At 35.1% G+C, this 144,179-nt stretch overlaps 1 protein-coding gene and 2 long non-coding RNA genes across 4 annotated transcripts; 2 read left to right on the top strand and 1 right to left on the bottom strand.

Annotated features, from left to right (window-relative positions):
• Window positions 1-53,960: 53,960 nt before the first annotated feature.
• Window positions 53,961-122,038, top strand: LOC145269362 (uncharacterized). Of its 2 annotated transcripts, XR_013865007.1 has the most exons (7): window positions 53,961-54,438; window positions 69,829-69,973; window positions 109,800-109,866; window positions 110,000-110,099; window positions 111,853-111,997; window positions 112,786-112,923; window positions 121,868-122,038. It is a non-coding gene; the product is annotated as an uncharacterized LOC145269362 (long non-coding RNA). The 2 variants fall into 2 exon arrangements; XR_013865008.1 differs by lacking the exon at window positions 109,800-109,866 and having other exon boundaries at window positions 53,966-54,438.
• On the top strand, window positions 70,418-74,603 carry LOC145269361 (uncharacterized). The gene has a single exon (XM_080125053.1). It carries the CDS (start codon window positions 70,808-70,810, stop codon window positions 72,263-72,265), a length of 1,458 nt encoding a protein of 485 aa, XP_079981179.1. The 5' UTR covers window positions 70,418-70,807; the 3' UTR covers window positions 72,266-74,603.
• On the bottom strand, window positions 120,070-120,698 carry LOC145269364 (uncharacterized). The gene is made up of 2 exons (XR_013865010.1): window positions 120,669-120,698; window positions 120,070-120,344 (listed from the first exon to the last, which is right to left on the bottom strand). It is a non-coding gene; the product is annotated as an uncharacterized LOC145269364 (long non-coding RNA).
• Window positions 122,039-144,179: the final 22,141 nt, after the last annotated feature.

The following is a 144,179-nucleotide window of genomic DNA, read 5'->3' as shown; positions in this document are numbered from 1 at the left end:
TTATTTTTTTACAAAAATATTAATGTTATTATTTTGCAATATATCAGATTTCATTGGAAAATGTCGCATATTTCAATATGATTTTTTCAGTTTTCTTTGCATATGATACAATTCAATTATAAAAAGAGTCAACAACTTCACAGCAATATACATTCAATTAACCTCACACAATAGGCCACACAACATTTGGATTATGAGTAAGACAGCAGAATAGTTTCAATCCAGCATGCATTTATGTTACAACGTATATGTTCGGCTTTGGTTCAACATAACTGTGTAATAGTTGAGCGATATATATTGTACAATATAATTATGTTCGCACTATATTTTGCATAAAAAATATTTTGTTTCTTCTATCGAAATGTTCATAAATTGAAAAGAATGCATTAGTACTTTTAAAAAAAATGTGATTATACATTCTAACTGAGACATCTTTTTAAGATTCTTACTTCTCAAGTGCATTTGTTTAAATCTCCTTTGCACTCTGTTCACCGGGAATATTTTTCAGGTAGTTTTTAAGATTCTTTTTTTCCAGTATGTTTTCGCAAATGATGTAACATATGCTCACGCCTTTTATAAGAAGAACCACATACTTCACAAGAATATGGTTTTTCTCCCGTATGTATTCGCATATGTCGAGACATACTTTGTTTCGTTGTAAAAGAAGATCTACATATTTCACAAGAATATGGTTTCTCTCTGGTATGTGTTCGCATATGGTCAAACGTATGTTGTTTCTGTGTAAAACAAGAGCCACATATTTCACAAGAATATGGTTTCTCTCCAGTATGCGTTCGCATATGTCGGGTAAGTTTACTTTTCTGTATAAAATAAGATCCACACACGCCACAAGAATATGGTCTCTCCCCAGTATGTATTCGCATATGAATAGTCAGATTTTGTTTTCTTGTAAAAATAGAACCACATACTTCACAAAAATAGGAATTTTCTCCGTTATCAGATTTATAACTCATTTTCAAGTAAATATATTTTTGATATTCATTGCAGTTTTATTCTTTTGTTTTTTGTAATATTTTTATGGTCATATGAATAGTCAGATTTTGTTTTCTTGTAAAAATAGAACCACATACTTCACAAAAATAGGAATTTTCTCCGTTATCAGATTTATAACTCATTTTCAAGTAAACATATTTTTGATATTCATTGCAGTTTTATTCTTTTGTTTTTTGTAATATTTTTTATGGGAAACACATTGACTTACAAATCAGTCACCTTTTCAATCTATATATCTATAAAAGTGAACGTGTCTGTCTGTCTGTGTACATTTCCCTACGCAATAACTCTGTCAATTTTTAGTCTATAGACTCGAAATTTGAAATACCGGGTACTGAGATTTGGGAAAATCGATGTGACGGGTGTCAGCCAGAAATTTGGCTGTTAATGGGTCAAATTTAAACGATTTGACCTTTAAGAACTCTACCAAACTCCTCCGACAATTTTGGGTCTAGACACTTGAAATTTTAGATATAGATTCCTTGAACATGGATCTAACTTAATAAAGTGATTTGAGCCCGAAACAGTAAATTTTAAGGGGTCATAATAGGGGTCAAAGTTTTAAAAAATTAACCATTTTTTTTTGTTTTTTTTTTGCTTTTTTTGCACAGCATACATCTCCAAACACCCGAGCAACGCCGGGCACCCCTGCTAGTTGTTTATAAATTAGATATTTAGTCATGAGTGAAAATCCCTATTGAATTTATCATTTTTCACAAGAATTCGAACTAAAAAAGACAAATAAGAAGTATATTTCATATCATCGTAAAATATCAACAGACGACGGGAATTCATATAGTTCACAATAGTATGTTTTTTCTTGTTTTATGTTCTTTCTTGTTTTACAGGAAAATATGTAGAAATTTAAAAAATATATTTTTGTAAGATGTTTCAATGTTTCCAATCATCCAGGAAATGTACCACTATCCCATTGTATGATGTTTTCCTCATCAATGATAGATTTCTGTAAAATTATAAAAAATTCCAAAGTCAATTTCAAGACAATATATTACTTTAATATATATTCTACAATATTAAAACAATAAAATATTTTTCAATTTTATTTTTATATTTTATAGGAAATGCATTTTTGCGGATAGTTGTTTAAAAACATCAGACAAAATGAAGATTTGTTATTCAATTATTCAATTTATATATTATAATCATTTTTTCTAATTAAATGTCCAGTAATTTTATGTGGCTTGAGACTCGTTTTACTTACAGCTACAAGAAGACTTACAAGCAATTATGGTTGATGGAAGACTTAAAATAATTACAGTTGAAGAAAGCAATATACTGATAAAAGTTGAGTGTTCCTTATGCATATTACAAAGCATATCAGTTGTATTGTTACAGATTTTACTTAAAACTGATACCAAAGATTAATAATAGAAAACCCACATGTTAGATGGATTAAGTAAACAGAGTTAGTCCTTGATAAAGGGATTTTAGTATTTGATACCCATGCATATAACATGTGGTGCATTTAAAGTCTGTCAACTAGCAAGTGATGAAAAAGGGGTGTTTTGCCTATATAAAAGAATATTTATTTACAACATATAATATAAAAGAATATTTATTTATAACATTTTCATGGATATTTCTCTAGAAATGATAGAGGAAGGTGTTGCAGACGAGTATCTCTGTTAAGTGAACGTGTCTAAGAAAAGCTGAAACACATTGATTCTAGGTGCTCCTGCATCAGACCGAGTAAGTGAATATGCTAGGCCTTGAAAAAACAAACTCAGGTCAGTACTCTTGATAGTGAAATGCATGTATAGTTGGGAAATGGAAGGCGCGGTTTTAATTCAAGTCCTGAAAATGGTATAAGATTCAATTGTTTTTCCTTAAAAATAGATTTTAAAAAATTCTGAGAGAGTATCTTCCTCTTAGGGAGATCCAATTGTAATTTTTCTGCATATGTGTCTCTGTGGACACTTGTCAAACAGTTTTATTTTCATGCTGTGGTTAGAAGCAAGAAAAGAACTGCCCATCAAAAAATGATCCCCACTCAAAATGGAAAAACCACAGCTGACGGCCCTTTTGACAAGTACTTCGACATGAAACTCCAAATAGCACAATTCCTGCTAGAATAATATTCATAACTTTGCCAGCTTCATTTTGATATAACACACGTATATGTGGTTAGAAGCAAGAAAGACAAGTCTTACCGTGGGTGCTCAGCGAGTGAGTTAAGGCGAAGAAAAGGAAGAACAAACATGGCGGCCAGAATTTTTATTTTGTCCGTTCTCGCGTAATCTTGTGTGTGCGTGAAGATGGAAACTATAAAACGATGTTCATTTCTCGGTGCTGGGCGATTGTTCCCGATCAGACAGGAGAGAAGGCAATGAAAGTAGAGACAGAGGACTGTAGCGATAATCTTTCTTGAACATTCCGTTTGTGTATTTGAGGTGAACCCCCCCATTAAACTTCAAGCTATTTCGGCGATGTCCAATGCAGGCTTAAGCAACATGATTAAGCCTTTTAATGGCGATGGTGATGTGGTGGCGTGGCTTAAAAAAGTGGACCTTGTAGCAAGGATTCAGAGGCTGGATGATGTGGCCGCAGTAATACCACTGTTTCTAGAAGGAGACACACTGGCCCTCTATTTGGAGCTCAGCGAGCGGGAACAGGGTGACGCGGACGCTATCAAGGGTCGACTGATTGAAGCTTTTGCAGAGGGGCCTTTCGAGGCCTTTAATAAGTTGAAAGAGAAGAGGTGGACTGGTGAATCTGTTGATGTCTATGTGAATGAGATAAGGAGATTGGTTGAGTTGTCGGGCATCAGGGGACACGCCACAAGTCACGTAGTCAAGATGACTTTCGTTACCATGTTCCTGGAAGAGATATCGAAAGGTTGCAGCAGGTCCTGAGAGTGAAAAATGGAATTGCAGTCAAGCACTCAAACTGTCATTAGAGTTTTTGAAGCTGATATTAAATGATGTTTTTGTTGTCAATCAAAATTATTGTGGGTGAGTTCCTCTCTATTATAGGCAGATCATAGATCGAGCGATACAATGTTTGATCCACATCGTCTCCTTTTTCTTTGTTTCTGACGCAAAAATCAGTGATAGAATTGTATGCATCCACATGTGACTCTAGTAGTTGATAATGCAGCACACTTTGGATTAGTTTCATCTGACAACTGCTATCCGTTTCAAGAGTGTGTTGTTTTGCATGTGAAGTATAATGGGGGGGGTTCACCTCAAATACACAAACGGAATGTTCAAGAAAGATTATCGCTACAGTCCTCTGTCTCTACTCTCGTTGCCTTCTCTCCTGCCTGATCGGGAACAATCGCCCAGCACCGAGAAATGAACATCGTTTTATAGTTTCCATCTTCACGCACACACGAGATTACGCGAGAACGGACAAAATAAAAATTCTGGCCGCCATGTTTGTTCTTCCTTTTCTTCGCCTGAACTCACTCACTGAGCACCCACGGTAAGACTTGTCTTTCTTGCTTCTAACCACATGCCTCCCTGATCTCAAGATCACATTTTGTAGTCTCTCATCTTCTGTGGCGGTCGCCTCTCTCTACTTGGCCTCTGAGATGTCTCAACCTCCTCCTGTGACTGCACACTCCCCTCCACTGCTTCGCCCTCCATTGGTCTGACGTTGAGAATGTGCCTCGGGACTCCTTCCACCACAATGTTGTTACTAGTGTTTCTCCCAGTCACGCGACCTCTACTCCATTGTGTGGTGCAGTGCGGCCCCAGTGGCTTCACCATACCTTGTCCCCGAGTTTAATTGTCCCTGTGGCCTCTATTTCTCGGCTTGCCGGCTCCACCCTGGGATGTCTCCAGGAATATGCAAACGTTGACAGTTGCGGGACTGTCTCTGGTACTTGTCCCAGTTTAGGCGACATGTTATGCCAGAAGACGGCTTGCTCAGGTGAAGTGCCTCCTCTTTCCGCAACTGCCTTTATGGTGCGGTGGTTTCTCTCCATGATCCCATTGCCACTGGGTCTGTAGGCAGCTCTGAAAAATTGTTGGATCTTCCATTTCTTCAATACTTCTGTCACTGCTACTGACTTGAATGCAGTCCCATTGTCGGTTAACAACTCTTCCATGGGGCCTCGCTCCAAAAACACCTCATCAAGGATTGCCGCTATTTCATTGCCTGTTCCTCCACGTAGCTTCTTCCATAGGGCAAATCGCCCGGGCCCACAGTCAATCATGGTCAGGTAAAGTCCACCCCTGTAATGGGTGACATCGCATGCCAGTCTCTCCCAGGTCCCACTCACCTCCAATTGGCCAGCTTCATGCGTGCTTGGAGCAGGATCAATCAACTGACATCTGTCGCATGTCCTCACCACTTGCCTCACTTGCTCCTTGGTGATCCCCGGGTCGACATTTTTCACTAAGTACCAAGTCCTCTCTACCCCCATATGGTGCAAATTGTGCAGTTATCGCACGCCAACATCATCTAGATCCGATGCAGCAACAACATCTTTCTTTGGCAACAGCCAACTCTTCTTCACTCTCGTGAGAGCATCTACTCGGTTATTTTCAGAATTTTCTAAGAATGAAGCTTTGTTCATGGAATTTACGTTTAGGTTTGGGCATGGATAAAGAGTGTGGGAAATTATTGATAGTGGTTTCAGATAGACAAGTGTTTTTTGTGAAAGTCAGGCCAGGGGGACCATAAATTGGAGCTCAGACGAGCACTTGCCATGAAAATAATGATAAAGCAGAGACAGGCTTGTGACATCTCTTCTGTGGGAAAGGTTCCAGAGAAGAGAAAAGGGCATCTCACACTAGGCTACAAAGTCTATTTTGAATTCTTTCAAGGCAGGATAAGCTGTTTCTAGAAGCTTGTGCCTAGATGTGGCAACAGTACTCTATCCTTGAACGCATTTGGCTCTTATAGAGAATCGCATCAGCACTGAGATATCTACTAGAATGGTAGAATGATCCCATCATTTTCCAAGTAATTTGGCAACGGATTTGATGTACATGTTCCATCTCAGATCAGGAGTAAAGGTCAAGCCCAGAAGTTTGTCAAAACTTGGAGCCTCCTCAAGATGAGAGCTATTTGTTTCAATTGATGCCAGATGGGGATCAGAGTGTTGATGATGGAAAGAAAGAAGTTTGGTCTTAGATGCATTAAAATCAACCAGCCAGCTCTTTCACTGTTTCACCACATGCTCAAGATCAGAGGAGAGAGAATCAGAAAGAACTTGGTCATTTATGGCCTTTGAAGTGTTGCCATAGATGGTAGTGTGGTCAGCATAAATGTCTACAAATGATCTTAGAATTTGATTTGCGAGGTCATTAATGTATATCAATACGAGAATTGGGCCAAGGATGGACCCCTGAGGGACGCCAGCATTAATACAAAGAGCTTCCAATTTCTGCACATAAACCACTACTCTTATGAACCTATCAGAGAGAAATGATTTAATGATTGAGAAAACATTTCCAGCTATACCATAGCTGGAAATGTTATGAAGTAAACCTTTATGCCATACCCTATCAAAGGCTTTTGATATGTCAAGAGCAATTACCCTAGAAAGGTTGCCTTTGTCGAGAGATTCGCTAATCCTATGAGATATAAGCATTAGCACATCTGCTGTAGATCTAGCAGAATGGAAACCATATTGCATGTCATTGAGAAGGTTATTTTTGCTGATTATTATACACAGATTCTAGTACCACTCATGATGCACAGGAGACTGATTGGTCTGTATTGAGAAGGAGATAAGCGATCACCGGAATTTTTAAGTATGGGGCATACTGATAAGGTTTTCCAGAGTGTTCGGAAGCCATTCTCCTTAAGACAATGCTTAAATAGCTTTGTAAGTAGGGAGCTAGTTCCTGAAGCTCTTTGAGAACTATAATAGGAATACCATCAGGGTCATTTGCTTTATTAGAATCAAGGTTATTAGCTTGGCAACGTCATGCACAGATATTTGTATGTAGCATAACATGTTTTACGACACAGAAGAAAATACAGGGGGTTGGCGGCCCTGATCACATTGGGTAGAATTAGCTGCAAAGTTTTTGGCACAGAGTTTGGCTTTGTTTGATTCTGACGAGATTACCTCAGGTCCATTGATGATGGTTGGGATAGAGGACACACGTTTATTCAGGACCCTGTTTGTTATTTGCCAAACTTGGTGGGAATCAAGCCACTGTTAAGCTACTTTTGACATGACAGACTGAGCATACAACTCCCTCGCGTTCTTTATTATGCTTTTACAGTGATTGCTGGTAGTTCTGAAAGCAGCTTCTGTCTCAGTACATCTATTACGTTGGAAAAAAATGATTTCTGTGTGCAGCAGCACATTCTGGAGAGAACCATGGCTGGCTGTTAGGTTTTGCTGGAATTTGAGGGAGGGGATATGAATCAGTTTATACCTATAAATTAACCATTCGATCAGGTCTGATACTATGGAGGATGCATTCTTTTTAAACATGTTCCAGCTGAATGCTCACACTCAAAGCAAAAGGTGTCCCAGCAAAATGTGCCTTGCCTCCCTTATCGGCATGCTGCCAAATTTCTTGATGATGTCCATCCCCAGAAGGAGGTAAAACCCCAATGGTTTGCTGTCCACTACCAGTACATCAGTCTTCAGCGTATTTCTGTTGGCTAATGTTAATGTTATGCTGCCAACACCATAGCTTAACAGGCATTTCCATCCTGCCATAAGAATTGCGGTATTCTTCCGTACTTTGGCTTGACATAACGACCAACTTACAACTGATGATGAGCAGCCAGAATACACTAACGCTATCTGATATTTACTTTTATTACAGGGGCACCTCCTCTAGTTTATGTGGGGAGAGAGTGACGGTGGCCTCCCACCCCTTGTCTTGTTTCCCCGGACACCTTGATGCCACATATCCTTGCTTCGAAAACAGTGTATCTCTGGAAGCATTCTGCCTGATTTGCCACTGAGCTGCCGGCAGTCTCTGACTAAGTGATTGGGACCTCCACACTTGCGGTACTGCACTGTAACTACATCCTGCTGGTCAGGAGTTGAAGGTTGGTCCACAGGTACATGAGAAAGAATTCTGCATCTTCTAATTGCTGCAGCAACAGATTCCTTCATTTCTGCCTCTTCCATCACAAGAGCCCAGGCATTCGCAAGAATTTGCTCCAGGGTCATCCATTCCATTCTGGAAGATCCCTGCAACTGTTGCTTAAAAAAACTGCAGAATCCTAACATGAAAGGCATTCATTGACAGTTTCCCCAGGAGCAAACAACAGGAGATAAACTTGTCATATGCCAAAAACGTGTCCGGTGTAAAAGCCACAATTTTACTTGCTTCAAATCCGCCCTTTGGTCACGCATTAATCTCCGCTATATGGACGGTGCGCCACCTGTTAGCCTTAGTGGTAAAACACGCTCAACATTGTCAACCCCACACATTTCACACACCAGTTCTACCTGTTCTAACCATTCAGACACTGTGTGATCAGGTGAGATGGCATGAAATTCAGGAATAAGACGGATATTAAATGCTTTGCCTGCCATTTATAAGCCAAAATATCATGAAAACTGCTTGGTCTTTCAGCCTCACTTTCTTTCCCACTTTGAGCCGGAACTTTCTTTAGGAAGGGACTTTCCTCTCCTCTCACCGTTTTCTCTGTTTGAGAAAAAACACAGTCGCCTATCTGTCCATGTTCGGTCTTTTATTCCTCTGAAATCTCGGGAAATCTCACGGTTAGTCTCGCCCTCTTTCCCATAAAACCAACCATGCCTATCGCTTCCTCTTCTTCTCCCCTCTCAGCCCGTGTATTGACAGCAAACAGAACAGACTTTCTGCCTTTTGGAGGTGAGTGCATTAGAAGAATTACTACTACAAAGATCAAGTGATATTTAACAAGTTTTGGAAATTTGTCACATGAAGGCTATTTTATGGAAATAATTTTGTACAATATTAATAAATGCATATTTATTGTATTCAGATCTTTCTTAGACAAAAAGTAATTAACGTTGTCTAAGCTGGCAATACAAAATATTACTTCAGGTGAGCCATAGCGACCATTGGCCATTTTATATTTCTGATTTTCATAAATGACCTCCATTGATGCAATTCTTTCTTAGATAAGAGTATTTGCTGATTACACTATGTTCTATTCTCGATAGGAAGGAAACATGGGTTTGTATTACTGTACACATAGATTCGAAAAAGTTGTCAAAAAACAAATATATAACAAATAAATGTTATCAAAGGCAAGGTAAGTTACTTTTCTACCAAACTGGATATATTTATGTTCTATTCTCGATAGGAAGGAAACATAGCCGAGACAATAATTAAATCCTTAGAAAATTACCGTCAATTTGCAATAGAATGCAACCACAATTAAATCGTACAATTTCTTGCTACTAAGACAAAACACCTTTACTTTAAGAGTTATGAGAATCCTTCTTAAGAAACAATTGCCATATCTAAAAAAAAGGTTCATAATTCTAACTTCTCAGATTAGCATTCACAGGTAACATTAATATATTATTTAATTGGAATTCATTATTGAGATGAGTATTATTTATTGATTTATTTATTGTGGACTATTATCCTCATCTTTCTTAGTTGTTTTTTCACGATGTTTCGGCCAACTATTCCTCTGGCCTTCATCAGGTGATAACCATGATGGGATAGGAACTCCGACTCTCCTAACTTAAGGGCCCCTTGGCACAGTGGATATAGACAGGGTGTCCCAGAAGTTGCGTACCATATACGTTTATATATATATGTTTTTGTTTCATATTTTATTGAATATGAGCCAGAAATAAATAATACAAGAGTTAAATTGGTCTTTATGTTTGAAGCGATGGGGCTACATACCACTCTGTTGAACCATACCACTGTCTGCCGTTTGATAAAACATTTCCAAGAAACTGGCTCAGTAGCTGACTGTGAGAGATGTGGTCGATGAAAGAATGCAACTGATGAAGAAATATCAAGTATTGTTTTGGCGAATGTTGCTAGAAGCCCCGGGAAATCAGTAAGGAAAATAAGCCAGGAGCTTACGATTAGCAAATCATCAGTACATCGTATTCTTAAGATACGTAAATTTCATCTGTAAAAAGTGTATCTAATTAAAGCTGTAAATGGCGATGACATTGATAGGCAATTAGAGTTCTGTGAATGGATATGTAATCATATGGATTCTTCAATATTATTTAGTGATGAAGTGATTTTTCATTTAAATGGGCAAGTAAACTGACACAATATGCATTAGTGGTGAGAAGTAAATCATAACTGGGAGGAGGAACATCATCAGGCCAACATTTAGTTCTGGGCTGGAATATTGGAGGAGGAAATCGTTGGCTCTTATTTTTTCAATACTAGTAATGTCACCAGAGAAACTTATTAAAAGTTTTTACAGACCTTGAAAATGTTCCTGTACTTAGATGACAAAACTTCTTTTTTTAGCTAGATGGAGCTCCACCACACTTTCCTATTTGTGTGCATTATTACCTGAATCAAACTTTTCCTGGAAGATGGATTGGGCAAAGAGGTCCCGTGGATTGACTAGCTCGATCACTAGATCTACCACCTCTGGACTATTTTCTTTGGGGTCATCTTCAATTTGTTGTTTATCAGGATTATCCAGGCACTCTTGATGATTTGAAAGATGCGATAATAACTGTATGTCAAAAGATCACCACTAAATCCCTCAGCAGAATAAAAGACAATTTTATAAGGAGAATTGATGCAGGTATTGAGCATCTTTATGATTATAATGAATAAAATTGATATTCATATGTATTTTTTTATAAAAATCTACATCATGTGTGACTTCTGGGACACCCTGTATGTTTAATTTCATACGAAATGCCAAATACATTCTTGAATTCAAAACTATCCTGCATTACTTCAATATGTCACTTACTTGGAGTCATTTTCTTATTGATGCAGCAAATAATTCTATCTGTTATATTTTGTTTTGTATTTTACTTTAAAGAGGAAAGTAAACATGTTTTTTAATGTTCAAGTGCAAAATAATTAAGATATTATTAGGGCTATTATTATTATTATCATTATTATTATTATTGTTATTATTATGATTATTATCATTATTATTATTATCAATTATCATTGTTATTATTATGATTATTATTATTATTATCATCATTATTATTATTGTTGTTATTATTGTTATTATTATTATTGTTATTATTATTATTATTGTTATTATTATTATTATTATTGTTATTATTATTATTGTTATTATTATTATTATTGTTATTATTATTATTATTATTTTTGTTATTATTATTATTGCCATTATTATTATTGTTGTTATTGTTATTATTATTATTATTATTATTATTATTATTATTATTATTCAACGATGTGAACATGGAGCAATTTTCTTAGTGATATATTAAATAATTCCATCTATAGCAGTTTACTTTTGTATTTTACTTTCAAGAGTAAAAATATGGGTTTTAAATGTTCAAGTAAAATATGGTTATTATTGTTATGAATTGTTTGAACTACTGTTCCCATTTTGAGTATTATTTGCACAAAGTTTTGGTCGATGTAACCTTCGACCTTCTTCCGGTGCATGTTGTTGAACTCAGAGTCTTTCTGTGAAGCTTAAATTTTTTTTTTATCGAACTCATTAATCTGCACAAAATCTAAAGCAGAATTTTAATTAAATTTAATAAAGTTAATTTTATCATATGTAGTACTGGATTATTTTGTTTATTAAATTGTTTCACGATTTCATTAAAAAATACCACAAACTGTATTGAGTAGCATATTCACATAATCTAAATATGTGGAATTCTCTTTATATTTTAATCAACTGATATTAAATTCAATAGAAAATATACTATGTTCACATATAAATAAACAAATACATTTTAATTTCATTTTAGTTTGTGATGTTCGAATGAACTGATCTTAGACACCTTCGAGTAAAAACATAAAATCAACTCATAAAATTACAATTAAAAAATGATAAACACGGAGAATTTCATAAATTAAGATAATTATCTGTTGTTCCAAACTTCTTTAACATTAAAGCTGTCTATTTTCTATAAAGGTTAGTGCCAAAATAGCTCCTAGGGTTACGATCAGGATTCGGTTCTGGGGTTCAGGAAGGAGTGAGTCACTCGCTCGACAACAGCATGTTTCTACCCTCTTCTTTTCCAATCGACCACACCTGGCCTTTCACCACCAATGTCACACCGCACAATCTGAACGTCAGCAACACAAAATACTTTTCAAGAGATTTTCATGACTCTTTTTTTATTTTGTGACTTCCAGGGAATTTTTCCCAGGTTTTATATCCTTCTATCAAAAAAAAGGAAGAGACAAGAAAAAAAATAGCTTCTCTCATCATGCCCCGCCTTCCCAAAATGCCCTTCGGATACATAAATGGGCTAGCCATCTATTCCTTCTTCTTTCCCAAAGAGTGATGCAGATACATCAGGTACATGGTATATTACTTACTTTTTTGTTTTATTTCTAACCATAACCTAGACTTAAACGGTACCTCCCCAACCTCTTTCGCATATACCCCACACGCCTCCCTGATCTTCGAGATCAATGACACTTCATAATCCTTCATCCAAGCAGGCCTCCTCCTCTCATGCTGAGGCCTCTGGAGGACAACTTCTTGGGGGTTGGCATTCTCAGATTCACTACAGACATTCCATGTAGAGCTAAGTTGAATTAGGGTGAATCATTAGCTTCTCGGTGGATCTCGAATTCCTTCTCTTCACAGCATACCGAGGAAACCTCCTTTCCCTCTTGCAGCCAGGCCTTCTTTACCCATGCCATCAAATCCGCCCTGTTCTTTTCCGATGGAACCAGCACTACAGATACCCTCAATTGGAATGTTGCTATCAAAGCTGTGAGTGTTCCGAACCTGCGCTTGATCAGCATTTCTGCAGCATCTCTGGTCCCAACTCTCTTATCACCAGTTACTGCCGACCTGATCCATGAAACTACTGTTGCCGAATCGGATTTGATTTCAATTGCTTCCAATCCCCACTTCAGGGCCAGATTGATTCCTTTCATAGCGGTCTCCAGTTTGGCTACATTGATATGGGAATAGTCGTTTTTCTTTCTTAGCCGCATCTTCCACAGTTACACCTCCCATCTCTAATATGACGCCTAATGCCAGACTGCTGGCATCGCACCAAATCACCCCTGCATCTCCGCCGCTGACATACCATTCCACCTTTACTGGGTCTTCTTTCGTCACTCTCGCAATGATTTCTTTTAGCATGTTCATGACCTCCTTCATCACACAGCCCTTTCAGCCATCAGTGCCAATTTGCTGTTTAATAAAGCTGCATGCTATCCTGAGCAAGCCGGCGATTGGATAGTGTCCCACCAGTCTCCCGCAGACTGAGAAGAGTTCTCATTTTGTCAGGTCAGTTCCGACTTCAGGTATCACATTCCCTTGTCTAAAGACAAGGCTTCCTTTGCCATCTCGGCATAGTTTCAACCCCAACGCCACTCCTCCATCCAGGGACTCTGCCGGTTTTGCAGTCAACCCATACCTCTCGACATGGCCTCTCACTTTCTCTGCTGTCACCTCTTCTTCCTCCATGAGAATGTCATCAATGTACAAACTAGTGGCCTTGTCCACTATACAGTCTTTACTCAGCACCGTCTTCAGCACGGCAGTCATAATTTTGGGGGCTGAGCTCAGTCTGAAGCCTAAACTCGTCAAGCAATACATCTTCCCTTCCCCCTGTACCGGACTAATTGATGTTGCCAGAGTCTTTCATCTACATGGATCTGGAGATAAGCCGACTTCAGGTTAATAATCTTAGTGGCCCGCTCCATCCTCCTCCATTTCCTCATAACCTCTTTGGATATGTCAATCCCCTTTCTTTGTTTTATTTTACTGTAGTCGAAGTTCTCAGAAATCAAGGGGCCCACAACCTGGAGCTAACACTTGAACTCTATATGAGATACATAAATATTCGAATGTTTCATTTAAGTTCTGTATTTCTCAAACACTGAGTTAGTAAAGAAATTGAGAACATAATCTTCCTCTCCCCAATTAACCATTTTCATACGTTGTAGTATATCTTTCATTTTGGTCTTTTGGTCTTACTGGATTCCAGAACAAGCATTTATCTAGTCTGGTGGAGTATCAGGCTTCGTGCTATTACTTGAGGTAACATCACTTGGAGAAGGTGCACCAATCCTCAGAAAAGCTAATGTGAGTTAGCCATAGTGAGGAGATTTTATTCGGGCAGCGAATACTATGTGATTTTGTATATTTGGTCAGGGTTTACTTCTATGGAAAAAGTATCCTCATGCCAGATTTTTCTGACAAACCCCTGTAGAGAGACCTTAGACACTCGAGGATAGTGTCTAATAGGCATTCAAGTTCTCTCTCATTTGTTTTATTTTACTTCAGTCGAAGTTCTCAGAAATCAAGGGGCCCACAACCTGGGGCTAACACTTGAACTCTATATGAAATACATAGATATTCGAATGTTCCATTTAAGTTCATTATCTCTCAAACACTAAGTAAAGAAATTGAGAACATAATTTTCCTCTCCCCAATTAACCATTTTTATACGTTGTAGTATATCTTTCATGTTGGTCTCATAGTCTTACTGAATTCCAGGACAAGAATTTATCTAGTCTGGTGGAGTATACAGTTTTGTGCCATTACTTGAGGTGACATCACTTGGAGAAGGTGCACCATTCCTCGGGGTGGGGTAGCCGTAGTGAGGAGATCTTATTTGGGCAGCGAATACTATGTGATTTTGAATATTTGGTCAGGGTTTACTTCTATGGAAAAAGTATCCTCATGCCAGATTGTTCTGACAAACCCCTGTACAGAGAGACCTTAGACACTCGAAGATAGTGTCTAGTAGGCATTCAAGTTCTCTCCGCCAGTGTGTCTGTTTAATTCTCTGAAATCCAGTACCGGTCTAAATTTGTTCTTGGTGGGTTGAACAACCACCAGTAATGGTAGCACTCCTTTTTTCCCCCTGTCCACGGTTTCAGTATTCCCTCTTCTATCCACCTCTCCACTTCTTCCTTGAATCCTTTTCTTATTTCTCCTCACAGTGTTTTCTTGTATCAGCTTTGTTTCGTAGTTCCGGAGGCCTGAAGATCCATTTCCATTCCACCGTCCACCTCTCACCATTGAACCTTGCCAGGAAATCCTCGTCCTCGATGAAGCAAGCCTCCGGTTTTTGCATTCTGATGTTTCTATTACCTTCCACTCCTGCCATCCCTGCTGCGCCGAGGCATCTGAAAGTTACTTGGCCCCCTCTCAACGTAGTGCCCCCTCAGTTGGTTGATCGCACTTACACCTAAAACCACATCAACATCACCGACCAAACGATCCAACACTAGGGCTCGCAGTCCAATGGGCAAACCTTGCACCAATACTTCCGCTGTTGTCTCTCCTAGGCATTTCACCTCCCTGCCATCCACAGTCTTAATACTCCTGGCTCTGCTCCATGATTTAGTGACATTCTTCGTTACCAATGCCGTGGTGCAGCCTGAGTCAACAAGGGCCATGGCTCTCTTCCCATTGACTACTACCGGTAACTGAGGCAATGTTTCATTGTGCACCATTTCCACATAAAAGGGGGAACCACTAACACAATGGCTCCCCTTCACTCATTTCCCTGGACCTGCGAAGCGATGCAATAGCAACTAATGTGCCCTACTCGTCAACATGGGTAGCAGGTGACCCCCGGTCTTGGCTCTTTACAGTCCTTGAGCAGGTGAGGACCCTGGCACCGGAAGCACTTGATGGCACGTCTCCCCTCCTGTTGCCTCACCACCTGTCTTTCGTCATTCAAGTGGGGCCTTGTGCACGTATTTCCACTCACAGCTGCAGCCACGATTGGGCCCTTGACATTCTTGACTAGGACTCTGGCATGGACCCAGAGATCGTCCACTTCCATAGTATTGATTTTGGTGATTCTCTGCATGTTCACAGAGATTTCTTCTGGGAAGCCGTTCACTAGGTATAGCTTTACTGTCATCTCCAGGCTCCTCCCCATGTAACCAGCCAATCCTGCCAGTCTCCTGATCTCCGCAGCAAAAACGCAACAGACTCGCCAGTCGACCGCAAGCTTGCAAAGTTCTTCAAATGGACTCTCAGCAAAAGCCAATTTCAGTCTTTGCTCCACTGACACAAGGTCTCCCTTATCTTCATCGTGCATCTGCTGGTAAATAGTGAGGAATTCCCCCTCTAAGTATAGTGGCAGCAAGGTGACCACATCTTCGATTTTTTGTAACCTTGTCACCATCTTTAATTTTTTCAGCCATTTAATTAGGTCACCCTCCCCAGTGAAGGGTCTCAACATCTGAGTGTTCAGTCTCCAGTCAGCCATGTTAATCTGCTTGATAGGCCGAAATAGCTTTTAAGGTTACAATAAGGATTTGGTTCTGGGGTTCAGGAAGGAGTGAGTCACTCGCTCGACAACAGCACGTTTCTGCCCTCTTCTCTTCCAATCGATCACACCTGGCCTCTCGCCACCAATGACACTGCCCAATCTGAACGTCAGCAACACAAAATACTTTTCAAGAGAAGATGTTTACGACTCTTTTCTTTTTGTGACTTCCAGGGAATTTTTTCCAGCTTTTATATCCTTCTATCAAAAAAAAAAAAGAAGAGACAAGAAAAAAAAATAGCTTCTCCCATCATGCCCTGCCTTCCCAAGATGCCCTTCGTGTATATAAATGAGCTAGCCACCCTTTCCTTCTTCTTTCCCAAAGAGCGATGCAGATACGTGCAGTATATCGTATATTATTTTTTTGTTTTTGTTTCTAAACATAACCTAGCCTTAAACGGTACCTCCCCCTTTCGCATATACCCCACAGTTAGAAAGCTAATGTAACGTTTTAGAATATAGGTGTATACAATTCCTATTTTGCGAAATAAGTCTGTAAAATAATAAATCAATTATTTTTGATTTTAGATAATAAGTAATGAAGACTTGATTTTTCATTAATAAAATAATTTTTATGAAAGTATAATTTTTTTAATATATTTTTAACATTAAAAACTCAAATTTCACGTGTTTTACTTTAATATAAATAAAAAATGAATGCTAAAATATAAAAAAAATGAATTCTAAACTATAAATAAAAAAATGAATGATAAAATATAAATAAAAAAATGAATTCTAAAATTTAAATAAAAAATGAATGCTAAAATATAAATAAAAAACGACTGCTAAAATATAAATTAAAAAATGAATGCTAAAATATAAATAAAAAATGAATGATAAAATATAAATAAAAACGAATGCTAAAATATAAATAAAAAATGAATGATAAAATATAAATAAAAAATGAATGCTAAAATATAAATAAAAAAATGAATGCTAAAATATAAATAAAAATGAATGCTAAAATATAAATAAAAAACGAATGCTAAAATATAAATAAAAAACGAATGCTAAAATATAAATAAAAAACGAATGCTAAAATATAAATAAAAACGAATGCTAAAATATAAATAAAAAAAGAATGCTAAAATATAAATAAAAATGAATGCTAAAATATAAATAAAAACGAATGCTAACATATGAATAAAAAACGAATCCTAAAATATAAATTAAAAAATGAATGCTAAAATATAAATTAAAATGAATGCTAAAATATAAATAAAAATGAATGCTAAAATATAAATAAAAAATGAATGATAAAATATAAATAAAAAAATGAATGCTAAAATTTAAATAAAAAATGAATGCTAAAATATAAATAAAAAACGACTGCTAAAATATAAATTAAAAAATGAATGCTAAAATATAAATAAAAAATGAATGATAAAATATAAATAAAAACGAATGCTAAAATATAAATAAAAAATGAATGATAAAATATAAATAACAAAATGAATGCTAAAATATAACTAAAAACGAATGCTAAAATATAAATAAAAAACGAATGCTAAAATATAAATAAAAAATGAATGCTAAAATATAAATAAAAATGAATGCTAAAATATAAATAAAAATGAATGCTAAAATATAAATAAAAAATGAATTCTAAACTATATAATATATAATATAAATATAAATAAAAACGAATGCTAAAATATAAATAAAAAATGAATGATAAAATATAAATAACAAAATGAATGCTAAAATATAACTAAAAACGAATGCTAAAATATAAATAAAAAACGAATGCTAAAATATAAATAAAAAATGAATGCTAAAATATAAATAAAAATGAATGCTAAAATATAAATAAAAATGAATGCTAAACTATAAATAAAAAATGAATGCTAAAATATAAATAAAAACGAATGCTAAAATATAAATAAAAAATGAATTCTAAACTATATAATATATAATATAAATATAAATAAAAATGAATGCTAAAATATAAATAAAAATGAATGCTAAAATATAAATAAAAATGAATGCTAAACTATAAATAAAAAATGAATGCTAAAATATAAATAAAAACGAATGCTAAAATATAAATAAAAAATGAATTCTAAACTATATAATATATAATATAAATATAAATAAAAATGAATGCTAAAATATAAATAAAAAATGAATTCTAAACTATAAATAAAAAATGAATGCTAAAATATAAATAAAAATGAATGCTAAAATATAAATGAAAAAATGAATGCTAAAATATAAATAAAAAATGAATGCTAAAATATATACAAAAATGAATGCTAAAATATAAAAAAAATGAATGCTAAAATATAAATAAAAAAATGAATGCTAAAATATAAATAAAAATGAATGTTAAAATATAAATAAAAATGAATGCTAAAATATAAATAAAAATGAATGTTAAAATATAAATAAAAATGAATGCTAAAATATAAATAAAAAAATGAATGCTAAAATATAAATAAAAAATGAATGCTAAAATATAAATAAAAATGAATGCTAAAATATAAATAAAAATGAAATAATCTAAATCATGATTACATTATTCTGCATTTAAGTGAAAACAAAAAATGATTTTCAAATATTTGAAAGTATTATACTTACATTTTTTATATATTCTTGCGATAAATCTGAAAAGAAAAGGAAACCAAGTTGATATTTAATAAAGAAAAAAAATTACAAAACACTTTTTACAGCATAAAACCTTGTACTTTGCAATTAAAAATTAGAGTCCACAAGAATAACCAATCAATATATAATGGAATCTTGTTAATGAAGTTTTTAGTCAAGCCTTTCTTTTTCTTTATATTTTAATCAACTGATATTAAATATAAATAGAAAATATAATACTACGTTTACATCTCAATAAACAAATACATTTGAATAAATGCTATTATTAAAATTTAAAGGATCGTTTGGATATTAGATATCAGATCCAAAATTATCCAATGTTGCAAAAGCTTTGACTTCTTTAATTTTGTTTCCACAACAAATAGTAAAATTCTATTTAATGTCATTTAATAATATAATTACAAACACATCATAAACCATAAAAATCATGTCAATACTAAATCCAGCGTTGATCATCAAAATAAGTCATCAAGCAACTGGTAAGTACAAGAAACTTTTCGTCCAAAGAACAAATTAAATAAAAGGTTGATTTAAAATTGATTTAACCTAAGAATTGGTTTTATAAATAATAACATTATCTCAATACTGATAATAATGTTATTATTTCAATACTGATAATAATGTTATTATTTCAATACTGATAATAATGTTATCATTTCAATACTGATAATAATGTTATTATTTCAATACTGATAATAACGTTATTATTTCAACACTGATAATAATGTTATTATTTCAACACTGATAATAACGTTATTATCTCAATACTGATAATAATGTTATTATCTCAATACTGATAATAATGTTATTATTTCAATACTGATAATAATGTTATTATTTCAATACTGCTAATAATGTTATTATTTCAATACTGATAATAATGTTATTATTTCAATACTGATAATAACGTTATTATTTCAATACTGATAATAATGTTATTATTTCAATACTGATAATAACGTTATTATTTCAACACTGATAATAATGTTATTATTTCAACACTGATAATAACGTTATTATCTCAATACTGATAATAATGTTATTATCTCAATACTGATAATAATGTTATTATTTCAATACTGATAATAATGTTATTATTTCAATACTGCTAATAATGTTATTATTTCAATACTGATAATAATCTTATTATTTCAATACTGATAATAACGTTATTATTTCAATACTGATAATAATGTTATTATTTCAATACTGATAATAACGTTATTATTTCAACACTGATAATAATGTTATTATTTCAACACTGATAATAACGTTATTATTTCAATACTGATAATAACGTTATTATTTCAATACTGATAATAACGTTATTATTTCAATACTGATAATAACGTTATTATTTCAACACTGATAATAACGTTATTATTTCAATACTGATAATAATGTTATTATTTCAATACTGATAATAATGTTATTTATTTCAATACTGATAATAATGTTATTTTCTCAATACTGATAATAATGTTATTATTTCAATACTGATAATAATGTTATTATTTCAATACTGATAATAATGTTATTATTTCAATACTGATAATAACGTTATTATTTCAATACTGATAATAACGTTATTATTTCAATACTGATAATAATGTTATTATTTCAACACTGATAATAACGTTATTATTTCAATACTGATAATAACGTTATTATTTCAATACTGATAATAACGTTATTATTTCAATACTGATAATAACGTTATTATTTCAATACTGATAATAACGTTATTATTTCAATACTGATAATAACGTAATTATTTCAATACTGATAATAACGTTATTTATTTCAATACTGATAATAATGTTATTTTCTCAATACTGATAATAATGTTATTATTTCAATACTGATAATAATGTTATTATTTCAATACTGATAATAACGTTATTATTTCAATACTGATAATAACGTTATTATTTCAATACTGATAAGAACGTTATTATTTCAATACTGATAAGAACGTTATTATTTAAACACTGATAATAACGTTATTATTTCAATACTGATAATAACGTTATTATTTCAATACTGATAATAATGTTATTATTTCAACACTTATAATAACGTTATTATTTCAATACTGATAATAGTGTTATTATTTCAATACTGATAATAATGTTACAATTTCAATACTGATAAGAACGTTATTATTTCAATACTGATAATAATATTATTATTTCAATACTGATAATAACATTATTATTTCAACACTGATAATAACGTTATTATTTCAATACTGATAATAACGTTATTATTTCAATACTGATAATAACGTTATTATTTCAACACTGATAATAACGTTATTATTTCAATACTGATAATAATGTTATAATTTCAATACTGATAATAACGTTATTATTTCAATACTGATAATAATGTTATTATTTCAATACTGATAATAACATTATTATTTCAACACTGATAATAACGTTATTATTTCAATACTGATAATAACGTTATTATTTCAACACTTATAATAACGTTATTATTTCAATACTGATAATAACGTTATTATTTCAATACTGATAATAACGTTATTATTTAAACACTGATAATAACGTTATTATTTCAATACTGATAATAACGTTATTATTTCAATACTGATAATAACGTTATTATTTTAACACTGATAAGAACGTTATTATTTCAATACTGATAATAATGTTATTATTTCAATACTGATAGTAACGTTATTATTTCAACACTTATAATAACGTTATTATTTCAATACTGATAATAATGTTATAATTTCAATACTGATAATAACGTTATTATTTCAATACTGATAATAACATTATTATTTCAATACTGATAAGAACGTTATTATTTCAATACTGATGAGAACGTTATTATTTCAATACTGATAATAACGTTATTATTTCAATACTGATAATAACATTATTATTTCAATACTGATAATAACGTTATAATTTCAATACTGATAATAACGTTATTATTTCAACACTGATAAGAACGTTATTATTTCAATACTGATAATAACGTTATTATTTCAATACTGATAGTAACGTTATTATTTCAACACTTATAATAACATTATTATTTCAATACTGATAATAACGTTATTATTTCAATACTGATAATAATGTTATAATTTCAATACTGATAATAACGTTATTATTTCAATACTGATAATAACATTATTATTTCAATACTGATAAGAACGTTATTATTTCAATACTGATAATAACATTATTATTTCAATACTGATAATAACGTTATTATTTCAACACTGATAATAACGTTATTATTTCAATACTTATAATAACGTTATTATTTCAATACTGATAATAACGTTATTATTTCAACAATGATCTGAAATAGAACACGTACATCAAATTTGCTGCTAAGGTCGCTGGAAAAATAGTGGAATCTTTCTATCGATCCAGTAGATATCTCACTGCTGATGCAATTCTATCTCTTTAAGAGCTAGGTACGTCCAAGGATGGAGTACTGTTGCCACACCTGGCCAGGAGCTGCTAGAAAAACCTTATCCGACTTGACAGAGTTCAAAATAGACTTTGTAGCCGAGTCGAGGATGCCCTTCCTTGCAACGTCTTTCTCATAGAGGAGACGTTATGAGCCTGTCTCTGTTTTATCATTATTTTCATGGCAAGTGCTCATCTGAGTTCTAATCTATGGTCTCTCCTCACCAAACTTTCTCGAGAAACACTCGTCTAGCTGAAACCAATATCAATGATTTCCCTCACTCTTTATCTGTGCCTACACCTAAACGTACATTCCATGAACAAAGCTTCTTTCTTAGAACTGTAAACCTGTGAAACTCTCTTCCGTTTGCCTGCTTTCCGGCTGACTATAATATGGTCATCTTCAAGTCCAAAATAAACAAGTTCTTGGTGAACTGTTCCCCTTAACTAATCCAATTTACAAAATTTCCACTACTAACGATTACTACGATATTGTCTCTAACCTTTATCCTCGATGACCTCTGGGCCTTGATAAGTGGTGACTCGTTTGCAAAAAACAAAACAATACGTATTCTGAATAAGTGCCAAAATATAAATTAATTGTAGGTTAAAAGGCAACATGTTATTACTAAAAACTACAAAAAATAAATAATATTAATATGTTTTCATTGCCCTTTTTTTACTAAATTTAAAGAAAAGAAATTGTGTGACAAAAAATACTTTGTTATTTATGGAGAAGCCCATGATGTTTTCAGGGTGTCACCAAAATGGAACGGAAATTGCAATTTCATTTTGGTGCCGTTAGTTTTTGTGTCACGCATGCGTGAAAGAAATCAATAATAATCGAAGTTAAACAAGCAAAAAAATTTAATGAATGAAAATGGCTTTTTTCCTGTTCAATTAAAAACAAATAAATGTGACGTTTTTGCCGTGTAATATATATATATATATATATATATATATATATATATATATATATATATATATATATTCAGAAAGTGTGAGAGAATATATATAATTATTTTCCACAGTCGAACCAACGGCGCAGTCCACAAGAGCCAAGAAAGCCAACAAACCATGACTCGAGTTTCGCCCTTATTTCGGCTCATCAGTTAGACACATCCGCGCTCAAGATTTGAAACCCGAACCTCTTGCATGCTAGGCGAGCACTCTACAACTTGAGCAAACACGCCACACACAAGAATGTCTATTAAGTTACACAGATCAAGCAACCCGCTGCGGCGCTGCACAGATCCAACCTCATATCGAACAAAGGACATATATATATATATATATATATATATATATATATATATATATATATATATGTGTGTGTGTGTGTGTGTGTGTGTGTGATTCGTTGTTTAAAATTTCCCCCATTAATTTTTTTGCGTTTTCGACAAATAAAAAAAAAATTTAATTTTTCCCATTAAATTAAAAACAAATGAATGTGACTTTTTCCGTTAAAAATAATATATATATATATATATATATATATATATATATATATATATATATATATATATGTATGTATGTATGTATATATATGTATATATATATTCGTTGTTTAAAATTTCCTTTTCGTTTCATTCTATTAAAAAGCAAAACTGATTACATTTAATTTTTCCCGTTAAATTGAAAGATAATGAATTTGATTTTTGTCGGTTTTAAATATAAAAAAAAATCAGTTTTCTGTCGTCGTTTTATATTTCCTTTTGTGTAAAAAAGCACAACTTTTGTTTTGATTTAAAACCCTTTTTTGTGAATAAATTAAAATATTGTCATTCGTTTTTTCATTTACGTTCGATTTCTTTGTCGTGAGAAACGTGTATTATTGCACTGGAACGAAATTACAATTTCCGTTCCATTTTAGTGACACCCGCAAAACATCACGGGTTTCTCCAAAAAATACCAATAATTTACTTATGGACCCTTATAAACATTACTTAAAATTGCGTGTTTATTTTGGTGTGATGTTTCAAGTAATGGCGAGGTATGAGGTTATCTGAATCATTCACACCTTGAAACAGATTTGTATATATTTTGTGTCATTAGATTCAAATTTAAGCAACGTAATAACCAAACTACGTAGTTGGCATTGTTTCCCATGTCAATCATACAAAATCATTTACATGGAAACTGAATTTTGACTCATTTCTCATTTCTGTGTCAAAAACAAATGGTTCGGACATGACTTTCTGTAAAAAAAAAAAAAGTATCCATAAAACAATTAAATTCAACTAATACTTGCCTGTTATTTGCCAAATTGCTTTCAAGAAAGAAAAAAAATTATTAGGTCTGTTAATAAAAACAATACAAGTTTGACGTTGAAATCTAAATTTAAGATGGCGGCCGGAAAAGCAAGCTCGCAGAAAATTAAATCCCAGCTAATTTTAATACACCATTGTGAAACAATTGATCTTTCCAATGAATATTGTACATAAACAATTATTTAGTAATTATTTAATTTCTTGCAATTTATTTGTTAAACAACGTCGTTAATTTTAATTAAATTTTAATCACAGGATTACATTTTCAAAAATCACGTAAATATAAACAAACTTTTGTTTACGATATATATACACCCAACACCCACCGAATTACAATGTTACTTCATTCTTAAAAAATTATTTGTGATCGCGCATATTTACTAAAGTCATTGCCATGTCATAGAAAATAGACGATTATAGTCAAATACATATTATTTAAATGTTTATTTACAGACACATTTTAACATCAAAAATGAATACTAAATGTAAAACAATTGAATGTGTTTCTCTTATATAATGACATTTTAAAATAAATATGTTTATTTATTGAAATTTTCACACATATATCTTTTTTGTTCAAATACATTAGAAATATTTTTAAAAAGTACGTAAAACAGGCAGTTTTGCACTTCCGCCCGCTTGTCTTCGACCATGACCACCGTGATATAGGAGGCCTGGTAACTGTAAAATGCCTTCAGGAAATGTGGTTAGATTTGTCAAACTGTCACTGTCGATACCAGAGGAGGGCATTTTTACAAAGATTTAAAACATGTTAAAAAAAGAAAATAAAAAGAACCTAATCGATTAATAATAAAACTGAACTTTATTAAATATAAAATATAAATATAATCTATGTAAAATTACGTAATTTTAAAGCAATATATAATCTAATAATGATAAAACTGAATTATGAATTTAGGGAAAAAACAATTCAAGAAATATATTAAATACAACATTTCTTGGCCTTCGGAACAAGATCACAATGTAGTATCTGTTTTGATACTACACTTCACCTTCTCTGTCCTCGGTCGGCGAAGGAGAAATCTTTGATGACTGAGATTATTTTTGTTCCAATCCAGAGTGCCCCTTATTGGGAAGCTGGATTTTCCTCACAAGATTATATGTTGAAATATTAAAATAACTATTACTTTAAATACAGAAATTATATTTAAAGTTTTAGTTTTCTGTCCTTGATGTCCATTTTTCCCCCATATTTTTCATCAAAATGTGTAGCATATTTTCATCAGATACTTGGTAAGGAATCCTAATACTCCGCTATAGTCTTCATCTTTATATCAGTGCAGAATACATGAATATGGAAATGAAGTTCACATAACTACAAAAAGACAATCATACCACAATGTGAACATTGGTTAAAAACTAAGAAAATATAATAAACATCTACGATATTAGATCAGGGAGTGGGGAATTTGTGAAGGGACATTATTATTATTATTATTATTATTATTATTATTATTATTATTATTATTATTATTATTATTATTATTTCACTCATTAGGATTTGTCTCACAGGCTATCATCAATAATCGCTCACTAGCAGTAATCTCTGGTGTTCTCTGGAGACCGAGTGACAACAAGTCTCCCCAAATTTCCAGTGTTCTCCACCTCTTGACCACTTGTGCAAATGATTGCATGTTATTGCAACAGCCATTGTCATTGATTTCTGGTTGGCATCGGCCATTGGTGTTTCCTGGGGGTTGGGTGACAAAATGCCTCCCCAAGGTACTAGATTTTAACTGCACACTTTCAGTAGAGATTTGGTTAATACTCTCCCACTTCGGGCTTTCCTCCTCCCTGACCCTTCACAACTAGTTTATGTGGCGCCAGTCGATGTCATCTACACCATTTTTATTATTATTATTATTATTATTATTATTATTATTATTATTATCATTATCATTATTATTATTATTATTATTATTATCATCATCATCATTATCATTATCATTATCATTATTATTATTATTATTATTATTGTAATAATTTCAAAAGATCCTATTTGTTTTATTTTGTAGTATGTTCCAATTTTGGATCCACAAAGAATACAATTAAAATTAAAGTTTAAGAATAATTAAATGAATAAAATAATGCATTTGTGTAAGGCCCCGTAAATTTGTGGTCGCGTAAATGTTGGTTAAGGTTAAGTTAATTATCGGCCGCCATTTTTGCAGTTTTTTTTTCTTCTTCTTTATTCTCAGATACACACGTGCGTTTCAAGGTAGCGGAAGAACTTTTAAAACAGCCACAACAGAGCAGAATGCCGCGGTAATTCCTCAGGTCATTACTTGAATAGATCCATCTTAAACAATTCACCTGTGTTTTCTCCAATTCTTGCTACCAAACGCATAAATATAACATTATTATGATGATAATAATAAGGGTTCTTGTGCAGTGTACACACGTGTATTTTAAATAGTATTTCCAAGTTAAATTAAATTTTGGGTTTGTATTACTGTACACATAGATTCGAAAAAGTTGTCAAAAAACAAATATATAACCAATAAATGTTATCAAAGGCTAGATAAGTTACTTTTCTACCTAATTGGATATGTTTTTAGTGTTTTTATTTAATGTAACATGCTTATTATTTCGTATAGTTTTTAGAATCTGTGTATATAAAAAAAAAAAGATACCATAAAAATTTCAAGGTTTGGATCACAAAATAATATTAGAAACACACTCAATATATATCAGCCTATATCACGGTAACATAAATTGAGTGAGCTTCTAACAGTATTTTGTATAGTTTTTTTGTTTGAACTTATTTTCCCAAATTTAATGTATTCAACAGCGAGTGCGCTGCCATTTGTCTTTTTCAAATATATCTATAAACACTATGATTTTTTAACCGAATAAACATTTTATCTTGCTTTTGATAACATTTATTTGTTATATATTTGTTTTTTGATAATTTTTTTTAAACATATGTGTATAGTAAAACAACCACCCCTTTTGTTTTCATTAAATTGTTAGGTGAAAGTGCAGAATAGTCAGACCCCCCCCCGCGTTAAAAATAGCTTTTTAAATAATATTTCAGCACGGTGCAAATAACATCTATTTATAAGATAAAACAAGAAAATATTTATTTTTATTTAATGTACTCTTTTCTCTCCTAGAACCACTTTTTTGAACAATCGTGTTCCTAATGTCTGCTCTTGTGCTGCACAAACAAAAGCTTCAGTACTCTTAGCCAGATACCCAGCTCTAAGCCATTGCCATGATGTTTCAACAGCCACTTCTGCTATATCCTTGAAGAACCTTCCATGCATTTTCTTCCTAGCCAGTTCCTCTGCCCTTTCTCTATCCATACGTTTCACATAATCAGCCTTGGTCTCACATACATCCACTTCATTGGCCACAGCCTTAAGCATCCACTCCCCACTTCTAACCACATGCTCCTTCAACGACATCTCCTCGGTTCTAACACAATCTTTTACACTTTTCAATCCTCTCCCACCATCTTTCCTCTTTTGATACAGCCTTGCTACGCTACTTCGAATGTGAAATATACCAAACATTGCTAAAACTTTTCTTGTTTTGATATCCATGGCATGCAAATCCTTGTCAGACCATTCTAAAATTCCCGCACACTGTATTTCAAAACACTGATTGTCCATGCATTCACTGCTTTCATTAGATTTCCTCTATACAGTTTCGACTTTGCAATTAGTTTCACTCTTCTAAGATACTCCTTCCTGACTTTTTCCTTCATTTCTCTGTTCATTATGCCTACACCCTCCAGCACTCCCAAATACTTATATCCTGTGTCTTCTATTTCTTTCATGATTTCTCCATTTGGCAGCACTATTCAATTCGAATGAACCTCTACTCCTCTTTTCATCACCAGAACCGCACATTTACTAATCCTAAACTCCATCCCAATGTCTTCTGAGTATGTCCCCACAAGTTTTACCAGTCTCTCCATTCCCTTTTCATTTCTACCGAGTATTTTCAAATCATCCATAAACAGATCCAAAGTCATACCCCAGTTTTTCTCTTTTCAAGAGAATGCTCAGTGGCATCAATATTATGACAAAAAGAAGTGGCGATAACGAATCTCCTTGAAATATCCCACGTTTAATGCCAACCTGCCCCATCTCCTCTCTGTTTGCTGTCAGCACCGTTTTCCATTGAGCCATACTTGTCTCCAAAAGCCCTACCACATTCTCAGCAACCTTCATCATCAATAGTATTTCACGTATCCATGAATAAATAATAATAATAATAATAATAATAATAATAATAATAATAATAATAATGAATCTGCTTATGCATTTTTGAACCGCGCTATTTTTTTATATAGTAAAACCCAAGTTTTCTTTAATCTTTTTATTAAATGGTTGGAAAAACACACCTCCTCGTGTTAAGATTGGATTTCTAAATAATGACGTTATTTAATACAATGCAGTTTTTAAATTAATGGGTGACGATATCCACTTTTGGAGTTATCGAACAGAACTTGCTGTAAGCAAAAAACTGCAAATAAACATACTTTAAAGAAAAAAGTTCACGAATACTCATTTTTAATGTATTCATGATTTTTATTTTCATATAATTGTATTAATTTCACCTAATTACGTTTCACAATTTCTTGTTTGTTTCATTTAATTGTGTACAATTTTGAATTAAAAAATATTGCATTAAATGCAATAATTTTTTAAAGTTGCATGTAATTAAATAATAATAATAATAATAAAATTTAGAAAAAAAAAATTTAAAAACAGAAAGGTATTTGTAGAGAAGCCCGTGTGTTGGAATTTTTTTATACCATTAATTGTGCATCCCCTTGTATACATTTATTATATTTTTATTCTGGTTCTTATATTTGATTTTCTGTATTTCATATCTTTTATTGAACTTAGTTTTGTATATTTTGGGTTCGTAAAAAACTCCTTTTAATTGAATAAAAGGACAGTGCTAGCTCCCGGATGATGACGTCACTAGTCCCAGTGCAACAATCGGGCTCTTTGGATTCCAGCTAGGAGATTGGGCGTGAATTCATTGCCCAGCACAGATGTGGAATTTCCCGAACCTTTCCTTCAAAGAAGTATAACGCGGCAAAGAATACCTTGTCACGACGAGGCGATCTTCTGAAAACTATATTTACGTGGCTACAGTTTGCACATATTTTGAAGGAGGGTAATTTTAAAAGACATTAAATTGAGAAAAAAAGCACATGTGCTGTCTGCCATCAATTTTTTGAGTACGTTCCTTAAAATTTATTGTGTTTGAGTTATTATTAGGAAGAACTCCCATTCGAATTTTTAATATTGCATTCGTCTGTTGATGTGCCATCTTCAATATAAGAACCAGCACTTTTTTGTATTAAATTTTGTTACTTTAGCGTTCTTTGTTTTTGTATTTATTGAAAAATTTGCAACTTTATTGGAAATAAAATCTCTTCTTCGTTTTAAAACAAGACACTTCTTTACCTACCCCCTCCTTTTTATTTCATCCTTTTATTTTTTTTCTGCGGGCTAGTAGTTTTCTGTCGAATTTATCTGAAAGAGGATAAATTTCCGACACGTGATATTTTGGAGGTGTTACCAAGACCAAATAAAAAAAACAGGTTTAATAGCAAATTATGCAATATTTGTTTTTTTTTTAATCGGTTTTCTTTTAAAAAGATTTGAAGAAAATCAAAGGAATTTTACTTACTTTGGTTAAAAAAAATCGATATAAATTCGAAAAAATCACTTACCTATAAAAATACTATTGAATGTTTAGTTCCATTCTTCCCTGTTCAGAATTTATCCATATTAATATTTTAGATTACATTCATTTTTTAAATAAAAGAATTTTTTAAACGACTGTTGGAAAAAAAGCGCCATGACGCAACGATTTTTACATTTTTAGCGAAAAAACGGAAGTCGCCGTTTGTCATTGTTAACTTACGGATGGACAGAAGGCAGTAAAAACCACACGTTCGCGTTAGTCATCTCTAGCCTTTTGCCAGAAGAAATATGTGTTTCCATAGGTTAAAAATAGTCAAATTTAACTTATACGATTTTGCCTTAAAAAAACAAAACAATTGCTGAATTTTTTTTTCTTTTCTCAAAGAAATACATAAATTTTTGATTTATTATATTTTCATTCTTTTTTGTCAAGTGAAAAAATTTTTTAAACATCTAAAAAAACAAAAAACATTGAATGAAATAGAAAAAATTGTCGTCATCATCCATTACTTACTGGACAATATAAGCAGAACATAGGCTTCCAATTAAAAAAATCAACGTGGTTTAAAAAAAAAAAGGTTTTACACTTTGGACTTTACAGGTAAATTTGCAAAAAAACACTTCTTTTTTGTTGTTATAAATTTGAATATTTTATTTATTGATCTTTTATCTACAATTTGTGATATATAAAACTTTGGTACATAAATTAATTATTTAAATTTAAATAGACATTTCAAAATGGGCGGGGGGAGAATTAAAAAAAACGTTTGTCTAAGATATTATATTCGGTTTATTGGAAAGAGAAAAAATTTCACATTGACCCTGAAAATATCGTAAAAATTGAACCAATAGAAAAAGTTTGATAGAATTTTAAAGTTTAAAAATTGAAAAATATTTAACTCGTAAAATTCAATTGATTTCATTACGTAAAAAACTGCTACCTGAACACATGCAACCACTTTTTAAACACTGTTTTTTTTAAATAAAAAATAATATTTCTATTATTTTTTAAACAACTTTAATAGTTTATTTTGGAAGTATATTCCATAAAAATATAAACAACCCACTTTAAAACGAAAAAATACGATTTTTAAATATTTTATTCGCAGTTTTGTGTTAAGGGTGTCAAAAATTCCCCCAAAATTCTGATACACCTAGTAAAATACTGATAAGACCCTTCTAGAGTTGACGAACTTACTTCTGACTTTGTCGGGCGTAAGTGCAAGAGTAAGACTGTCGAAAATACATCTTTTCTGGTAATAATAAAAATAAAGTTTGTTTCATTTTGTTTTCGACTTTGATGGGCGTACTGCCAAGCAATGTTATTTCTTATGTTATTGCTGGCGGCCATCTTGGTTCATTATTATTATTATTATTATTATTATTATTATTATTGGTCTGCCACTCATTGTAAACAAATATCGTACGCCAATCAGTCAATTTTGTGAATCTATAGCAAAACAAAAACGAAGTACATTTCTTTAAGTGTGATAATTCTCTTTAACAACAATGGCTTGTCAGATACCATTCCCTTCTATGGATTGGCAGAATACCAACTTACCAAAAGATTTTGACAGATTCATTCGACAAGTTATGTTGTATTTAAACGGACCTCTCAAGGACTTAAGTGCGGGGGGTGAAAGTGAATTATCTGTTGCTGTGGTTGAGGATTGAAGGCCAAGATTGGAGTGACACATTTGAAATATAGACAAGTGAAGCACGAAATGTAGAAATCCACATCAAGAAATTTCGCGCACACAGAACTGAGATCAAATTTTCGTGTTTAAAGATATCAGCTCCTACAGTACAGACAACAACCTGGTGAACCAGCCCACGCATTTTTGAAGAGTAAATAATGAAATCGTGTGAGTACTGTCCTCCCGTCGAGAAAACCCTTTTGGTCGACTCTTTCATTTTTGGACTGAACAGTAAGTCCACACAAAATTTCTTATTCCAGGAAGGAAATAACCTCAACATCGCAGAAACACGTTGCAGAAACAGAAGAGACAACAGTGAAGCAGTTGTAGGCAATAAAAAACACACATATTGCACCACAAATTCCCGGGGAAAAAATCACAAGATGGCCATGTTATAAGGGCTGGGAAAAAGCATTATAACAACTGTTACTTTTGTGGAAAAGGCCATTATAGAGGTGAATGCCAGAGGGCAGGGCATTTTGCAGCTGCTTGCCATACCAGAGACAGAAAAGACTCCACTTGTAAACAAGATAGGCAAACAATATCAACAAAATACTAGAAATAGGAATGCCCACAATATAACAATGCACAGCAATGAGGAATACGACGACTCAGCAACAGAAGCATACTTCGATACCATTCCAGGACTCAGAATAGCAAAACCCGACTCCCCAGCAGACGCTAGAGAGGCACGTGCAGAATTGAGAGGAGGAAACAAAAGATCACAAAAAATAAATTTAAAAAAAAACGCGAAAGTGAACACAGGTGTTATGAGCAACTTCATCGGAATGTTTCAAACAACTCAAGCATGTACACCTTTGATACACTCCCATCCGACTATTCGCCTTTGGTGGCGTTCTAATCGACCAAATGAGTGTATGTCACCTAGGAATCAGATATGACGAAAATTTACAAGTGCCAACTTCCACATGGTAAAGGGTGATGAACCCACACTACTTGGCGTCCAGACCTCTAGGAAACTGGGCCTAGTGACCCTTACTTTTACAATAGGGGCCAATATGCCAGAGCAAAAAAAAAAAACATGCTAGTTCAACTGCAGCAATGCAATCAAAACCAGAAGGAGACATAAAAGAAAGAGAGCGCATACTCAGGGAATTTGCTGATGTGTTCAAAGGCATTGGATCCTACCAGGGGAGTAGAGCACTAGGATTGACGTCAGTACCTCCAGAAATCCACCCACTCATCGAGTAGCCTTAAAAGAGAAATTCAAAGCAGAAGCCCAGGCTATAATAACCTCTGTAACAAAACCGACATCCTGGGTCAACTCTTTTTTGTGTCATAAAAGCCAATCGGTCCGTCAAACTATGCCTGGAACCTAAGGATTTAAACAAGGCGGTGCTGTGGCCACACTTTGCTACACCAACATTTGAGGAAATCATTTCCAGACTTCATGGAGCAAAATGATTCTCAATAGTCGATGTGAAATCTGACTACTGGAACATAAAACTGGATTTAAAAAAATCAAGAAAAAAACCACATTCATTACCCCTGAAGGACGCTATATGTTTAAGCACTTCCCAATGTGGGTCAAGAGTGCACAAGATGAATTTCAGCGAGTTCTGTATGACACATTTGGAGACATCTAGAATGTCCTCTCACTATCAGATGACACTATTATTGTTGAATTTGCGGAGACTGGCATTCTAGAAAGAGCTCGGTCTAAGAACTGCAAGTTCAACCCAGAAAAATTAGTGGTCCGCACACAAGAAATGTTTTTTCATCATGTCATATCAAGGGATGGAGTGAAACCAGACGCAAAGAAAATAGAGGCGATCATTCAGATGAAACCACCAAAAAGACAAAAAAACAAAAAACAACTAGCAAGCATTCTTGCCCTAGCAAATTACTTAAACAAATTTTTGCACTAACTAGCAATTCTAAGCAAACTGCTCCGAGACCTTCTGTTGACAAAAATGCAGTCCATTGGGATAGAACATGAACAGATGGCATTTAAGAGTGGAAAAGAGGAAATAGAATGGTCACCTATCAACCATTCCAAGCATCCATCCACCAGTTCTATCGATGCCTGCCAAACCGTAGATCAAACAGGGCGAGAAAAACTATATGGAGACTCGACCTGTGTGTGACATAGAACAAATGAACAATCACCCTTCTTCCCTGCAAACCGCTTCCAGCCCATTACAGCCCAATGTACTTCTCCTTTAATAGAGAAGGGGGTGTTGTAGTATAAGTATTAACAGCCCCACCCAGTCCTCCTCCCACTCCTCTCTCATACCCCTTCCTCTGGTTTCGCGCTCACTGTCGAGTAGTTCCGGTTTTGTAGGCTGAGTAAATAAAACGTGTTCCATCACTCTCCTCGCCTCCGCACGTATTAATATCACAGCAATCTCATCATTAAATATTAATTAATTATTATTTTCTTGGAAAAAGATTTCTGTCTCAACAGAAAAATATTCAACAAAATGTTTAACCGGAAAATTATTTTACCGAAAACTATTTATTAATATTAAACTTTAAAAAGGAAGATATTAGAATAAAAAAAAAAAAAAACTATTTTATTTACACTCAATCAGATGTGGCTTATGCACTAATAAAAATGTAATTGCCATTTTGTTGCACTTTTTAAGATTTTAAATATTTATAAATTTCCTCATCATAAAAAACGATTATTATATTGATTATAATTGTTTGACAGAAGAAATAAAATAAATTGCATATTGAAATGATATTTTTCTGTTGAGACAGAAATCTTTTTCCAACTTGTCAAAATTACATTTATCAGCAATATTAACAACAACAAAAATAATAAAATTATACTTATTAATTATACTTATTAATTAATAAAACATGCTAAAAATCACATAAAAAGTATCACATAATGAAATATTTACAAAAGAAATTATAAATTCATAACAGTGCCATCGTTCACCTGCAGAGATGCAGTTACGCCCCAATACCACGCTGAAGTCATGGTTGACTTTTAAAGAAAGAAAGCCACCATAAATATTTTTGCTATTTACGTTGAATATATGGCCTGGTTTTTGTCAATTATTCGTTTCTTTTACATTTTTTCAAAGAAATGCCAATATTGTTGGACACTGTAAACATAATACCGAGTTATGTACCCTTGACCAGAGCTCTCCAGGAAGGAGAGAGAAAAAGGACTGTCATGGTGGACCCAATAAAGGAACGTCGCTTATCGAGATTAACTACCGTGTCTTGTTGTCTTTCCCTTATGAGTGAGGCCCTCTTCCCTCGTAACTATACATGGTGTCAGGAGTCGAATAAAAACAAAAAATAACAAAAATATAGTCGAATAAAAACAAAAAAATAACAAAACAAAGAAAAATGCAATGACCCATCCTAAATAAGAAACATGAAAATACGTACGAACGACTGTTAGATTCACGTAGGCACCGCCAAAAATGGCCGCAAAATCAAGTTGTTGTTGTTTTTTAAAACGAAATTACATTAATTAAAATCCATTATTTCTGAGTAACTTTTTTTTTCCAGAAAGATAAAACCCTGAATTTTATCATATAGAAAACAGAATAATGTAAAACTTTTTCTACTATTTTTAATTCAATTTTAAATGTTAAATTTTCCCAAAAAGTTAACAATTGACATTTTTTGTCTTGCGCAAAAAAACGTAAATATTAAAAAAAAAGGGTTTTTGAAATAATTAATTTATTTATTTATTGTCTAACTAAGATTTAGGATGATTTTCTAAGAGAATATGCAAAAATATTATTGCGTTTGATAAGAAGCAAACTATGGAAGACCAAACAGGCCAAAAAAAAATTATTTTCAGTGACGAAAATTTCAATGTATTATTAAGCTGAGGCTGGCCAGTACCAGATGGGTGACCATTTGTATGAGTTTGGTTTTTAATGTGTATGTGTGTGGGGGCCAGGCCCCTCAAAATGGGGGGGGGGGGCAAATTAAAGCAGAATAAAAAAAAATTATTTCAGCGCGTTTGGTCCACCGTAGTCGAAAGGCGGCAAACGTTTTCAAACGGGATCGAAAAAAATGATGCTATTTTTAACACAAAGGGCACACCCACAATATTTATCGAATTTTTTTTTGGTATCGATTCTTCAAAGCATGCCCTGTTTAATAATGGTCATGCATTATTCGGCTCGCTAAAAAGAAAATTGTTAATTTATTTATCAAAGATTTTAAAATGGCTTTTTTCGTATAAATATTAAAAAAAAATTTTTTTTTGTTTTGCTTAACTTAAATTAATTATTTTACTTAACATATTCACCGAATTTCACACTTCAAAACTCAAAAGCGGGATAATTAAACACAATCGAAGTTCTGATATTCAGACGTCAAAATAAGGTATGCAAACAAGTTTTTTTTTTTTAATCTATAATTCTGTCCCTTACCACAACACAATATGTTTTGTTCAGTTTCAGATGATTATTTTAAGCATATTTGTTCCCACTTCAAAACAAGGAGATGGGGTTGTAAGCAATATATATATATATATATATATATATATATATATATATATATATATATAAATATCGTTTATGAAAAATAAGTACACTGTTATACAGTTCATTCTTCTCTTAATAATCGCTGAAAATTTCGTATTAATCGGATAATTACCTGATTTTTGGTAGATTTTAAAAAGACGGTCCGTCAAAAAGTACTGACCTGCCCCCCCCCCCCAGTTTTGGCGGTGCCCGGTGCCGTGCCTAGATTCACGGGTTAGTATCAGAGTGAGGACGACACAGAAGTTAAAATATAATAGCAGCTTTATTGAGCGGCCATGTTACAAGACATATTCGTCCTCCTTTTTTAGGAGAGTTCTATAGAAAGGGGAGAGGGCAAGTGAGGGCTGTGGTGGGGGTTTAGCTATACGCAACAAAGGACGCACCCTTATCACGTGGTAAACTTTATTCGTTTCTTTGTTTGTTTTTTAATATCCACTTATTTAATATCCAGTCACTATACATATTCTATACACTTTGGTACTCAAACACAAAAATGTCTAACCCAAACGAAGCTTCATCAAAACACACAGAAATCGACCCAATTTCTTTCATGCTACAAATCCAACAACTATAGCTTGCTATGCAAGAACAGATGACGAACCTTATGGCACGCCTTCTGCTCGCCGAGCAACACGCCCCCACCCCATCGTCACGCCATTCACGGGTGAAACCGGAGCGACCAGTGATAGAACCTGACTCGTCAGACAACAAATGGGTCATTTTTAAGGATGCATGGCTTCGTTATAAAGAGATCACACAACATACCGACCCCACAGAAATCTGAAATGAGCTCCATTTTTCAATATTACCATCACATTAAATACAAAGGCCCACCAACACCTCGGACGATTAAGACATACAAATATGAAACACCAACCCGTCCAATTACCCTCTTTGGCAAACATGGGAGCTCAGACAAGTACAGCTGGTGTGGACTTATTAAACAATCTTGGGTGTACTTCTGAGCATCTGCTGCACACTAGGCACCGGTTACGTGCTGTTAATGATGACAACATCCCCATCATGGGGGCCTTAATTGCCACGATGTCACTTGGTAAGGCAGCATGTTCGGAGGGGACACCAGTAAAGGACCTGTATATATTACAAACGGCCCTAAAAAACTAAAAATTATCAACAACGACTTTCCAGCACAACTTAGTAGTCTGGTAGCCACAACGAAGATGGACTCCAAACCAACTGACCAAATGTTAGCCCCTTGCAGATGCCCATACAGATCACAATGCCCACCACTACCAGACAAGCTGCCATTTCCTGCCACACCTGAATATCGAGGAGAGATAGAAAGCTGGATCAAATGCCACTTTGCCAGCAGTGCATTTAATACATGTACGCACTAGAAATTGCAGACCATGACCGGAGAACCGCTTACTATCACATTCCTCATCAACCATCAACCTAAGGCTGTTCACAAACCAATCCCTGTTCTTCACCACTGGAAAGAGGCTGTCAAATCCCAGCTTGATGCAGATGTAGCACTGAACATCATCGAACCAGTGCCAGCAGGGACACCAACGACATGGTGTTCGAGAATGATCACAGTGCCCAAAAAAGACGGCAGCCCACGTAAAACAGTCGATCTCCAAAATTTAAATGCAGCGACAAGATGAAAAACACACCACGCACCCTCTCCATTTAATCTTGTCAACACGATACTCCCAGGAAAAAAAAAACTATGCTAGATGCTTGGAACGGATATCACAGTGTTCCTCTGGCTGTGAAAGCATGGGATGCCACCACTTTCATAACAGATACAGATATTTGCGATCCCCTAAGGTTTCCAAACATCCAATGATGGTTACACAAAGAGATTCGACACCATTACAGAAGGTTTCCCTCGTGTGGCTCGCTGTGTGGCCACCAGGGGGTCAAGAGTATGAGAAGCAATGCCAGACAACGTTTTTTTGCCCTGGTATGGGAGCACAATTTCAGGAAAAGCGCAATCAGTGCAAGCACTGTAACGAAATTGCCCCATCAAACCATAAAAAATTTGGAAGAGAGCCTGTCCATCCAGACTTCCCTTTCCAGTAGAACGTAACAGATTTTCAACATGGCTGGACGTAAATATATGATATAAGCTGACAGATATTCAGGTTGGACAGCGGTATCTTCAATGCAACAAGACGCCAGGATCTCTACAGTATGCAACATCTTACGCAGGTATTTCGGGAATTATGGTGTGCCGGAGGAAATTGCTTGTGATGGTGGACCTCCATATAACTCTGATGAGTGGACAAAACAATGACAGAGCGAGGCAGCTGTCAAGCACATGAAGAGGATATTAACTACAAATATTAGCCCCAATGGTTCACTGGACACGGACGAAGTGGCAAAAGCACTGCTACTCCATGACAACATACCACCACCTGACATAGGTACGTCACCATCAGAACTTCTATTCGTTTGCCCCCTGAATGACCACTTACCAAACGTCACAAAATTTTGCCATGAATGGTTGGAACTCGCCGACATGCGCAAGAGGGTCATTAACCGGCGGTTCCTCAACAACACAAAACACACTGAAAACAGGCAACAACTCAACCCACTAAGAATCGGGGAACATGTATCAATTCAAAACCAACATGGACATAAACCCTTGCGCTGAGACAGCACTAGCACAATTATTGAAACTCTCCCACACAGACAATACCGCATATTAGTTGATGGCAGCAGGAGAACCACACCCCGAAACCGCCATTACCTTCGCAAAATAAGCACAGATAGCCGCAACCTGGCTTATGATGACACCCCACAATACCAAACCCATTACACCCAGACAGCCAACAACGCCCTCAAATACAAATAACATCAACCCCATCTTCCACACCAGGTACTCAAATAAAGAACGAACCCCTGAAAATGACAGAACAAAAGATCTGAATCTAGGTCTAGACCTATCCGTAACAGACGATTGCCGTCTAGATTAAAGGATTTTCAGCTTGGATAAAAAAATAAATAATAAAGAAATAAATAATAAAGAAATATAAAAAAAATAACAAGTAAGCATAATACCGAGTTATGTACCCTTGAGCCGAGCTCTCCAGGAACGAGAGAGAAAAAGACTGTCATGGCGGACCCAATAAAGGGACACACGTCGCTTATCAAGATTAACTACCATGTCTTGTTGTCTTTCCCTTATGAGTGAGGCCTTTCCCTCTTAACTATACAAGAGTAATAATGGAATGAAAATTGACATTATGTGAAATATTAGTGTTACTGACAATATTTCATTTGTCATTATCATTCCTAACAACAATGCAAGTATAATGCCTAAAATCGACTTGAAACAAAGTGTGCATAATAGCTGTTTTTATATTGAAATTCGTGCCAAAAATATTTTTTTTATCAATATTCATAATTTTTTAATTAATTTGCCGAGGAGTGTAATTTTTTCAAATAAAAATCTACTTATTTAAACACAAAAATATTTCATTTCAGTAGGAAAAGTACTAGTCACTTTATCAAAGTGCTCAGTATTTTGTTGATATTCATTACAATGTTTGAACACTGAAGATTAGTTTGGAGCAAACTTTTAAATAAATTGCTAGCGACCATGAAATAGCATTTCTTAGTGGAATTTTATCAATCAGTTTGGAATCCACAGCCAGCTTTAAAGGTGCAATTGCATTCTCTATATTGTAGTATTTGGCAGTGTTTTTGCATATTTTAATACATTTCAGTGTTTTACTTTCTTCAACATTAAATAATTGTTCTGCACTATCAGGGCAATTGTTTACCAAACATTACCAAAATGCAATGACATCTTCTTGTTGGCAACTATTAAAAACACTTTTAGGTCAGCAACACTATAAGTGCCAGAGACAAGCAATGTTTTTAATTGCGGAATTTGCAAATCAATGTTTGGAGTGTTTTTAATGATGTTAGCCAACAAAGGAAGGTGGTAAATTGTTTAACCAATGCTGTTAAAAAAACAAGCATTTCTTTCATTGGTCAGTTTCAAATCCAAAATATTTTGAAAATTTGTCAATTTTTTGGCGATTTTCAACTTGAACTTTATTTTCTTGCCTCAAATCATGATCTGTAATGAGTTTTTTCGTTTATGTCTGTTTATAAAATGACAAACTGGGAGCCTTGACAGAGCAAGGAGGAAGTGGTGGAAAATCAACCTTGTCTTCTTTGGCCCTCAGTCTATTATATTCAATCCATATATTTTTTGTCCTACATGGTCAATTTTTGAGGGCCAAAGTCAATCAAATAGACGTATACACAATAGAATGCACAGCTAAACGTTAGTGAATAAAGGCTAATTGCAAGTGGCTAACCATAGTTATTTCATCAATAATCTTACATATCCAAGCATGGTTCTCAAATCTTTTATTTTGTCCTTTGACAATGGTTTGTATTTAGGTGTAGAACCATGCTGCACATTTAGTTGGAAGACTCTATGGTATGTAGATCCTTTCAAAATGGATGCAGTAGGAACACAAAATGACTACAATGTGAAAAAAATGGATTTCTTTGTTTATATTCTACACTTAAATCCTTCAGTGAATCATTATTAATGAAACCAATGAATGTTTATTATATAAGCATGCATGAAATTAGAAAACTTTAATGTTTAATGCATTTATTTATTTATGACTCAGTATTTAGCAAGGCTAAATGCTGCTTAAGATAAAGTTTAGTAAAATGAATAGATTCTCAGTTGAAAGATACTGCGTGTGGATTGAAAATGATAAATACATTTATTAAAATTTGGTTATTTATGACAATGTGTCTGTTGCCATTGATCTTGTTGACGACTAAGTTGTAACCCAAAGGGAAGCATTTCTGTGGTAACACGTTTTTACATTTGTGTTATCACTTTTACAATTACTTTAGTTTTAACATTTCTTGTGTTATTACGAAATAAAAAAGAAGACACGTCTTGTATTATCAAATATTAAAATATTATATAAAATAATTTATTAAGCTATTATGTTAGTGTTAAAACTAAATAATTATCTTGAATAAAATATTTGTTTTATTATAGGAAATAATTTATTAAGTTATTATCTTAGTATTAAAAGTAAATTAATTATTTTGAATAAAATATGTGTTTTATTATATAAAATAATTTATTAAGTTATTACGTTAGTGTTAAAAGTAAATTAATTATTTTGAATAAAATATTTGTCTTATTATTTGCTGAAACAAGAATTTCTTTTGGTTTAAACTCATTATTGGGGACACTTCTGCAGTATGCGGACAACAGCCATTGTTAGGAGGCAATAATTCCAATTTCTCCTTGGTCAAATTACATGACAAATAAGTAATAAACAAAAAAATTTTCCGAACAGAAAAATATTTGAAAACCAAAACATTTATTGCATAAAAATGTATCAAAATATAATTTTAAAGACATTTATTTAAAAGTCTGTGTAAGAAAATATAATTTTAATAAAACAATTTTGTAATGAAAGCAACATTGGATTTTTAGTAAGTAATTTTTTTTTTAACAAATAAATAATTTAAATGAAAGACATTTATGAATTGAAGCAACTTTTAAGGGTTAATAAAAAAATTAATCATTTAAATATTCTATGACTGAGAAGCGTCGCCTGGAGACCATTTAGTGAAATGCACCAAAAAAAAAAGATGGCTCCTGTCCACAAACTGCAGAAGTGTCTTTTTTGTTTGTTTGTTTCATGAACACAATAAGTGTTTAAACTTAATTAATTTTTCTAAATAAAATATTTGTTTTATTATTTAATAATACAAGAAGTTTTTTTTCTTTTTTTGTTTTGTTTTTTGTTTCGTAATAATAAAAACTAAAGTAATTTTTAAAAATAAATGTATGGTTCCGTTTTTCGGGTCTGGACTGTCATGCTGTGTTGTTCAATTGGGCATGGATGTGCAAGAATAAGATTGGAACACGTGTGTTTGGTTGGTAAGAAGGGAACTGGATAATAGCGCCCCGCTCCGCTTTATTGATTAATTGCTATGCGCATGCGAGTGAATACAAAAGTTAGATCATGAAACCGGAACGAAAGAGTCTATATAAAAGTTACTGAAACGAAAGAGCAGCACTATCATTACATCTCCCTTTCTCTGAAAACAAAGATGACTTAGGTATGTAAAACAAAACAAAGAAAATGGAAAAGCTGGTTCAGGGTAGACTGCCTGAACAGCTACAGCGAAGCAGGGGATTATTCTGCCCCATGAGATGTTTGCTGGGAGGTTATGCGTGTTTGCTCATCATAAGTTCATTTTTTATGGTGGTCGTGACGTACCACCCTACCACTACGGGTACGTTTTTGAGTGTCATTTGGTATGTTTGGGGATGCACACACAAGTGGATCCACAGACGTCGCACATTTTTGTGGAGTTGTGTTGGGGAGGTCTTGCGACATTTGTGGGGTAGGCGTCAATGGAATACTTCTTATGTGTTGTCGGTTTCTTCGCAGCACATGCCCATTGACATTCTCCAGGAGATAGGAGCGGTGACCATCTACCTGGGATACTACAGTCGCTGGGTCCCAGCTTCCAGACACAGGATTCTGTACCCTTACCCGTTGACCATGGTATAGGGGTGGTAGATCCTCCTTAAGTGCATGTCGGTCAAAATACCTCTTTTGGTTCTGCTGGCGTTGTTGGAATGCATTGTATATCTGATCCTGATCATGGTTGTCGTTTCTGATTTTGGTGATCAGTGGAGATTGGATTCGTCTACCCATGAGTAGTTGTGCAGGGCTTGGTATGACACTTGAAATTGGGGTGCAGCGCCAGTGCAGCAGTGCAATCTCAGGAGTTGTTCCCGACTGCTTGGCTTTCTTGAGAATATTCTTGATAGTCCTTATTTGACGTTCTCTTGTGATCTCCGAAGTGACGTGGTCTCATAATGGAAGCCCCATTCTTTGGCGAATTCACGGTAGAGACAACTTGAAAAGGGTGGTCCGTTATCGCTGACTATCTTGGATGGTATGCCAAACTCTGAGAAGATTTGGCATGTGGTGTTCACTATGACACTGCTTGATGAATGATCAGGTAGGCGTTTGACTATAGGATACTTTGAATAATAGTCAGCTATGATCAACCATTGACTTCCGTGGAGATCAAACAAGTCTGTGCCAACTACGTCCCATGGCTTTGTTGGGATGTCATGTTGCATTAGCGGCTCTTGCATTTGGGAGGGCTGATGCTGTTGACAGATACTGCATGACTTTGTCAACTGTTCAATGCCTTTGTTTATGTTTACCCAATGAACAGTGTCCTTAGCAAGGAGTTTTGTTTTCTCTTGTCCTAAATGAGCAGCATGTAGTTGTTCTAATATGTCTTTGTTAAGTGTCTGGTGGATGACGATTTGTTGTCGTTGGAGGATAAGACCATCATCAATTGAGAGCTGATCTCTTAGGCCCCAGAACCCTCTAATGTCAGTGGGCAGCTGCTTGATTGTCTCTGGCCATCCCGGGATGATGGTCTCTTTCAGCTGGTTAAGCAGAGGATCCGCTGTTGTACACTGTCTTAGCTGTTCGATGTAATTAGTGGATAAACGAACTGTATCAACTCGGACATCAAGTTCGATAGGGTCCGCATTACAAGGTGGTGGTAGGCGCGATAATCCATCAGCCAAATCCCTTGTTATATGTGAGCCTGAAGTTGTATCCTTGGAGTTTTATTAGCATTTTTTGCAGACATGCCGGGGCTGAGGTGAGTGGTTTGTTGATGATCATAGTGAGGGGTTTGTGGTCAGTGACGACTTGAAAATGGTGGCCATAGAGGTATGTGTGGAACCTCTGTGTGCCAAATACGATGGCCAGTAGCTCACGTTCAATACATGCGTATCTCTGTTCTGTCTGTGTGAGGCGCTTGCTAGCATATGTGAGAGCCGATAGATTGTCCTCCTCATCTGGTTGTAGCAGGGCTGCATCGATTCCATGTAAACTCGCATAACAGTGCATGTATATCTTTTTTAGGGTCAAAATATTGAAGCAGGGATGTTTCAGATACTTCACTTTTTATCTTTTTGAAAGCTTCCTGATGGTGTGGTTCCACTGGAAAGCAGAGTCCTTGCGTAATAGGTCACGCAATACTGCTGTCTTGGAAGTGAAATCCTTGACAAAACGAGACAGGTATGTCATCATACCCAAAAGTTGTTGTAGTTCCATCTTGTTATATAGTTCAGGCATTTTCTGTAGGTCACGTACCTTCGCCGGGTCTGGTTTTAGTCTGGTGTGTGTGTACAGGTTTCCAAAAAAGGATATTTCACGGCATTTGTTCTTGCACTTCTCCGAGTTCAAGGTAAGGCCTTCTTCGGTAGCAACGTCCATGAAACGTCTTAGGTTTTCGTCATGTTCCTGCTCTGTCGACCCATATATGGTGATATCGTCAGCTATACCACAGCACCAGTGCATTTCTCGAGTATTCTGTCCATCTCGAGTTGGTAAATGTCCTGACTGACACACAAACCGAATGGCAGTCGTTCAAAACAATACCTACCAAATGGTGTTTGGAAAGTTGTTAGTGGCTGACTTTCAGGGTCGAGCTTTATAGACCAGTACTCAGACTTAGCGTTCAACTTTGAGAAGAATGTTGCTCCTGCAAATCGGTGGTTGAGCTCTTCGACTGTTGGAATTTGGTGATATGGGCGTATGAGAGCTTTGTTTAGCGCTCGTGGGTCTAAGCTAACCCTAATTGTGCTGTCACATTTGGTGACATAAATGAGTGAGCTTACCCAGTTTGTGGGTTCGTTGATGCGGCTAATGACTCTTTGCGATTCCATCTTGTTGAGTTCCGATCTGATTTTTCCGCGCATGGCTATAGGTGTCCTTCTCGGTGGGTTTATGTGGCATGGTACATTAGGGTTGACAACAAACTTGTGAGTGTTCCGAAATTCACCAATACGGTCAAATCTCTCAGGGTATAGATGCATTAGGTCAGCTACACTATTGATGGGTTGGTGCTGGGCTGAGATGACACAGTTCATTGTCACTAAGAGCCACTGATGTTGGCATACCCAATATGGCTGCTCCTGGTACATCAACCACATAGAATTGGGTATCCAGCTATGGGGAGTTTTTATACTTGCACCTAAAAGTTGTGGTGCCATAACAGTTTGTCCTGGTATTGTTGTAGGCTGTTAACAGACACTGTGTTGAAGTGAGTGATCCGGGCATTGGGTTTCCAGCTTCGTCTATACTGCTAGGGTACATGTTGCGGAATGTGTGGATAGTGTTGCGGACCAGGATATAAAATACCCTAACTCGCTACAAGAAAAAATAATGAAACGAATTGAATGAATAAAATACAGAACTCAAATGCTGGAATAAAATACACATATCGTTTATTTTCTGTTGAGAAATGATGATCTTCATGTACACGTGTTCATTCAGCTGTTGACGACTACGCGCGTGGAAGGAATAGAGAAATGCGAAGTGGCAAGCCGGCTGTAGAAAGAAAGGGTTAAACTCAGTTGAAAGTCGCGCACATGTCTGTGTCGATGGGCTAAAGCGAAGGGGAGATAGAGAGAGTAAGTCAATCCAGTTCAAGGAAAGTGTGCTTGCGCTTGCCCCACATTACAGTAGCAGGGAAAGTGACGTTAGAACATGCGGTCAGTTCGTCGACTAAGCAGGTCGAACGCTGGTCCAGACGCAAAAAGGGGAAGTTGTCAGGTTTTGTTGACTTTTATACTGGGGTCAGTGTTCTGACTGCTAATGTCTGGCTTTCACTTTAAAGGAAATGACGTTTCGCATGTGTGTGTACTTGTGTGCGTATATGTGTGTACGTTAGCGTGCGTGTGTGTGTGTGTGTGTGTGCGTGTGTGAATGTGCGTGTATATGAGGCTGTGTATATGCGAGCGTGTGTGTATATGTGTGGGAAAAGATGTTCGAACAATAGGCAATGTATTTGCTTGTGCCCTGTATCTACTTTCAGGTTGAAGGTATGAGTGCCTGGGTGGTCCTTCATCTTGATGCTTAGATCAACAAATGCCTCATTTCGAGGATCTTTCATGTTTGTTGACTTTCCGCTGTTAGTTGTGATGGAGCTAAAGGTGAGGTTCTCCATTGCTGTGCCTATGTCAGTCATGGCTTGGTCATCGTGTTAGGCGACACTGTTTATTTTCTTGCCAAATTCCCATTGTTGGTTATGACTGTTATGCCAGGTCCTTCCTTGTTGTCTCTTGGTTTTGTGCTTCCCTGAGATGCAAACTGTAGCCCAATGACCTGTTTTGCCACATGTGTGCATATATAATTTTTGGCAGGACAGTGTTCTTTGCCAAAACGGTGACTGCGTCCACAATTTTTGCAGGTTTGTCCGCGTTTTCAGTCAATCCCTTGCAACTGGTGTGTACCACGGCTTATTGCAGCTATCTGTGGTGATTCCTGTAACTGGTGGAGCTGGTTGACATAAACTGCTGAAGCCTCGTGTGAACAGGCTAATCTAACAGCTTCCTCGATTCTGTTACCCTTCGGTTTGTTTAACGCTTCCTTTTGCAGTTCGGGTATTGGTGTGCTGGCAATTAGTAACTCGACGAGGCGTTCGGTTAATTCGTCGGCACTGAAATCACACTTCTTTGCCAACAGTCAACATCTGTTGATAAAGATGTCTGTTGTTTCATTTGGTTTCTGCTAGTATTCTCCGAGTTCCAGTTTACAAACGCGGTGATTTGTTGCCAGTTCTAGCTGCTCCAAAAATGCAGCAAATATTATTTGTGGATCCTTGCGATCATCATCTGACATCGACCAACTATTATACCGGCGAAAAAATTCGTTCAGCGTGCGAGAGATTAAAAAAATCGTTTTTTTTTTTTTTACTCGCTGTTTTACGTTTTTTTTTTTAATTGTCTGTGACATTATAAGATTGTGTGTTGTATGATAATACCGCTTGCCACTATGTCATGCTGTGTTGTGCATGGATGTGTAAGAAAAAGATTGGAACATGTGTGTTTGGTTGGTAAGAAGGGAACTGAATAATGGCGCCCCGCTTTATTGATTAATTGTTATGCGCATGCGTGGGTGCATACAAAAGTTAGATCACGAAACAGGAACGAAAGAGTCTATATAAAAGTTACTGAAACGAAAGAACAGTGCTATCATTACAATTTTTCCAAATTACGTTCTACAATTTCTTGTTTGTTTCATTTAATTACGTAAATTTTTATATAAAAATATTACCTATAAATTATTAAACTCATGAATATTCGTGATTTTTTTTATAAATACATGTTTATATACGTACTGTTTTCAAATATTTTCTTTTTTAATATACATATAATGTAAGAAATTTCCTCCCTGCAGATAGCAAATGAAATTCCACAAATAAAGCCATACCTTTAAAACTCAAATTTTATTCACAATGTATCAGAAATGAAAGATCTTTGGTTCACGGTAAGTCCTTTGCAAAAACAGCGGCTGAATTTGCTGTCCATACGCAATGGAGCCTTTAGTTATAATTCCTCTGTGGGAATGTTAGTTCGGGTTTCCTTTAAAAAGATCCATGTTGGATCATAGATAACATGTTGTGAAGGTAGGCACCCAATACGGGCATATTTGGGACCTCGTGGTCTCTGGAAGAAATAGGAACAAATTGCTGTAATCAAATATATCATGCCGAACACTGTAGAATATCCTCATTGCGTAAAATAAGTTCAGCAATTACGTTGTCTCTGTATTTAGAGAAATGTCCTTCGTCCACCCACTGCATGATGGTGTCCATGAAGGTAAAATCCTGGCGCTCTATAACAGAGCTCTGCTGTTGTGAGTCCGCACTTTCCCGTGTTCATTTACAGACTGAAAAAATAACGCACATGTAATACAAATTGGCGCCAAGTCAAAATATGGCGCATTCTAAATCAAACCAATCACAGACCGGCTAGCAAAGCATGTAGGCAGCCTAAAACAATATGGCATTGCACATGGAAATTTCTCACAATAAATAAACATGTATTTGAACAAAAAAGATACGAGAAAAATACATTAAAGTAAATAAGCCTGTTTATTTGAAAATGCCATTCTTTCTGGGGAAAACATTGAATATATTGGTTAAATTTACATTCTGCATCCCTGTGTTTACAAAGCCATTTGGCGGAAGTCACGTCAGACAAATATTTAGCTACGGATGACCAAAACTGTACAGAATGTACCTTTTTATGCAAATATAGAAGTTTTATTCAAATAGTCTTTATTTGAACTTTTATAAGAAAATTATAAATTTTATAATTTGACGGAATTTGGGGTTCGTCACCAAAATCCGTTTTTCATAAAATGAAAGGGGGGAGGGAGCATATAAAGCAAATTTCTCGGAAATGGGGGACTAATGGAAATGAGCAAAAGAAATACAGACCCGAATGTGTTTAAAATTATCCAAGTTTATTAAAATAAATATGTAATGTAAAGCTTAATGGAGCGGGAAAATCACAACTTATTTGCTGACGTCACGCAGACAAATTGAAATAGCGGGATAATTTAAAAGCTCCTACGTGGTTGGAAACATATCAGACTTGGAGAGGTTAAAAGCACAATTCAGAAAATTTAGAAAAATGTTTTATGTATCTCGTAAATACATAAGACTTTGAAAACATAAATGCAAAGTGTAGAGGCTTAAAGGCAAAGTATAGAGGTTTAAAAGAAAATGTCTTATGCTGTTTGTAAACGCATAAGACATGGAAATATAAAGGCAAAATTACGGAATTTTGGGTTCGTCACCAAAATCCGTTTTTCATGGTATCAAAAATGAAAGAAAAAAGGGGGGGGGAGCATATAAAGCAAATTTGATGGAAATGGGGATCTAATGGAAATGAGCAAAGGAAATACAGACTCGAATGTGTTTAAAATGATCCAAGTTTATTAAAACAAAAAGTTATCAATTGCCTTTATTTCCCAAGGCTGGGGTTAAAAAAAACAAACTTAAGAAACATTTAAAAATACATAAAAAAAATAAAACAAAAAAGACGACAATTGTTATTGTAAGAAAGGCTGAAAGAAAACATAAAAAACGGAAAACAGTCCTTCTAAAAAGAAAATGTTCAGTCTTTCCATAATTTTTTTTTTCTTTTCCGAAAGGAATCACAAACAAAAAGTTTCTTTGACCTTAAATGGGAGAACGAATTAAAATAATTTTCCTTTGTGACGTCTCAGGTACCTTTTTATTCAAAAGGGAGAAACAGAAGACCATAAAGCCGCTTTGGTTGAATAATCTTTCAAGTTCCTAGAACAAAGAGGATATTTTCTTTCTAGGGCCGATATTCTGCTCGTCTCGTCGGCGAAATTAATTTTTGTTCTTTACAGAAAAGTATTCCTCAACACACGGCGGTTTCCTTTGTTAATCCTTTGAGAATAATAATTTACCAGTTGTAAGACCTTGTTGTCTTTTAATGACTGTGAATAAAATAACGTTAACAGTTTAGTACTTCCCAGGGAGGAGAGAAAAAAACTGTAAGAATTTAACGTCAAAATCCTTTTTTGACAGAGCCGAAAGTTAGCCTCCTTTTTCTTAGCCGGCTAGGTTCGAACTGATGAAAACGGGCAAAAAGCCCTTTCCTCCTCCTCCTTCCAGAGGGTAGGAGTGTAACCGACTGCTAGAATGATGATGATGATGATGACGATGATGACGATGACGATGACGATGACGATGATGATGATGATGATGATGATGATGATGATGATGATGATGATGATGATGATGATGGAGGAGGAAGTGACCTGCAAAGGCCGGTCACGGAGTGCGTTCCTTTCCCCAAATGCTGAGATGTTTGATGTGTGTAAATAAAAAAATAAATAAAAATTATTTCTTTATTAAAAATTTTAACAAATTAGATGTTGATGAACTTTTTAAAAAAAGTATTTATGAACAGTTCTTTGTTTGTATTAAAAATCTGATTTTATTTGACTATTGGAAGAAAAAACTAGTTCATAAATATTTTTAAACAAAATATCTTTCTGATTTTATTTGACTATTGGAAGAAAAAACTAGTTCATAAATATTTTTAAACAAAATATCTTTCTGATTTTATTTGACTATTGGAAGAAAAAACATGTTCATAAATATTTTTAAACAAAATATCTTTCTGATTTTATTTGACTATTGAAAGAAAAAACTAGTTCATAAATATTTTTAAACAAAATATCTTTCTGATTTTATTTGACTATTGGAAGAAAAAACATGTTCATAAATATTTTTTAACAAAATATCTTTCTGATTTTATTTGATTATTGGAAGAAAAAACTAGTTCATAAATATTTTTAAACAAAATATCTTTCTGATTTTATTTGACTATTGGAAGAAAAAACTAATTCATAAATATTTTTAAACAAAATATCTTTCTGATTTTATTTGACTATTGGAAGAAAACACATGTTCATAAATATTTTTAAACAAAATATCTTTCTGATTTTATTTGACTATTGGAAGAAAAAACATGTTCATAAATATTTTTTAACAAAATATCTTTCTGATTTTATTTGACTATTGGAAGAAAAAACATGTTCATAAATATTTTTTAACAAAATATCTTTCTGATTTTATTTGACTATTGGAAGAAAAAACATGTTCATAAATATTTTTTAACAAAATATCTTTCTGATTTTATTTGACTATTGGAAGAAAAAACATGTTCATAAATATTTTTAAACAAAATATCTTTCTGATTTTATTTGACTATTGGAAGAAAAAACTAGTTCATAAATATTTTTAAACAAAATATCTTTCTGATTTTATTTGACTATTGGAAGAAAAAACTAGTTCATAAATATTTTTTAACAAAATATCTTTCTGATTTTATTTGACTATTGGAAGAAAAAACTAGTTCATAAATATTTTTTAACAAAATATCTTTCTGATTTTATTTGACTATTGGAAGAAAAAACATGTTCATAAATATTTTTAAACAAAATATCTTTCTGATTTTATTTGACTATTGGAAGAAAAAACTAGTTCATAAATATTTTTTAACAAAATATCTTTCTGATTTTATTTGACTATTGGAAGAAAAAACTAGTTCATAAATATTTTTAAACAAAATATCTTTCTGATTTTATTTGACTATTGGAAGAAAAAACTAGTTCATAAATATTTTTTAACAAAATATCTTTCTGATTTTATTTGACTATTGGAAGAAAAAACTAGTTCATAAATATTTTTAAACAAAATATCTTTCTGATTTTATTTGACTATTGGAAGAAAAAACTAGTTCATAAATATTTTTAAACAAAATATCTTTCTGATTTTATTTGACTATTGGAAGAAAAAACTAGTTCATAAATATTTTTAAACAAAATATCTTTCTGATTTTATTTGACTATTGGAAGAAAAAACTAGTTCATAAATATTTTTTAACAAAATATCTTTCTGATTTTATTTGACTATTGGAAGAAAAAACATGTTCATAAATATTTTTAAACAAAATATCTTTCTGATTTTATTTGACTATTGGAAGAAAAAACATGTTCATAAATATTTTTTAACAAAATATCTTTCTGATTTTATTTGACTATTGGAAGAAAAAACATGTTCATAAATATTTTTTAACAAAATATCTTTCTGATTTTATTTGACTATTGGAAGAAAAAACATGTTCATAAATATTTTTAAACAAAATATCTTTCTGATTTTATTTGACTATTGGAAGAAAAAACTAGTTCATAAATATTTTTAAACAAAATATCTTTCTGATTTTATTTGACTATTGGAAGAAAAAACATGTTCATAAATATTTTTAAACAAAATATCTTTCTGATTTTATTTGACTATTGGAAGAAAAAACATGTTCATAAATATTTTTAAACAAAATATCTTTCTGATTTTATTTGACTATTGGAAGAAAAAACTAGTTCATAAATATTTTTAAACAAAATATCTTTCTGATTTTATTTGACTATTGGAAGAAAAAACTAGTTCATAAATATTTTTAAACAAAATATCTTTAAAAAATAAGGAGATTTTGTTTAAAAATATTTATGAACTAGTTTTTTCTTCCAATAGTCAAATAAAATCAGAAAGATATTTTGTTTAAAAATATTTATGAACTAGTTTTTTCTTCCAATAGTCAAATAAAATCAGATTTTTTATAATCATCTGCCAGAATTCCTCTACCGACATTTACCATAAATTTATATATATATATATATATATATATATATAAATATATATATATATATATATATATATATATTTGTGTTCAGAAAAAAAAACTTGCTTATTACTTGTTTGTCGTGCTATTTGACCAAGAAGAAATTGGATTCTTTTTATTATCAGTATTATTCCGTTACTTATTTCATTTTCAGCGAATTTTATTCAAATAGAAGAATTACCAATTTTATTTTAGTAAGAAAGATAAAAAAAAAAACATTTTAGTAAGAAAAATAACGAAATAGTAATTCGTTCTTACTAAAATAATAACAGGGGAAAAATATTTTTTTCTGGTAATGATAACAATAAAGTTGTTTCATTTTGTTTTCGCGTGTCCGATTCGATTTTTAAGTTTGATGGACATGGACGATTTTTTTAGCGGTGATTTGGTAGGTGTGTCAGAAACTCCGTGAAAAATATTGAATAATTCGACCCCTATCTTTCCAAGCTTATAACTACTCGAAAAATGTAATTCAAGCCCTAATTTTTTTCAATTAAAGGAGCAAGGACCAAGGACCAAGGTTTCATTTAAAAAAACAAAACAAAAAAAAACGTGATTAAAAAAAAGCTTTGAAACTTCGGACTTTACAGATCAATTTCTAAAAACTATTCTTTTTTTGTTGTTGTTTTAAATTTGAATATATTATTTATTGATCTTTTATCTTCAATTTGTGATATATAAAACTTTGGTGAGTAAATTAATTATTTACTTTTTAATAGACATGAATTTAAAATAAAATGTTTGTCTTAAATATTATATTCGGTTTATTGGAAAGAGCATAAAATTTTACATTGAGCCTGAAAATATCGTAAAAATAGAATTGATAGAAAGATTTTGATAGATTTTTAAAATTGAAAAATATTGAGTTCGTAAAATTCATTACTGTTTAAAAAAAAATATTTCTATTACTTTTAAAACAACTTTAATAGTTTATTTTGGAAGTATAATCCATAAAGAAAATAAACAACCCACCTTTAAAGGAGAAAAAACGATTTTTTTTTAAATATTTTATTCGCAGTTTCGTGTTAGGGGTGTCAAAAATTCCTACAAAAATTCTGATACACCCAGTGATTTGGCCAGTGTATTCCAATATCGATGTTTACCTAACGTTTGTTATAAATGTTGTATTTTTATACGTTATTATTTATACAAATTACCAATAGCCGATCTTTGGAAAACAGTTCATAAATATATATTTCATAAAAGTTCTATTTTTGTTTGATAAAAAAAAAAAAAATTGGGGGGAAAAATTTTTTATAAATATATATTTTTAAAAAAACAGTCCATAATATATTTTTATTATTAAAAAAAAGAAAAACAATAAAAAAAACAGTATATGAATTAAAAAAAAAACATGGGGATGCGGAAGGTGAATTTAACCAATATATTTTACATTTAATATCCATTAGTTCTCTAAAAACATTCAATATATCTTACATTTAATAATCATTTCTGTGAAAATGTGTCTGCAAAAAAACATTTAAATAATATGTAATTCACTATCCTTGTCTATTTCCTATGACGTGGCAATAGCCCGAGTAAGCATGATCGGTAATAATTTTTAACAAGGCAACAAAATTTTCCAAAAATTAAAATCACCAAAAAAATTTAAAAAAATAAAAAAAAATGAAAAAAAGAAAAAAATTAATTTTCTGCGAACTTGCTTTTCCGGCCGCCATCTTAAACTTCCACCCGTCAAACTCGTCTCGTTTAAATTAACTCATCTTATAATCGTTTCTTTGTTAAAAACAGATTGCCAAACAAAATGTAAGTATTTATTAATTTCATTGATTTTTAAGCTCTTTTGGTTCATTATGGTTCCCTTTGTTTTAATAGAAAAATGAGTCAACATTCCATGATTGCATATAAACGAAAAATGGTAATATAGAAATCACTCTAATCAGGTTTTGGGTTTGTATTACTGTACACATAGATTCGAAAAAGTTGTCAAAAAACAAATATAGAACAAATAAATGTTATCAAAGGCAAGATAAGTTACTTTTCTACCTAACTGGATATATTTTTTGTGTTTTTATTCAGTGTAACATGTTTATTCAGCTCGAAAAACATGCAGTGTTTACCGATGTATTGGAAAATTCAAAATGGCAGCCGACTCTCTCTCGGAGAGGGTACGTTTGGGAAAAGGTATTATAAATAATAAACTAGACAAAATACTGTTAGAAATTCGCTCAATATATATTACCGTGACATAAGTTGACATATATTCGGTTGTTTTCTAACAGTATTTTGTCTAGTTTATTATTTATAATACCTTTTCCCAAACGTACCCTCTCCGAGAGAGAGTCGGCTGCCATTTTGAATTTTCCAATACATCGGTAAACACTGCATGTTTTTCGAGCTGAATAAACATGTTACACTGAATAAAGACACAAAAAATATATCCAGTTAGGTAGAAAAGTAACTTATCTTGCCTTTGATAACATTTATTTGTTCTATATTTGTTTTTTGACAACTTTTTCGAATCTATGTGTACAGTAATACAAACCCCAGGTTTTTATTGTTTAGTTTTGTTTTAAAACTTGCTTTTTTTTTTTTTCGAGTGCCTTAAAAATTATTTTTATATTGAAAACGTAGCAATTACTTAGCATATTAGGTACTCTAATATAATCTCTAATGGCCCAAAGCACATGAATGATAAAAGAAAACTGTTTTCGGGGTGATTCAAAACAAACTCATTAAACACCGCTGCTAAAAACATAACAAAAAGTTATTTAACATGTTCCTATTTACAATGCCTCCCCACAGGACAGAGTTAGACACCAGGGTCGTTTTTTAATGTGGAGAAAAGGAACAAAAATAAAAATTGTCTCAGTCGTGAAGGACCTCTCCTCCACTGACAGAGAACAAGAAACTGAAGTGTAGATCTGAACAACAGATACTACACTTTAATCTTGACCCGAAGGCCAAGAGTTTTAATTTCAATGTTTATAGGAAATATTTATTTTTTGAATGGAAATTTGGTACTCATGCAGAGAGTGATCCGTTGGTGTATCAGAATTCTTTGGAAATTTTTGACACCCCTAACACGTAACTGCGAATAAAACACAAAATAACTCGTAATTTCTCTTATAAAAGTGGGTTGTTTATTTTCTTATGGAATATACTTCTAAAATAAAACTATTAAAGTTGTTTAAAAGTAATAGAAATATTATTTTTATTTAAAAAAAAACAATGTTTACAAAGTGCCCGCATGCCTTAATGCAGCCATTTTTTTTGTACGTAATGAAATCAATTGAATTTTAGGAGTTAAATATTTTTAAATTTTTAAACTTTAAAAATCTATCAAAATTTTTTCTATTATTCTATTTTTACGATATTTTCAGGGTCAATGTGAAATTTTATGCTCTTTCCAATAAACCAAATATAATATTTTAGACAAACGTTTTTTTTTTAATTCGCCCCCCCCCATTTTGAAATGTCTATTCAAATTTTAATAATTAATTTATGTGCCAATATCACAAATTGAAGATAAAAGATGATTAAATAATATATTCAAATTTAAAACAAAAAAAGAATAGTTTTTTTAGAAATTTAGCTCTAAAGTCCAAAGTTTAAAACATTGATTTTTTTTTTAATGAAACCTTATAATCTTGTTATATTGCACAGAAACTTTCGTTTTATTACGAAAATTATTTCTATTTCATTCAATGTTTTTTTCGTTTTTTTTTTAGATATTAAAAAAAAATCACTCCATAAAGTGAAAATAAAATATATGAAATCGAAAACTCGTGTATTTCTATTTGAGAAAAAAAAATCATGAACTGTTTTTTTTTTTTAAGCGAAAAATTATAAGTAAAATGTGACTAGTTGGCAGGTATGGAGGCACAAATTTCTTCACATGCAAGGCTAGACGGCTAACGTGGACGTGTGGTTTTTACTTCCTTCTCTCTTCCCGTAGTTCAAAACAATAAAAAAAAAACAACTACTTCTGGTTTTCAATAAAAACATAAAATGCTATCGTCATAGTGGGTTTTTCAAATAGGTGTTTAAAAAATTCTTTTATTCAAAAAATAAATGGAATATAAAATATAAATATGGATTAATTCTTAACAATGAAGAATGGAACTACACATTGATTAGTAATTTTTATAGGTAAGTGATTTTTTTAAATTTATATCGATTTTTTATAATCGACATTTCGTTTATTTTCTTCAAATGTCTTTTTAAAGAAAACCGATTTAAAAAAAAAACAAATATTGCATAATTTGCTATTAAACCTGTTATGTTTTTAAAATTTGGTCTTTGCTCTTTAATTGAAAAAAAATTAGGGTTTGAATTACATTTTTCAAGTAGTTATAAACTTGGAAAGAGAGGAGGTTTAATTATTCAACATTTTTTCATGCATTCGTAACATTGGTTTCTGACACACCTAGTGATTCGTGCTGAAATAATAACACTATTTAAAAAGCCATTCTTAACATGGGGAGGGTGGTGTTTTGTACCTAATCTGTACAATTCTTACAATTGAATAAAAACATATAATAAAACTTTAATTAAATGTGGAAATACGATTTTAAAAATCGCGCGGATCACTCTCTGCATTAGCACCGAAAACTTGGTGGAAAAAGGTGGGGGATAATACTGATAATGACGAGAAAAAAATCAACAGGAAGTGTCGAATAAATAAGTCCCAGGCGCATGCATGGGTGATTAACTTTTTAGAAAGTCTATGGAGCGAGCAACACCTCAGAAAGAATGCCATTGTTACCATGTTCCTTTTATTGTTAACTTATTCTCCTGCAAAAATCATGACTGTTGGTACGGGCAAAATGAAAGGCTGACCTCCAAAGTATAAGTTAAAAACTCACAAAAAATCAGGAACCCAACAAATTTTGGTAAAATTTTACTTTAAGGTCCGTCTAACATTCGTATAGAAAAACTATTTTTTTTAGATTTCAGTGTGCTTTAAAAGAATATGGTAACCGTTTCCGGCACAAATTTACCATTTGCATGGTAATAACCCTTGAACTCTGAGACTATTTTCCATTTCACAGCCTAGCCTTACAAAAATGGCCACCCATAATAACATATAGAATTACATGGCTTAATATTTGGGAAACTACTTGTTTTTCGTCTAATTTAAAATTTTCGCTAATACTACACTGTGATAAGGCAGTTTGGTACACGAGTGCACATTTAACAGCTTTTGTTTATGCTCACGCATAGCGTAAGTGAAGGCTAGGCTGAAAAATAGAAAATAGTCCAAGAGTTCTGGGGTTGATATAGTATTACAAGCATATGCTGTATTTTCATGCACATCAGCAATATTACATACCTAATGTGCTTTAACAAGTCATATCTATTGTATTTGTCAATTTTTAAAAAAATTACATTGATGAAAAGAGAATAGAACTAGCATTCCAATGATTCTTTTAGGCCTTCAATATTTTTATGCTCAATGTTAAAAATGAAAAAAAAATGGTAAAAAATGACGACAGCAAAAAAGGGAAACTATTTTTTCAATGTTTACATTTCATATGGTACGTTTGGCTACATATGCGCAGGGTCAAATTTGATTGGATATGGCTGAAATTTTACAGGCTATATAAGCACAGAAGTCCATCTCTACTGGACTTTGATTTTTACTTTTAGAACCACAGGAAGCAAAGTTACAACTGAGCAAAGTTGACGAAGAAAATTTCAAAATTAATAAGATAAATCGGTATATATCATCCATTTTCATAAAGATAATACTTTCAGAATTATTTTCATGTATAATATGTAAATATTTGATAATTATTAATTGTGCCGAAATTTCTTTAAAATGTTATCTTTTATAAAAATTCAAATTTGCTTAAAGGGAAATTGCTCACTATGCGCTAACCATCGCTGTTAGCGTATTATCGAGTTTGTATTCTCTTCAATATAGAAAACTGTTTTTTCTTCTTTCAAAACGAAAGCAGAAACAAGTTTCATGCTTTATTCTGAGTCAATTTAAAAGAATTTTTATCAAGTTTTTCAAATTTGATTTCCAAACCATACTGTTTTGTTGTTTAGTACACATGTACTAAAAGCGTTAAAAAACAACAAAATGTACTAAGTACATGCTTTAATTTTTAGTGATAAAAACAAAAAAAACAAAAAAAAAAACAAATATATAGCAAATAAAAGGTACTTTTGCACTTATGCTACTATGCTGAATTATAATGTTATTATGTAGAAACCAATTCTTAACATGGGGAAGGAAGGGTGTTTTGTTAACTATTTTGTACTTTCACTTAAAAATTAAATAAAATATAGTGAAACTTGAATTTATTTTTAACTCATAAAACATTTTTTCGAATCTGTAAAAGAAACACGTTTTATTTTTAGCTGGAGATATTTAAATAATAATAATAATAATTAGGCGGTTTAATACAGAATTTCATTGTGATATATTTTGTAAATTTTTACCTCGTTTCTACCTTAACATAGTTCTTTAAAATGACTCTTATGGTTTTCGGGTATGCTGAAAACGATTATTGCATTTAAATTTTCCGCAAATAAGTAGCTTTCCAGATATTAAGTAATATCATTTCTTATGTTATTACTGGTCATCTTGGTACATGTGTTTGTGCATAATTTCTTTACTATCTTTAGGTTACTTTCTTTAGGGTTACGTTTGCACACTTGCGTGTACCAAGATAGCAACCAACAATAACATAAGAAATGACATTGCTTAATATCCGGAAAACTACTTATATGCAGAAAATTTAAATGCTATATTCGTTTTCAGCATACCCTAAAACCTATGAAAGTAATCATCTTAAATATTTAGGTGGAAACAAGGTAAAAAAACTACCGTTTTATTTCTTTGTTTACATAATTGAATGTTCAGTAAAACAACAGAATAGAAATGATAAAAATTACCATCAACTGGTGAATAGTTGTTGCTTATCAGGATTCCTGGTATCCTGGTATTTTGAAAACTACATCAAGAACTCGTGTAGAGTACGATTTATTGTTGCATCTCAGAAACTAGGGGTATATTTTGGACCAGATCGAGAGGATTTAGAAAATTAAAAATTGGACTTGTCCCAAAATGCATAAGTTCTGGTCGACTACGGGAATTTCTATCTTTTACAAAAATCCAAAATATATATGAAAAAATTTTCTTTGATTTATTTTGGAGATTAATTCATATCTACTCAATTTTTTTTTCTGTGAGGGAGTATTAAATACCGGCCATGAATGCTCTTTAGGCATTCAATGGCTACAGCCCAGACTAAGCTCTCCTTTGGTGAGGAGGCAGGAAAATACCTATTCTCAATAAAGCTATATTTAAATACCACTATAATACTTAGTTTTTGTTCATAAATAGACACCTACTGTATGATACCATGCACCAGTTTAAAAAAAATTGAAATTTGTACATCTTAATTTATAACTCATGGCTTATGGTAAAGAGATACATCAAATTTGATTGCATAGTCAGAAAGAGCACACAATTTATAATAAGAGTTCGAAGTTTCATGAGAATAGCTTGAAAAATAAATAAATGGTGGCAAAATTACTGAATTTCTTGAAATATTGAGGTCCATAATTTAGCCCACTTTTTCTAAAGAAAAATGTCCACAAAAAGCCTAAATTTTGGCACTTAAAATTCTCATAACTTTTGAACTACTGATGGTATTTGCATAATTCAAACGGTTTTAAGATTCTTTTCATAGCTCTTTTCATGCAAGTTGATAAAATAACAATTATCTTAAAAGAAAAAACGCAACTTGTAATGCTAGTATTTACCATGCAAAAGAAATCAAACAAAAATTTTTTAATCCAATAAACACACAAAAAAATGCCCCTTCTCGCAGATGGCCAGAAAGTGGGTGCTCATTTTAAGTTAAATTTACATGGAAAAGTGATCACCCACTTTTCGGGAAAGTAATTTCTACATATGAAAATATTTTTTTGCGGCGGAAACGGTTTTCAGATTCGTTTTTAGCAAACCAAAATCTACAAAAAACAATATTTTGTTCTATACAAACGTGGGCCTTAAAGTAAAATAAAATAAAAATCACGGCTGTCCGTCCCCAATGATTATTTGTAGGTATTTGCAATATAAAGTATAAAAATAACTTAAAATTAAGTATTAAAACACATTAATTTATTTTAGTCTTTGATGAAAATAAAGCATCATAGATGTTAGCAATGAATTTACTTTGTAAATATTTCTCATATATTTTACAAAAGACATTAAAGTTCTATAAATATTGAAACCGTTCTTCATTGCTAAGATCCACTTAAAACACAAATAGCTTCTGCCATTTTTTCTTTCATAACAGAAGATTTCTTAGCCTTTGGGTCAAGATCAAAGTGTAATATCTGTTTTTCAGATGCTACACTTCAAGTTCTTGTTCTCTGTCAGTGGAGGAGAAAACTGTCATTTTTATTTTTTGTTCCTTTCTCTACTTAAAAGAAAAGGACCCTAGTGTCTTACTCTGTCCCGTAGGGAGGCATTGTAAATAGCTACTCACTAGAACTTCCTATACAATTGACAGATAACTTGTAGATACTATTCTAACATATTAGTTGATAACTTTTATCTTTACATCCCCACCACGTGGCCACAGAATGAATTATGGTCATTTTTGTGTGCACCAGAGAACTTGTGTGTATCATCCCATGTTGCTTTTTACTATTTCTGTGCTATCATCAATTTCCATTTCTTCTTCATCAGGTTCGTTGGTCAACCTGACAGATACATACTGTTTACATTTAAATGTATATATGTTGCTTAAAAAAACAACAACAATGACAAACACAAAGTTTTTCTCAATTATATTTAATCAGTTCTTAGCATTTTCACATTTTGGATCGCTGATTAAATGCAAATGTTTTGCTTGAAAAAACAACAGCAAATTGCATAAAGGTCTACTACACAAGATCTTAAGCTATGGTATAGCTGGAAATCTCTTCCCAATTATGAAATCATTTGTCGCTGACATATAAGAAAAGTGATTGATGGGCAGAAATAAGAAGCTCACAGTGTTAATGCTGGAGTCCCTCAGTGTTCTACCCCAGGCCCAACTCTCTTCTTTTTTCTTTGACAAACTTCTGGGCCTGACCTTTATTCCAGATCTGAAATGGAACGTATATCAAATCCATTGCCGATGTCATGTGAAAAATAACGGGATCATTCTACCACTTCTGTAGATATCTCATTGACGATGCAATTCTCTATAAGTTTTTTCTTTTAACTCACGTTCACCCCTATGGAGGCATATCGCCACTTGGACCTAAGGTGCTACTATCTGGGACCATGTCTACAAAAGGACAAGAATTTGGTTTATGCTACATTTAAATTTCTGCATATCAGTACAACCAGGGAAGCAGGTGGCAGGAAGGGAATTCCAAAATCTAGCTATTTGAGGGAAGAAATAGAAAATATAGAATAGAAAGCTTTTTGGCATCTAAGGACCTCAACAGTAAAGGGATAAGATCTTATTGCTAAGCGGGTTTGTCGGGATATGTACATCGAGGGAATGCAGCAAGTCCATCAGAACACATTCGATTAAAACATTTGTAACACAAGTACAGAGATGCAATATTGCAGTGATTGAACAGGGGCTGGAGCTGAGTTGATAAAGTGGGACCGATTAAATTGACAATTCTTTTGGTACCCTATCGAAGAAAGAGAGACTAATAGTAGATGCACCAGCCAGGATGTAGCAACAATACTCCATTCATGGATGAATGGTGGCCTTGTAGATGTATAGGACACTCTCAGGTGTGAGTAGTCTTCTAGCGAGATAGAGGGAACCCACCTTCTTTGCAGTAGCCTTTGCAATGTCTTCTATCTTTTTGTTCTAGTTCATATTTCCTGTAAATGTTAGGCCGAGGAGTTTGACGTTAGAATTCTCAGATAGGGTGTTACTTGTTATGGATATAGGCAGTTGAAGAGGTGTCTTGTAATTGTTAAAGGAGAGAAGCTTACGTTTACTAGCATTAAATGTTATCCATTTTCAACTCAATTCCACTATAGTCTCGAGGCCATTTTCTAACGATTTTGCCATTGTCTTAGATGTATGTACATCCATTTTTCCCTCAAGCGTATTATAGAGCCTCGTATCATCAGCAAATATATCCATCTTGGACACAGTATTATCAAGGAGTTTATGAATATCAGGAGTAATAATGGTCTAAGGATCGACCCCTGAGGCATGCCCGCATTAATGTTTTGTTGCTTGGATGTACATCCATCATTGACAACTATACTCTAAGAATGATCAAATTATATTTAGTATATATCCAGTTATACCATACAATTTAATTTATATATATATATATATATATATATATATATATATATATATATATATATTTATAAATATATATATATATATATATATATATATATATTTATAAATATATATATATATATATTTATATATATATATTTATAGATAGATATATATTTATACATATATATATATTTATAAATATATATATATATTTATAAATATATATATATATATATATATTTATAGATATATATATATTTATAGATATATATATATTTATAAATATATATATATATATATATTTATAGATATATATATATTTATACATATATAGATATATATATTTATAAATATATATATATATATTTATAAATATATATATATATTTATAAATATATATATATATATATATATATTTATAAATATATATATATATTTATAAATATATATATATATATATATATATATATATTTATAAATATATATATATATATATATATATATATATATTTATAAATATATATATATATTTATAAATATATATATATATATATATATATATTTATATATATATATTTATATATATATATTTATAAATATATATATATATATATATGATAAATATATATATATATGATATATATATATATGGTATATATATATGATATATATATATATGGTATATATATATGATAAATATATATATATGATATATATATATATGATATATATATATGATATATATATATGATAAATATATATATATGATATATATATATGATAAATATAAATATATGATAAATATATATATATGATATATATATATATGATAAATATATATATATGATAAATATATATATATGATATATATATATGATAAATATATATATATGATAAATATATATATATGATAAATATATATATATGACAAATATATATATATATGATAAATATATATATATGATATATATATATGATAAATATATATATATGATATATATATATGATAAATATATATATATGATAAATATATATATATGATAAATATATATATATGATAAATATATATATATGACAAATATATATATATATGATAAATATATATATATGATAAATATATATATATGATAAATATATATATAATAAATATATATATAATAAATATATATATATAAGAAATATATATATAAGAAATATATATATACTAAATATATATATGATAAATATATATATAATAAAAATATATATAAAATAAATATATATATATAATATATATATATATAATAAATATATATATATAATATATATATATATAATAAATAGATATATATAATAAATATGTATATATATAATAAATATGTATATATATAATAAATATATATATAATAAATATATATATAATAAATATGTATATATATAATAAATATGTATATATATAATAAATATATATATATATAATAAATATATATATATATAATAAATATATATATATATAATGAATATATATATAATAAATATATATAATAAATATATATAATAAATATATATATAATAAATATATATATATAAAATATATATAATAAATATGTATATACAATAAATATATATAATAAATATATATATAATAAATATATATATATAATAAATATATATATATATATAATAAATATATATATAATAAATATGTATATACAATAAATATATATAATAAATATATATATAATAAATATATATATATAATAAATATATATATATATAATAAATATATATATAATAAATATATATATATATAATAAATATATATATATAATAAATATATATATATAATTTATATACATAATAAATGTATATATAGAATAAATGTATATATATATAATAAATATATATAATAAATATATATATATAATAAATATATATATATATATAAATATATATATAATAAATATATATATATAATAAATATATATATATAATAAATATATATATATAATATACATATATATAATACATATATATATATATATATTTATAAATATATATATAATAAATATATATATATATAATAAATATATATATTTATAAATATATATATAATAAATATATATATATTTATAAATATATATATATAATAAATATATATATATATAATAAATATATATATAACAAATATATATATATAACAAATATATATATATAATAAATATATATATAATACATATATATATAATAAACATATATATGATAAATATATATATATAATACATATATATATATAATAAATATATATATACATATAATAAATATATATATATATTTATGAATATATATATATAATAAATATATATATATTTATATATATATATGTAATAAATATATATATAATAAATATATATAATATATATATATATAATAAATATATATATATGTAATAAATATATATATAATAAATATATGTAATATATATATAATAAAAGTATATATATGTAATAAATATATATAATAAATATATAATATATATATAATAAATAAATATATATATATAATAAATATATACAATATATATATATAATAAATATATATATATGTAATAAATATATATAATATATATATATAAGAAATATATATATATGTAATAAATATATATATATAACATAAATATATATATATGTAATAAATATATATATATAATAAATATATATAATATATATAAAATAAATATATATATATATATGTAATAAATATATATATATATGTAATAAATATATATATATATAATAAATATATATAATATATATAAAATAAATATATATATATATATGTAATAAATATATATATATATGTAATAAATATATATATATAATAAATATATATAATATATATAAAATAAATATATATATATATATGTAATAAATATATATATATGTAATAAATATAAATATATAATAAATACATAATATATATATAATAAATATACATAGGAAATATATATATATGTAATAAATATATATATATGTAATAAATATATATATGTAATAAATATATATATGTAATAAATATATGTATGAAATATATATATATAATAAAAATATATATAATACATATATATAATAAATATATATGTATAATAAATAAATATATAATAAATATATATAATAATATATATATAATAAATATATATATAATAAATATATATATATAATAAATATATATATAATAAATATATATATAATAAATATATATATAATAAATATAGATATATAATAAATAAATATATAAAATAAATATATATATATAATAAATAAATATATATAATAAATAAATATATATAATAAATAAATATATATAATAAATATATATATATAATAAATATATATATATAATAAATATATATAATAAATATATATATAATATATATATATTATAAATATATATATAATAAATATATATATAATATATATATATAATATATATATATAATAAATATATATATAATAAATATATATAATAAATATATATAATAAATATATATATAATTAATATATATAATAAATATATATATGATAAATATATATATATAATACATATATATATATATAATACATATATATATAGTAAATATATATATAATACATATATATATATATAATAAATATATATATATAATAAATATATATATATTATATATATATAATAAATATATATCTATATAATAAATATAATAAATATATATCTATATAATATATATAATAAATATATATCTATATAATATATATAATAAATATATATCTATATAATATATATAATAAATATATATCTATATAATATATATATAATAAATATATATCTATATAATATATATATAATAAATATATATCTATATAATAAATATATATATAAAACATATATATATAAAAAATATATATATAATAAATAAATATGTATAATAAATAAATATATATATATAATAAATATAAGTATATAGTAAATATATATAATAAATAAATATATATAATAAATAAATATATATATAATAAATAAATATGTATATAATAAATATATAATAAATATATATATAATAAATAAATATGTATATAATAAATATATAATAAATATATATATAATAAATAAATATGTATATAATAAATATATAATAAATATATATATAATAAATAAATATGTATATAATAAATATATAATAAATATATATATAATAAATAAATATGTATATAATAAATATATAATAAATATATATATAATAAATAAATATATATATATATAATATATATAATAAATATATATATATAATATATATATAATATATATTTATAATAAATATATATATAATAAATAAATAGATATAATAAATATATATATAGTAAATATATATATAATAAATATATATAATAAATATATAATAAATATATATAATGTAAATATATATATAATAAATATATAATTAATAAATATATATATATAATAAATATATATATATAATAAATAAATATATATAATATATATAATAAATATATATAATAAATAAATATATATGATATATATAATAAATATATATAATAAATAAATATATACATATATAATATATAATAAATATATATATAATGAATATATATATATATATATAATATATAAATATATATAATAAATATATAATAAATATATATATATATAATAAATATATATATATATATAATAAATATATAAATATATATAATAAATATATAAATATATATAATAAATATATATATATAATAAATATATATATAATAAATATATATAATATATATATATATAATAAATATATATATATATTTAATGTATATATAATTTTTATATAATGAATAAATATATATATATATATATATATATAATAAATATATATATATAATGAATAAATATATATATAATATATAATAAATATATATAATAAATATATATATATATATATTTATTATATATATATATAATAAATATATATATATATATAATATATAATAAATATATATAATAAATATATATATATATATTTATAGTATATATATATATAATATATATATATATATAATATATAATAAATATATATATATAATATATATATAATAAATAAATATATATATATATATTGAGAGTTTTGAACGAAAATACACATTCCTTCTGGGAATGTTTTGGACGTCCTTTTTAAAAATTAACTAAAATCTAATCTCAAAACATTGAAGCAGGTGATTTAAAGCGTAACAAGTGTTCATAAATATTGTTTTCATGTGACAATGTTGAAGACATATTACGATATAGCTTTCTTTATTTATCTCAATAAAAGCTATACCCATAATATTCCTCATAATTTGTAGAATCAGGTTCACAGCGAATCCCATCCCAAATAAGTAATACTTATTGTCATGCTAAACTATGATATGATAGGTCTAAATTTATCTTTTCCACGCTCTTTGAATTAGGCAGAGCAAATATCTAGGATCACAATATTTGATCAATATCGACTGCTTTTTATCATATTTTTTGGCACAACGTAAGGATTTGTGATCACAGCCATCAGTCATAGTTCAGAGCTTAGTTTATAGTAAAAAGTCATCCAACAATAATGCTTTGTGCCTGGGTCCTTAAACTGTTTATTCACTAGAATGGATTTCCCCGTACTTAGAGGTAGAGAATCTGATTTTTTTCATCAAGGGATCCAAGCTAAGCAGGCCTTACACAATAATCAGTTTATAGATTATAACCTTAGTTTCACTTACCAACTCTATATGTCTGCATTGCAATGCCAAGTGTAATCATCTGAACAGTTTGCTTTAGCAAGTCAAACATATTCTCTTGCATAGGAAAACTAAGAATAACGATAGTGCTCTTGCAAGTTCTACTTCACCAAGAATAGTCATCTAATCAGTTGATTTTTGTTTAAAGATAAAACTCCATTATTTCACACTTTACTACTTGCAGACAAGGAACATGTATGGAGAGCAAACCGTCACTTTTGTTCATCAAGTATAACTAACACACATGCCTATATCCATTCAATAATGGATTGATATTTGTCCACATTATTGTAAAAGTTTTAAATTACAATTGTTTTTATAGACACAAAGCATCCTATATTTATTACAGATACCATAGTCATTATACATGACAAAAACAACCCCAAGGTTTTGTCTCTTACAATTGGTTGCAGTAAGCACTGTATAAAGTTGCAGCATTAAAGTTCTACATTCATAAATAAAAAACAACTCACCAGTATTGCAAATGAATTATTTTCAATGGCTGTTACATGAAAACTTATTTTCATAAAAAAATCAATTGTTTAAACTAAAGTAATATAAAATATTAAATGATAATCTATTTGTATATGTGCATAAATAAAACTAATTTTAATAAAGTAATCAAGTCATAAAAATACAAATAATATAAAATGTTTTTTTGGTGGTGGTTTCTTTCAATCCTGAGAGACAAGATATCTACGGTAAGGGTATCTGTGGATGAAATATTTTGTGGGATTATTAAATTTTGAACCTTTCATCACTTATTTTGAATATGGATAATCTATTAAATAAATGTGATATATCTTCTTATTCAGTACAGTTTATGCATATAAAATAAATATATAAAATATTGTAAATTAAAAACAAATAAATTGTTACATTTTGAAAGTTGCAAATGAAGCTTTTGTGGATATTTGGTTTAATATCTATGGAAAGAATTGATTTTTTGCCTGAATAAGCATTGCTACTGATTATATTTTTATTTCAATCAAAAATCAATTTGGAGACTTCTTAAACTATAACTAATTCATCCATTTAAAAAGTAACCGGTGTATACACATGAATATCTTAGTATTTTACAAAGAACATGTATGATATTATTTTGTGAAATTTGTCTTTATTTCTTTTTACAGAATATCCAGCAATCTATGCAATGCAATTTGCACGAAATTTAAAAGCCAGAAAACAAGAGAAATAATATCCTTCTGCACTATATGAATTTTTCTTTTATAAAATAGAATTTGATGAAGATATATGGAAAAAAATCCTGACAACTAAGTATGTATTTCTTCTATTCTTAAGCTTAGTAAATATGGTACTATTAAAAATAATTTTATGTGCATCTGACTTATGAACTCATTTAATAAATACAGTGAATAGTAGTTTTATAAATGCAGTGAACAGTAGAATATTAAAAAGAAACTTATATGAGACTTAAAGAATAAGCTGTAAAAATGGTTGTTTTTCCTAAAACGAGCAATTAATATACAGAGAAACATCAAAATTATTGAAAAGAAACATACTGCTAAAAGAGCATGTTATATGAGACCCTCTATATGGGCTGCAAAATTGTCGTTTTGTATAAAAATCAATTATAATATACATAAAACTATATGAAACAAATTTTATTTTATCTTTGCGTTATTGTTGCAAGGTGTAAATATCTCATACGATGGATAAATGAACCCTGATTCACCATTTATTGCCTGTTTTGATGTAAGGTTCATACATCTAATCATCTGTGCACATAATTTATTTATATATATTAGTAATAAAATTATAAACAGATAATGTATATTTTCAATTACATATGAAAAAATATTAATTTAAAACCCAGAAAATTACACAACTCGTACTCATTGAATATTCTAAAATTGACGAAAAAGCAAAATATAAAATAATTTAACTTAAAAATCGTAATATTTAAACTTTAAAAGTGAACACTAAATCAGATACTAGAGATACTAAGTGTTACTCTTGTGAAGTATGTTGCTCCTCTTTTACAAGTAAACAATATTTGGCTATTCATATGCAAACACATACCAGGGATAAACCATATTCTTGTGAACTTTGTGGCTCCTCTTTTACACATAAAGATATTTGAGCATTCATATGCAAACACATACTGGAGAGAAACCTGCTTCTTGTAAAGTACTTGGCTCTTCTTTTACAAGAAAACAGAACTTAGTTATTCATATGCGATCACATACTAAGGGAAAACAATTTCCTTGTGTAGTTTGTGACTCTTCTTTTACACAAAGAAAAACTATGTTGCAACATTTGCGAACACATACTGAAGAGAAACCATATTCTTGTGAAGTATGTGGTTCCTCGTTTTCAAGTAAACAATATTTGGCCATTCATGTGCGAACACATACTGGAGAGAAACCATATTCTTGTGAAGTATGTGGATCTTCTTTTAATAGAAAATATAATTTAACCATTCATATGCGTACACATACAGGAGAGAAACCATATCCTTGTGAAATATGTGGCTCTTCTTTTACACAGAGAACAAGTATGTTGCAACATATGCGAACACATACTGGAGAGAAACCATATTCTTGCAAAGTATGTAGCTCCCATTTTACACAGAAAAAAAGTATGTTGCAACATATGCGAGCACATACTGGAGAGAAACCATATTCTTGTGAAGTATGTGGCTCCTCTTTTTCAAGTAAAAAAGTTTTAGCCCTTCATATGCGAACACATACTGGAGAGAAACCATATTCTTGTGAAGTATGTGGCTCATCTTTTACACAGAGAACAAATATGTTGAAACATATGCGAACACATACTGGAGAGAAACCATATTCTTGTGAAGTATGCGGTTCCTCTTTTTCAAGTAAACCCTATTTGTGCATCCATATGCGAACACATACTGGAGAGAAACCATATTCTTGTGAAGTATGTGGATCTTTTTTTACAAAGAAACGGGACTTGGTCATTCATATGCAAAAACATAATGGAGAGAAACCATATTCTTGTGAAGTGTGTGGATCTTCTTTCAATAGAAAATATGATTTGACAATTCATATGCGAACACATACAGGAGAGAAACCATATTCTTGTGAAGTATGTGGCTCTTCTTTTACACAGAGAGCAAGTATGCTGCAACATATGCGAACACATACTGGAGAGAAACCATATTCTTGTGAAGTATGTGGCTCCTCTTTTTCAAGTAAACAATATTTGGCCATTCATATGCGAACACATACTGGAGAGAAGCCATATTCTTGTGAAGTATGTGGATCTTCTTTTACAAAGAAACAGGACTTAATAATTCATATGCGAAAACATACTGGAGAGAAACCATATTCTTGTGAAGTATGTGGATCTTCTTCCTATAGAAAATATGATCTGACCATTCATATGCGAACACATACAGGAGAGAAACCATATTCTTGTGAAGTTTGTGGCTCTTCTTTTACAATGAGAACAAGTATGTTGCAACATATGCGAACACATACTGGAGAGAAACCATATTCTTGTGAAGTATGTGGCTGTTCTTTTACACAAAAAATAAATATGTTGCGACATTTGCAGACACATACTGGAGTGAAGCAATAGACTTGTGAAGTATTTCGCTTTTCTTTTACATATAAACATTCTATGTTGCAACATATGCGAACACCCGGTGAACCAAGTACAAGTGAAACACAAACGATTGCACTGAAGGGGACGGCTAGAATCCTGAAAAGATCTCTTGGTTGGACTCACTAAAATAGGGGTAAATGTCAGACATCTGGTTGGATGTCCCATCCCCTAGAAGAAAAATTTTAAGAAAAATGAAAAAACAAAAAGGGAAAAAGAGAAACCATATTCTTGTGAAGTATGCAGCTCTTCTTTTACACGGAAACAAAATATGTTGAAACATGCGAACACATACAGGAAAGCATACCTTGAAAAGGGACAAGCAGGAGGCAGTAGGAAGTGCTTAGGTACCAAGGAGCAATTGCTGATTAACAGGACCATTCTTGAAAACTGTAGGAAGAGGCAGAGGAAACTAAGCATGGCTTGGATCCATTATCAGAAGGCATTTGATAGTATACCATAGAAATAATTACTGTAATGACTTGATTCATATAGAATTCATCCAATAAAGAAACGTAGCTATGCATATGAAGATATAATGAACAACAACAAAATTAAGCCACACATACGTTTAATTAACAAGTCCAGACATAAAATCTATTTTCAAGAAGATAGTCTATCTCCCTTACTATATTACTTGACAAAAGATTCAGTAAGTAAATTACTTAGTAAAAGTACCAACAACGTGAGCCAGAGCTGCAAACAAGAACCATATAAACAAGTCAATGCTCTCTGTGTATGCCAATTCAGATGCCAAATTAAGTAGGCTATTACAAATTGTGATACTTTCTCTAAAGATACTGGCATGAAATTTGGTCTGGATAAATGGGCCAAGTTTTCCATTAGAACTGGCAAGAAGATCCACATAGAAAACACAGCTTGATGAGGATACCAAGATCAGAGGCCTTGAAGAGCAGGAAAAATACAAATATCTTGGCATAGTGAAAACGATGCAATTCAGCATGACAATGAGAGAAAAATAGGCAAAGAATATGTACACCATATCACGAAAATTTGCAAAACAACTGAGAAAAAAAACCAAAGTGATTTCTATTAACCAACTAGCTATGCAAGTGGTGATGTATAGCTTTGGCATTTTTGACTGACCACAGAGAGACATTAACAGGCAGTAAAACAAGAAAACTTAATATTAAGGAAGAATAGGCCAACGAATAGCAACAATGTATATCCTGGATGAACTATCACACGTAGATTGGCTTGAAAAAGGATTTCTTCACTATGATCAGGAGAGAATGATAATGGCTGCTTAAGATCAAGGCTTGATGACCAATGCTTTCAAAAAGATAAGTCGATAACAACAAGTTCAGGTTCTGCGACACAGAAGAAGAGTGTGTGAGCCACCTGACATCCAGTTGTAAAGTTCTATTGGGGGATGGCTATTGCACAATGCGACACAATGGAGTGTGTAAATATCTTCACTGGAAAACCTGTAAAAACTTTAATATCCAATGTAGTAGCAAATCTTTGGAACATGTTTACCAGAAAGAACAGTTGTAAATATGTCATGCACCATCCACTATGACTACGAAATTCTTACAGCTACATACCTAAAAAACGGGGCTATTAATCCTGACATAGTTATATAGGACAAGAGGGAGAAAGTGGTTACCCTAGTTGAAGTAAGCATCCCGAATGATGCTGGCCTTAACAGAGCAGATAGGGAGAAAATAACAAAATACCAAGGATTATGTACGACATGAAAAGAAACTGGAATCTTCAGAAAGTATCAATCATCATAAGAACAACTGAGCTAATGAAAAAGAATGTCAAAAATCATCTGGCGAATATACCCGGAGAACTAAGTGAAAAAGAAATACAAACAATTGCACTGAAACGAACAATTAGAATCTTAAAATGATCCTTCTGTTGGAGTAACTAAACTAATTGAAGAATATTTGGCATCCGATAGTGTTGCAATATATTCAAACTCTAATATGGTATGATCCTGCACAGTCGGGAGATTCTATTTATAAATGATACTGCTACAAACTGACGAATCAAATTAATTCACGTTCTGCTACCAACCAATCAAAAACCAGAATTATTCCATAAACAATAAACCTTTTCTGTAGCAACTGCGCACATGTTTCCTTCATGTCAACACAGGAAGAATCTTTTGTTCTGTCTACTGAGAACCACGAGAATGGGATGCACCCAAATACCAAAAAAGTGGAGGAAATAAAATCGCTCCCTCGCCCAACCAATAATTGGGCTAGATTGCGAAAAGTACTGGAAATCGTTATCTATATGGCACCATTCATTCTGAACCTTTCAGACCTCACAGCAAACCTTAGGGATCTCTTAAAAAAGATACTGACTACCAATGAAGTAATAGCCACTAGAGGTCGCTGCAACAAATAAAGGACTTAATATGCAAGGAGATGCTACTTCGATATTATGACCTTTTCAAAAAGTCCATCATACAAGTTAATGCATCATCTAGAGGATTGGAAGCAGTACTGATACAAGAAGGCAAGCCCATGGCTTTTGTGTCAAACTGTGTGGCTGTGAACCTTTTCAAACTTATATTTACGACTCTTCATTTGAAGTTGAGAGTGATCACAAACCGTTGAGAATGATTTGCCTCAAAACCCTTACAGCAGGGCCTCCTCGACTTCAACAGATGCTTTGGAGGCTCAAACAATATGACCAGACAATGAAATGCTACTGGCTGATGGGCTATCCAGGCTACCTAACAAAAGGAATAAGGAAGTCATTAAGGTCGACTTTGTGCAATGATGATTCATTACTGTGTAAGTTAAAGATGTATTCTTAATGGTTGGCCGGAGTCTCGCAGAAAATTACTTCAACATACTGGTCCTATCAAGATGAACTCTATTTTGAGAATGGCATATTACTCAAAGGTGTCAGAATTCTGATCCCTAAATGTAGCAACCAGTGACAAGTGCTGAGCAAGGAGTCCCAAAAAGGCTTGTTAGTTATAATGGCTCACATTTTAGCTCCCAGCATTTCAAAGAATTTGCTAAAGCATGGGATTTTGAGCATATCACCTCTTCTCCCAGATAACCATAATTGAACGGCATGACAAAACGCTGTGTCAGCAAAGCAGCCATGAAGAAGCCATATTGAGCAATATATTGAAAACGGCCATGAAGTAAGCCATATTAAACATGAGACTACTTTGTCTCCGACCATTTTATCCCATCCCTGGGAGAATTACCTTTTAGTCACAAATTAGTCAGTAATCGTCTGACAAAGTGTGTGAACCGAAATGTCTATAAGGGCGCAATCCAGAGTCGTCTATTACAGAGACAGTTGTTACAAAAGAGACAGCATGAAAAACATTCTAAGGACCTGCCTTATCTTGGCACAGGACAAGGAGCGCTGATACAAAACCAATACATGAGTAGCTGGACTTCAACTGTCAGGAGACAAGCCTGTGCTGAACCGCATTCCTACATTGTCAGGACACCATCAGGACAGATTCTTTGCAGAAACCGCAGACATCTCAAGAAAGTTGTTCACATCTCTAGTACGACACATCATTTATACATAAGCATCATACTCAGCTTACATCATCCGATATTTCAGACATACCTCTGAGAGAAACTCTCAATACGCACACAAGAATTTGCACCCCATCTGCAGAAAAAGACAGTCCTGCACATATATCATAGCCCAGTACTAATAAACTATCTGAAACAATCACAAGATCAGGTCGTGTTGTAAACCCCCCCTCAAAATACGATTTGCAGAAGAGGTTCATATCTGGAATCTCTTCCAACAAACCCTGCTTGATCAAATATTTCCTTTATGAAAGGGAGATGTCAACATACGGATTATCTCATCTTGTTTTTTATTGTAAAATGTACGACTTATTCCCCTTGGCACATAATAAAAAAAATGGTTTCTCATGCCCTAAAGCCATCTCATTGTTATCTCTTATGTATATGTTTACTTAGTCGTCCTAACAAATACAATGGAATAGTACAACAAGTACTACTCCCACCCCTGCTCAATGGTCAAATCTTTTACGTTGGAACGAGGTGAGGTTAACAAATGAGATTAGCCAACATTTTTAGGAGAAACATATGAGAAACGAAAATTCATGATATTTTACTTTCTCATTTTCATTTCATTTTTATTTTTTTTAGAAATATCTTAATTCCTAAACATTACAAACTTTTAGTTTTGTACTCAAATAATACGTTGTTATATTTCCGTTAAAGTAAAAGTTTCTCTGACACGTGATTTTGCACACGTTCCTTTTCCTTTTTAAAAGGGCTGAGTTTTTTTCTTCTTCAACATTTCATTACTAACAGTTCATGCATTTACTGCTGTTACCTGCTATTTGCTCTTACGTTTACTATTTGCTCTTATGTTTATTATTGGCTGTGCAATTAGTTCGGTAAATCTAGTAAAGAGGTTTTGCTCTGTCTTTTGTTCTATGATAAAACACCACAATTTACCAAATTAATTTTTTATTTTCCTCTTGGAGAAGATAATTCACCTGGATAAATTTAAGGTTTCCTCGGTAGACCCTCAGGCCAGCAAGCTTTGGAAATTATGGTTCTGCAACTTTAATTACTACTTATCAACTATTGCTTCGTTAAACCCTGATAAGCTAGAAGTTCTCTATTTAAGCATCGGTCCCTCTGTTGCTGACGTTATCAAAGGTTGCTCTGGTTTTGAACATGCCGTGGAATTATTGAAAGGCGTTTACAAGTCTCCAAGCGTTATTCACGCTAGACATCTGCTTTCCACGCGTTTGCAACAAAAAAGCGAGTCTGTCGACCAATACCTTCAGGCCTTGAATCCACTTGCCGCTGACTGTTGTTTTAAAGACGTAACGGCCATGATTTATAGGGATGAATCTGTCCGTGATGCATTCATTTGTGGTCTCCGGTCCTAATTGATACGTGCTAGGCTCCTTGAAACAGACACTCTAACTCTCACAGAAGCTACTCAATGTGCTAGGGCTTTAGAACAAACTCAATTTCGTGCAGAATCGTATGCCTCCCAGATTGGAGCAGTTGCTGTTTCTTCTACTATGGGAACTAAAAATGTGCTGACCGATTCTGCCGAGGAGGCCACTTGTATTTCTAAAAATTCTGTTCCAACTGATTATCGAATGTACAGTTCTCTGTTGCCCTTCCTGTTCGTGGCAAGTGCAATAAGGTCGAAGCTGTGGTTAACTCGGGCATTTTTCTAAAGTTTTCCGTTCTACTCTAATGACACATTCACATTCTTCTGCACAAAAAGTGGTGATAGTTGCCCTCCTATCACCGAAACTGTGGAGTTAAAAGGAAAAAGGTTAACTGGCCTTAGACACCGGAAGTTCTGATAATTTCATCAGTGCCCGCATTGTCCAAACAATGACACTCCCCACTTTAAAACGGAACTCCGTAATTTCTATGGCATCATCCACCGTTTCCCTTAAACTATCTGAATATTGCACGAATAACATTTTCTTCAATGGTTGTGAATATAAAGGGATTGACCTTACTGTGCTTCCTGACTCCTGTATGGACATTATACTCGGGTGCCTTTTTTGAAACAACACCAGGGTGTTACTATTTCTTTTGGTGGATCTCAGGATACCTTAAAAATCTGCGCGCTAACCAAGGTCAGTTGTGCCCCTGTAAAATTGTTCCGAAACCTGACCCCTGATTGCAGACCCATTGCTACAAAATCCCGAAACTACTGTGTGGAGGATGCTAGATTTATTGAAACGGAAATACTTCAACTGCTTAAGGATGATGTCATTGAAACGAGCTATTCACTGTGGCATGCTCAAATTGTCTTAACTTCATCACCTAATAGAAAGAAACGACTGGTGGTTGATTTTTCCAAAACTATTAACCGTTTCACCCTACTTGACGCATACCTTTTGCCTCAGATTGAGGATCTCGTAAACCAAATTGCCCAGTATCATATTTTTAGTACGATTGATTTGTCTAAGGTTTACTACCAAATTGAAATTTGTTCCGAAGATTGGCCCTACACGGCTTTTCAAGCTGGAAATCGTTTGTATTAATTCAAACCCCTGGGTGTCACTAATGGTGTTTCTGCCTTTCAACGATTTATAAATTCCTTTATTTCTGAAAATAAGTTATTCAGAACTTTTTCTTACATTGATGATATTACCATTTGCGGTAAAACTCAAGAGGAGCATGACGCTAACTTGGAATGTTTCTTAAAGTCTGCCTCAATATACAACCTCGAATTAAACCAAGTAAAGTCAAAGTTTTCGCTTCGCTCTATCAATTTGCTTAGATAGCAAATCCGTGACGGAACTATCCAACCTGACCCTGAGCGTTTGAAACCCCTTTTGCAAATGCCTCCTCCTTCGGATTCAAATTCGTTAAAAAGGTGCCTTGGTATGTTTTCTTCCTAGGCGAAATGGATACCTAAGTATTCACACAAAATTTGTCCCCTGTTGAAAATAAACAATTTGCCATGCCGCCTATAATTGTGAATTTTTCCGAGAAACTTAAAAAAGACGTCCCCGAATCATCTGTAAAGGTTATCGATGACAAACTACCAATTACTATCGAAACTGAGTCCCCAGAAAAGGTTATCAGAGGCATCCTCTTACAGGCTGATAGGCCTGTAGCATTCTTTTCCTGCTCACTAAAGCCATCGGAAATACAACTACACACAGTTGAAAAAGAGGCTTACGCGATAGTTAAACATGTCCGAAAATGGAGGGACCTCCTTGCTGGGAAGCACTTCACTATCGTAACAGACCAGCAAGCCGTATCTTTTATGTATAAGCCAGCTAACAAAAGAAAAATTAAAAATGATAAAATCATTTGGTGGAAAATGGAACTTCTCCCGTTCTCATACGATATAAAACACCATCCCGGAAGTGAAAACATTGTTGCTGATGCTTTATCGAGAGTGTGCGGTGCCGCTGCTTCCTCCTTGGAGGAGCTAAGGATCATACACAGTTCATTAATACACCCTGGTGTACAGCGTTTTTGGCACTTTATACAATTACAAAATATGCCATACTCAATTGATGAAGTTCAGCGCGTGACATCCGAGTGTACAACGTGCGCAAAAATAAAGCCTCAGTTCTTCAGCCCTACTAATAATACACTGATGCGCGCTACTGCTCCCTTTCGGCGCCTCTCCATAGACTTCAGGGGGCCTGTGCAGGCGTCTTTGAAAGGATGTCGTTACCTATTTACTATCGTGGATGAGTATAGTTGATTTCCCTTTGCGTTCCCTTGCCGTGATTGTTCTTCGCAGACCAAAATCAAGTGCCTGATGAATATTTTTCTATTTTTGGACTCCCCGCTTTCATCCATTCTGATAGAGGAACATCATTCGTGTCGGAGGAGTTCAGAAATTTCCTGACGCGACTTGGGCTTGGGTGCAGTAACACTACTGCATACAACCCAAGAGGAAACAGTCAGTACGAGCACTATAACGGCGTTATTTGGCACTCAATATTATTGGCCCTGGAATCTAAACAGTTACCCCTTAGTGCTTGGCAGGACGTTCTGCCTGATGTTTTAAATTCTATTCACTTCTTACTATGCAACTCTTCACGAATGATTGTTCAAATTGAAAGGCGCTCTTCTACCAGTACTGCCTTACCTGTTTGGCTCTGCAAACCTGGGGAGGTACTATTGAAACGGTTTGGCAACAGGAGCAAGTACGACCCAATCGTCGAGGTAGTGGAACTCCTCTAGGCCAACCCTATGTATGTGGAAATACGGCATAATGATGGCCTGAAGCATTCAGTGGTGCTAACACATTTGGCTCGTTTTCCTCGCTCTGATGGACCTCAGGTTCCTGCTGAGAATACTCGACCCGACCTTGCAAATGCAGACCCGGCCTATTTGATTGAAACAAGTCTAGTTGACAATACACCTAATGCAGAAAATATAGAGAATTCACAGAGACCTGCCAGTCCTTCAAATATTGAACTGCTTCCACGCCAGTCTAGCCGAATCCATAAACCAGTCCAGCAACTGGACTTATAAATAAAACACATCGCCACTTTCAAAGATAACTCTGTACTTTGAAAAAACAAATCTACACCTCTCAATCTCTCTTACTAATGGAGTGGAGATTGTTATATTTCCGTTAAAGTAAAAGTTTCTATGGCATATGATTTTGCACACGTTCCTTTTTAAAAGGGCTGGGGTTTTTTCTTCTTCAACATTTCGTTACTAACAGTTCTTGCGTTTACTGCTGCTACCTGCTCTTTACTATTTGCTCTTACGTTTATTATTGGCTGTGAAATTAGTTTGGTAAAGCCTAGTAAAGAGGTTTTCCTCTGTCTTCCATTCTATGATAAAACACCACATACGTGTTGACTGTGTAATGTTGTAAGTAAAGGCTTTATTGAACAAAATTCACAGCTACTAAAGCAAGAGAGAAAGAACTCAGTCTTTTAAAGAAAATGGAACACATGCAAAATCATGTGGCAAGAAACTGAATTTGCATATCTATAGTTTGTTTTAAATAGTAAGAACAAAATAATTAAAAAGATATAACAATCTCCCCCACTTGTAAAAGAGATTGTAAATAGTTTTTTGTTTTATAAATCAAGTTGCTGGGCTGGTCTGCGAATTCTGTTAGATCAGTGTGGAGGTAGTTCACTATTCGAAGGACCAGTATTATTGTCAAATTGATTTTCTTTATTAGGTGTAGTACTAACAGCACTTGTTTCAGTCACTTGGATCAGGTCTGCATTTAAAATATTGGGTTGAATACTTTTAGCAGGATATAATTCAATAACTTGAGTGCTATTTCACCCGCCCATCACACCGATAATTTCCTGAGTAAGGTCGACACTGTTGTCCAAACTTCCAACTTCCAAACTTCTCTCAACTCCCAACGAACTTCTGCTAATTCAACTTATTCTTCGAAATCCCACTTCAAAATGAACTTCACTCTAAAAAATCAACCCTCTTTTATCTCCAAACAGGAGCATCTCATTTGCATATCGGGTGGTCACATTGCAGGCATATAAAGAGATAAGACAGCCATTTTTGTTTCTTTCTTCTTCATTCATTTCATTCTACGACCGACCCATTGAATTATGCACACATGCTAGTTAGGTAAGTCACACGTTTCCCTACACTCCCCCCTGATCTCATGATCACATACAGGGCAGGGGGGGCAGTCGTCTTTGTCCGGTACTTCTTCGAAGAATCGGGGGAAGCACTTCCTCATTACCACTGTTATTGCCACCAGTCTGTTCCATTATCCCCTCTCGTGGTTCTCTATGTGGTGTTTCACAATCAGGGCAAGGAGGCAGTATCCGTCTTTGTCAGGTATGCCTTCGAAGAATCGGAGGCATCATTGCCTCGGTTCCATCTTCCTCAGTATGTTCCATCATCCCCTCTCGTGGTGCTGTAGGTGGTGTTTCACAATCACGGCGGGTGGGCAGTATTCGTCTTTCTCGAGTATTTCGATGAGGAACTGGTGGTATTACTTCCTCATGTCCATCGTTCTCCTCACTAATGCCACCAGTTTGTTCCATCATTCCCTCATCTGGTTCTGCAGGTAGTGTTTCTACGCTTACCTGTAGGGACAGTAGGCGATCAGGATCATCCCGGAACTGTATGTGAGCTTCCTCATCGTCCTCAGAATCAGAAGAGGTATAACAGGGGTGGATATCTTTTACATGACGTGGTACACCATCAATCAACATGGTCTGAGGACTTATGATTTTATCTATTTTTCCTCTGCAAAATTTTACAGTGCACCCAGCATTTTAGGGTTTTTCCCAAACACGGTCTACCACTTGATATGGTGTATTGACAACGCTAACCACTGATGGTGTGACATCAATTCCTTTTATACGCTGTTCATAGTAGTAAATCCATTAGCTGGTGCATCGTCCTTTGGTGTCACATTATACCAGTACACAGCTTCTGGAATAGAACGCTGTGTCCTGGCCACAATTCTTTTAATAGTGCGGTGACACCGCTCCACTATACCATTACCTTTGAGAAAATATGCACATCGGTAACGCATTCTAATCCCCCATTCCTGCGTGAATTTCTGAAATTCTTGACATTGAAACGTAGTGGCATTATCAGTCAGAATTTCAAGCGGGGCACCACGTTCAAAAAAGACAGTTCTCAACTGTCGTATAATGATAGATGCATCCTGTCGTGTCAACAGGTGCCATATCGTGAAACCCGTTGGGCCACAATCTGTCATGGTCAAAAAATGCTTGCCCTCATAATGCGTTACATCCATTCCTACTCGATACCAGTTGTCCTCCACCGCAAGCTTCCCTTTTTGCCATTGGGATGATGCCGGATCAATACGCTGACACTCTTCACACAAGCGTATAGCTGCCTTGATTGATGCTCTTGTAGTTGAAGGACACAGTCTTCGGACAAAATATGTTGTCCTCCGAATTCCATGATGTCCACTCTGCTGATGTACTGTACGGATCTGGTCAGGTGTTAATTGATCTGTTACGTTCGTGCATGTCTGTTGTGGAGGATAAGATCCCTGCCTCATTACGTCAATCCACCTCTTTGGTACTCTAGTCAAGCTATCAGCCAAATTCTGCATCGACGAAACTAAGGTAATATCCACCTGTAAGCTGTATTCGTCAACTAGACGCTTTATTATTGCCAGTCTCCTTCGTACTAACATCTCACTTGCAGCTCTTGTCTTAACTCGAGCCTTTCCAGTCAAGGTGTCGGTAAACCAGTGGTAAACACACAATGAGTCAGTGTGGGGATGCACAACCTTAGCCTGCCATTGCAATGCAAGATTAAGCCCTTTTAACGTGGCATCAAGTTCTGCCAAATTTATATGCTGGCCATCATTTTTCGGACGAAGCCAGCACGCATCTTCCACAACAGCACCCAATTGTTCCAACACGACAACTGTAGCTAGTGAACTTGCGTCAACCTATGCATTCAGTTCGTTTCCAGATACTTGCCACTCACCCTGGGCAGGGCCGTTTCTATATACTCTGGACAACATTTCAGCCATCATTTACTGGAGAGAATCATCATCCACCATGTCGTCCCATCCTTTGATTACTGCAGTTATTCGTCTTTTTAACATTCCTGTTGCCGATTGGGGCCATCCACAGACAGGTAGATGTCCTACTAATTTACTGCAAATAGAAAACACAATGCGTCTTGTCAATACACTGGGTAACTCTGGAATTGCGCTCCCTCGCTTCCATCACAAAGTATTGCCCTTCTCATAGACCTCTACGCCTAACACGGGCACCCCATTCTTTGGGCACTTAGGGTCTTTGCTTATTAACCCAAACGATTCCAGTTTTGCTCGAACCACATCTGCAGACATTATATCCTCATTAACGTAGATGTTGTCAATGTAAGCTGAAGCAGCTTTTGCTGTGGTCTCATCCTGCATCAAAACAGTTTTAATAATAATTGTCATTATTAAGGGTGCTACGTTTAGGCCAAAACCTAAACGTGTCAAACAATATCGTTTTAATTTGATTATCACTGTCTGAAATGGCCATAATGACTCATGGACACGTATCTGCAGGTAGGCTCTCTTCAAATTCAGCAGTGCTATATTACTCCCTTTCTGACGCCACTCTCTTAGTTTAGCAGCGCACACATCTGCGTTTCCAGTGAAAGCATTAACATATTGATTCAATTCTCGGTAATCCATTATGGGCCGAATTTTGTTTTTAGTAGGTTGTTCAACAGCCATGAGCGGAATTAATCCTTTGGGTGGTCCCAAACGTTCCTGTGGGTATGGTATTAACCATCCATTATAAATCTACATCTGAAGTTCTTCTTCATATGCGGCCCTATTCTTTGTGGAAACTGCATACTCTGGAATGGTGTTGCACAGCCGATCTGGTGGCTGGCTCATAGTCCATTTCCACTTTGCAGTCCATGCCTTGTTGTTGTCGTCAAACATAGCACAGAAGTCCTTTTCTTCAATAGACATAGCTGCACAGACTTCTTTCCCTTCTCCAAGCATTAAACCTCCAGTCGCTATGATTATGACGCCCCCTAGTGCTTGTATTGCATCAATTCCAATCAACATGTCATAGCCAAGGGGTTTTTCTTGTATCACCAGAATATCAATTTTGGCTGTGTCACCCTTCTCAGTACAGATTGTGACTGTCCCTTCACTACAACATGCTCAGGATAAACCATTGATCGTCATAATACCGACTGGTTGCTCCCGCCACATCTGACAGTAATGTGCACTAACTATAGACCCCGTGTCTATGAGTGCTGAACCCTGCACATCGTCAATTTTAACGCCAATGACCGGTAATCCTGTGTTTATAGGTTGGCAAGGGACGAAGGTGGCGATAATACCTTGCCCCCAACGTCATTTCCCGAACAGTTACTAGATATGTACCCATACTTATTGCAGCGATAGCATTGTACTGTTCTCTGTGCTCGTGGATATACACACCTCCTATCACTCCGGCACTCCTTAGCAAAATGATTTGCCTTCCCACATTTATAGAACACTGGGCCTACATGCTTATTACTACCTGGGAGAGAATCTACATTGCTTCCATGCGGTTCGACTGTTGCATGTTGAATACTAGTTGCTGCTGCAATTGGCTCCTGTTCCTTACAGATGTTTCGAGCTCGGGCTAATAACTCGTCTGTTGTCAGGTCATCAATTCGTTTGCTGACCTCTTCAGGTAAGCCTACTAAAAAGGCACATCTTAATATCTTATCGTTGACCCCACCAAATGGTACCGACAACTTTCGTAGGTCGGCTAGGTACATGTCAACCGTTTCCTTGAGGTGAAGTCGCCGGCTCGTGAACTGTTGCCATGCAACAAACGGATCTGTACCAAATGCTGTATACAGGCTGTGTTCGATTGTATCCCAGTCTGGTTCATCCCCGAGTTGCTGGTAGACTGCATAGGCCCCTCTGGTTAACCTCAGAGGAATGACTGTGGCTGGTTCTTTAATTCTGCTCAGTGTACAGATCTTCTCAGCATTTTCCACCCATTCGACGATAGACGGTCCAGTGGTAGGTCCATCAAACTCGGGTATCAGGCGAAAGTCGAATCTGTCCATTTTCTGCCTTTCGAGTCACCATACACCGAGAGCCGAAATAGCTTTTAATACAATAACTTGAGTGTTATTTCTTCCGCCCGTCACACCGATAAGTTCCTGAGTAAGGTCGACACTGTTGTCCAAACTTCCAACTTCCAAACTTCTCTCAACTTCAAACGAACTTCTGCTAATTCAACTTATTTCTTCGAAATCCAACTTCAAAATGTACCTTGCTCTAAAAAATCAACCCTCTTTTATCTCCAACCACAAGCATTTCATTTGCATATCGGGTGGTCACATAGGCATATAAAGAGATACGGCAGCTATTTTTGTTTCTTCTTCATTCATTTAATTCCATGACCGACCTATTGAATTATGCACACATGCTAGTTAGGTAAGGCATGTGTTTCCCTACACAGGATTTTGAGGTCTATCAGAGCATGGAAAGCGAGCTAGATGCCTCAGCGCTATTGAATCTTCCCAGCCATCATTATGTTGTATTCTTGCATGTGTAGGGTTAGCTTCGAGGAGTTCCACTACTTCGACAATCAGTTCATATTTGCTCCTGTTATCAAACTGTTTTACACAGAGCCAAACAGGTAAAGCAGTACCAGTAGAAGAGCGCCATTCAAAGTTGAACATGCGTTCGTGATGAATTGCATTTGTAGTAGTTCACAGCAGGGAGCGAATAGCATTTAAAACATCCTGTAGAACATCCTGCCAAGTGCTAAGGGGTAATCATCTAGATTCCAGAGCTAATAACAAAACATTCCAAATAATGCCGTTGTAGCGCTCGCATTGAATGTTGCCTCTTGAGTTGTATGCAGTAGTGTTGCTGGATCCAATTTCAAGTCGCGTCCAAAATTTTGTGAATTCTTCCAACATAAACAAAGTTCCTTGATCGGAATGGATAAATAAGGGGAGTCCAAATATGGAGAAAATAGAGAGTCCAAATATGGACAATATAGTTGTCGGGTACTTGATTGCAGTTTGTTAAGAACAATCGTGACAAGCGAAAGCAAAATGAAATCGACTGTATTCATCGACGACAGTAAATATATCCCGTCAAAGATACCGAGACAGGTCTTTTGTAGTCTATGGAGAGGCGCTGAAAGGGAGCAGTGGAACGGATCAGTGTATTATTAGTAAAATCGAAGAATTGAGGTTTTATTTTGGCACAAGTCGTACATTCAGATGTCACACGCCGGAATTCATCAATTGAATATGGCATGTTTCGTGATCTTACAAAATGCCAAAAGTGCTGTACTCCAGGATGTATTAATGAATTGTGTAGTAACTTTAGTTCCTCCAAGGAAGAAGCAGCAGCACCACACACTCTCGATAATGCATCAACAACAATGTTTTCACTTCCAGGACGGTGTTTTATGTCGTATGACAATGGGAGAAATTCCATTTTCCACCGTATAAGTTTATCGTTTTTAATTTTTCCTTGGTTAGCAGGGTTAAACATAAAAGATACGGCTTGCTGGTCTGTTACAATAGTAAAGTGCTTCCCAGCAAGGAGATCCCTTCATTTTCGGACGCACTTGACTATGGCATAAGCCTTTTTCTCGACTATGTGAAGTCGTATTTCAGATGGGTTTAGCGATCGAGAAAAGAATGCTACAGGCGTCTCAGCCTGTAAGAGAGTGCCTCCGATAGCCTTTTCTGGGGTATCGGTTTCAATAGTAAATGGTAATTCATCATCAATAGCTTTTACAGACGATTTGGCAACGTCTTTCTTTAGTTTTTCAAAGGAATTCATAACTATAGGAGGCATGGGAATTTTTTTATTTTCGATCAGTGGTATCCATTTCATGTAGTATGAAAACATACCAAGACACCTATTCAACGAATCTGAATTGGAAGGAGGAGGCATTCGTAAAAGAGGTTTCAAATGCTCATGATCTAGTTGCATAGTCCTGTTACAAATTTGGTACCCAAGCAAATTGATGGAATGAAGTAAAAACTTTGATTTTTCTCGGTTTATTTCGAGGTTATATGTCGAAGCAGCCTTTAAAAAACACTCCAAATTAACATCATGTTCCTCCTGAGTTTTACCGCAAATAGTAATATCATCTATATATGAAAAAGTCCCAGATAATTTATTCTCAGAAATGAAAGAATTCATAAACCGTTGAAAAGCAGAAACCCCATTAGTGACACCCATGGTATTCGTTTGAATTGGTACAAACGATTTCCAGCTTGAAAGACCATGTAAGGCCAATCTTCGGAACAAATTTCTATCTATTGGATAAGTCAATTGTACTAAATATACGATATTGGGCTATTTGGTTCACGAGATCCTCAATCCGAGGCAAAGAGTATGCATCAAGTAAGGTTAAACGGTAAATAGTTTGGGAGAAATCAACTACTAATCGTTTCTTTTTATTAGGCGATGAAGTCACAACAATCTGAGCACGCCATGGTGAATAACGTATGATTCAGCACAAAAGTGAGCTTATTCTAAAGCCGGAGCACATTGAATAGCCTCTTTGCGAGTTAGCATATCAGTTTTAAGTAATCTTGCACGTATTACTGAGGACTGGAGACCATGTATAAAGGCATCACGGGCAGATTCATCCCTGTCGGTAGTAGCAGTAACATCTTTAAAGTAACAGTTAGCGGCAAGTCGATTCAAGACCTGAAGATATTGGTCGACGGATTCGTTTTCTTGTTGTAGATGCGTGAAAAGCAGATGGCTAGCATGAATAACGCTTGGAGACTTGTCGTAAACACCTTTCAGTAATTTGACAGCGTAGTCAAATTCTGAGCAACCCTTGATAACGTCAGCAGCAGTGGGACCGATGTTTAAACAAAGAACTTCAAGCTTATGAAGGTTTAATGAAGCAATAATTGATAAATAGTAATTAAAGTTACGAAACCACAATCTCCAAAGCTTGCTAGTCTGAGGGTCTGCCGAGGATATGTCTAAATTGTCCAGACAAATTATCTTCTTCATGAGGACATAAATTTTGTTCAATAAATTGTAGGGTTGTAAGTAAATGAAGACGTAAAACAAAACCTCTTTCCAAGGCTTTATTGAACAAAATTTACAGCTACTAAAGCAGGAGAGAAAGAACTCTGTCTTTTAAAGAAAAAGGAATGCGTGCAAAATCACGTGGCAAGAAACTGAATTTGTATATTGTAATGAAAAATAAAGACCTTTTAAGATATTAGAAAGGTTTTATTCAACATAAAATTCAGCAGGTACAACAACATGGTCGGTAACGCACGACTAAGCTGGGAAAAGGCGCCAATTTCGTTCTATTTTTAAACATCTGGTGCGCATGCGCACTAGCGCTCAAAACTCACAACACTCTCCACCACATTTTATTTATATTTCGGGTTGCAGGTGATCTTCCTTCCCCTTTTTGTAGCTTCTGGAAGAAATTTGAAAACGCCCTTCTTCGAGTCAGACTGTTGCTGCTGCTCTTCTATTTCTAAACACTTTGTTTTGTCGACTGAAGAGAAAGACTCTCCATTTGGTGAGGTATTATTCTTTGGGGTTTCCTGTTAATCAATCAACTCTGGTTCGTGGATGTTTGATGGAGTAGTAGAATCTGGTGATGTATCATGATCAGGGGAGACAGGAGATTCCAAGTTTGTAGAGGAGGGGTCAGTGACAGGAGTGGGGGCTAGGTCTTCTGTTGAGACTGTTGACTGACGGCCGTCAGGGAAACGAATTCTGGCAAAGTTGGGAGTTGCAGATATTACATCTACTGGTTCCACTAGGGGATCTGACTTGTGTTGGCGGACAAACTTCCTAAGGAGGGCCGGTCCTCCTTGCAGCAGCCACGCGGGTAAGGTATATCCAGTGCCCGACCTTCTGGAAAAGTTAAACATTCTCTTGTGTGGGGTTGAGTTAGTTGCTGTACAAAGTAGCGATCGAATAGAGTGCAAAGCTATGTCGAGTACTTCATGCCAGTGACGTTCGTCCAATTGCCTGGTTTTGAGTGCAAGTTTGATCGTTTTCCAGATTGTGCCATTTACTCTCTCGCATTGTCCATTGCCGGTTGCATGGTATGGAGTTGAGTGGGTAATCCCAACTCCATGTTGCCAGAGAAACTCTTAGTTCACATGAAATAAACTGACTTCCTCGATCACTATGGATGGAATCTGGGCAGCGAAAAAAGGTAAATAAATTCTGGAGACAATTTATAACAGTTTTTGTTGATATGTCCTGACATGGATAGACAAAAGGATAGCGTGAATATTCATCTACAATCACGAGTAGGTATTTGAGATTATTTGTAGATGGTTTCGGTCCCATGAAATCTTTTGAAAGCCGTTCAAAGGGGGATCGGGAATGGATTAATCGACCTGATGGAGGTTTGAAGAACCTTGGTTTTAGTTCAGCACATATTTGACATTCAGCGCAGGTGCGCTTAGCATCTTCCATGGAGAATGGTAGATTCTTCTGCCTCACAAAGTGATAGAGTCTCGCTACTCCAGGATGACAAAGTGCTGCGTGCTGGTCCTTTAGTGATAATGAGCGCGAATCAGAGCATGATCGAAAAAGGGTATCTGCAGAGGTATTAAGAGAACCTGGTCTATATACTATCTCATAAGAATAGTTTGAAAGCAATGGACAATGCGAGAGAGTAAATGGCACAATCTGGAAAACGATCAAACTTGCACTCAAAACCGGCAATTGGACGAACGTCACTGGCATGAAGTACTCGACATAGCTTTGCACTCTATTCGATCGCTACTTTGTACAGCAACTAACTCAACCCCACACGAGAGAATGCTTAACTTTTCCAGAAGGTAGGGCACCGGATATGCCTTACCCGAGTGGCTGCTGCAAGGAGGACCGGCCCTCCTTAGGAAGTGTGTCCGCCAACACAAGTCAGATCCCCTAGTGGAACCAGTAGATATAATATCTGCAACTCCCAACTTTGCCAGAATTCGTTTCCCTGACGGCCTGTCACTGACCCCTTCTCTACAAACTTGGAATCTCCTGTCTCCCCTGATCATGGTACATCACCAGATTCTACTACTCCATCAAAAATCCGCGAACCAGAGTTGATTGATCAACAGGAAACCCCAAAGAATAATACCTCACCAAATGGAGAGTCTCTCTCTTCAGTCGACAAAACAAAGTGTTTAGAAATAGAAGAGCAGCAGCAACAGTCTGACTCGAAGAAGGGCGTTTTCAGATCACCTGCAACCCGAAATATAAATAAAATGTGGTGGAGAGTGTTGTGAGTTTAGAGCGCTAGTGCGCATGCGCACCAGATGTTTACAAATAGAACGAAATTGGCGCCTTTTCCCAGCTTAGTCGTTCGTTACCGACCATGTTGTTGTACCTGCTGAATTTTATGTTGAATAAATTGTAATGAAAAATAAAGACCTTTTAAGATATTAGAAAGGTTTTATTCAACATAAAATTCAGCAGGTACAACAACATGGTCGGTAACGAACGACTAAGCTGGGAAAAGGCGCCAATTTCGTTCTATTTTTAAACATCTGGTGCGCATGCGCACTAGCGCTCTAAACTCACAACATATATGTATTTTTTTAAATAGTAAGAACAAAATTTAAATGAAAATATTTTAAACAGTAAAAACAAAAAAAATGAAAATATAACATTGTGTTAAAGTATGAACTCTGAATTTATTTTTAAGCGATTTATCCCATGTATTCTAAAAGATTGTTCTATTTCCTTTTTTATTTCCTATCGCAATGTTTTTGCTTAAACGACTGCAATTTTTGAATTCCGTCACTAGAAAAGTCGGAACCATCTTTACTAGCTTGAAAATTATTAACTTCAAATCACTGTATATATTTCTATGCTATTGACGACTATGTAAACTCATGTGAATCTGTTCATCATACCTTAACGACATCTTTTGAATTTTTAATTATACATTAATACTGTAATCCAAGCCCTGGTTCGAAACACATTCACTAATCCAAATTATTACAAAGAAACCGCAGACTATGTTATCCAGGGTGCACTTCCGAATCTTTAGTGAAGGGGGGGTCCTTTAAAACAAAACAAGTCAGAAAAAATTTATTTAAGTAATATGCTTAATATCTACAATTTCTATGTTTTCGTATCTACTGTAAATGAGACCATACTGCTATTTATTACTAATTGTTTGTGAAGGGAAAGAATGGCCTGTTTAGGTAATTGGGATTCCATCCTCCACGTTTTTAAATGAATTGAATGGTAGCGTGATTAAAAAGAAAACAGTCGCATAATGATGACGAAAACATACCAATATATATTAGTAAAAGAATGTAGATTTATTTACATAAATATACATGAGAAATTATAAGGATATAGATAGTAAGAATAAGAGTTCGTTGAGAAAGGAGTAACGTTACTTGCGGTTAATCAGGATGGTTGGTTGGGTGGCCATGCCAACCAGGAGTGGGCTCTGTCACATCTTGACTAGTCGAGAGTTCAGCGGAAAAGAGAGGGTAATATAAGAAACAGGAAGTGACATCAGAGTTAAAGGGCGACAATCGAGTTACCTGGGAATTTCAATTCCCACATATTCATTTATTGAAAATTCATAACTCATGCTTTACTTTCCGTTTTGTATTGAAATGTATTTTTTACCATTTCAATCATTTTCACTTTTCATCCTTATCTTTTTTTTATTGCATTTTCACCCCAAATAAGGCACATTGCCACTTTGTTGTAGGGGGCTACTATCAGGGACATAAGCATCAGGGGTACTGTGTAGGGAGTTGGGCAGCAAGATGTCAGTTCACATTACACTTGAACTTCTGCATGTCAGTACAGTTGGGTAAGCAGGGACCTGGAAGGGAATTCCAAAGTCTAGCTGTTCTGGGGAAGAAACTACTGGAGTAGAAGGCTCTCTTGCATCTAGGGATCTCTACTGTGAAGGGGTGGGATTTAGCTGCTTGTCAAGTTTTTCGGGGGTATTTACGTCGAGGGGGGCACAAGTGATTGCAGTTCGTCAGAGCATTCACCGTTAAAGTACTTGTAGAACAGGCAGAGGGATGCAACATTTCATCGATGTGACAGAGGCTGAAGTTTAGCTGACAGTTCAGGACCTATCAGAGTGGCGACTCTCTTTTGAACCTTGTCTAGGAGCGAGAGACTAGTAGCAGATGCACCAGCCCAAATATGACAACAATACTCCATACAGGGGTGAATGGTGGTCTTATAGAGTACAGGATACTTTCAGGTGTTAATAGCTTTCTAGCATGGTAGAGAGAACCCACCTTCTTCGCAGCGGTCCTGGCAATGTTCTCAATGTAATTGTTCTAACTCCTGTTTCCTGTGAACGTTAGGCCGAGGAGTTTATGAGATGTACTTTCAGATAAAGAGTCATTGGCCATTTCTTTTAGTGGTAGATGAGGTTTCTTGTAATTATTGAAGGAAACAAATATAGTCTTGCCATCCATTCTTGTTCCCATTCCACTACGGATCGGAGGTCATCCTCTAGTGTTTCTGCCATTTCTTTAAATATGTGTTCATTTGTTTTTGTGTCGTGTCTGTTATATAGCGTGTTGTCGTCAGCATGCATACCCATCTCACAGACAATTTTGTCAGGGAGGTTATTTATGAATATTAGGAATAACAGAGGTCCAAGGATAGACCCCTGAGCTACTCCCGCATTTATATCATATTTTTTAGATGTACGACCGTCAAGGACAACTTGAATTTTTCTCTTATCTAAGAAGGATTTTATTATGTTATGTATTCTTCCAGTGATGCCGTATGATCTGATTTTCTTGAGAAGACCCTCATGCCATACCCTGTCAAAAGCCTTAGATATATCTAGAGCTACCGCTCTACTGTCCCCCGCTTTGTCCAGTGAATGGTATATACGTTCTGAGATTACAGTTAGGATGTCTTCTGTGGAACGGGCTTGTCTAAATCCATATTGTTTGTCAGTCAGAAGTTTAGCATCTGTAAGGTGATGGGCTAGAGCTTGGTTAATTATGGTCTCAAATATTTTGGCGAAAAGTGGGAGGAGGCTAATGGGGCGATAATTTACTGGGTTAGTTCTTTTGCCAAAATTTTTGAAAACTGGCACTACAGCAGCAGTTTTCCAGCAGGTAGGAAAGCAAGATTCATTAAGGCATTTGTTGTAAAGTTTGGAGAGAATTGGATCTACTTCATCGGCGCACTTTTTTAATAGCACAGCCAGGATGAGATCAGGTCCACATGCTTTTGCAGTGACAAGCTTTCTTATGATAGCATGGGTGATTTTCAGATCGTCAAGTGTGGCGTCCGCAAAGGAAAGTCAGAGAGGGGGTGGTTAGCAGAGTCCAGTGTGGAGTTGAGGGCAAACCGTCTGGCAAGCATGTTAGCCTTCTCAATTGCAGAGCAAACAACCTCATGATTGTTGGATAGTGGGGGAATTGTAGATTGCCCATTATTTATTTGTTGTAGATTTTCCAGAAGTTTTGGGTTCCTAATTTCTGTGCTTCGATGCGTTTTTTGGTGATTTCAGTAAATTCTTTCTTAGCTGTCGCTATTTCTTTCTTACAGTTATTTCTGGCTTCTATATACTTCTGTCTGTTTGAACTGGACTCATGTCGGTTAAATTTGCGCTATGCATGCTGCCTTTGCACTATGGCAGCTGCACAAGTAGAAGTGAACCATTGGGGAGAGTGGGGTTTGCTATAGAATTTGCACTTCAATTGCCGTTTTGAACCATTGCGCTTCAATTGCTGCTTTGAACCATTCAGTGGTCTCATTTGCGCAATTTTCTGCAGGAAGTGAAAAGATATTTTGCCATGGAGCGTCCCTGATGAGATTCCTGATGCCTTCCCGGTAAGCCTTCTTATAATCTCGTCGTTTTGAGCAGTGGCTCTTCAGTTTTTGCTCTAGAGTTTAGGGCGTTTCACCCGTTACCACTGCATGATCGGCGTTCCCAAAAGGGTTGTGGGCATTCATTACACAGTCATCAGGAGCTGAGGTCAGAAACAGATCTAGAAGTGATGCATGTTGTTCTTGCTGGTCTGGGAAACGGGTTGGAAATGTAACCATCTGTGATAGGGAATGAGATAGAGAGAAGTTACATGTTGTGGTACCAGCTATGTCTGTGTAAGTAGAAAATCCAAGCCAGTTTCTGTGGTGGACATTGAAGTCTCCAAATACATGCACTTGTGCGCTAGTGTCGAGGAAACGTGCTGTATCTATGCTGTCAGAGACTTTGTTTATTAGGATACAGTCTTGGGTAAAGGGAGAGCGGTAGAGAAATAAAAGTAGCTAATGTTATGTTACATGTTAAGTCATAAAGGCTTGATCGTCCGATTCTAGTTTAGTTTCTCTAGTCGAGGGGGGGGGGTATTTCAAATGTAGACTCCAAGCCCATGTGTATGTCTATCAGAGTCCTTACGGCAGAGTGGGAGATATCCAGACATGTTAAAGTAGTTAGAGGGGATGGAGGAGTGTAGGTTAGTCTCAGTTGGTGCTAAGATATCTGGGGTGTTTGTTAAGAGAAATGCTTCAACATCATTTAAATTAGTTCTAAGCCCATGGATGTTCGTAAATGCAAGCCTCAAGGGCGAAGGCAGGTTGGTTTTGTTTGAGTGTTGGCCTGGTTTTAGCGTAATTTTTTAATGTACTGTCATTTTTATTTTTAAGAATTTCAGTTTAGGAAAGGGGTGCTGAGCAAGTGGTTATGCAGAATACCAGATAGGCAACAGGCAGACCATTAGCTGTCCCTCCATCTACTTAGATTGTGACCTCAGGATAGCGCACCGGGGATGAGTGCAGGGTCCCTTTCCATGCGCGACATGGCACTACAAACAACCCGATATTATACAACTGTTGATGGAGCAGCTGCTCCAAGCGCTACCAAAGAGGTAGGGCTCCTGTATTACTAGTCGAGAACAGCAGCCAGGAACTGTCTATCTGGTACCCTCAACCAATCAGACAATGGTCAACCCAATCTGCTTGCACTGGCATTACGGTATTCAAGCACTCCCAAGTGCCCAGTGTAAAGGGATGGGATGGGATGTGTCGGGAGTGGGGATAACGGCATTCATTTCCCTAGTCAGGAAACACGATCGATGACTGGGAGTTTGTGTCGAAGTCCTGTGATTCGGCCTCTACGCCTTACTAATAGGCAAAGAAAGAGTATGGAAGCCGGGCGATATACATTGCCGATCTACTCCTTAAGCAGTTTAGGTTTGCAGACTGGTAATTTATTTGAGTCACCAGCTCTAGGCAGGTTGTCATCCAAGACTGGAGAGGCCTTCCCCCCCTTAGGTTTCGCTTCAGAGGTTTCCTTCTCCTAGCCGGATGACCTGGGAAGATTTACGGGTTCATCAGTACCGAGGGGGTTTGCCCCGCGCCTGGGTCCTAATTAAGATATTTCTACGACCTCGTGTGGGTGGTTAGTGTTGTTACTGGATTAGTTTATAAAGGTTATATATCTATCGATATTTATCGACTTATGGTATTTTTTCTAATTAATATATACTATAATCAGTTGAATTGCCAAGAAAAAGAAACTTCGTAAAAATTAATTAATTTTTAAAAGATTAAAGCAATTAAATTGCCATTATTTCAAAATGTCCCGTTATAATATAGATTTTTTAATTAATTGTGTTTAATTTTTTTTTTTAATATTAAGTTTTAATATAAACATGGCTCTTGTCAGCTATTTTATCGCCAGATTAAAACCGATTTGTAAATATAAATCGAAGTTTAAAACTTTTTTTTATAACCACGTTGTTTTTTTTTTTTGTTTTTATAAATGAACTCTTGGTCCTTGCTCCTTTAATTGAAAAAAAAATTAGGGTTTGAATTACATTTTTCGAGTAGTTATAAGCTTGGAAAGACAGGGGGTGGAATTATTCAATATTTTTCACGAAGTTTCTGACACACCCAGTATTCCATACAGGTAAGATGAAAAGCCTTCCCCGTTTTGATGTGTCTTTTGGCAATGGCCACCAAATGTTCAATGTGTTAGCTGACTCAGGAACCCTTATTAACATTTTGTCTGAGGTAGATTTCAAGCATATAAGACACACACCCAATCTCCGACCCACAAAATCTGTGATATCTGGATTTTGTGTTAAACAAACTACTCCAGTTCTAGGTCAATTCAGCGCTCTCTTAGAGTTTGGGGGCATCTCCTGCCAAGCTTATATACACGTAATCAAGAGCCCAGACAAAGCCAATCTCGGCTGAGAAACATATAAGAGGCTCAAATTATTATCAGCAAACGAACTCCCAGTAAACCACATTAGCAACTCAGAGACACAACCCCCACAGACAACCCTCAAGTTTCTGGAGGATTATGCAGACCTGTTCAATGGCTTAGGCAGACTTACAGGAAAAAAAGTTGATCTACACATAGACGGGAATATACCACCCATCGCTCAGAGATACCGAAGAGTCTACTTTCACGTAAGGAAGGACATAGAAGAGCTAATATGCAAAAAGGAGGAACTGGGAATGATGATATCCTTTGCTTTGGATCAGACCAGCAAGACCATGACTGGAATCTCCACAAAATATTCTAACGACTACGCGAAAAAGGCCTCACCCTGAATGGCAGTAAATGTGAGTACAACAAGAGGTCACTGAAATTCCTTGGGCACACCTTCGGTAACGAAGAAACAATCTTTGGACTACCAGACCCCAAAAATGCATCAGAAGTCAGAAGTTTGTTGGGGATGACTGGCTTTTGTGGTACACAGTTCATTCCAAACTACGCAACCCTGACCCATGAACTACGTCAACTAACAAAAAAGAACATGCAGTGGTCCTGGACTGAACACAACACTGAATGTTTACAAAACCTCAAGGAGGCCTTGAGCAAAGCATGCTTACTTGCCTACTTCGATCCCAATAAACACACCGAAATACATACCGATGCCAGCCCCATAGGTATATCTGCGATATTATCACAAGATGGACGGGTAGTACTATTCGCAAGCCGGGCACTATCCACAGTCGAACAAAGGTACTCACAAACAGAACGTGAGGCACTTGCCATCACATGGGAACACTTTCACATATGTATTTTTGGAGCCCCATTTATGGTCCATACAGATCATAAGCTCTTAACATCAATTTTCAACAACACGCATTCTCAACTATCAGCACACATCGAGCATTGGGTTTTGAGAACACAACATGACTGTCATATACCGACCAGGCCATGACTACCCAGCTGACTATCTTAGCCGCCATCCAATGCATCTGGCACCAAGCAACAGGGAACAGAAAATAGCGGATGAATATATAAACTACATTCTCTCGACTTCAACTCCCAACGCAATGACAATCGATGAAGTTGCAGTGAAAACTGCAAAAGATAAGACACTCAACACCGTCATTCAAGCTATTCTCACTAACAAATGGCATGGTGACATTGATGGCACAAACAGCATCATTCTGAAGGGGCGCCGGATAATACTACCTGAAGCCCTACAAGACAAAGCTGCCAAAATAGCACATACCAGCCATCAGGGCATCGTGAAATCCATGACCCTCCTCCGGGAAAAGGTCCGGTTCAAAAATATGCAGCCCTTGGTAGAAGAAAATATCAGGAACTGCCACACCTGCCAGATCAGCACCCACAAAACGGCAAGGGAGCCACAGAAAATGTCTCCGCTACCAGCAGCCCCATGGACAGAAGTCAGTGCTGACTTTGGACACCTCCAGAATGGAAAGTATCTTCTTGCTCTCACAGATGAGTACTCGCGCTACGTTGTTGTTGACATCCTGGACTCTATCTCAATAAATTCAGTCATACCCCATTTGGATAAGATATTTGCCGAACTTGGGGTACCAGTATCTCTCAAAACAGACAACGGCCCACCCTTCAACAGCTATGATTGTAAAGCATATGCCTCCATCACCGGATTTAGACACAGGAAGATAACACCTCTATGACCCCAGGCTAATGCTGAAACAGAACGCTTTGTGCGCACTGTAAAAAATCCATCAAAGCTGCCCTAATCAAAGGTCAAAGCTGGAGGCAAGAGTTATTCAAATTCCTGTTAGATTACCGGACAACACCACACTCCACCACAGGCGTTTCCCCAGCCTCAATCCTATTTGGCCGGGCCATAGAAAACCGTCTGCCACGCTTAGTTACACCTATAATTGGAGACCGTAGCATTAGGGAACGTGACACCCAAGCCAAGGAAAAAATGAAGAAATAGGCTGACAGAAAAGCATATGTAAAACCCAACAATCTGAGTGTGGGTAACACAGTCATCATTAAAAAGCGACCTCACCTCAAAGGCACTCACACCTTACCAACCTCACCCGCTGACTATAACAAAGAAAAAGGGATCCATGATCACTGCCATAGTGCCACACACAAGGGCAACCAAATTACAAGAAATGCCAGCTTCTTCCAAAAAATCCCCAAGCCACTAAAAACCCCTACACATTAACCAACCCAAATACTCCTCATCTGAGGATGAGGGACCAACACAAGCGACAATACCACCAGAACCTAAAGACAACCAAGGACAACACTCTTCAGACCTCAGACGTTCAGTCCGGATAAGACGGCCATCCAAAATATTGGATTACAAAATGTCCAAACACCTCTGTAATTCATAATTATCATTTTCTTCACTTAGGTTGCCAGATCTCTCCCCTCACACAGAAGTCGGGCCCATCGGCGCAAGTACTCCAGACATATCATCTTTGAATAAACTCTTTGACACATATTAAAAATAAAAATAAAGAATAAAAAATTGTATTGTCTTGGACAATAAAGGGAGATAACCTCTGGTGGCACAGGAGTTACGGCCCCATGTGAAATCCGGGGATGATCAGTATTTCGAGTGTTCGTTTTCTCACTCTCCTTAATCTAAACTTACTACACCGATCATCACAGAAGTCATATTCTCTTCGGCAGACATTGCTGTGTAACAGACGTGTTCTGTTTATGAAATTAATCAATACATCGGCGAAAAATAAAAATAAAATAATACAAAAAAAAAAAGTTTAGGCAAGAATCAGTCCATTTGCGACAGCAGCTCGATAATGATGATGATGACAACAACAACAACAACAACAACAGACTGATATCAACAGGGACCATGAGGTGAGGGGTTCTGCTAATTATTATTATTATTAGTAGTAGTAGTAGTAGTAGTAGTTGTAGTAGTAGTAGTAGTTGTAGTAGTAGTAGTAGTAATTAGGGAGCGTAAAAATGCTATTAAAATGTTTAATTAATTTAAGAATAACTACTACTACTACTACTACTACTACTACTAATAATAATAATAATAAGAAGAAGAAGAAGAAGAAGAAGACGATGATGATAATGTCCGTAGTTAAGTATGTGATAAATTCCTTTAGTTGAAATATCTGGGGACGAGAAAACAATGAAATGCCTCGAGAAATATGCGTTTGAGTGTTTATAAAAAGTAAAACATTCCATGACGTTTATTAATTTAATTTTTTATTTATATAAAAAAAATAATAATTTTACTATTTTTTTTTTTCCCTGTAAGTAAACATATTTTAATAAACTATTAAAATATTGCGACAAATAAAATAATATTTTTGCGTAATATTCACAAAAGTGATCGAATGTTTCACAATAATAAATATAAATTAGTTCGAATTATATTTTCTGCGAACTAGCTTTTCTTTCCACCATCTTAAATTTAGACTTTCGACAGTCAAATTCGAATAGTTTTAATTAACACATCTTATAATTGTTTTTTTAAAGCAGTTTGTCAAACAAAAAGTAAGTATTTCTTGAATTGAATTGCTTTTATGTGTTCTTGTTTTCTTACAAGCGAGCGTCTGATTTTGTAGTCATAAGTGGAGTTTTCAGATAAAAAAAAACAACAAAAATGGTTTCAACCGATTTGTTGTCAATTCTAATAAATGACAATGGTAGATTCCAAATTATGCAGTCGGAATGACATGAACATTACTGAATTATTAAAAAACAATTTTAAATGTGTTAGTAAGATAAAATTGCCGCCATCTTGTTTAAGCCAAAAACGGAAGATTACCTCTCCTTGAAACTCTCCTAAGACTCTTACGATAGTTTCCATCAAATTCTATTTTTATTTTCTACCTCATTAATTTTCGTAATTTTTTGATATAATCATCTTAAAAATACAAGGAATACATTAGGCACCGCCAAAACTGGGGGGGCAGGTCAGTACTTTTTGACGGACCGTCTTTTTAAAAATCTACCAAAAATCAGGTAATTATCCGATCAATACGAAATTTTCAGCGATTATTAGGAGAAGAATGAACTTTATAACAGTGTACTTATTTTTCATAAACGATATTTATATATATATTTTTTTTTGCTTACAACCCCCCCCTTGTTTTGAAGTGGGAACAAATATGCTTAAAATAATCATCTGAGACTGAAATCAACATATTGTGTTGTAAGGGACAGAATTATAGATTCAAAAAAAAAAAAAAAAAAAAAAATTGTTTGCATACCTTATTTTGACGTCTGAATATCAGAACTTCGATTGTGTTTAATTATCCCGCTTTTGAGTTTTGAAGTGTGAAATTCGGTGAATATGTTAAGTAAAATAATTAATTTAAGTTAAGCAAAACAAAAAAAAATTTTTTTTAATATTTATACGAAAAAAGCTATTTTAAAATTTTTGATAAATAAATTAACAATTTTTTTTTAGCGAGCCGAATAATGCATGACCATTATTAAACAGGGCATGCTTTGAATAATCGATACCCCCCAAAAAAATTCGATAAATATTGTGCCCTTTGTGTTAAAAATAGCATCTTTTTTTTCGATCCCGTTTGAAAACGTTTGCCGCCTTTGACTATGGTGGACCAAACGCGCTGAAATAATTTTTTTTATTCTGCTTTAAATTGCCCCCCCCCCCATTTTGGGGAGTCTGGCCCCCACACACATACACATTAAAAACCAAACGCATACAAATGGTCACCCATCTGGTACTGGCCAGCCTCAGCTTAATAATACATTGAAATTTTCGTCACTGAAAAATAAGTTTTTTTTGGCCTGTTTGGTCTTCCATAGTTTGCTTTTTATCAGACGAAAACGTAAACAGAGTCGATCTGAACTCTACGTCAACGCGAATATCTGGTTACCTATATGAATAAGTGGAATTATTTGAAATTCAGGTACTTATATTATAATATTTTTGCATATTCTCTTAGAAAATCATCCTAAATCTTAGTTAGACAATAAATAAATTAATTAATTATTTCAAAAACCCTTTTTTTTTAATATTTAAGTACGTTTTTTGTGCAAGACAAAAAATGTCAATTGTTAACTTTTTGGGAAAATTTAACATTTAAAATTGAATTAAAAATAGTAGAAAAAGTTTTACATTATTCTGTTTTCTATATGATAAAATTCAGGGTTTTATCTTTCTGGAAAAAAAAAGTTACTCAGAAATAATGGATTTTAATAAACGTAATTTCGTTTTAAAAAACAACAACTTGATTTTGCGGCCATTTTTGGCGGTGCCTAGAATACATAGATACTAGGTACGGGCAAAATGAATGCCGATGATCAAAATGTATAAACATTTTAACCCCTCATTTTACTTTAAAAAAACTCACCAAAAATCAGGAAATTAAACAATTTTTATGAAATTTACAGTATTTATCAAATAATGATCGCGAAATATAATGAACTAATTATTTTTATTTAAATCTTAGTGAAAATGTATTATTTTGTTTTAAAAAAATATCTTTACTAAAGTAATGGTTTTCAGTAGTAAATAAAAAAACGCAAGAATTTATTTTTGCTTTTTTTATGTAAATAAAATATCTAATCGATATAAATCGCTCTCCTAACAGCACGTTTCTGCCCTCTTCTTTTCCAATCGACCACACCTGGCCTCTCGCCACCAATGTCGCACAATCTGAACGTCCAGCACTCCAGCAGCAATACGAAATTCTTTTCAAGAGAAGATCCTCACGACTTTTCTTTCTGCATCTCCAGGGAATTTTTCCCAGCTTTTATCCTCCTATCTAGAAAAAAAAGGAAGAGACAGGGGGAGGGGAGCTTCTTCCATCATGAGGCACCGCCAAAACGGGGGGGGGGAGTACTTTTTGACGGACCGTCTTTTTAAAAATCTATCAAAAAATCAGATAATTATCCAATCAATACGAAATTTTCAGCGATTATTAAGAGAAGAATGAACTTTATAACAGTGTACTTATTTTTCGTAAACAATATTTATATATATATATATATATATATATATTTTGCTTACAAGCCCCCCTCTTATTTTGAGGGGGTTCCAAATATGCTTAAAATAATCATCTGAAACTGAACAAAACATACTGTGTTGTTGTAAGGGACAGGATTATAGATTAAAAAAAATTGTTTGCATACCTTATTTTGATGTCTGAATATCAGAACTTCGATTGTGTTTAATTATCCCGCTTTTGAGTTTTAAAGTGTGAAATTCGGTGTATATGTTAAGTAAAATAATTAATTTAAGTTAAGCAAAACAAAAAAAAATTTTTTTGAAATATACGGAAAAAGCCATTTAAAAATCTTTGATAAATAAATTAAGAATTTCTTTTTAGCGAGCCGAATAATGCATGACCATGATTTAGCAGGACATGCTTTGAAGAATCAATACAAAAAAAAAATTCGATAAATATTGTGCCCTTTGTGTTAAAAATATCATCATTTTTTCAATCCAGTTTGAAAACGTTTGCCGCCTTTCGACTACGGTGGACCAAACGCGCTGAAATAATTTTTTTTATTCTGCTTTAAATTGCCCCCTTCCAATTTTGGAGAGCCTGACCCCCACACACATACATATTAAAAACCAAACTCGTACAACTGGTCACTCGTCTGGTACTGGCCAGCCTCAGCTTAATAATACATTGAAATTTTTGTCACTGAAAAATAAGTTTTTGGGAGCTTTTTGGTCTTCCGTAGTTTGCTTTTTATCAAGTACAAATGTAAACAGAGTAATCAAATCTACGCGAAGTAACTGGTTGCCTATATGAATAAGTGGAATTATTTGAAATCCAGGTACTTATATTATAATACTTTTGCATATTCTCATAGAAAATCACTCTAAACAAAACTTAGACAAGAAATAAACAAATTTATTCTTTCAAAAATTTTCTTTTTTTTCTATTTATATACGGTTTTTGTGCAAAACAAAAAACGCCAATTGTTAACTTTTGGGGAAAATTTAACATTTAAAATTGAATTAAAAATAGTAGAAAAAGTTTTACATTATTCTGCTTTCTATATAAAATTCAGGGTTTTATCTTTCTGGAAAAAAAAAAGTTACTCAGAAATAATGGATTTTAATAAATGTAATTTCGTTTTAAAAAACAACAACTTGATTTTGCGGCCATTTTTGGCGGTGTCTTGCCCTGCCTTCCCAAGATGCCCTTCGTGTATATAAATGAGCTAGCCCTCCGTTCCTTCTTCTTTCCCAAAGAGCAATGCAGATACGCCCGGTATGTTATTTGTTCTAACCATATATCCCCCCCCTTATCTTCGAGATCAATAAGACACTTCATAATCCTTCATCCAAGCAGGCCTCCTCCTCTCACGTTGAGGCCTCTGGGGGATAACTTCTTGAGGGTTGACGTTTTCAGGTTCACTACAGACATTCTCGTCCAGTTGTTAAAGAACCACAATGTGGGGCTAAGTCGAATTGGGGTGCATCGTTAGGTGTATCAGAATTTTTGTAGGAATTTTTGACACCCCTAACACGAAACTGTGAATAAAATATAAAAAACTCGTAATTTCTGTTTTAAAAGTGGGTTGTTTATTTTCTTTGTGAATTATACTTCCAAAATAAACTAATAAAGTTGTTTTAAAAGTAATAGAAATATATTTTTTTAAACAGTAATTGAGTTTTCCGAACTCAATATTTTTCAATTTTTAAACTTTAAGAATCTATCAAAATTTTTCTATTGATTCTATTTTTACGATATTTTCAGGGTCAATGTGAAATTTTAGGCTCTTTCCAATAAACCGAATATAATATTTTAGACAAACGTTTTTTTTTAATTCACGCTCCATCCCCCATTTTCAAGTGTCTATTAAAAAGTAAGTAATTAATTTACTCAGCAAAGTTTTATATATCACAAATTGAAGATAAAAGATCAATAAGTAATATATTCAAGTTGAAAAACAGTAGTGTTTTTAGAAATTTACTTGTAAAGTCCGAAGTTTAAAACCTTTTTTTTTAAAAAAGCACGTTGTTTGTTTTTTCTTTTGTTATTTTTTAAATGAAACCTTGGTCCTTACTCCTTTAATTGAAAAAAAATTAGGGCTTGAATTACATTTTTCGAGTAGTTATAAGCTTGGAAAGACAGGGGGTCGAATGATTTCACGCCTCCCATTTTGAAATGTCTATTAAAAAGTAAATAATTAATTTACTCACCAAAGTGTTATATATCACAAATTGAAGATAAATGATCAATAAATAATATATTCAAATTTAAAACAAAAAAGTAGTGTTTTTTAGAAATTTACCTATAAAGTTCGAAGTTTCAAACATTTTTAAAAAAAAAACACATTGTTTTTTTTTGTTTTTTTTAATGAAACCTTGGTCCTTGTTCCTTTAATTGAAAAAGAAAAAAATAGGGCTTGAATTACATTTTTCGAGGAGTTATAAGCTTGGAAAAACGGGGTGGAATTATTCACTATTGTTCACGAAATTTCTGACACACCTAGTGCATTGTTAGCTTCTCAGTGGATCTCGACTTCCTCTTTTTCACTGCCATGACTGTGCACTGGCAGGGTTACATGACGCAGGTCTAGGATATGCTTGGGAACGCCATTCACCATCACGTTCTTCGACTGCGTTCTCGTTACGACCCCCCCCTCTCCCACCGACTGGTACATTTTGCATTGGAGGGCTTCACTCACACCTCCTCACCCACTTTAATGGTAGCTTATTCAGCCTCCATTCCTACTGTTTTGTTGCATGGATGCCGCCATTTATATGCGAAGATGGCTCTATGAGGCACAGTTGTCTCATCTTGTCTGGTTTTCGGTGAGATGTTGTACCAAAACACCGCCTCCTAGGGTGAAATGTTGCTTTTTCTGCAGCAGTCTTGATAGTGTGATGATTCCACTCCACTATCCCATTGCCACTTGGCCGATACGCTGCCCTAAAAACTTGCCTTACTCCCCACTTATCACACACCTCTTTAAAGGCTTCTGATCGGAAAACGGGGCCATTGTCCATTAACAGTTCCTCAACCGGCCCTCTCTCCAAAAATATTTCTTTGATGACCCCTCCGATCGCCCATGCAGATTCTGCTCTGATCTCTCTCCATATGGCAAACTTCCCCGGTCCACAGTCGACCATCGACAGATACAGCTTATGGCGATAATTGGTCACATCAATGGCCAATCGCTTCCAGTCCTCCGCAATGTGTAACTCTCCTGCTTTGTGTCTGGATGGTCCGAGGTCTATCGATTGGCACTCCTGACAGTGCTCCACTACCTCCCTGACATCCTTCTCAGTGGTTTCCGAGTAAACCTCTCTTGCCAGGAATAACGTCCGTTTTCGAGCAAAGTGGTGCATTTCATGTAACTTTTTAACTTCCTCCCCTGCACAGCATACTGAGGAAACCTCCTTTCTCTCTTGCAGCCAGGCCTTCTTTACCTGTGTCATCGAATCCGCCTTGTTCTTTTCTGATGGGATCAGCACTACAGATACCTTCACTGGAATTCAAATCTGCGAGTGCTCCGAGCCTGCGCTTGATCAGCATTTCTGCAGCACCTCTGGTCCTAACTCTCTTATCGCCAGTCACTGGCGACTTCATCCATGAAACTACCGTTGCCGAATCGGATTTAATTTCAATCGTTTTCAATCCCCACTTCAGGGCCAGATTGATTCCTTTCATAGCAGCCTCCAGTTTGGCTACGTTGATATGGGAATAATTGTTTTTCTTTCTTATCTACGCCGCATCTTCCACAGTTACACCTCTGATCTCTAATATGACGCCCAATGCCAGACTGCTGGAATCACACCAAATCACCCCCACGTCTCTGCCGCTGACGTACTATTCCCCCTTTACTGGGTCTTCTTTCGTCACTCTTGCAATGATTTCTTGTAGCATGTTCGTGACCTCTTCGTCACACGGCTCTCCCAGCCATCAGTGCCCATTTGTCGTTTAATAAAGCTGCACGCTCTCCTGAGCCAGCCGGCGTTTGGATAGTGTCCCACCAGTCTCCCGCAGACCAAGTTCTCATTTTGTCAGGTCGGTTCCGATTTCTGGTATTGCATTCCCTCGTCTAAAGACAAGGCTTCCTTTGCCATCTCGGCATAGTTTCAACCCCAACGCCACTCCTCCATCCAGGAACTGTGCCGGATTTCCAGTCAACACATACCTTGCGACATGGCCTCTCACTTTTTCCGCTGTCACCTCTGCTTCCTCCACGAGAATGTCGTCAATGTACGAACTAGTGGCCTTGTCCACTGTACAGTCTTTACTCAGCACCGTCTTCAGCACAGCAGTCATGATTTTGGTGGCTGAGCTCAGCCCAAAGCCTAACCTCGTCAGGCAATACATCTTCCCCTTGTACTGGACCAATTGATGTTGCCAGAGTTTTTCATCTACATGGATCTTCAGATCGACAATCTTAGTGGCCAGCTCCATCCTCCTCCATTTCCTCATAACCTCTTTGCATACGTCAATCCCCTTTCCAGTGTGGCAGGCTACGTATTTGTTTAATTCTCTGAAATCAAGTATCAGTCTAACTTTGTTCTTTGTGGGTTGAACAACTGCCAGTAATGGTAGCACTCTTTTTTCTTCCCATTTCAAAATTCCCTCCTCTATCCACCTCTCCACTTCTTCCTCGAATCCTTTTCTTATTTCTCCTCGCAGTGTTTTTTTGTAGCAGCTTACTTTGTTTCATAGTTCCGGAGGCTCGGAGATCCACTTCCATTCCACTGTCCACCTCTCACCATCGAACCTCCCCAGGAAATCCTCGTCCTCGATGCAGCAAGCCTCCAGTTTTTGCATTCTGATATTTCTATCACCTTCCACTTCTGCCATTCCTACTGTGCCGAGGCGTTCAAAGGTTACTTGGCCCCCTCTCAATGTAGCGCCCCCCAGTTGGTTGATCGCATTTACACCTAAAACCACATCAACATCACCAACCAGACAATCCAACACCAGAGCTCGTAGTGCAATAGGCACACCTTCCACCAGTACTTCCGCTGTTGTCTCTCCCAGGCATTTCACCTCCCTGCCATCCGCAGTCTTAATACTCCTGGCTCCGCTCCATGATTTAGCAACATTCTTCGTTACCAACGTCGTGATGCAGCCTGAGTCAACAAGGGGCATGGCTCTCTTCCCATTGACTACTACCGGTAACTGAGGCAACGTTTCATTGTGTGCTTTTCCACATAGAAGGGGGAACCACTGGCACAATGGCTCCCCTTCACTCGTTTCCCTGGTCCCATATACCAACGCAATAGCGGCTAATGTGCCCCACTCGTTCACATTGGTAGCAGTTGACCCCCTAGTCTCGGCTCTTTGCAGTCCTTGAGCAGGTGAGGACCCTGGCACCAGAAACACTTGATGGCAGGTCTCCCCTCCTGTCGCCTCACTGCCTGTCTCTCATCATTCAAGTGGAGCCTCATGCACTTTTTTCCACTCACAGCTGCAGCTACGATACGAAACAAAGCGTGAAAAGCAAAAACAGACATGTGTTAAGAGCCAACATTATTTTAAAACCCTTGACATGTGTTTTTATGCATTTATTCTCGTGATACCTAAAAAGCAGTTGGTTGGATAGAGAATTTCATTGTAATGAGTTTTTTTATTTTCCTTTCCTTTTGTGATTTCTTTTCTGTTATTTTACTGACCTGAGATAATGTTTGTGAATATTTATCTAAATTGAAACCATTAATTAAAAGTGAAATTGCATGTTTTATTTTTAATTTATGAATGAAACAGATAAGATATTTAAACAAAAAAGCCATTATCTATAATTTTTCATATCGTAAAGTTTTCCAGTATAAAAAAATATAAAAAGTGAAGAAACAATTATTAATTTTTATCATTTTATTGTTTTATATTTTCAGTAAAAAAAAGCGTTTGTTTTACAGATTATAAAAAATGGTATTGACAAAGAGTTAAAAATAAGAAGCATTATACAAAATACTATTAGAAACCAACCCAATAAATGTCATGGGATCATTTATTGGTTGGGTTTCTAATAGTATTTTTTTATATTTCTTAGACATTGTTGAGATTTCAAAGACATGAAATATCACATGGCTATTTTTCTTGTGCTTGTGTAATGCTCAACATTACTTACTTTTCCAAATAAATAAATATTTTACATTAAATGAAAACCCATAACTAGGTAGAACAGTAACTTATCCTGCCTTTGGTAACATTTATTTGGGTGCTTATGCACTTATGTTTCCATGCTATTTTTGTTCAAAGAGTATTATTAATCTAAATTCATGTTTCATAATATCTTTTTATTAAATTGTTGGGTGAGAGTATAGAATAGTTTACAAAATATCCTCCTGTCCTCATGTTAAGAATGGGGTTCTTAATAATAACGTTATTATTTCAGCATTGTAACATAAGTGCACAAGTACCTTTTATTTGTTACATATTTGTTTTTTGGGCTACTAAAAACACAATTTTACCTTAAGTACAAGGAAGAAGTTATAAATACCTGATAACAGAAACGCATGCACTAAAAGCGTTAAAAAACAAAAAAATAGTTTTGGTTTGGTATTGTTTGAAAATAAAATTCGAAAAACTTAAATTATAAAAGTTGATGGTGAAGTAATTGTTGTTTTTCGACATTTTGTCCATATTTGTCATCACACATTTTGAGAGGTAAAGCAATACTGGTTTCGTCACATTCCGACATGTCTGTCAAAAGCTTTTAGCAGACACACAAACACACATCCAAGCACAGAGACATTTGGGATTTATATTATAGACTATCGGGGGTACCCAGCATTGCCCATGTGTGTCCTGGTGGTGTAGTAAGGATATTGAGCAAGGGGTGTATAAAACTACCCAATTGAGGTTGAAGGAATTAATGTTTTGGGCCAATTTGTCAATACTTTTCATCCAGAGAATTAAGGTTGAAAAAGATATCAGTTAAGTCAGGTTCTGAGGCGTCTATCGGAAGTTTTTAGTGGACATACAAACACACATACATGTTTCCATTTATATATTAAATTAGATTGTAAGTAGTTCGAATTATGAACTTTCAGCTATGCTGCTTTTAGCAATGGTAAAGCTTGTTGAAATAATTTCTCAACTTTTAAGGAAAGTAGTTTATCCATTTATCGTCTCATTTCACTAACAACTAGAGCTTATGCTGTAATGATTCGATCATTATGTTGGATATGTGTGCATTTATTTTGACCACATGTCGAGAATAGAACCTGGAGTAACTAGTAAATATTAATTCAAAACTCAATTGCATCAGGGAGTTCGTTTATAAAAATTTTTTTTTAATTCCCAAAACTCAACACTTGAGGCTCACGTGTATTTATTACATTAATATTATGTTGTTTATATATATGGTCAGAAACAACGCTCATTCTTTTGTATGAGAATTATTTGATTATATGGAATTTTTTTTTTTCAGGTTTTTCTAACGGTAATTAATTTGGAAAACATTAATGAATATTCTGATCAGTTGCAACATCACTAATGTAAGATTTATTTTTTAGTATTTAAAATACATTAAAACATTTCATTTTTTATTACATTCATAACTAAGAGTAATTAGAATGTGTCGCCTCTTATTGTATTAAACCAAAATTATTTGATTTAATATTTTTACAGACCATCTGAACTGCATCTATTCTTGAAATCCTCAAGCATAGCTTCATGATCTTTAAAGAATACATACTACTGAAGGTTCAGATATTTTTGAAAATAACAGGTAAATTATTTATATTTGTAAAAATGTTTAATTTTGATTATTTGTGTGAATTTTATTTTCTGATTGTAAAAGTTTGTAAGGTCAATTAATTTGAACACCACAAACTTTATGAATGTTCTGCTTAGAAATTAATAGTGTTCGTAATAATTTTTAAAAAAGCAGGAACCATCAAAGTTTTAATAAGATAAAGTAAAAAATAATAGTGTTATATTTCTTAATTTTGGAGATAGGGATAGATACTTTATATTTATTTCTATTTTTAGAAATACTGTTCTCATTTTGAGTATTTTCAAAGCATTTGGAAAATCTTACCTTTTACATTCTTTATGTGCCTTGAACTTGGAAATCTTCCTGTTGAACTTAGAAATCTGTACTGAATTTCATGAAATCTCCCTAGTTTATTCAATAGAAAGAACATTAGAAAAACTACGGTTGTCCATGTGGCCCTATTTAGATAGTTTTAACGTCTGCAGGAGGACAGTAAGTGTACTATAATTCCACATGGACAAACCTGTGGGAGCCTTTTCTAGTCTCACAAAAACATGCGTTCACATCTCAAGCTATATTACTTGTCATATACATACATGCACACAAACATACGCGCGCACTCCCTGCTACTATGTATGGGGCACGAGCTAACAGACAGTATGTACACTTTATACGTTTTCTATCTCCATGGCCTGGATTGACTTTTTCTCATTTTCTCTCTATACTATAATAGACTTTCCTCCTCACAGCTAATAGCAAGAGACGCACACCAAACTGGATTGACTTTTTCTCATTTTCTCTCTCCATATATACTACAATAGACTTTCCTTCTCACCAGTAAACAACGAGAGACAAACGCAGACACTAACACGTGTTGTACCCTTTTCTTTCATGTGTTTCTTCATGAAATAAATTATAGTTCATTTAAATGAAGTAAACGCGATGTGTGTTCCTTCCTTTAATTACAATTGTTTTTATAGAGGCAAACATCCTATATCTATTGCAGATACCATAGCCATTATACATGACAAAAACAACGCTAATTTGTTTTGTGTCTTACAATTGGTTGCAGTGAGCACTCTATAATCTTGTAGCATTAAAGTTATACGTTCATAAATAAAAAAAACAAGTCACCAGTATTGCAAATGAGTTATTTTAAATGGCAATTATATGAAAACTTCATAAAAAATCAGTTGTCTAAACTAAAGTAATGTAAAATAGTAAATGATAATCAATTTGTATATGTGTATAAATAAAACTCATTTTAATTAAGTAATCAAGTCATAAAAATACAAATAATATAACATGTTTTTGGTGGTGGCTTCTTTCAATCTTGAGAGACTAGATACTTACGGTAAGGGTATCTGTGGATGAAATATTTTGTGGGATTATTAAATTTTAAACCTTTCACTTATTTTGAATATGGATAATCTATTATATAAATGTGATATATCTTATTCAGTACAGTTTATGCATATAAAATAAATATATTAAATATTGTAAATTAAAAACCAATAAATTGTTACATTTTGCAAGTTGCAAATGAAGCTTTTGTTGATATTCGGTTTAATATCTATGGAAAGAATTGATTTTTTGCTACTGATTATATTTTTATTTCAATCAAAAATCAATTTGGAGACTTCTTAAACTATAACTAATTCATCCATTTAAAAAGTAACCGGTGTATACACATGAATATCTTCGTATTTTACAAAGAACATGTATGATATTATTTTGTGAAATTTGTCTTTATTTCTTTTTACAGAATATCCAGCAATCTATGCAATGCAATTTGCACAAAATTTAAAAGCCAGAAAACAAGAGAAATAATATCCTTCTGCACTATATGAAATTTTCTTTTATAAAATAGAATTTTATGAAGATATATGGGAAAAAATCCTGACAACTAAGTATGTATTTCTTCTATTCTTAAGCTTAGTATGTGCATGAAATATTTTGTGGCAAGATATGTGCAATCTCTAACCCCAGTCGACATTGGCAAGTGGAGGTTCAGTACAATTGAAAACAATGCTGAGATAAAGAGAAAGCACATATAGCACCTACAATTCCTAAATGGTCACCCATATGATACTACCCAGGTTCAATGTTGCTTAACTTTGGTGATCTGATGAGATACAGTGTATCAACATGATTATGCCATATTTTTATGTTTCTTTAATATTTTATTAAAGCATGCCAAAAAATTTCCTATCAACAATAAGGGTTTATTAAATTTTAAACCTTTCACTTATTTTGAATATAAATAAACTGTTACATAAATGTGATATGTCTTCATTGTTTCTTCAGAAACTTTCTTAGTCATTTTTAAGTGAAAATCATTTTTCTTCAAGTAAAAATTCTCATTAAGTACAGTTTATGCATATAAAGTAAATATGTAAAATATTGTAAATTAAAAATAAATAAATTGTTACATTTTGAAAATTGCTAATGAAGCTTTTGTGGATATTCGGTTTAATATCTATGAAAAGAATTGATTTTTTGCCTGGATAAGCATTGAAATAAATATCCTGATTATATTTTTACTTCAATCAAAAATCAATTTGGAAACTTCTTAAACTATAACTAATTCATCCATTTAAAAAGTAACCGTATATACACATGAACATCTTAGTATTTTACAAAGAACATGTATCAAATTATATTATTTTGTGAAATTTGTCTTTATTTCTTTTTACAGAATATCCAGTAATATATGCAATGCAAATTGCACAAAATTTAAAAGCTGGAAAACAAGAGAAATGATATCCTTCTATGAATTTTTCTTTTATAAAATAGAATTTTATGAAGATATATGGAAAAAAATCCTGACAACTAAGTATGTATTTCTTCTATTCTTAAGCTTAGTAAATATGGTACTATTTGAAATAATTATCACAAGTGCCTATGACTTATGGACTCATTTAATAAATACAGTTAATAGTAGTTTCATAAATACAGTGAAGTGTAGAATATTAAAAAGAAATTTATATGAGACTTAAAGAATAGGCTGCAAAAATGGTTGTTTTTCTTAGAACAAACAATTAATACACAGAGACACATTCAAATTATTGAAAAGAAACATACTGCTAAAAGAGCAAATCTATATGGGCTGCAAAATTGTCGTTTTGTAGAATTATAAAATAGAATACACATAAAACTATATTAAACTGAATGTTTATTTTATCTATATATATTGCATTATATTTGCAAGATGTAAATATCTCATAAGGTGTATAAACGGTCACAGATTCATAATATATTTTCTGTTGTGATCGATCTATAGATGTAAAGTTCATCTGTGCACACTATTAAAATTAAAAACTGATAATGTATATTTTCATTTACACATGACAAAATATTAATTGTAAATGATCTCCCAAACTTTAAAAATGAACACTAAATCAGATACTAGAGAAAAGCTTTACTCTTGTGTAGTATGAGGCTCTTCTTTTACAGAGAGAAAAACTATGTTGCAGCATATGCGAACACATACTGGAGAGAAACCATATTCTTGTGAAGTATGTGGTTCCTCTTTTTTAAATAAAAAAGATTTAGTCATTCATATGCGAACACATACTGGGGAGAAGCCATATTCTTGTGAAGTATGTGGCTCTTCTTTTACACAGAGAACAAATATGTTGAAACATATGCGAACACATACTGGAGAGAAACCATATTCTTGTGAAGTATGTGGTTCCTCTTTTTCAAGTAAACAATATTTGACCATTCATATGCGAGCACATACTGGAGAGAAACCATATTCTTGTGAAGTATGTGGATTTTCTTTTACAAAGAAACAGGACGTGGTCATTCATATGCGAACACATACGGGAGAGAAACCATATACTTGTGAAGTATGTGGATCTTCTTTCCATAGAAAATCTGATTTGACCATTCATATGCGAACACATACTGGAGATAAACCATATTCTTGTGAAGTATGCGGCTCTTCTTTTACACAGAGAACAAGTATGTTACAACATATGCGAACACATACTGGAGAGAAACCATATTCTTGTGAAGTATGTGGCTCTTCTTTTACATATAAACATACTATGTTGCAACATATTCAGACACATACTGGAGAGAAGCCATATTCTTGTGAAGTATGTGGCTCTTCATTTACAAGTAAAAAAGATTTAGCGATTCATATGCGAACACATACTGGAGAGAAACCATATTCTTGTGAAGTATGTGACTCTTTTTTTACACACAAACGCAGCTTGGTCCTTCATATGCGAACACATACTGGAGAGAAACCTTATTCTTGTGAAATTTGTGGCTCTTCTTTTACATATAAACATTCTATGTTGCAACATATGCGAACACATACTGGAGAGAAACCATATTCTTGCGAAGTATGTGGATCTTCTTTTACACAAAAGCAACACGTGTTACAACATATGCGAACACATACTGGAGAGAAACCATATTCTTGTAAAGTGTGCAGCTCTTCTTTTACACAGAAACGGATTATGTTGAAACATATGGGAACACATACAGGAAAGAATATCTTGGAAAAGGACACGCAGGATGCAGTAGGAAATGCGTAGGTAACAAGCACCAGGTTCTCATTAACAGGAACATTCTTGAAGACTTTAAAAAGAGGCAGAGAAAACTAAGCATGGGGTTAGATCCATTATCAGAAGGCATATGGTAGTGTTCCCTAGAAATAATTACTGCAATGCCTTGATTTATATAAAATCCATCCAATAAATAAAACGTAGCTATGCATATAAAGATGTAATGAACAACGATGACATTAACCCACAATACTGGAAAATTAACAAGTCCGGACATAAAAATCCAGAGGAATTTTTCAAGGAGATAGTCTATCTCCCTTACTATATTACTTGGAAATAGATTTACTAAGCAAATTACTTAGTAAAAATGGGAGTACCTACAACCTGAGCCAGGGCTGCAAACAAGAACCATATAAAAAGTCACCTACCTGCTCTTCGTGGATGACCTCAGGTTGTATGCCAGTTCAAATGCTGAATTAAGTAGGCTATTACAAATTGTAATACTTTTTCTAAACATATCTGTATAAAATTCGGTCTGGATAAATGTGCCAAATGCGCCATTAGAACTGGCAAGAAGATCCACATAGAAAACACAGCTTGATGAGGATACCAAGATCAGAGATGTAGAAGAGCAGGAAAAATACAAATATCCTGGCATAAAGATACTGGCATGAAATTTGGTCTGGATAAATGTGCCAAGTTTTCCATTAGAACATAGTGAACATTGGCATAGTGAAAACGATGCAATTGAGCATGACAATGAGAGAAAAATAGGCAAAGAATATGTACACCATATCACGAAAATTTGCAAAACAAAAACAAAGTGATTTCTATCAACCAACTAGCTATGCCAGTGGTGATGTATAGCTTTGGCATTTTTGACTGACCACAAAGAGACATTAACAGGCTAGATAATATACTGTTTACCAAGACAGCATCTACAAAGAGGGGCAGGAGGTATGAGTTTGTCAGAGATTAACCATCAACACAGAGCCACTATTGTGAGGACTGGACAACATCTGATAAGCTTCCACAATCAAAAACCTTAAAATGGTATAGGAACACCCAGAAAAGAGAGCCAGTAGAACTACCTCCATCATAAAACTGGCCAAACATTTTGCACAAAACTCTCTTACAAATGGGACAGAAACAGAAAGTAAGCCTGCAACAGAAATAACCCAAAAGAGTCGGCAAAAATACACTAAGATCTTCCATTGCAGAAAACTGGAAGAATGAGCAAACCAATTGTGTGCTAAGTATTTCCTCAATGAATTAATAAATAAAGAAGACTGTAGACTGGTTTAAAAAAGGATTTCTTCGCTATGATCAGGAGAGAATGATAATGACTGCTTACGATCAAGGCTTGATGACCAATGCTTTCAAAAAGATAAGTCAATAACAACAAGTGCAGGTTCTGCCATACAAGTAGAATGTGAGCCACCTGACATCCAGTTCTAAAGTTCTGTTAGAGGACGGCTATTACACAATGGAACACAATGGAGTGTGAAAATATCTTCACTGGAAAATCTGTAAAAACTTGAATATCCAATGTAGTAGCAAAAAGTCTTGGGAACATGTTTACCAGAAAGAACAGTTGTAAATATGTCATGCACCATCCACTATGACTACGAAATTCTTACAGCTACTTACCTAAAAAACGGGGCTATTAATCCTGACATAGTTATATAGGACAAGAGGGAGAAAGTGGTTACCCTAGTTGAAGTAAGCATCCCAAATGATGCTGGCCTTAACAGAGCAGAGAGAGAAAAAAAAATACCAAGGATTATGTACGACATGAAAAGAAACTGGAATCTTCAGAAAGTATCAATCATTATAAGAACAACTGAGCTAATGAAAAAGAATGTCAAAAATCATCTGGCGAATATACCCGGAGAACTAAGTGAAAAAGAAATACAAACAATTGCACTGAAACGAACAATTAGAATCTTAAAATGATCCTTCTGTTGGAGTAACTAAACTAATTGAAGAATATTTGGCATCCGATAGTGTTGCAATATATTCCAACTCTTATTGGGAACATGTTTACCAGAAAACTCTGGCTTGAACGTCCTTGCTTATGTTGGATTCCACACCTACCACAGACGTCTGTATTCTGTTTTGTGCTTAATTGTATTTATTTGGCTTTCACATTTGCCCTGAATCTCGCCCATATTTTCATGTATTCAACTGGAGCCTTACAGCTTCTGCACATATTCAGCACTTCTGGCATTTACATGGTCTTGGGTTTTATCAGTAATTACTTTTGTAATTCTGGAAATTTAGTCCCCGCAATTATTTTGTCAATAATGTGCTCCTCAAGTTAAAGTTCATTCCTGATATCGCATTTCTGTGCTTGCAGCCTGCTCCTGGCAAGAAAATCATTGATATTTTCTGTATCAGTTTGCAAGGTTCATTTACTAAATATTGATTGTACCTGTATTTTTATTGGGTTTTTTTTTTGCTGTTTACATTGTTTTTCTCAATTTTGTCTTTACTTTTGGACGTTCCTATTTTGAAAATAAATAAATGTTATAATTCTTTTTCTATCCTTTGCAAATGATTAAAATTTTAGTATGTTATTATGGATGATAACGACTACCAGTTGTCAAAATTTCAGCTTTTCACAGTCGTTATTTCTTACAAATATTAAGTTTTAAAATGTTGTCCCTTAGTTTTGGACGATATATATATATATATATATATATATTTATATATATATATATTCCTGTATGTTTATTTTTACACAGTTTGCTTAATATATATAAAAGGTGTGTTTAGTAACCCATTTATTTCTATATATAGTATGATTCTTTAAAAAATATACGATTAAGAGGTCACCTCGTTTGTTTATTATATCAAGGAAAATCAATTGTACTAAATAGCTGTAAGTTTCTAGCAGAAGAGTTGTTTTAAGTGTTCCATTTAAGATTGTTATTTTATCAACTCTAAATAACAATTATATTGATAATACATTAATTAAATTTATTTGGAACTATTACTTCCGGCATCGAGTTTTTATAAAACCAATAGATTTATTTTCCCTGATAAGTTTTTTTATACATTCCGAAATTTGAAAGATAAAAAAAAAACTATTCCCAAATAAATTAATTTGCTAATCGCAAGACGTTTCTCCCGTGAAAAAAAACAATTTCGTGTAGACAAAAAGATTTTTTGCTTTATTTTTAAATATTCGATACTCTTGCATAATTTGACCCAGATTCTCGGGAATTCCCGTCAAGCATGGATCATGCGAAACCGACAATCATCGGTTTAAGCTAAGCATTCTAACAGACGCTTTAAAAACAAACAAACCAGAAAAAATATAAATGTAAATAATCAAAAATAATAAAAACCTACCTTTAAAGGACTGAAAATATTTTTATTTATTTTTTTAGCGGGGTTGGGTTTTTTTTTTTTTTTTTGCAAAACATTTATCAACAAAAAGTTTGCTTTTTTTCCTTTGGGAAAGATGAAAGTTTTACTTTTTTTCACCGTAAATTCTTAGGTGTAAGTACAAGCTTTTTTTTTTTTTTTTCAAGACATTTTTTGTTCAGTGCACTTTTTTTGAGGGGGGGGGCTCCACAGAAATTTTATATATATACTAGCATGGATACCCAGCTTTGCCAGGGTCGACATGAAGTTCGGTTTGGCCATACCTGCTATACTAAGAATATTGACCAGTTTTTCATTATTATATGTCAACTCTATCGTTAGCCCAACAAAATTTCAAAAATAAAAGAACGAATGAAAACATGAAAATATACCCCTCCTTCCGAAAAAAGCAGAAGTATGTGACAAACTCTCCACCAGATACTTTGGCAGAAGGAATATTCTCCGGATAGTGAGCATCTTTTTATGACTATATTCCAGTTTAAGTGAATTTCTTTAATAAAAAAATTTGTTATTACGGTTTATTAAAACGAAAACAAACTTTAAATAATCCAGTTTCAAAAATACCTTATTTCCTTTCGTTCTCTGTACTTCACCAATTTTTTTTTCTCTCATTAGAGTAAGTGGTATAGGACGTGTTGCATATGGTTTTAGAGGGATATATATGCTCCTTCAGATGTGCCTAAACCAGAGCATAATTCAGTCATTTTACGTCCTGAACCGTATTTATTCAAAAATTATGTTTAATGTTTAATAAATGCACATGTACTAATGACTGGTTTTCCCAGTCGTGGTTCTTCTATGTTGGGCATGGTAATAATTATATGTTCTCTTATTGTTGTGTTTGTTATGGTTGTTTTGCCTATGTGTGTGTCGTGGGCTGTGAAGGAATTCCTTGAGAGTTTCACGGTATGGAATGGCATTCATTTACATGTAGACGTATTCTGGGATTGCTGTAACTTTAAAGGGTACTATATGACGTTTAGAATGAATGACTTTCTATGGCCTGTTAGTCATTTGGTCTATTGACATGGCCCTTAAGAAGGCATTCCTTTTGCTGTTGGTGTCGTTATTGTATTTTATGTACATTATTTACTTTGCAGTATTTGTTGAAGTTGGCCATACTACCACAGGACATGCCTATTTTGAATGTCATTTCACATTCTGCATCTCAGGTATTTGAAGTGTTCTTAGTTTAGGGCAACAAAATTAAAGAAATAAAAAAAAAAAGAATTTATCTTTGCAAGCCAACAACCGCCAGGTTTGAGATCACCACTCATTCTGTCTGCCTCTCACCGACTTAACCTGGCAACTCTTTTCAAGTGATTTTGTGTGACTTCAAGTGATTTTGTGTGACTTCCACCAAAGCACACCTTTTAAAACTATGGGCGCCATCTTGATTTCTTTCTCTCTTTCGCCCAACCTTGCCCGACACACACGCGGTAAGACCTCTATTCGTTTGATCTGTTTTTTGCTTTCTTTTTCTCCTTTCCTTCTGCCAACTTTAAACAACCAGCCAGCCTGAATGATCGGCCCATTACATAACCGACGATCAGCCGACAAACACTGTAATGGGCCGATGATGGGCCGATCATTCAGGCTGGCTGGGACTTCACCACGTTATATCGCTCATGGAAAACATTTTTGTTTAGTGCCTTAACATTGATTCCCATAGACAGTATTCTCGTTTCAATTTCGGGAGTGTTCAGCCTTGAAGCTTACAGTATAATGTCTCCAGTTATATTTAACATATATGCTGTTTTCGGAAGTGTTATTTGCATCAGCTCTCCGGCGATTTAATAATTCTTTTTGTTCCTGCACAGTCTAATTTTGTTGTCTCTAATATTGCGGGTATATTAATGAAGACACTAGAGACGGGATCGATTATAATGTGGACTTTTTTTTTTCATGAGCTGACTACGATTGATATAAGGAGTGATCAAGGACAAGTGACTCGATACATTAAAGAGTTCCTTATACTATTACATCCCTTTTATTGAAAAAAGGTGTTTATTGTGTCTGTTAAAGATGTTTAAGTTTGTTTTGTCTTTTAATTATTATTTTGTTTATCTATTTATTATCTACTTGAATAATATAAAGTCCTTTTAATTTTTTTTTTAGGGGGGGGGGTACTAGCTGTCTTGTTTTGGGTCGGTCTTGGCTCAGTAACTCTGGCTGTTGCTTCGACTCAACTGGTTGCCCTGAGTTATCTGATGAGATGTGTCCACGATTGTTATGTAATGAAGTGCTGACTTCTAGTGGGTCAGTGTGCTGTTGGAAAAGCGGTGTTATATCATCTCAACTAATCTCTTAAATGGTGCAGTGAAGGTGGTTAGCTATAAATCTGAATGTAAAAATGCAAAATTAAAAGTAAAGTAATTTGAAATTGAGAGTAAATGACTACTAAATTGATATAAAAGCACTGAATGTCTTCAAAACAAAAAAAAATGAGCAGATAATGGAAAGTATTAGATGGAGATTATACTTACACTTTTATGTATTCTTGTGATTTATCAGATAAGAAATAAATGATGTAAATTACCTTTAAAATTTTAACGAAAAAGACAAGCTTAGTTACTGACTTTATGAAAATCTCCAATGAATCTCTAAGAAATTATTTGAACATTAAGTAGTCTTTTTACTTTAGAGGTGACAGAGCTATACTTACAAATTTGTCATATAGATATATGACTTTCCGGAATTAGTCTGTAAAACAGATCAAATAAGTTTGATTCAACACAATAAGAAGACGTGAAACATTATGATTTCTCATTGTTAAAAATGCATTCAGAAAATTATAAATTTTTAAATATATTTTGAATACAAAAAAATAAAATCGAACGTTTTTGCATGTCGGCAAATCCTTTGACTGTTAAAAAACAAAAATTTGCAACTAAGCGAAAATTTCTGATACAAAATCCTAAGGGAAAATCTGGGAGAGTAAATACCTAGAGGCGGTTGTATTGTTTGCAACTCTAATAAAACTGAGAGTTAATCAACAAACTGTTGAGAGTAGAATGAAGATGAAATGAAGAGGAATGGTAACAATGTTTTCCAAAGGAATTAATAATCCTAAGGTGTAACTTTGTACTGGGGAGGGGGAAAAAATTACAATAGTAAAAACAGGTTAACATTAGTTTTCTAAACGAATGAATATCCTTAAGGGGTGTAGCTGTGTTCTTGGCAATATCATTAAGTCACAATGATTTGCTTTGTCGTTTTTGCTGTCAGTTTTTGTATTATCAACGTTTTTCCACAGACTTCAAGACGAGATAAAAAAAGACAATACAAGAGGAAAAATAATAAAATAAAAATATTGTTTAATGATCTGTTTATGATAAAAGTTAAGGAGAGTCTAAAGCAAGAAGTTTCTTGTATTTTTGACTTTTTTCAAAAGAATTACAAAGAATTAAGTGAAACAGCAGGTTTACACAAATGAACGGAGTGAATCCAAGATATTTTTCATAATGACCTTGGATCTGTAGCAGCCGACACTTGCTTCAATCACAGGCAGGAGCTAATTCTCGCGACGAGATTTGAAATCCATTTTCTCCATTGCTTGTCCAACTAAAAGCCAGCTCTCAATCATGTGACCGAGTACATAAAAGGCGAAATCACGAACCCTCTGTCTCTTTCTTACTGGCTCCAGCTGACAGCATATTAGCCTGTGGCTTTAGGCCAAACGTGAGTACAACAAGCTACCAATGACTCTCTTTCAACTCACATTTGTTTCTACGTGCGGTATCCAAACGAACATTCTTTATCATGCTAAAGAACTGCTTTTGTCGATACACCGACACACACACACACACACACAACAACTTGTAAAAATACTGAATACCTTTCCATTTTTTTCTCCTTCAACAGGCCTGACTAAAGTCTAATCTTCATCTCCACATCAGGAACTCTTTTCACGACTACTATAAACATGTGCATGCACGAACACTGGACTCTCCTAACCTGTTTCTCTCTTCTATGTACTACTAACGTTGTTTATTAAATAAAGTTGTTTATCAAATGTTAAAATGAGAGACTTCCTTTCGCTGTCTTTGTTATTTACTAAAGATCTATTAACAATATTGTGATTTGCTGTTGACAAATTGCATTTGGCACAAATGGATGAGATCGATAAAATTGACCGCGGTGAACTTGGTATTTTGCATGGTAGGAAGATTGTAACTCATTTGATAAGAAGATACATTGTTTTATTATCAATTAGAGAAATACTTTTGCAATATTTCCTTTTCATAAGACGGAGCAAGATAATAACTCTTTTGTAGGAGAATCAGTTGTTTCCACTGATTTTTTAGAGGACAGAAAATTAAAAGCCACACCGTAGGAAGAGAAATAAAGAAGCGAAGATGCAGCAATATAACATCTTTCTATTAAAAGATCGTTAGTAGAAAATGAGGAACAGGAATCTCATTCAATCGCTGCAGTATTTACAGCTTTTCATCTTGACATGTTTAAAAAAAACACGAGTACACCTAGAACCCCATCCTACAACGTAGACCCCTACTACCATGTCTCCTTCTCCAACATCAGGGGTCTACTTTTTAACCTTCCAGAGGTTGAAACCCAATTACAGGAGACGAAACCTGACATATTCTTTCTAAGCGAAACTGGAATAGGGCCGACCACCTCCCTAGATGAGTTCATAATTAAAGGATACTCTAACTTAACATCCAAATCTGACCCCCAAGATCGCCACGGGCATGGAATATGTGCCTACATTAAAGATGGCTTCCCGTGTGGCAGAGAATATCCTAATCTACCTTATATGTGCTTCCGGGTTGCACTTGCTTACACCACCGCATTTATATTTGCCCTCTATCACCCCCACAACAGTAGAGTTACTGTCTTTAAGAGTATATCAGAGAAAATTGACCACATCCTGTCTGCTCATCCCTCGGCTAACATTCACATTTGCGGTGACTTCAATGTCCATAATGTGGAATGGCTGACCCACTCAAATAAAACTGATGATGAGGGGAGGTTCTGTCATGATTTTTGCCATTGCCTATGACCTCACTCAGATTGTTCGCGAGCCCACCAGAGCCTTCTAGACCTTTTTCTATCCACTTCCCCTGAGCTATGCTCATGTTCCGTTTTATCTCCTCTGGGATTCTCCGACCACTGTGTTGTATCATTTAAGATAAAAGTGAAAAATAATAAATATACAGACGTACCTCTCTACCGTACTGTATACCGATACTCTATGGCTGACTGGGATATCTTCCGTACATTCATATCTGATCTACTTTTGCGTTCCATGTTTAAAAAGGATGTGTCCTCTATAGGAACAGACCTGACTGAATGGTTAATTGTAAGCATAAACCAATTCATACCATCAAAAAAATTCTAACAACAACAACCTAACAGCCAGCCATGGTTCTCCCCAGAATGTGCTGCTGCCATCGCACACAGAAATGACTTTTTCCATAGCTACCAACGTAATAGACGCACTGAAACTAAAGCTGCTTTGAGGACCGCCAGCAACTACTGTAAAAGAGTAATAAAAAATGCAAAAAAACTATATGTTTAATCCATTAAATCCAAAGTAGCTGAGCAGCAGCTTGGTTCCCACCAGTTCTGGCAAATAGCAAATAGGATCCTGAACAGAAACGTGCGTTCTATCCCAACCTTTATCAATGGACCAGAGGTCATCTCGACAGCATCCGACAAGGCCAAACTATTTGCCAAGAACTTTGTGGCAAATTCTACCCTGTGCGACGAAGGCCACCAACTCTCCGTATTCCTTCCTATAACAGACAACACGCTATGCAACATTCAAATATCTGTGCGTAAGGTCGCCAAGCTAATCAAGAACCTTGACTCCAGTAAAGCAACTGGTCCTGACGGTATTCCAATTATAGTGCTAAAAAAATTACAACCACAACTTGCCCCCATACTTACAAAACTGTTTAAGCGTTGCCTTAATGAGAAATGCTTCCCAACACCCTGGAAAACCTCATCAGTATGCGGTTTTAAGAATTCAGGTGATAAGTCATCTCCCGCTCAGTACAGACCAATAAGTCTCCTTTGTGTCATGAGTAAGTTGTTGGAATCCACAATAAATAGAGAAGTAGTCAACCACCTAGTAATAAAAAATGCAAAAAAAACTATATGTTTAATCCATTAAATCCAAATTAGCTGAGCAGCAGCTTCGTTCCCACCAGTTCTGGCAAATAGCAAATAGAATCCTGAACAGAAACGTGCGTTCTATCCCAACCATTATCAAACCTCAGCAGAAATAACCTTCTTAGTGACACACAATATGGTTTCCGGCTCTGCTAGATCTACAGCAGATGTGCTAACGGTTATATCTCATAGGATTAGCGAATCTCTCAACAAAGGCCTCATTTCTAGGGCAATTGTTCTTGACATATCCAAGGCCTTCGATAAGATTTGGCATAAAGGCCTACTACACAAGATTTCCAGCTACGGTATAACTGGAAATGTTTTCTCGATCATTAAATCATTTCTCTATGATAGGCTCATAAGAATAGTGGTTGATGGGCAGAAATCAGAGGCCCACAGGATTAATGCTGGTCCCTCAGGGGTCCATACTGGGCCCAACTCTCTTCCTGATCTACATCAATGATCTCCCAAAACACATACTAAAATCTTTCGTTGACATCTATGCTGATGACACATCAAAGCCCGTAAATGATGTTCTCTCTCCTCTGATCTTAAGCGCGTGGTACAGTGGAGGAAGAGGTGGCTAGTTACCTTTAATGCATCTAAGACCAAGCTCCTATCTCTACATCATAAACGCTCTGATCCCCATCTGTCATCAATTGAAATGGATGGCTCTCGTCTAGGAGAGGTCCTATGTTTTGATAAGCTTCTGGGTTTGACATTTACTCCTGATCTGAAATGGAACACATATATCAAATCTGTGGCCAAGGTTGCTGGGAAAATGGTAGGATCCTTCTACCGCTCCAGAAGATATCTCACTAATGATGCAATTCTCTATCTATATAAAAGCCAAGTACGTCAAACGATGGAGTACTGCTTCCAAATCTGGGCAGGAGCTGCTAAAAACAGCCTATCCTGCCTTGACAGAGTACAAAATAGACTTCGTGGCTTGGTGGGGGATGCCCTCTTCTCTTCCCTGAAACCTCTCTCCCACAGAAGAGACATAGCGAGCCTATCTTTGTTCTATCGTTATTTCCATGGCAAGTGCTAGTCTGAGCTCCATTCTCTGGCCCCCCCTCGCCAATCTTTAAAAAAAAACACCCGACTAGCTGAAGCCACCGTCAATAATTTCCCTCACTCCTTATCTGTGCCTAAATCAAAACGTAGATTCCATGAACAAAGCTTCTTTCTTAGAACTGCACGCCTGTGGAACTCTGTTCCGCTTGCCTGTTTCCCTCCTGACTTCAAACTGGATGTCTTCAAGTCCAACACAAACAAATTCCTGATGAACCGCCCCCTTAATTAATGACACTTTATGAATTCTCCAGTACTATTACTACACTATCCCGTTGATTACTGTACACACAATAACCCTTATCCCCGAGTGGTCCTTGTGCCTTGATAAGTGGTGAACTCCATGTAAAAAAATATATATTTAATTTATCTGATTATCTGATGTGGTCGTGATAAGATAACGACAAGGGGTCTGGAAGTGAGTGCTGATAACCACAAGGTGATAAGCAAAGTTGACTAGCCAGTATCACATCTTGTACTGAGAAAAAAGTGACCGAAGACATGTCTGAGATTTTTCTCTGCTAGTTCTGTGTGAACATTTCAATGCCGTGCTACTAAAAGGAGATCTGACGATGGTATGATAAAAAGGTGTCCTTTTCCTCTTCAGTTTCATTGAGTATCAGTGCGCACACACAGATGATGCTAGCATATAGAATAATGCCCCCAAAACTATCTTAGTTAACCTATATGAGATCGGCTCCCATTCTACAAGATGTGGATCAAATGTAATGACGACTCTATGAAGTCTGCTTTTATTAGTGGTTACACTGCAATAGAAATGATAAAAGGTTGCCATTCTGTGGTTGTTTTCCAAGAGGCAGATTTCTGCAAGACAGACCACACTATCTCTGTAATTATTGTGCAATAAATTGCGAACAGACGGGCTTACCTGACAAACGCTCGAGGTGTGCACTCTGCAAAGCGGGCACGTCCAAAAAAAATGGCAAGATGGCGGCGGCCGGTTAATATTGCCAAGTAATCACGCAAAATCTCGTGTTCTCTCGTACACACGAGAGTTCAGCTTAGCATAAAAACTGTGGGTAAGAAGGGGGAAGGAAAAATGTAGTCAAGACAAATACGACGCTTCTGACGACTGAGAAGAAAAAAGAAGAAAAAGAGCAAGAAGTAGAAGAGGAAGAAGAGAACAATACATGAGAAGACTAGGTGTGTGCGGTTTTGAGTAAATCGAAACAGACAGGAAAAAAAACTCTGATTACAAGCTATCTCGGCTTTGGTATGGAGAAATTTGACATCAGATTAATTCCGGAATTCGATGGCTCCCCCACTGGTCCCTCGGTGGTCGAATGGCTGGAAAAGGCTGAGCGCATTTGCCGGTTGTGCAAGATTAAAGACCCAGCTATGGTTATCCCATTGAGACTCACTAAAGGGGCTTATGCCGTGTACCAGCAGCTAGGGGAGGATCCGACCATGGAGCAGATTACACAATGCTATACGGGGCATTTGGTACAGACCCTTTTGTCGCCTGGAGGCAGTTTTCCGAACGCCGACTTGGGCCGGGGGAGACAGTGGATGTCTACATGGCCGACTTGAAAAAGCTTGCCACTCCCTTCGGCGGTGCAAGTGATCGCATATTGGCATGCGCCTTTTTGTCGGGACTTCCGGATGAGGCAAGTCGACTGCTGCGAGCATCGTCAAGACTCACTGAGATTGGATTGGAGGAGTTATTGGCGAGAGCACGAAACATCTTGAAAGACGATCGAGAACTAGTCTCCGCAGCTGTTGACACTCTGGACTCGCCAACGAAGGGTCTACGATGCTATACCTGTGGTGGCCCCAACCACTTTTCCAGAGACTGTAAAAGCGGTACAAGGCGCACCCCTAATTATGGAGCACGACAAGTAATACGGTGTCACCAATGCAATAAACCAGGCCACATAGCGCGGAATTGTCCGGGAAACGGGCAAGGGGAGGACGCCGCAGCGCTAGCACCCTCCCCAATGCGGCATTGAACAAAGTGCTGCCTGCAGTAACAGTTCAAGTTGATGGATGTGAACGTTCAGCGCTGGTTGACACCGGCTGTACCCAAACCCTTCTTCGAAAGGAATATTGCGCCACAATGAAGAAACGAAGGATACCTGTACTTTCTGTCGGCCAAGGCTCATTGGTGTGTTGTGGGGTCAGCGTTGTTCATATCAGCATTGGCAATGGCTCTCCGATTGCTGTGACGGTGTTAGTGGTCGATGGGGAGCTGCTCGGATATGACCTTCTCCTTGGAATGGACGCTATCACACAGCTAGGCGGAATTACTGTGAACGGCGCCGGTGATGTGAGCTTCTCTCGACCAAACAAACAAATGTGTGCCGCAATCACTCTCGATGAGCCCGACTTCCATGCAGAATACGATAAGGGCACAAACACTTGGACAGCGTCCTGGAAATGGGCAGGCGACCAGCCACCAGTGTCATTGCGGAATCGACTTACAGAGTATCCCCCTCCTGCGTGGCTTAGGGGGCAGTACGAGGCAGAACTTCAAGTGTGGCTGGATAATGGCTGGTTAGTTCCATACCCAGAGGATTAGCTCGGGCCCCCGCGGGGGCTAATTCCCCTGATGGCTGTCAGACAAGAGAACAAGCAGAAAGTTCGACCTGTTCTTGATTACCGGGAACTTAATGAATATGTTGACCCACACACTGCGGGGGCTGATGTCTGTGCTCATAAACTACGGGAGTGGCGGCGGCAGGGTGCGGAAGCAGCCATACGGGACTTGCGAAGAGCGTACTTGCAAATACGTGTTGAGAAATCGCTGTGGCCGTTCCAGACGGTGGTGATCAAAGGAACTCGCTATTGCTTGACCAGGCTAGGATTCGGCCTGAATGTAGCCCCTAACATCATGACAGCAATCATGCAGGCGATCCGGCGTCAAGATGAAGCGGTGCAACATGCGACATCGTCGTATATAGACGACATTTTTGTCAATGAGAGCCTCCTGTCTGCCCAGGCGGTCAAAGAACACTTCGAGCACTTCGGATTGTCGTGCAAGGAGCCGGAGCGGCTACAGGACGGGGCGAAAGTGCTCGGACTGCAGGTGAGCGGAAGTGCAGATGGCCTTCAATGGGGAAGGAGTGGTGAAATCCCGGAAATCCCATCTACCATCACACGTCGGAGCACGTTTGCCATTTGCGGAAATTTGGTGGGTCACTTCCCTGTGTGTGGGTGGCTCCGAGTGGCTGTAGCGGCCATAAAGCGACGGGCAACTTCTATGTCAACTGGATGGGACGATGAGGTGCATGATCCTGCCCTGCGAAGCATGCTGGTGGAAGTTGTGGCCAGTGACCAATGATAACCCGGTATGGGGGAGCTGGTGCGTCGATGGGAGTGAATTTACAGTTTGGGTAGACGCCAGCTCACTTGCCCTTGGCGTTGCTCTGGCGGTCGACGGAAGGATAATAGAAGATGCCTGCTGGCTTCGGCCGGAGAATAACGCCAAGCATATAAACCTAGCTGAACTCGATGCTACACTGAAAGGAGTCAATCTAGCGCTTCAGTGGCAGGCTAGAATCCTTCACATCATCACGGATTCCACGTGTGTGCATCGGTGGATGACCAATGCCTTGAACGGAAAAGCACGTCTGACAACGAAGGCGTCGGCCGAAATGTTGATCCGGAGGCGGCTTGCTACCCTAACCGAAACCACTAAGGAATACGACTTGGTCATAGATGTGACACTGGTGCAGTCCTGTTTGAATCAGGCGGATCGTCTGACCAGAGTGCCACGCCATTGGCTAGACCTGCCAAAAGAAGTGAATGAGTCAGCACCTGTAAATTGCGCTGCAGTGGGACATAGACTCAGCCCGGAGCATATTAATGATGTCCATTGCCAAAGCGGGCACCCCGGTGTAAACCGAACGCTTTACTTCGCCAGATTGGTTGACCCCTCTGTGTCTCGGAGGGCTGTGAAATCTGTTGTGGGAAGCTGCAACACCTGCCGATCGATCGACCCAGCACCTGTCCGGTGGAAGAAGGGAATACTCAGTGTGAAGCATAACTGGGATAGGATTGCGCTGGACATAAGGCACTACAACGGGAGGCATTTTTGGACGCTTATCGACTGTGGACCATCTAGGTTTTCATTGTGGCGGCCCCTTCGCCGGCAGGACGCGGCTGCCATTATCCATGAGTTGGAAGGTGTGTTCCTCGAGCGTGGCCCTCCTTCTGAGATACTCACCGACAATGGCCCCGCTTTTGTTAGTGAGCCGTTTAAACAGTTTGCAGATGGCTGGGGTGTCCATCTGCGTTTTCGGTGTGCCCATGTTCCCAGTGGAAACGGGATTATTGAGCGCAATCACAGAACTGTTAAGACAATCGCAGCGCGGAAGGGGTGTACGGTACCTGAAGCAGTCTATTGGTACAACGTCACCCCTAAGGACGATGTTTCACCCTCCACCGCGCCAGCCAACGCGCTACATACATACCGTGTCAGGGTGAGAGGTTTGGAGAGCAGCTCACTACCCGAACCAGAGCCACCACAAAAGAACATGAAAGAGGGAGATGTCGTCTGGGTTAAAAAACCCCGAGGCCAGTGCACGACTCGCTACGGAACCGGTCATGTCACCGAAGACATCAGCCGGCAGGCGGTGCGAGTTGATGGAGTACCTCGTCATATTAAAGACTTAAGATCAGTATTCCAAACGCAGCTGCAGCTTGACGAAGATAGTGAAATTGAATCCGTGACCAGCGACCCATCATTCTGGTTCATGACGGCTTACAACGCACAGCGACACTGAGAGTGGTAGCCTTCAAAGTACTGACCTTCCTGCTGATGATGAAGACCCGGACAGTGATACTGCGATGCTCAGCTTTAGGTTCGCCGACCTTCGTGTCACGGAAGACAGCGCAGACAATGATGAAGCCCCGAATCCCCCTCTCCGAAGAAGCACTCGAAGAAAAAGGCCACCGCCTCCCTGCTCTTTCTGTGATAATGAGATCAGGGGGGAGTGTGTAATAAATTGCGAACAGACGAGCTTACCTGACAAACGCTCGAGGTGTGCACTCTGCAAAGCGGGCACGTCCAAAGAAAAATTTCAAGATGGCGGCGGCCGGTTAATATTGCCAAGTAATTACGCAAAATCTCGTGTTCTCTCGCACACACGAGAGTTCAGCTTAGCATAAAAACGGGTCACTGTGAGTAAGAAGGGGGAAGGAAAAACGTAGTCAAGACAAAGACGACGCTTCTGACGACTGAGAAGAAAAAAGAAGAAAAAGAGCAAGAAGTAGAAGAGGAAGAAGAGAACGATACATGAGAAGACGAGGTGTGTGCGGTTTTGAGTAAATCGAAACAGACAGGAAAAAAAAAACTCTGATTACAATTATTAAGTGGTTTATGGTGAGAGATGGCGTTCATTCAATGTATAGAATGGATATATTTCAACCAGGGATTCTGAAAACTTCTCTCATACTCATGTTACGAAGTGCATACGAGATCTCATTTCGATTTATGAAGCTTTCTTTGCGAGAAAGCAACAAATTAGCAGGAGCAGCAAATTAGCATCGTTAAACGATTCAGTGGCGCGTACAGTTTCTGTATACACCCACGCAATTTTCACGATCGTAAAAGCTAGAACTCGTCTTGTTTTTGCTGACGTAGTTGGAGGCACAGGGATGTTGTGTTTTAAGCCAATCACATTGCAAGGAAAGAGAATATAAAAATATTTTCCCTAACAGCCCTCGCTGGAGCCGGTTTGTCCACTATAAAATGGGGGCAAATGCGCCAAAACAACCAGTCGAGCCCAGAGTCAGTCAATCAACCAGTATGGAGTAATCATCGGCTCTGTCGGATTTCTTTTCTCAATGTTAAACAATCACTTTCGCGCACATCATTAGGGGTATCAAATTTCGGAGGAATTTTCACACCCCTAACAGAAAACTGCGAATAAAATATAAAATTTAAAAAAACTCGTAATTTCTCTTTTTAAAGTGGGTTGTTTATTTTCTTTATGGAATATACTTCCAATTTTTATCTTTTCAAAAACAGTGTTTACAAAGTGCCGGCGCGCCTTCATGTAACCATATTTTACGTAATGAAATCAATTGAATTTTACGAGTTAAACATTTTTCAATTTTAAAACTTTAAAAATTTATCAAAATGTTTCTATTGGTTCAATTTTTACGATATTTTCAGGATCAATGTGAAATTTTATGCTCTTTCCAATAAAATTAAATATAATATTTTAGACACACGTTTTTTTTTAATTCACTCCCCCATTTTGAAATGTTTATTAAAATTTAAATGAGTAATTTACTCACCAAAGTTTTCTATATCACAAACTGAAGAGAAAAGATAAATAAATAAAATATTCTCATTTAAAACAAAAAAAATCAAGTGGTTTTTGGAAATTTTCCTGTAAAGTCCACGTTGATTTTTTTTTTAAGTGGAAGCTTATGTTATTGTTAGATTGTCCAGTAAATATTGGACGCTGATGGAAATTTTTTCTATTTCATTCAATGTTTTCTTTTTAGATATTAAAAAAAAATCACTCGATAAAGAAGAATTAAAATATATTAAATCAAAAATTCATGTATTTCTTTGAGAAAAGAAAAAAATCATCGACTGTTTTTTTTTAAGACAAAAACTTATAAGTAAAATGTGACTAGTTTGCAACTATGATGACACATATTCTTCACGCAGAAAGCTAGACGGCTAACACGAACGTGTGGTTTTTATGTCATTCTGTCCATCCGTATTTCATAACAAGAACAAATACCTGATATATGCCGGCAGCAGATTTTGCACGGATGCTGAGTGCAGATACACACCAATAGAGGGTGAGGCAGCAGCAATAGCATGGGCATTGGAGAAATGCCGTATGTTCGTCATGGGTTCTCCAAACATCATAGTGGTCACAGACCATGAACCTCTGAAGGGGATATTTGGCGATTGTGATCTGAGCAAGATCCAAAACCCCCGGCTCTTTAGACTAAAGGAAAAGACCCTGAGATACAGATTTACCATACAGCATTGCCCCGGGAAGTGGCACAGAGGCCCTGATGCAGTTTCCCGCCACCCAGTGGCGATGGTGCAAGCCCTCCTCGATGTATTTCCAACAAAACCCTCTCAAATGGATATACTGGAGTCGAACAACATAAGCAAAATAACAGAGTCAACAGCCTTAATAGCAACATTTGCAGACAGCAGTAATATAGCCATGCTATCACCAGACCTAATTCGTTCAGCAGGTCGTGGCGATCAACAATATAACAGATTAATAGACACAATACAGCAAGGCTTCCCAAAAACACGTAATCTCACTGCGCCCGAAATCCGTGAGTATTGGGAGTTGAGGCACCGCCTTAGCACTGACAATGGTCTAGTATTGTTGGATCGAAGGATCGTCATCCCCAAAACTCAAGGAAAAAAGGTCCTACACTGCCTGCATTCTGCACACCAAGGAGTAGTCGGCATGAAAGCACGTGCCAACGAATTGGTGTACTGGCCAGGGATGGATGCATCAATCCGCAGTATTAGGGCGAATTGCATGGTATGCTCAACCATCGCACCTAGTCAACCAAGGGAGCCTATCATTCTAACACGATCCCCAGAGTGGCCATTCCAACAAATCGTCATGGATATTTTTTATATTGGAGATCACACATACCTTGCCTGTGCAGATAGGATAACTGGTTGGCTAATTTTATACCGCCTAGAATCAGGTCACACTACTACAACCAAATTGATGTCCATATGCCGACAACTGTTCCAAACATATGGTGCCCCAGAAGAACTCGGCACCGATGGCAGCCCACCTTTCACTTCCAGCACGTTCCAAGAATTTCTGAAAACATGGTGTGTTAGGCACAGATTATCTTCTGTTGCGTATCCCCAATCCAATGGCAGGGCAGAGCTCGCAGTAAAAACTGCAAAGAGGATTGTGAAAGGAAACACAGGCCCCCACGGTTCCTTGGACAATGACAGTGTTGCCCGGGCCATCTTGCAGTATCGGAATACCCCAATCCAAAGCATTGGCCTATCACCGGCCCAATTATTACTTCACCGTCGACTATGTGACTCCATCCCATCACAGCCAATCCTCTACAAGCCTCATCCTGAATGGGTGTCAGCGGCACAACATCGCGAGGAACTGCTCCACCACCGCAATGCAAAAATAGTAGAAAGATACAATAAATATACCCACAACCTTCCACCATTACAAGCTAGTGACACTGTAGCCATCCAAAATCCAGTCAATCGCAGATGGAACACAACGGGCAAAATCATCAGTTCCCTACCAGATCGACAATACCAAATCAGGGTTAACGGATCCGGAAGGATCACACTTAGGAACCGCCGTTTCCTCAGAAAATGCGAACTTAAGCCTGCACCAACCCCAATACCAAGTGCAGCACTAGGACCAACAATTCCCTCAAGCGATACTACATTCTTGCATCTCCCACTATCTCCCTGTAATAGCACATACACAGCAACCAAACCCCAACAACAAACCACACATATATCCCCACGCTTTCGATCAAGGATTCCCCGAGCTCTTTCTAGGTTACTACCACACAACAAACTAGGCCTAAAAGAGAGATACATCTCTCACACAACCCAGCCTACTCGTGGGGGGGAAGAGGGGAGATGTAGAATAATCAAAAGAATTGTGTTAGTCAATAACACACAACAACAACAATAATAATAATAGCAGCAGCACTTACCAAGGGTCCAGCTCATGCACAAGACAGACATCAGATTGAGCTGGACTGAGGGCTTGTATTTATGTACAAGCATATCCAATCAGGTGATTCAGCCAATCACAATCCAAGGAATAGACTGGCCCATGTGTGCACAATGGAATCTCCCATTGTGCCATAAATAGTTCTCCTCTTTCATGAGAAGTAACTTTAGTCTTTGTCCATCTTGACTACGACTTTATCGTTCGAGTTACATGGTTAAAAATTTGTTGGTTCGTATATTGTTATATTGTTAATATTTTGTTATCACCTTGTTAAATTTGTTATTGCTTATCTTCTTCCCCTGCCACCACTTTTTCAATTACCGGACTCTTTTTTTTATTTTTATTTTTTTCTGGACTGTTATCTTTCTCTCCTCTTGTTATACGCCGGCCATGGCATCTGCCAGCTGTGTGCCGACGGTTGAGGTGAAGGAAGATGAGGCATCAGGTGGATGGACAAAACCACCAAAAGTAAAAATTGACGTGGCAAAATTTGTCGAAGACGCAAAGAAATGCGTTGAATTTACGACAGAAACTGGTATTAAGTTGGAACAACCGCGGTTACAGGAGTTTGCTAAGAGGACTATTTCTCTATTTGTAATAGACCGCAAAACAAAAAAATTAATAAGATCAACGAAAGACGTTGTCACCAAATTAATTGCATCAGCAGGTTTAAGAGCTGAGCGAATTACAAAATGTAAAGGATACAACACATGGGCAGCTCTTTTTAAGACGGAAGACGAATGCATAGCTATGACAAAAAAAGAAATCATTACCAATGAGTACGTTCTGAGGATGGAATTTTTAGGAAGGCGAAGAACTACAGTGTCCATTTTTGAAGTTCCAGGTGCTGTCCCCGGGGAATACCTAGCCGCTTTCTTACTCAAGTTTGGGGACATAACCGGAATAGAGGAGGACCATTATAATGGAGTATGGACCTTTGACATTCTGCTTAACGCGGAAGCATTTTTACGTATATCATACTACCTGGAGGCTGGTGTAGAGAAGCTGCCAATCGTGGTCGCAGGCAGAAGACCAGCATGTTGGATATGTGGGGAAGTCGGCCATCTCACTTACACATGCCCCAAAAGGAAGCCAGCTGTAAAAATTATCCCTACAAATGACCGGAAAATAGGTTATGTAGAACCTAAGGACAATTCCCAGACACCAGCAGAAGAGAAAAACGAAATCACACCTGAAGAGTTTGAAAAGACTTTTAATTCAGAGAAACAATCCCCCAAAAAGAAGGACAACTGGACACTCATCCCTCTTTCAAAAAAAATCCCCACCCAAGACTTATGCTAAGTCCCTCTCTAAAGAAGAGAAAATTGAAATTAGAACAAGTAAGGACCCAGGGGGCAATAAATTCAAAACCCTACTTAAACTAAAAGAGACTCTTGATGAGAAAAGGAGAAAATCTGAGGAGAAAGAGTTCCCTGAATCCCTTTTCCCTGAAAAACCGACCTCAAAAGAAAAGCAAATTCCTCGCAAAGCCCCCCCCTTACTAAAGCTTCTCTGCCCCATAGAGACACCAAAATGACATCTCTAGGTTCTCCCTCCAAAAAGACCCCCAAACCGTCACCATTCTGCTCGCCAAACAACACGCCCAAGAACACCCCTCCCCCTTCTCCAATGAAAACAGACATGCCCCCTCCTCCCCCCTCAGATAAGAAAAGACATAGAAGCCCCTCTGTAGAGACTGAATCAAGAAAAAAAAACCAACCCTTCTTTAATGGGAAGGATGTGTGCAAGATCACGGCGGAAGTAGAGAACATAATGAAGTCCCATAGCAGGAAAGAATACAGAAACCTCCTCGCTTTCAAATCATACCAAAAAAAAAAAGACATTACTAACCCTGAAAATTTTAAAACAAACCATATACTAACAGTTGTCAGGAAACGCGAGGAGGCCAAAGGACTATGGACTATGCTGGAGGAAGCAAACTCTGCTTTCAACCTTTATCCTCCAGCAGCCTATTTCAACGACAACGATTTAATCGAAATTAGAAAACGATGTGTTGGACGGGTCCCCATCAAACTCCATCCTTCACTTTATAGGGCAGTTAAACTAACCTTCCCCCTAGACATCGGCGGTCTGTCCCCTGACGGGTCTATCACCACTGAGATGACCACTGGATCATTGGGGACAGCTGTCGGTGTCTTGACACCGTCTATGTTTGATTAGGTTTCTCAACCCTAAGTAACTCAAGATGGCTTCCTTAAGATTAGCTAGTTTAAATGTCCGAGGGTTGAGGGACGCCTCTTGTAAACTTCGAGTTGCACGCGACCTTCAACGCCTTGGTGTGGATATTTGTTGTATACAGGAAACTCACTTCATTCCTAGTGATTATCAGGGTGTGCTTCTTAGAGACTTTCAGCTCTATTCAGCACATTATGATACCCATGCAAGGGGGGTTACCTGGCTAGTTAAGCGCACTCTTGATGCGTCGTGTGACCCTATTTATGCAGATCCAGAGGGAAGATTACTCGTTCTAGATGTTACCGTAAAGGATGTGGCATTTCGTTTTATTGGGGTTTATTCGCCCAATAACCATGCTGAGCTAGTTTCCTTTTTTCGGCGAATCGAGCCTTTCATGAATTCGTCTCGACGGTTAGTTTTAGCGGGAGACTGGAACGCGGTCCTGGATCCCGAGTTAGATCGCGGGGTTAATACCAGAAGGGATACTAATCAGAACCGGAATGCTAAAGCGTTTCGAGACTTTGTCGACAAGTTTGATCTTGTCGATAAATTTCGGAACGAAAAACCCGGGGATTTAGCATGGACTTGGACAGGTAGACGCGGCTCCGATTCGGTGCAACTTTCGAGTTACATCGATCGGTTCTTAATTAGGAGAGTCGACTTAGGGCTTTTAGACTGTCCAAGTTTTCATGGTATAGTTTATTCGGACCACAGGCTTGTCCGGGTTCGAGTAAACTTAGATAGTGTTAAACCTAGGATGGCTAGTTACTGGAAGTTCAACACGTCGTTGTTCGATGTGAAGGACTTCCGGGAACAGCTTCTATTAACAATACAGAGGGAATTGACGGGGGCTATCATCGGGAATAAGTGGTGGGGCAACCTTAAAAAAGTCATTAGGTCCTTCGCTGCTGATTTTAGTCGCCGGCTCAAACGTAGTTCTAGAGCAGCGAAAGCGGCGCTAGAAGATAGATTAGAAAGGGCGGTGGAGGAGGGGGATAGTGCTAGCTATACTGTAGTTAAGGCTGAACTGGACTCCTTGGATAACAGGGAGGACCAGGGAGTATTAGTTAGGGCTAGATTAAAAAGAGCGCCAAACGAGGCAACAAACATGGCCGCGTCATTGCGTGCGGAGGATTTTCGACGTTCTGCAGATCGACACATCGCCAGTGTCACATTGCCGGACGGACGAACCGTAACTTCAAACGACGGAATCTTGGAGGGTTTTCGGACTCATTTTCAGGAACTTTTTACCAAGGAGCCCGGTCTGACTATTGAACAGTTTGACACCTATTTAGCTGACTTTTCTCGCCTGGAGGCGACCGAAGCAGCTAGGTGTGAAGGTAGCATAAAAGAGGAAGAAGTCATTGAGGCCTTGAAACAGGTCGGGCTAGACAGGACCCCTGGGATAGATGGTCTGCCCTACGAGGTGTATTTGAGGCTGTCGCCCATTTTTATCCCTTTGCTGACCGTACTTTTTAACTCCTGGTTTAGGAACGGGTGCATACCTCAGTACTTTACCAGGGGGATCATTAAATTGTTACGCAAAGATAAAAATGGAGGGGATGGGATAGGTAATTTCCGGCTCTTAACGATGTTAAACACAGAGTTAAAGATTTTGGCCAAGATCTTAGCAAATCGTCTGCAGATTGTCTTACACCGTCTAATAAGTCCCGAACAGACTTGTTCTGTTAAGGGCCGGACGATTCAAGACAATTTGCACACGATACGCTTGATCGTAGAAAAAGTCGACACAGAAGCCGCGCTGATCAACTTAGATCAGTCCAAAGCATTCGACAGAGTAGACCATCGTTACCTAGAGGCTGTTCTTCGCTCGGCTGGGTTTGGTCCCCAGTTTCGCTCTTGGATTTGCCTCTTGTATGCCAACCCTGGTGCTATGGTAGAAGTGAATGGGGTGAGGTCGAAACCCTTCATGTTAAAAAGATCGATCCGTCAAGGTTGTCCGTTATCCCCAATGTTATATGTGCTGGCGCTTGAGCCATATTTGCGCCAGCTTCGGGTGAATCCGGTCCTTCGCGGGATTACTTTGCCAGGTGGCTCTACCCCGGTAAAGTATACCGCCTATGCTGACGACGTGACTGTGCTTGTAACGAGCAGTGCCGAGATTAGAGTCGTTGACATAGAAACAAGTCGGTATGCCAAGGTCACAGGGGCCATAATTAACTACGTTAAGTCTATTGGCTTACGTATCGGTGCCTGGAGGGGTATGCCCCTTCAGGGACCCTTTGGTTGGACTGATGGGCCGTGCAAGCTACTCGGCGTCTGGTTTGGCCCCGGTCTCCAGCTGGAGAAAAATTGGTCGGAGGTATTGGAAGCGGTCAAGGTCGCATCTCATTTGTGGGCCTTGAGAAATCTGTCTTTGAAGGGTCGGGCGGAGGTATGCAATTCTCATATCTACCCCCTGATCCTTTACCGTCTATCAGTACTTCCACTCCCGGAGACCACACTAGTTGATCTGGTGCGTGCTCTTTTTGCATTCTTATGGCGCGGAAAGCAAGCCATGGTTACTCGGGAGGTCTGTTACCTGCATCCGTCTGAAGGCAGTCTGGGTATGCCTAGTGTGCAAATACGTAGACACACTCTTAGGCTGATATACCTGGATCGAATGTGTACACCAAGTGAGGGAAACGGTGTCTTCTGGATAGAAGACACTAAGAAAGCCTTTCAGGCTTTGGAGAGTGTGCATTCGGCTGGAGGGGAGGCACACAAGTTGTTCCGAAACGAGTGCCCTTTCTATCGCGAGTGTCGGCAGGCCTTGAGATTTCTTCTACGGGTCCAAGAAAGCCTCTCTGACACCCAGCTGTTGTCTCGCAAGGCGCTATATCGGGCCTTAGTGAGGGGATCCGTTCGAGATGAAAAAATTGAGGAGTTCGGTTTTACGAAGGAGGAGCGCCGCTTAATATGGCCTTGGGCGCCTGGGTCGAGCTGCTTCGATAATTACGAGGCATCACTCACCTGGCTGGTAATACGAAATGCCCTCTGGGTCGGCAAAAGACTTTACGCAGCGGGTTTTACGGAGACACCCAATTGTGTCCGATGCGGAGAATGGGAGGAAGACCTTGATCATGCTTTCTTCCACTGCGCCATTGTTCGACCGTTGTGTGAGTTAGTTGAAGGCTTCACGGTTCGCATGCTGAGCGAGCGGTTTTTTGTGCTGGAGTCGGTTTCCCCGTGCTGCAACTGGGCACCGACCATGAAGAAAGAAGAACGCTATGTTTTTCTGTGTTTACTAGCAGTTATGAGAGGCGTGATTTGGACGACGCGACAGAAGGAGGTTTACGGAGGTGAGACCTTCACTGCTCCCCAGCTTGTCCTCATTTTCAAATATCGATTGAAAATGCGAATTAAGCTGGAGAAGGTGAAACTCACTCCTGTGAATTTCAACGACAGGTGGGTGAAAGTTTCGCGATTGTGTAAAGTGAATGGAGCTAATCTTGAATTTCTTTTTTGAGTGGCTTAGGTTTTTTTAAGGATTTTGGGTGACTTGATCAAACATAGACATGCATCGGACCTCCTAGAGTAGGCTAGTTAGGCATTTTTGTTCGATTTTTAACTTAGCTAGAGTATGCATGCTATCATCGCCCCAACCCCCCTTTTTTGGTTTTCCCTGTCCCAGCGTCCCTTTTTTTTTTTCCTCCCACTTTTGGTTCGATAACCCCCAATCCCGGCCCCTTAGGTGACGGATAAACTGTTTTGCCAGAGATGTGGGCCATTTTTGTTGTGTTTGTATAAAGTCAGTTTTCGTGGGACCTACATCTTTTCGACTGGCAAAACTTTTTATCCGCCACAATTAGTAGTGAGGGGGTTCTTTTTACTAATTAATACTGCATTGTATATTTTTCATCCAATTTTGTAAATAAGATTTTTATCCCCAACCCCCCCCCCACATCATGTATATATATTTGTAACTTTCGGGTTTTAAGTAGGATGTCCACAGAGTGATTCTGGTATTTTGGTGAAAGAGTCTAGTTAAGTTAACGTTATGTTAGTTAGGTCAACATTAACCCCCACCCCCCTTTTTCGGCCTTGTGCCACATTTTTATTTGTGTAATTTTATTTTATCAGATAAAATAAATATTAACTTTAGTCTTTGTCAAGTTATCCACAACTTGAACGCTGACCAAAAGTCCACTACACAATCCAACAACAGGAAAGAGAAAAGCCCCCCCCCCCATCACTAAGTTACAAAGTTTATTTTCAACTCTGTCAAGACAGGATAAGGTGCTTTTAGCAGTTTCTACCCAGATGTCGCAACAGTACTCCATCCTTGTACATACTTGGCTCTTATACAGGTACAGAATTGCATCAGCAGTGAGATATCTACTGAAGTGGTAGAATGATCCCACCTTTTTCCATCAACCTCGGCAACAGATTTGATGTACATGTTCCTTTTCAGATCAGGAAATAAAGTCAGACCCAGACCCTTGTCAAAGTATGGAGCCTCCACATGACGAGCCATTTATTTCAATTGATTCCAGGGATTGGAATACTGATGATGTAAATAACCAGCCACATCTTTCCCATAGCTCAAGATCAGAGAAGGATGGAATACTGCTGCCATATCTGGGCAGCAGCTGCTAAAAACAGCCTATCCTGCCTTGACAGAGTACAAAATCAACTTCATGGCTTAGTGGGGGATGCCCTTTTCTCTACCCTGCAACCTCTCTCCCACAGAAGAGACGTTGCGAGCCTATCCTTGTTTTATCATTATTTCCATGGCAAGTGCTCATCTTAACTCCAATCTCTGGTCCCCCCTCGCCAATCTTTCACGAAAAACACCCGTCTAGCTGAATCCACTGTGAAAAATTTCCCCCACTCTTTATCTGTGCCTAAATCAAAACGTGGATTCCATGAACAAAGTTCTTTCTTAGAACTGCACGCCTGTGGAACTCTGTTCTGTCTGCCTGCTTCCCACCTGACTACAACTTGGATGTCTTCAAGTCCAACATTAACAAATTCCTAATGAACCGCCCCCTTAAGTAAACACTTTCAAATCTCCACACTAACGTACTGTACTTGCAATAACCCTTATCCCTGAGTGGCTTCCGGGCCTTGATAAGTGGTGACCACCGTGTAAAAAAAAAAAAAAAGAGAGAGAGAGTCAGAGTGAACTCGATCATTTATGACCTTTGAAGTGTTGGCATAGATGATAGTGTCGTCAGCATAAATGTCTATAAATGATCTTAGGATAGGATTTGAGAAATCATTATGGTAAATCAGGAATAGAGATTGGCCAAGGTGGACCTCCGACAGACTCCAGCATTAATACTGTTAGCTTCTTATTAACCAATCAGAAAGAAATTGTTTAATAATTGAGAAGAGATTTTCAGCTATACCATAGCTGGAAATCTTGTGAAGTAGACCTTTGTGTAATTTGCTGTTTTTTTTTTTTGTTTTGTTTTGGGTTTTTTTATTTTTTAAGCAATACATTTAATCGGCGACCAAAAATGTGAAAATGCTAAGAACTGATTAAATATAATTAAGAAGAAGGTTTTGTTGTCATCGGTGTTTCTTCTTTTTTAAGCAACGTATATATATTTTAAATATAAACTGTATGTGTCTGTCAGGTTGAGTAACGAACCTGATGAAGAAGAAATGGAAATTGATGATAGCACAGAAATAGTAAAAAGCAACACGGGATGATACACACAAGTTCTCTGGTGCACACAAAAATGACCATAATTCATCCTGTGGTCACGTGCTGGGGATGTATAAGTAAAAAGGTTACTGACTAATGTGTTGGAATAGTATCTACGAGTTATCTTTTACTTGTACAGGAAGTACTAATGAGTTACCTAAGTTATTTAAGGCTATATAAGAAGAGATGGAAGAAGCTATTTGTGTTTTTAATCGATCTTAGCAATGGGCGTTTTCAATATTTACAGGACTTTAGTGTTTTTGTAAAAGACGAGAAATATTTACAAAATAAATTTATTGCTAGCATCTACGACACTTTATTTTCATCTAAAATAAATTAATGCGTTTCTAGTACTTAAAATAGGACTCTGGTAAAGTGGGGTTTTTTTTGGGTTTTTTTTTACATAAAATAATATATTTTCAGTAAGGTAAAAATATTTATTTTATTCTGTGATCGTAAATAAACGCAGAAAATTCCATTACAATGTTCAGTTCCTGAATTTTTGTGATTTGTTAAAGTAGTTTTCATACAATCGGCCATATATTTTGCACGTACCTCGAAATAATCTTTGGGCACGGACAGCCGTGAATTTCGCAGGAGAAACGAGTTAACAAGAAGTGGAATATTGTAAGTTTCCGCTTTTCTAAAAAGATACTCATCAACGCATGCGCCCGGGATTCAATTTATTCGATACTTCCTCTTGATTTTTTTCTCGTCATTATCAGTATCCCCCCTCCCCGTTTTCCCACAACATTTTCATTAAAAAAATCAAAAAAATCTTATAAATACTGAAATTTTCCTTAACATGTTAAATAATTTTTGTTATGTTTTTAATAGCGGTGTTTAAAGGGTTTATTTTAACTAGTGAATCATACCGAAAACCGTTTTGGCAGCTTTGTATTTCAGTGCCCCTCCCCTGCCCCATAGGTCGGAGATTTCCAAAACCCCAAAAGAACAAGTCACACCGCCCGACCGGTGTATAAGAAAATGACTTCTCTAAAAAAAAAAAAAAAAAAAAAAAAAAAAGATTATCTAAGGAATTTTAAAACTAAATTTTAAAAATAATTTTATTGTTTGTATTTAATTTCCAAAATATCTTTAAAAAAAATGTGATGGCAGAAAAGGATTTATTTGTAAAACAATTTTTTTAGTTATTTGAAAGAATATATCTTAAAAAAATTAAATTTCTTATTTGTTGTTTGCACTTTAATCTTTTGGTAAAAAAAAAAAAAAAAAAAAAAAACATTAAAAAAGTATACAAATATATTTTTATGATTGCGGACTGTTGTCCGAAACGCGGTGAAAATCTTTTTCTTTTTTTTTTTTTAGAGGAAATCAATTTGGTATAACACCGTTTAAACGGTGTCAAAACTTTTGCGCTTTTGAAAATGCCCGATGTATGTGGCACTGAAATACAAATTTGCGGTAAAAATATCCAGATACGCTACTACAGAACACCGACCACTCTAATTTGTTTTTGTATGGGTAATTGAGGTCGCTGACAACGAATCTGATAGTCAAAGTTGGGGCAAATTTACCGTTTGCATGGTATTATCCCCTGAACCCACGAATAACTTTCCACCATTTTGCAGCTTCCGTTTACGCTACGCGCGTGCGCTGCAGCATGAACGCCGGCTTGCTTCACCTAGCAAACTGCCTTCTCACATGGCGTACCAATCAAAAAATTACGGACTGACATTTTTTTAATGACTTACAGTTAAAGAAAAGTACAACAAATTGGGGGACTTTTTTTTTTTTTTGTCTCGCGTAGTTTTTAATGTGATTTACAAAAACATAAGCACCAAACATCTTTGTTTTTCATTCTTTTTTTGCGGGAGGGGGATTCAATTATAGAACTTATGTGGCTTAATAGGCGCTTTTGCCATTTAGTTAAACATTTTTCCGTCAGTAACGCACCGACATTTACCAATTAGAACACCATTTAACATTTTCCGAAGATTTTACTGTGTACATTGGAGGCGCGAGCGGGGGGTGGGGCGGATGTGATGTTACCCCCCCCCCCGCTCGCGCCCCCAATGTACACAGTAAAATCTTCGGAAAATGTTAAATGGTGTTCTAATTGGTAAATGTCGGTGCGTTACTTTTTGAAAATTTGAAAATTCTATGTTCCAGCTAAAAAAAAAACAAAAAAAAAACAGATAAATTACCCCCCCCCCCTGCCCTACTCCAACTTGGAGTGCTTTCCTTTTCTTGTTTTATTTCTTTTTCAGCTAATTTTAAATTTTCCACCCAAAAAGTGCTATAATGTATTTTTGCAAATTAGAAAATTCTATGTCCTGGGGGGGGGAAACCCTCCCCCCAACGTAGTTTGCTTGGTGAAGCCATAGTTTATGCTACAGCGTGCATGAGCATGCGCGTAGCATAAACGGAAGCTGCAAAATGGTGGAAAGTAGTTCGTGGG

Source organism: Euprymna scolopes, chromosome 45 (assembly GCF_053919585.1).
Source record: "Euprymna scolopes isolate OS-2025 chromosome 45, ASM5391958v1, whole genome shotgun sequence".
Taxonomy (NCBI): Eukaryota; Metazoa; Mollusca; class Cephalopoda; order Sepiida; family Sepiolidae; genus Euprymna; species Euprymna scolopes.
Note: the sequence above shows the minus strand (reverse complement) of the source record. Positions and strands in the feature narration are given on the sequence as shown.

Coding starts and splice junctions, on each gene's coding strand:
- LOC145269361 (XM_080125053.1), top strand. CDS start 70,808: ATGCAAACACATACTGGAGAGAAACCTGCTTCTTGTAAAGTACTTGGC.